At 38.6% G+C, this 138002-nt stretch overlaps 19 protein-coding genes and 2 long non-coding RNA genes across 40 annotated transcripts; 9 read left to right on the forward strand and 12 right to left on the reverse strand.

Moving 5' to 3' along the window:
• Positions 1-5792: 5792 nt before the first annotated feature.
• LOC110845701 (40S ribosomal protein S8) lies at positions 5793-7718 on the reverse strand. Its single transcript, XM_022092173.2, has 6 exons — positions 7571-7718; positions 7150-7256; positions 6791-6890; positions 6397-6572; positions 6179-6308; positions 5793-5974 (listed from the first exon to the last, which is right to left on the reverse strand). The coding sequence occupies exons 1-6, from the start codon at positions 7572-7574 to the stop codon at positions 5865-5867; spliced, it is 627 nt and encodes a 208-aa protein (XP_021947865.1). The 5' UTR covers positions 7575-7718; the 3' UTR covers positions 5793-5864.
• A 4410-nt stretch (positions 7719-12128) lies between these two features.
• LOC110846332 (glypican-6) lies at positions 12129-18232 on the forward strand. The gene is made up of 9 exons (XM_022093043.2): positions 12129-13393; positions 13464-14001; positions 14128-14298; positions 14541-14697; positions 14776-15070; positions 15431-15476; positions 15559-15803; positions 15870-16070; positions 16158-18232. The coding sequence occupies exons 2-9, from the start codon at positions 13487-13489 to the stop codon at positions 16802-16804; spliced, it is 2277 nt and encodes a 758-aa protein (XP_021948735.1). The 5' UTR covers positions 12129-13393; positions 13464-13486; the 3' UTR covers positions 16805-18232.
• Positions 18233-18813: 581 nt separating this feature from the next.
• Positions 18814-21282, forward strand: LOC110846333 (coiled-coil domain-containing protein 43). The gene is made up of 5 exons (XM_022093044.2): positions 18814-19076; positions 19216-19402; positions 20241-20513; positions 20605-20768; positions 20855-21282. The coding sequence occupies exons 2-5, from the start codon at positions 19250-19252 to the stop codon at positions 20931-20933; spliced, it is 669 nt and encodes a 222-aa protein (XP_021948736.1). The 5' UTR covers positions 18814-19076; positions 19216-19249; the 3' UTR covers positions 20934-21282.
• A 7-nt stretch (positions 21283-21289) lies between these two features.
• LOC110846334 (fibroblast growth factor 9) lies at positions 21290-22758 on the reverse strand. Of its 4 annotated transcripts, none has more exons than XR_004834525.1 (4): positions 22067-22649; positions 21852-21988; positions 21501-21762; positions 21290-21399 (listed from the first exon to the last, which is right to left on the reverse strand). XR_004834525.1 is itself a non-coding variant. In XM_035850530.1 (4 exons), the coding sequence occupies exons 2-4, from the start codon at positions 22311-22313 to the stop codon at positions 21577-21579; spliced, it is 570 nt and encodes a 189-aa protein (XP_035706423.1). In that variant the 5' UTR covers positions 22314-22332; positions 22460-22649; the 3' UTR covers positions 21290-21576. The 4 variants fall into 4 exon arrangements, 3 of the variants coding, with proteins under 3 accessions (XP_035706423.1, XP_021948740.1, XP_021948739.1); XM_035850530.1 differs by having other exon boundaries at positions 21290-21762; positions 22067-22332; positions 22460-22649; XM_022093048.2 differs by having other exon boundaries at positions 21290-21762; positions 21863-21988; positions 22067-22758.
• A 249-nt stretch (positions 22759-23007) lies between these two features.
• LOC110845780 (elongation factor 1-alpha) lies at positions 23008-25405 on the reverse strand. Its single transcript, XM_022092285.2, has 5 exons — positions 25264-25405; positions 24588-24970; positions 24058-24452; positions 23449-23905; positions 23008-23334 (listed from the first exon to the last, which is right to left on the reverse strand). The coding sequence occupies exons 2-5, from the start codon at positions 24909-24911 to the stop codon at positions 23125-23127; spliced, it is 1386 nt and encodes a 461-aa protein (XP_021947977.1). The 5' UTR covers positions 24912-24970; positions 25264-25405; the 3' UTR covers positions 23008-23124.
• A 133-nt stretch (positions 25406-25538) lies between these two features.
• LOC110845781 (28S ribosomal protein S14, mitochondrial) lies at positions 25539-26440 on the forward strand. Its single transcript, XM_035850531.1, has 2 exons — positions 25539-26045; positions 26146-26440. The coding sequence occupies exons 1-2, from the start codon at positions 25764-25766 to the stop codon at positions 26326-26328; spliced, it is 465 nt and encodes a 154-aa protein (XP_035706424.1). The 5' UTR covers positions 25539-25763; the 3' UTR covers positions 26329-26440.
• A 1043-nt stretch (positions 26441-27483) lies between these two features.
• On the forward strand, positions 27484-29876 carry LOC110847648 (elongation factor 1-alpha). The gene is made up of 5 exons (XM_022094628.2): positions 27484-27621; positions 27915-28297; positions 28433-28827; positions 28980-29436; positions 29551-29876. The coding sequence occupies exons 2-5, from the start codon at positions 27974-27976 to the stop codon at positions 29758-29760; spliced, it is 1386 nt and encodes a 461-aa protein (XP_021950320.1). The 5' UTR covers positions 27484-27621; positions 27915-27973; the 3' UTR covers positions 29761-29876.
• A 273-nt stretch (positions 29877-30149) lies between these two features.
• On the reverse strand, positions 30150-31047 carry LOC110847649 (60S acidic ribosomal protein P1). The gene is made up of 3 exons (XM_022094629.2): positions 30753-31047; positions 30395-30650; positions 30150-30312 (listed from the first exon to the last, which is right to left on the reverse strand). Exons 1-3 carry the CDS (start codon positions 30822-30824, stop codon positions 30299-30301), a joined length of 342 nt encoding a protein of 113 aa, XP_021950321.1. The 5' UTR covers positions 30825-31047; the 3' UTR covers positions 30150-30298.
• A 546-nt stretch (positions 31048-31593) lies between these two features.
• On the reverse strand, positions 31594-36197 carry LOC110847866 (hydroxymethylglutaryl-CoA lyase, mitochondrial). Of its 5 annotated transcripts, none has more exons than XM_022094896.2 (7): positions 36055-36197; positions 35215-35430; positions 33320-33586; positions 33108-33231; positions 32880-32987; positions 32495-32788; positions 31594-32387 (listed from the first exon to the last, which is right to left on the reverse strand). In XM_022094896.2, exons 2-7 carry the CDS (start codon positions 35265-35267, stop codon positions 32154-32156), a joined length of 1080 nt encoding a protein of 359 aa, XP_021950588.1. In that variant the 5' UTR covers positions 35268-35430; positions 36055-36197; the 3' UTR covers positions 31594-32153. The 5 variants fall into 5 exon arrangements, with proteins under 5 accessions (XP_021950588.1, XP_021950592.1, XP_021950590.1 ...); XM_022094900.2 differs by having other exon boundaries at positions 32058-32387; positions 33320-33498; XM_022094898.2 differs by having other exon boundaries at positions 32058-32387; positions 33320-33529.
• Positions 36198-36719: 522 nt separating this feature from the next.
• Positions 36720-38454, reverse strand: LOC110847867. Of its 2 annotated transcripts, none has more exons than XM_035850529.1 (5): positions 38183-38454; positions 37814-38110; positions 37454-37734; positions 37188-37363; positions 36720-37089 (listed from the first exon to the last, which is right to left on the reverse strand). In XM_035850529.1, the coding sequence occupies exons 2-5, from the start codon at positions 38020-38022 to the stop codon at positions 36940-36942; spliced, it is 816 nt and encodes a 271-aa protein (XP_035706422.1). In that variant the 5' UTR covers positions 38023-38110; positions 38183-38454; the 3' UTR covers positions 36720-36939. The 2 variants fall into 2 exon arrangements, with proteins under 2 accessions (XP_035706422.1, XP_021950593.1); XM_022094901.2 differs by having other exon boundaries at positions 38193-38453.
• Positions 38455-38672: 218 nt separating this feature from the next.
• Positions 38673-40908, reverse strand: LOC110847865. The gene is made up of 2 exons (XM_022094894.2): positions 40243-40908; positions 38673-40156 (listed from the first exon to the last, which is right to left on the reverse strand). Exons 1-2 carry the CDS (start codon positions 40543-40545, stop codon positions 38924-38926), a joined length of 1536 nt encoding a protein of 511 aa, XP_021950586.1. The 5' UTR covers positions 40546-40908; the 3' UTR covers positions 38673-38923.
• Positions 40909-40977: 69 nt separating this feature from the next.
• On the reverse strand, positions 40978-42555 carry LOC110847868 (probable dimethyladenosine transferase). Of its 2 annotated transcripts, none has more exons than XM_022094903.2 (5): positions 42410-42555; positions 42080-42266; positions 41752-42002; positions 41495-41630; positions 40978-41426 (listed from the first exon to the last, which is right to left on the reverse strand). In XM_022094903.2, the coding sequence occupies exons 2-5, from the start codon at positions 42248-42250 to the stop codon at positions 40992-40994; spliced, it is 993 nt and encodes a 330-aa protein (XP_021950595.1). In that variant the 5' UTR covers positions 42251-42266; positions 42410-42555; the 3' UTR covers positions 40978-40991. The 2 variants fall into 2 exon arrangements, with proteins under 2 accessions (XP_021950595.1, XP_035706421.1); XM_035850528.1 differs by having other exon boundaries at positions 42405-42537.
• A 28-nt stretch (positions 42556-42583) lies between these two features.
• Positions 42584-45584, forward strand: LOC110847403 (protein MCM10 homolog). 3 transcript variants are annotated; one of them, XM_022094343.2, is made up of 4 exons: positions 42584-42722; positions 42849-42925; positions 43006-45217; positions 45304-45584. In XM_022094343.2, exons 3-4 carry the CDS (start codon positions 43048-43050, stop codon positions 45462-45464), a joined length of 2331 nt encoding a protein of 776 aa, XP_021950035.1. In that variant the 5' UTR covers positions 42584-42722; positions 42849-42925; positions 43006-43047; the 3' UTR covers positions 45465-45584. The 3 variants fall into 3 exon arrangements, with proteins under 3 accessions (XP_021950035.1, XP_035706418.1, XP_035706419.1); XM_035850525.1 differs by having other exon boundaries at positions 42855-42925; XM_035850526.1 differs by having other exon boundaries at positions 42586-42722; positions 42781-42925.
• A 539-nt stretch (positions 45585-46123) lies between these two features.
• LOC118434999 lies at positions 46124-47921 on the forward strand. The gene is made up of 2 exons (XM_035849960.1): positions 46124-47173; positions 47303-47921. The coding sequence occupies exons 1-2, from the start codon at positions 46544-46546 to the stop codon at positions 47504-47506; spliced, it is 834 nt and encodes a 277-aa protein (XP_035705853.1). The 5' UTR covers positions 46124-46543; the 3' UTR covers positions 47507-47921.
• A 6-nt stretch (positions 47922-47927) lies between these two features.
• Positions 47928-53919, forward strand: LOC118434998. 4 transcript variants are annotated; one of them, XM_035849958.1, is made up of 8 exons: positions 47928-48840; positions 49027-49144; positions 49250-49587; positions 50881-51319; positions 51385-51419; positions 51552-51920; positions 52003-52842; positions 52922-53918. In XM_035849958.1, exons 4-7 carry the CDS (start codon positions 50968-50970, stop codon positions 52414-52416), a joined length of 1170 nt encoding a protein of 389 aa, XP_035705851.1. In that variant the 5' UTR covers positions 47928-48840; positions 49027-49144; positions 49250-49587; positions 50881-50967; the 3' UTR covers positions 52417-52842; positions 52922-53918. The 4 variants fall into 4 exon arrangements, with proteins under 4 accessions (XP_035705851.1, XP_035705852.1, XP_035705849.1 ...); XM_035849959.1 differs by having other exon boundaries at positions 47928-49587; positions 50881-51100; positions 51173-51319; positions 52922-53919; XM_035849956.1 differs by having other exon boundaries at positions 47928-49587.
• Positions 53920-70211: 16292 nt separating this feature from the next.
• Positions 70212-81683, forward strand: LOC110847040 (mucin-5AC). Its single transcript, XM_022093883.2, has 5 exons — positions 70212-70633; positions 76813-77201; positions 77329-77482; positions 77596-79392; positions 79506-81683. Exons 1-5 carry the CDS (start codon positions 70561-70563, stop codon positions 81233-81235), a joined length of 4143 nt encoding a protein of 1380 aa, XP_021949575.2. The 5' UTR covers positions 70212-70560; the 3' UTR covers positions 81236-81683.
• Positions 81684-83775: 2092 nt separating this feature from the next.
• LOC110847041 lies at positions 83776-113571 on the reverse strand. 6 transcript variants are annotated; one of them, XR_004834235.1, is made up of 7 exons: positions 99459-99892; positions 97609-98471; positions 88398-88526; positions 86362-86412; positions 86213-86250; positions 85692-86125; positions 83776-84945 (listed from the first exon to the last, which is right to left on the reverse strand). XR_004834235.1 is itself a non-coding variant. In XM_035849014.1 (6 exons), exons 2-6 carry the CDS (start codon positions 98329-98331, stop codon positions 86044-86046), a joined length of 1023 nt encoding a protein of 340 aa, XP_035704907.1. In that variant the 5' UTR covers positions 98332-98471; positions 112796-113571; the 3' UTR covers positions 83776-86043. The 6 variants fall into 6 exon arrangements, 4 of the variants coding, with proteins under 4 accessions (XP_035704907.1, XP_035704908.1, XP_035704906.1 ...); XR_004834234.1 differs by having other exon boundaries at positions 83776-84974; positions 85664-86125; XM_035849014.1 differs by lacking the exon at positions 99459-99892 and adding an exon at positions 112796-113571 and having other exon boundaries at positions 83776-86125.
• Positions 113572-117967: 4396 nt separating this feature from the next.
• Positions 117968-118733, reverse strand: LOC110847930. Its single transcript, XR_002547716.2, has 5 exons — positions 118569-118733; positions 118404-118489; positions 118284-118312; positions 118163-118195; positions 117968-118065 (listed from the first exon to the last, which is right to left on the reverse strand). It is a non-coding gene; the product is annotated as an uncharacterized LOC110847930 (long non-coding RNA).
• A 4554-nt stretch (positions 118734-123287) lies between these two features.
• Positions 123288-125205, reverse strand: LOC110847630. Its single transcript, XM_022094608.2, has 2 exons — positions 124536-125205; positions 123288-124390 (listed from the first exon to the last, which is right to left on the reverse strand). Exons 1-2 carry the CDS (start codon positions 125021-125023, stop codon positions 123388-123390), a joined length of 1491 nt encoding a protein of 496 aa, XP_021950300.1. The 5' UTR covers positions 125024-125205; the 3' UTR covers positions 123288-123387.
• Positions 125206-128960: 3755 nt separating this feature from the next.
• On the forward strand, positions 128961-132743 carry LOC110847450 (probable serine/threonine-protein kinase DDB_G0282963). The gene is made up of 3 exons (XM_022094396.2): positions 128961-129678; positions 130387-130494; positions 131334-132743. Exons 1-3 carry the CDS (start codon positions 129571-129573, stop codon positions 132459-132461), a joined length of 1344 nt encoding a protein of 447 aa, XP_021950088.1. The 5' UTR covers positions 128961-129570; the 3' UTR covers positions 132462-132743.
• Positions 132744-134873: 2130 nt separating this feature from the next.
• Positions 134874-135103, reverse strand: LOC118435054. Its single transcript, XR_004834457.1, has 2 exons — positions 135061-135103; positions 134874-135002 (listed from the first exon to the last, which is right to left on the reverse strand). It is a non-coding gene; the product is annotated as an uncharacterized LOC118435054 (long non-coding RNA).
• Positions 135104-138002: the final 2899 nt, after the last annotated feature.

The raw sequence follows: 138002 nt of genomic DNA on the forward strand, positions 1-138002 counted from the left end.
AAAAGATTGCTGCCAGCCGAAAATATTGGTCGCTATCCGAAGTCCCCAAATGTTAAATCCGGGCTAAATTGACACACTTCATCCAGTGGGGTGTCAATCGATCGGTCTTGATCATACGATCATTTTGGTATATTATAGAATTTTGTGACATAAGAAATGGCTGTGTAATTCCTGAAAAACTGATATTTTAGGCAAAAAAATTCAAAAATAATTACATTTCATTTGGTCTACGCTAGGATAAAGTTGGCTAGCAACATTTTGATGACGTTTTATATGTGATATTTTTTTACAAAAAAAAGTTTACGAAAATGTTTACAAAGTCAACTCACGTCAAGAGTGTGTAAACTTACAAACCTAACGCAGTTACGTAGGTTACGAACTTGACGTGAAATCCCTCAATATTTCTCACTCTGGCTACATTTTCCAGGTATGCATACATGTACCAGAGAGGAAGATTATTGTCTGTATACCAACACGTGTACATATGTGCAAGAGAAGCACATTCTTACTACTCAACTGAGATTTAGTCACTTTTCTATCCTCTCTCTCCCTCAACAGATACAATCTGCATGTATTTGGCAGTGGACCAGTATTTCATTTCACAGGTTTGTCTACTGGGGAGAAATATGGAGTAAAGTAGCGTAACATATCATATTATCTTTATCTTCATGAAGAGAGAGAGAGAGATAATCTCTTCCTACTTACACTCTCCTCCTCCTTCTCCTCCACTTGGTGCTTTCTCGGAGGGTTTTGTTGGTCTTGTCTGTCCTGGCAGAGTGAGAGGGCATACATAGCGTCACAGAGTGGATAGTCTGCAACTGTTACTTGCTTTCGTCGTCGTCGTCGTCGTCGCACCACCGCCACGAACTAACCCAGCAAACACAGGCATTTTCCTTGAGTTGGACTCTACGTACGGAAGACGAAGGGAATGAGGATGGGAAGAGTCATGTCATGGGAGGTACCTTCGTTTCGAGGAGAGAAAGAAAGTTTCAGGAAAGTTTGTGGGGAAAGTGGCGCAGCGAGAGTCAAGCTCGTATGCAGTATCACTCTTTAACACAACATGCACCTTATCCTCGGAACTCGTGTAGCTGCCACCACAACCGCTGATGATGACGGGATGGGTCGTTACCTACAAACAGCAGTATTACAAACAGATTGGATATCCAATCTTCTCAGGATTCCCTCCTCCTACACTTCAAGAAAGTCACAGGAAAATCTGCAAACCTTTAGAAATTTTCCATAGAATATGCACATCCACCTCTCGAATAAAACTCACAATCCCGCATGCATGCATTTATATATTGTGAAGGAAGGTCTTCATTAGCAACACCATCACCACACAATTGACAACTGTCCGGCTAATAAGACTCATTACTCTTGGTGGTGCAGTAAGTACATTACAAAATCTGAGTTTCAGGTAAGGTCAGGCCAGTGGACAATGCAATGTTGTTGGTATGCAACATTTTGGTCTAGCATTCAGAGAGAAGAGTGTACTTGGATGATCGTGAGATGGCATGTCACCTAAAGAGATTCGTGGTAATGCTTCGTGATAAATGAAGTGTCTGCTTCACCAACCAACTCAGGTTTTGCAAAGGACTTTGGCTTAGAATTCAGACCCTGCTGCTTGCCATGTTCATCTCCAAGAATCTCGCGTGGCTCCTGATTCAGATTCAACATGCATAGATTCGGTGGTTTGCAGGAAGGAATGAATACTTTACTTTTTCTTTCCATCCATAGCGCTTACTCTTTCTCCCCGTGAACGCAGCATGACATAAATATGTATGCATGGGTGTACATATAGCTGTCGCGATGTATCGCTAATGTAAAACAACGAGAGCTACATGTAAAACTGGTAGCCACATATGTTCAAATTATGCCATTGAGATGTTTTATTGTGGAGTGTGTCAATCTCGAAAGTTTTACACACGTGCATTATTTAATACTTACGAATACACACCTAAATATATGCAAATGGAGAGAGAGAAAAAAAAATACGGTCAGAAGAGATGAAGGATCTTTGACCCTAATAACAAGGTAATATGATTTTGAGGTACGAGAAATCTAGGTTGGAGATACTCCAACCAAGTGGGAGAACTCGAGGAGGAGAACGAGGAGGAAGGATAAGCAAAGGATAACTGTGCAAAAAATGGTGTGCGGTGGATGGAGGTTATGGAATACATACATTAGAACATTAGGCCTGTTTCTGCTCCTGGTTTCTGGGGAAGAATGGTTCGCAAAGTCTCCACTCCTCCAGGGCTGGGACCACTTCAAACTTCAGCAGCTTTCCTTTCTTTCTTTCTTTCTTTCTTCCTACTTTCTTTGGGCAGGGACGGAGGCGAGTGAGTGTTGGTGGAGGTGGTGGTGAGGTTGAGGTTGTTAAAAAGAGTGGCTTCAACTTACGACACAGCCAAAACTACCCGCACCACCACCAAATGTAGGCATTATAGTGGATACAACTCTATCCACTTTTGTGAATGGGCGATGACGAACGTACGCATGACTTTCTCCGCATCATCATCATTATTATTATCATCATGCTTCCGTTACCAATTTGAGGTCTCCCTTTCCAACCACTTTCTCCCACCTTTTGTTGAACTCACAAATGGAACACAGGCACGAGTACAAAGAAGCTTCTTCCTCCATGTGATGCTTTATTTATGAAAAAAATCGTTCAGTCGAAATCATCAGTGGCTTTTTCGTTGTGCAGTCAAAAGAACTTGAGAGATTTGGACAAAAGAGCAATGGAAATTGTACCAAGAGAAAACTCGACGTCCCATTCACACCAATTCAAAAACAATCAAGCAAACAAATCAATTTGGTCCAAACTCTCAAATAGGCAATGCAATGCAGTCATCTACATGTAAATACATATGAATGTAGTAAATAATCACATAATGCATGGTTTCAGTAAGGCTTTCACCGCATGCAGTTTTTTATTCTATGTACGTGCGCATATACATACAAGTAATATAACGTCATGCCTTTCCTCAAACGGCTCACTCTTTGAGCCATCAATTCAGTGTTATCAAAAAGCATATGTTTTTTTGTCCAGATTCATATGCGTTGCTAATGTTTTGTGTCAACCAAATTTCCTTTTGCACCTCAGCATGAACGTAATCAACTTTCCTGCTCTGGCCCACAGTAACAATAATGTATAAAAAAAGCCAGACTGTGGGTGAGAGAAATGACAAGAAGTCAGTCACATTGATTTATCCCCTTCTTATCTACAAGAGCATGTGAATTGTCTTGCGGACAATTTGTGAGTCAGAGCTTGGAGGCAATTATTACTGTTAGTTGCATTTTGCTCCTCTTTCTTTGCACTGGATTTCGTGGTTACATTACATGTGTACTTATGTACCAGGATGACGACGACTGACTATGTTACGTTGCTTTGCTGTTTGATGGAAATGTGAGATTCCTGTACTTATTAGAGCTGCTGTTACTTGATGCCTTCCAGCTCCACAAGAAAGTGTCAAGTTGTCTGTATGATGTATTGATTAGTTTTTTTTTCAAGGTCTATGCCCATTTTGTAGGCTTCTTCTAATTTTCTGCTGAAATGAAGAGAGAAATTTCTCCAGAATCTCACAATATTCGTAATTTCGTAGTATGCAAGTACGTATTATAATAGATAAATAAATGCATTCTTTTTCAAGGACATTTAAATATAGTTGTGTACAAGGGGCAGATAAAGCTCAACAGGCGCACAAACCTCCAGCTAATAAACCTGCACGGTTTGGAACGACGTCTGAAATATATGTCTTTCTTCCACGATATCACATTTAGCGTATAGGGCAAATATATATTAAATACGCTCATGAATGAGCTTTGGGTATGCATTTTCTTTGTCCCACTTAAATATTGGTTCTCCCAAGAACGGGGGAAGGAGGATGTCATAAAAGTCATGATGACGTCCGTCTGTGCTGTGTGTACTCAATCTAAAGTTACAACGGGATATCAGTTGACAAGTCTTTCTTTTATCCAGCTTCCATCCATTTTCACTTTATTTACTCGTCCAAAGTTCATTAATTAAATAACCATACATGTCGCGTCTGGCTGGATATCTCAGCATTGAAATCTTTACCCTGCAGCCGTCCTGGTGGGTTTCTAAGTTCTACATATGCATGCATTCAGTTGTGTGACGCCTCGCCGGGTTCAAGCTGCTGGAGAAAGTCCTCCAAGTGACACACGTATGAATGAATGAATTAGCGTGATGGTGGTGAAAGTCGCTGCTAAACCCAAATCATCGGACGAGAGACAAGATCAACTGCACACACAACCCAGCCCATTATTTCTGACGCACCTTCCACCCACTCATGTCCTCATCTCTCCCTCTCTCTACTTGTTACTACTGGCTCTTGTACGTACGTACGTATGTACCACTCTACTACACAACACGAGAGACCCTTGCCTGGTGAAAGCATGGCGTTCACACCAACTCCTTTCTCTCTCCGCACATATATTCGGATACATCATCAACAAGTCAGACCATGTGAGGAGTGTTGTTTTTGTCCACCTCGCACCACGGACTGGATTATTTTTCTACGCGAGGGAGGATGATGAAAGTTTGTCAGAAAGAAAGCCAACAAGTTAAGTTGATTAAGTGACGATGATAATGAAAGTTCTGGGAAGGCTATAAATATTTACGTTCATGCAACAGCAAACAAAACACCACTGTCAGGCTGTATATTCCTCCTGGTCATTTATTTGTCTCAATAAAGCCTCAGAAGGGGGACGGGAGAATCGGATGTCGTCACCCCGCTTTCACTCTTCATTATTAACCCGATCTTTTGCACACACTATTTGCTCACTCAGCTCGTGCATACCTTGTTTGTATTTGCATATTGGGAAAGAGAACATGACGCGTATAATGTGTTCACTTCGTCACTAGATGAGATTCGGTGTTTTTAGTTTTGCATAACACGACATGGCATGATTTCCCTCTTTCGTTTCATTTCATTTCAATCTCAATCGTTTACTTCTGCTTTCCAGATCACAAGAGGTCTTTTGTCCTCGTACGGTTTCATCAGAGTTTCGCAGAATTTTGTAGACCTTATGACAGATATATTAAGGGTAAAACATGGTGCAATATTTCAACTGCAAAAAAATTTCGATTGGAAAATGTGTATACCGTATGTCAGATTATAAATGCGAAATTGGTCAGTGAGAGTCCTCCTGATTCCCATCATCAATTATTTGTATCGAAACATGGGTGGAATGGATCAGCAGGAGAACAAATTGGCCTATCGACCAAGTAACAGTTGGACATTATTTTTGGCGTAATGATGATGCGATGAGAATCACATGAAATGCTGGTTGGTTGGCTGGCTGGCTGGCTGGTGGTGTTCAACAACAAAGGAGAAAAGTGGCAAAAGAAGAAGCCGTACATATATCACGTTATCAAAATAGAACCAATCATTGACATCACACACACGAGCCTGTTTACACAATGAACAACCTTCGAAACCCACTCTTATAAATTTTTAACAAGGTTGCAACTTATTTTACTTGGAATCTATATAAACCCACAAAAGTGGTAACGCCACCAACATTTACAATGACGCAAACAATATCATGGATTCAATCGAACGAACAAACAATATTGCATATATATGTATTTCGGGGTGGGAGGAGGAGGGGAAGGGGAAAGAACAAGGACGTGTTAAATTAAATGGAACAAGAAGGGATCGAAATCATGGACAAGTAATAATTAAAATTAATGAATTATGTATGTATTGATTTTGATTATGGTGAATTACTCAGATACTGAAATGCCTATTAAATAATTCAACTCATTGATTTAAATCAAACCAGTTTTATTAGAAACGTAATCCGTTTTCAGGTCTTACAAATGATGGTACATATATCTATTTGCCTTTCTTGGCCTTAATTTTTCTGAGGTAAAACTCCAACTCTTTGCCCTCCAATATGTAACCGTCAACTCGTCCAACCTGACCTGGCCGACTGGCAACGCACGCTGCAAACACAAGAAAAACAGACAAACGTTAAACTACACGGTCTATTATACTAATCTCAAGGGAACCTCTAAGGAAAGTGAGGTCAACCCTCAGAGTAACTATGACATGATGCGCCCACGAGAAATAGCGGCATGAGGTGGTCATCATTGGAATTATTGAGCTCATCAATAGCGGAAATAAGAAACAATTTATAGCTAACTTACCCAATACTCTGCCAGTCTGAAACTGTTCCTCAAGGGCTGGATCCACTTTAGATTGTTTCTGTTTTATCTTTAGTCTCTTTTCAACCTTCTTGGACCGTTTCTTGTTCAGGATGGCATCTTCTGCTTCGGTCTATTTTCAGAAATAAATAATCATATTGATAATTACCGAGTTACAATTAATTTCGACTACTCTATATCCCGACAAAAACAAGACATACCAATTTATTTCCCTTTTTCCTGCCAAGGGGAATAGCATAGTTCCCTTCGTACCATTGTCTGAAGGGGGCACCATCGATGACGACGATGGCGTTCTTGACGAGGGTTTTAGTTCGAACCAACTCATTGTTTGAAGCGTTATAAACAACATCAATCACACGAGTTTTCCTAGCACAGCCTGAAATTATTAATTATATTCATTCATTTTCCATCAACATTTTGTTTATTCATTAAAAGATTTGGCATGCAAAAAATTGACTTCAGATCGCTGTAGGATGAATACAAGTTGAATCACTCATAACAAATCAGTTGACACGCTTTATCATCATAAATGATCACTTTCTTGGCTTTTAATCACTGTTTAGCTTTAGTTAATTAATAACTGATGAAACTCACATTCAGAACCCCAGGAGAAGTTTCCCGTATCGAGCCTTAAAGCCCTATACTTGGTATTTCCTCCTCGTGTCCTCACGGTGTGAACTCTTCGGGGTCCCAACTGTGGAAATACAAAATAATTTTAATACATTCATTTAAAAACTCAAGCCTAATGATAACGAATTTCATTAAGATTTTTCAGAACGTTAGAGGTGAATCTATGGAATATCTCAGCAAGATTTTCTCTCAGCTTAATTCAATCATCATTAAAATTCTTAAAATACGGTCAGCCAGTATAAACTTATGCGTACGAATTTACGAATGATATAAAAAACTATAAACTCTCGACATTTGTCTACCATAAAGATTGTTTTACTGACCTTGGTGTTAGCAGCAGGACGACCCAACTCGAACTTCCTCTTCTTTCGAAGGAGGGCCCGCTTTCCGCCGGTGGCACGGCGCTTGTGATAATGGTCTCGGGATATTCCTAGCCAATTAATAAACAATCAATCGTTAAATCCTTCATAAATCATGTTGAAGCAAACTACCTAATTTACGCTTTTTGCAAAATTTAATTTTACATATGATGAAACTGGTACCAATAATAATCTGTTTGCCAAAACTCTCTTTGATAAACTAAAAATGATTTGTCCCATTGTTTTAAAAATCTATGCCCATCTTGAATGTCGTACAGCGATACAACTTGAAGCTATATCAATTCTATCGGAACCAGTTCCATCGTTTCCACACGGAGTGGGCACCCCCACACACCGCTGGGGGTGTAACAGTGGAAATACTTACCCATTTTTCAGGAGGAATCCTATTCCGGTAGAACAGCACGAGTGAGAAGACGATAGGACGGCGTGCAGTGAGCTGATGGCTGACAGAGCCAAGTGAAGGTGCCGGGCGAAGGAATCCGCCGTCGTCTCTCCACCCGTCGCCAGGTGGCAGCCAACCAGCCTTTGTTCATAAATACCCAAGTTGTCTCATCGTCAGATGGGAACATGAGACGGCGACTTCCTTGTCTCACATTTCTCGTGAGCTTTCCTTGATTCCGGTTAGGGTGAAATGCGTAACTCGTTCTCGTGCCTTGCATTTATTTTATACGAAGGATTTATTTTATTCGATAAGACAACATATAAATAAGGAACAAAATAGTAAGTAGCAATTGTTCGTTGTTGCAAGCATCATGTCTAGCAGGAAGATATCAAATGCACAGCGTCTTTTTTTTACAAAAAAACATAAGAAGACGACAGCACCTAACGTTTCCAGACCAGACCATAATCTCAATTTCTGAGCCCTTCATTGTTGACTTGTAGTTGTACAACAATAACTCTTTTACAAAGCTGGACATGCATAGTTTGTTGAACTAACTTTTTTTAGAATTACACTTTTACCCATTCATTCTTTGTTTCTTCAGAAAAATACGAGTCGTCCAGCATGAAGGGAGACGTATGTATGTAGGTATAGTAATTAGGGTGCCCATGGCGTATTTCCGTTTCCAGATATTCTTCACTCGACCCTACAATGACAGCGTACAAATTGTAATAACATACGAGTGGTCGACCCCGCAGTCCTGAGATTCTCGTGATGCTGGCTGCCTGGAGAAGGAAGATGAATGAACAGAAAAGATATGTAGTAATCCTAAATACAAGGTTTTTGATGTGTTGGAGGAATGTTAAGCTAACTTTGGCCAAGGATCGACTTTGAAATGGAGGAACAAGAAGATGGAAGGAAACTTGGGCAGTTCTTTGGCCAAAGTAAACTGAAAATGAACTGAAAAATGTGTAAATCCATCTGCATCTCACTCGGGACAGGCTTCCTTTGGACAAAGTCAACTAACAAGCAGGAGCTATGCACTTCTTGCTCTCACTTTATCACTATTTTAAAATATCTACATCCACTTTTTAACATCGTTTTCTTCCTCTTCCCTGTTTCCTTAAATTGAACGAGTGAATGAATCTTTTCTACTCCAGTTTGTGTTTCCTCATCTCGTTATATATTTATGCTTGTCATATCCATCATCCTGCCCAAAAAAGTATATGCACTTCTATTTGATTTGACGGTGGTAAAATGGTAGACGGAGAGGCAGGCAGGCAGGTGCTGCTCTATCGGTGTGAAAATGAAAATGATAAAAAAGTTAAACACAAATTGAATAGAGCAAAATGAATGAATCGGAGCTCAAAATAATGAATAGATAATCACCACCGTCTCGAATCTGATATTTTATGGTTTCTTCAGTCAATAATGCTTCGAGTGTTAAAATATTACATGCCACAAGATTTGTGGTTGGTGAATCGTGAATCATATATACCCAGTCCGTTGGACAAAATGACCGATCTTATATAAAATGTGGTTTCTCGAGTCCAAGTTAAAACGAGGCTCTTGCTCTTCAGAACATATACACCTGTATTGAAGACACGTAGTTCTTATCACTCAGGAATCAATTAATGACTAATGTGAGCAGACATGATGCAATTATTTAAAGACTGAAGGAGACCGTAGTTTGAAATAGGAGACCGGCAGTAGTGGTGTCCGGCAGTCATTACATGCATACCGAGTTACCGGCTATCATTAAACATTTAATATTTTACACTTTATTCTCTATTTGAAACATGCTGCAAAATTTTGTTCACGAGATGAGAATAAATAAATCTGTAAAGGAGTCTATCCTTAATCCGTTATGCCTATCGTGACACTTTGTTTACCATTTGTGCTAATGTTTGATTTATGTTGTCTGACACACAGAGAAGCTGAAAAACGTTGACGTTGAAGAAAGAAATGTTACCCCACACTACACAGATGACAGACGCATTCGTTCCATGATCACGAGTTAGCTTTGACGTGTCAAGTTTTTGTGTACAAATTTGAGACTTTTTTGATATGGATATGTGGTGACTTGATACTTTTGACTTTGACTCAAAAAAATTAAGCGTTTTAAAACAACGACGAACCATCTCATAAAAATTAACGGATCGAACGTGATTTAATTTAATTTTTGTCTTCGTAAATAAGACCCAACACACGCATGCATGTACATATTTAAATACATACCTACTACTACAATACTGATACATATATACATAGATTTATATTTCCGAAGCAGTGAAATGGAACAGGATTATCTATTTGGGACAGATGATGGCATGTATGCTAAATAAGTACTCACAAATCATTGAGAATGACGCACAGTTGGTTTGTTCCTTCTTTTAACTATGCAATTATTTATTATTATGCTTTTCGTCGAACGTAAAAATATTATTTTGTACGGTGCGCACATGTATGTTTGGAAAAAGTTGACAACTCAGCAAAATCTTTCCATAAAATTTTATAGCACTGATTATAGCAGTTTATGATGAGCATTTTACTTTACCATATCTCAAAACCAGTCAGTACAGAGATTCCAACATCATTTGTGGTATGTATGACTTAAATCAGGAAGGGAAACTTCATTAAGCAGGGCAAGCAAATATAGTGGAGTTGGAATGTTAAAAAATTGAACTGTGACAGATATAACAACGAGATTTGTATGTACACGAATCAGCAAACATGTCAAGCAATCAACTTGTCTGACATATCTTTGTCACCGATAATTTGTTATTAATTTTGGCAGAAGAATTTGTAATCCAGCAGCAGGACAAAAAAATCATACGACCACTGCACCGGACCACCAGCTCGCGTTTCCTTCCACTTTCCATAGCACTTTTTCCCTGCCCGTGTCATTTAATCAATCATTTTTTGATGTTTCCACTCGTGACCCTTTTGTCCAGGTTCTCTCTCCATGCATTCCATTAAGGAAAAGCTTGCTTTACTTATTGCTCATGACGTTGAGGAAATCAATCATCCTTATTACTTACTAACTCCGAATAGAAACATGAAAACCATTACACTTTCTACATTAAGTTTATCATTGTTTTATCAATATTTCGAGTCGGAACAAACAAATCACTTTATACAAGGAATCAATTACACGTTACTTGATTCCTATGTGTCTGTTTAATCTTTCATTTTTCTTTCATTAACAGTGTGATGCAATTGTTCACATAATTTTACTCGAAACTAGGAAGTCAGTTGTCAGTGGTACTGACTCAGTACTCAGCAGTCAGAGTTGAAATAATCAAAATAACATCAAAATTTCTTCTATACAGCCACTATAGATAGACTAAGCAAATCCAATTTGGCGAATTTTTCATGGGATTGACCTTTTACCACCTTCTAAATTTGAAACATTTGCTAAATGAACACATTCAGATTTCAGAATACAAGTTACATAAAAATTTAACCCTGGATTAGGATATATTTATTCAATTGTAATTGTCGTGTTATCTGTACACTCAATGAACGTCTTAGATCACTTAATTCCAATCCGCATAATTAGAATGAAAATACTAATTACGGAATAATTCAATTCCAAAACCTCAATCTAATTCAACAAAACATACAAATCTCAAGCTAACTCGTTTAATTTCCCAACTCTGTCAATCAATGCATGGCGTGCAATACACTAAATACATGCATGACACATAATACGTATGCATAACTATTGCACAAGCCTGACTTGGGATTAATGGGAATGGAATACAATGTATGGAGCGACGTAACAGAAAGTAAAAGCATTTATTCAGCAAAAACTCTGTCAGGGTTCGTGTCGGTAATAAACTCATATTTCAATTTCGGTATTTCTTTTTTCCTGCTCCATTCACACATTAAGTATAATCCTTTCGAGGGTTGGCATTCGTAGTACATTAACAAAAAGTGTTTCTTAACGCGTAAGTGCTCGTCGTCTAGAGTCGGCGTCTTGTGTGCTCACTTCTTTCCTTTTACTACATCCACCTCATCAAAAATCGAACATCATCAAATATTCCTTACTTATATTTGACTAGACCAGTTTAATTCCTTTATTGAGCCAAAGCATGCTCAGCAATAGCGTTGGTGCGTGTGTCCAGGATATTACTACGAACCAAGTGAATGCAGCAGCAGAGGTGTAGATATGCACATATGAGAACCATCTTTAAGACCAATCTCTGCCCTAAGTATAAGACCATTTCATTCCAATCCAATTCCTTGTAAATCTGTTAGTAACTGTATAAGCGCACATATCTACGTGCACATTGCATCAACCTCCATTCCAATCCCACCATCATCATCATCACCGGATCGGGTTTGTTTTCCTGTTCAAGTTCAAATGCCCTTTTCTTTCTTTCTTGGGGAAGGTATATATTCTACATACGGACGACCAACGCCAACGTATGAAAGCAGAGAGAGCGAGAATTTCATCCAAAATCCAACAACTTCAAACTTCTCTCTGGTTGTGGCTACGCCAATCCGACATGAATGCTTCATGGGGCACACAACAGGATGGAATAGGTTGGGATAATAATATGAAGTGTGAGTTTGAGTTTGGAGTCTCTCTCTGACTAAAACTGCTTTATATGCACCAGAAGTTGGTTGGGAATTGGAGACCCTCTTGTAACAAGCATCGGGTCACCTAAAAAATCTCTTACCTTTTCCTTGCCCGTCTTATATTATGCAGTAACTGCCCTTTCGAATCCACCAATGTCCACTGCTCCTGCCTCCAAGAAAGTGGACGACTTTTAAAAACGAGACCCTTTGTTACATATATTTGTAACTTCTCTGTTACAAATATTCGTCCGTTTAAACGACATCGTCGTCGGAATGGACAAATTGTGGCGTTACAAAGTGCAGACAACTGGAGGAGGAGGAGGAGGAAAATAATCAAAGTGAGAGTTATTACCTTGCATGCCAAAGCAAACATAACAATTATGCGTATTCACACATAACCATTTTTTGGTGCTTGTGCTTTGAACTTGGAAGTAAAACAATTTTGTGTGTAAAAGTGATCGACAGTGAATGGGGAGCGAGTGGTGAAATGAGTTGGGCTAAATTTTAATTTAACAAGGTGCAAACCAAGGGTGTAAGTACTAATAAGTGGACAAGAATCATGGCTACTTTACTACTCCAACTCGATCCAGTAACAGAATTTAAACAAGACACGGATTAAAAAGTCTGAGCTGCTTAATTTGAAGAAGACTGGCTCCGACTCTCCTGTGCTAATTTTGACTCAGTTTTAAGAGACAATTACCAAACACCAATGAAATGTTAGCACCCCAGCACCAGTTACAGTATTATTATGTTATGAAATGAGATATATGTATGTGCATACATATAATGGTTCTCCATACTTGAACAATCGCATTCACATTTCGAGTGCGCCAGAGATAACGTCAATAACAATGATCTCCTCCACTACTTAACTTATACTGTATTCGTTTATGTGTACGTACCAGATATCGATACAACTTAGTTTACAAACACGACGAGTTTCGGACTTGCCATAAAAATTGTAAGCAATTGACAATGTGCGGAAACTGCTTAGTTGAGATCGTTGGTAAAACACACCATGCACAATCAAGCAAGACCGTTGGGTAACTAACGCCAAGTTGTTGGTGGCCGGCTGGTGTGAATGTTAACTATACCGGAAGTGAACTAAATCAGACCACCGAATCGGTTCATGGGTTGACATTATAGAATAAACATGGATACACAAAATAGGAATTAAAAGCAGTCACCACAATACTTCTAAATACATATATACAAAATACAGTGAGTGAATTACTGCATATATTTTCTCACTATTCAAAAGTACTCAAGTGTTCACAATCTCATTTCCAAGACAGAAAATCAGAATCACACATCATGCAGTTCAAAATGAGGACGTTGAGGTCTTTTGAAACCTGGGCTCGACGCCGGAGAATATTCATGACAACTTTCTCCTCAGACTTTCTCCTCCTCACGACGCTCGCCCTCCTCATCGATTTGGGATCAGGGGGGCGGGTGGGCAGCCCGGTGGACAAAGAGTGCAAGGCCATCGGGAACGTGATCCGGAGCAAGGACTTCACGTACCCTTGGTGGGTGCAGGAGGGGAGTGGCAGCGTGTTTAACAGGGCCCAGCAGCAGACCACTACGACCATGACTCCTCAGGCGTCCTGCCCCCTGGGGAAGAATGGTGAGAGAGGGGTCAAGTGTTGTCGTGAGCTTAACTCCACCATCCAGAGGGGAGAGATGGGTGCAAAGTTTGGCGAAAAATGGCTGAGTCCTAAACTGGCAGCCAATGGGGACATTTTCAAGGAGAGGAAGAAAAAGTTCGATACCACTTTTAAAGACTTGCTGACAAGGGCACATTCCGAATTCCATGCCATGTTTGAGCGAACGTGAGTCTTATTGTTATTTATGTACCTACTATTACTTCTCAGTAGCTTGCAATAATAAGAAACACCTCGTTTGACTAACCAATTCATAATTATCTCATCTGTCAATTGTGCAATTTTGCCACACAGGTATGGCATGCTCTACATGCAACACGCTCCGATATTCCATGCCCTCTTCACCACCCTGGAGGCGTACTACGACACGGGCCTCGAGTCTTTGGAAGGGAAACTGAACGAGTTCTTTGCAATACTCACCAGAAAAATGTTTGTGGTCCTGAACTCTCAGTACGAGTTTGATGAGTAAGTGTTTAGCAAAAATTTAATTATTTATCTTGCATAAATAATTAGATATGCTCTTTATATCTGTGCAACGTGGGTATTCAAAAATTCTTGATGAGACATCAGTCTTAATTAGTTTTATTTAAAAAATCCAAACCCAGCGTTATTTTTTTATTTGAATTTCTTTACACGAAAGACATTGATAGGCTCGGGATTAATATTTAAAGCTTTTCTTACTATTCCAATTTGTGTAATGTTTTTAGTGCGTACCTTTCCTGCGCCACCATAGTCATTAGCGAGAAACAGGGTGGTGACCTGCACCGACAAATTGTTTCCAGTCTCAGACGCTCGTTCGTCGCCACAAGAGCCCTAGCACAAGGGCTGAATGATGCAGATAGGATTTTCAACAATTTGCAAAAGGTATGCACATTTTGTAACGAATCGTCGTTGAATGGTGTCGTAGTCTTGTACTGATAAATGGATCTTGCTGAATTACAGCTAAAAACGACCCCAGAATGCGCGTCCTCTTTGTCCCACATGCTGCAGTGTCCGATTTGCAGCGAGATGCGGGTTATCAAGCCATGTACCTCACTCTGTACAGGGATCACTTCCCAGTGTCTGGCTGTCATGGGTCCCCTGATCAAAACTTGGACTGACTATACAAACTCGATGGAAAACGTACTTGACCGACTGTTAGGTCCATACAATGTGGAAGCTGTCGTCGAACCGATTCACATTAAAATTTCTGAAGCCATCATGAATTTTCAAGAGTCTGGTCCAGATCTTAGTCAATGTAAGTAATAAGTTAAGTCAAATAATTGGCTGAAACGCAAAACAAGAAGATTTTCATGTCCAAATTGTAGTTTACTTAAATTCAAAAATGGAGATTGAATGAGTGTGCGATGAAAGCTTCTATTTAGATATCTGTGGTTTAGAAAGGGATCAATGAATGAAAGTGCTGTTAGATGAAATGCCTACGTTAGCAGTTTAATATACTACTTATCCACAGATTAGTGGTGTGCATAAAAAGATGACAAAGTGATGACATAACAAAATAGTTACTAATTAAAATGACGTCACAAAATATGGAGGTTTCATGACCTTTGAAGTACAATTGATGGATATCTAATGTAGATTTTATTATACATTTCAGCTGTATTTGCAAAGTGTGGGAAGCCAAAGTTGATTTCAGCAAAAACGTAAGATTCTGTACTTGATTGTGCATGATTCCTTCGGAATTCAGAGTATTCCCTGCATAAATAAATAAATATTTGTCCATAGTTTCAGAAAACGCGAGGCATCACCACCCCCTGAAAATTTGAGACGAAGACCGGATGAAACTTCGTCAAAACTCGATACTTTCCGGGCAACAACCGGACATGATAACGTACAAGCTAGCAAATCCATGGACAAATTGCTTCGCGAGATCAAGAACAAAGTGAAAAAATCAAAGAGCATTTGGGAGGCACTTCCGCGACAGGTTTGCAACGGGATCTCAAAGGACTACTCTTCAAAACTCGGGAGAGGTAGGTATCAACCTCCTCAATGGATTTATTTATCACGATTAGTTTACATTTGTATCACTACTTTAGAACTCTGTTGGAATGGGACACATGCCATCCGACCTGACCGTAACCGAACAAGTAATGAGAGTCCCGAATCAAGATCGTCATCATCTTTCGGAAAAACTGCCCCCAACATTTTAATTACTGAGCAAATAATCATTCTTCAACAAATCACTGAGAAATTAAGAGCTTCGTATAATGGGCTTGATGTCCAATGGCAGGAAAGTGGTAAGTGAATAATAACACTGTCATTTTAATAATTTTATATTTACTCATAAACCGGTTCAGCAGACACATTTATTAACTTTATTACAGATGATCTCGAGTTTGAAGGAAGTGGCATGGGTTCAGGTTCAGGAGACATCCCTACCGACTTGGAAGATTCAGATGATGACGATCCCAGTGGTCAAATTCATCCAAAGCCACCATTCCACCACAGCTCTGCCACCCCCAACTTTCCAACTCATCCTAAATTTCCATCCAGACCTTCGCCTCCTATACTTAACCCAATACCCAACCATGATGACGAGGAGGATGACGATGATGTGGAAATAGATGAGGATGAAGATAGTGACGAGATTCACGGCAGTAACACCAACAATAACGTGAACCGAAACCCCTTGAGCAACCTCAGTCCAGTTGATACATTCAACAACAACAAAAACAGCAAGAACCGAGGTCATGGTGGCGGATTTAGCATAGATGGTCCAGAAGGTATTGATTTGGCTCCTCCGCCCCCCAGCGTAAACAAACCAGTGTACCCTCCTTTCTTCCCAACGGAAGGAACCACGACCAGTACGACAACCTCGACGACAAGGAGACCCATCCTGGACGTGTCCAAGAAGAAGCACCCTTCCACGTCCAGCGGCTCCATCGACGAGGCTGGCAAGGCCATCGCCTTCTTCAAACTCTTTTCCCCCATCTTCGCCTCGCTCGTGGGAAAAGCTTTCTCTTTCACATGAGTCCCATAACATGCAAATGATGCATATTAACAACAAATTTTGTAACATGACATTATTATTTCGTAACAATTCAATCTCAATACTAGTTCCAACCACCTAGAACAACCGTGCATAGCACATTTTTATCATTAATTATTATTATTACTACTGTTAGTTTGTCGTATATACATATAGTCAGTCAATGTTAAAAAACTAATCCGACGCGACGCCGCATTGTATTGTCCAATAACATAATGCAGACTGTTGATAAAGAGTAGTAAGTTGTAAATCTTGTAGACATCAATATTACAAATTGTACAGCTCCCATTAAATGACTTGGTGTATTTTTGTATATTGATCAATGAAGATTGTACAAATATACAACTTGAATATGTTTATTATTTAATTAGGTGTGTACAATTACATTATGTAACATTTAGATATTTTTTATTGGTCCCGGTTACACAACAATTTACAAATAACCTTCATAGTGCAGGCAACAAATTTCAAATTGAAATTTTCAATGGTTTATTATTCGACTCACAATTTAAATTTTCTTCTTCACTTGTGTTATTGTTGCTTCACACTACTTCACAGCCTCACTTCTTAGCATGTACAATGTACATACAATGTGACAATGTGTATACTTATCACTATTCTTCGTGCCATTTCATTGTTATGCCAAGCGACTTACTCAATCATATTTTGTTACTTTTGAATACTTTTGATTATTGTGTTTGACTAATTGAATTGATCTTCACTTTTCAGTGACAACTCTGCTGCTTATTATATTCATTTAATCTCAGATGCAGCTATTACTTATCACGTGATCGATAAGATTTATGAATTGCATCATTTTGTATTTGCTCAATGCAACTCATAATATGTATAATTTTAGTATTTGCCCTGGTTGTTCCTTATTTAATTAGTATTATTAATTGGTATATATTTTTCATCTTCAATATCCTATAATCCGTTGTATAATATTTATTAAAATAGTCTGACGATTCCGAAGACCTTAATCATGCAGAGTTGCTTTGTCGCTAATAATATTATTTATCGCAAACTGTACTGTCCTTGTAGAATATTAGTATATTATTTAATGACGATCGCCGCAAATGGTAATTCTAAATAAGTCTGTGACGAATTATATATCACTTATCCAACAATACTTGAAAAATCAAATTAACATTAATGCAAGTAATAATGGTAATAAATAGCTTGTGTGACTCTGTTGTTTCATGCAACTATTAAGTACGTAATGCAATGCAAGGATTTATGCGTCTGACTGAACTTGCACCACTGTGACTGCACTGCGTGAGAAGCATGTATTTATACAGTGCAATCCATGACATTATGATATCGTTAATTAAGATCAGATCAGCATAGGTTCAGTTAATAATACCACAAATTAATCTTGAAATAAAAATGGTGATACCCTAATCGAAACGGAAAGAAGTTTATTGTTAATTTGGAGCAATTTCAAGCCCATGCATGAAGGGGAAAGCGCACGAAGAAAGCGAGTTTTCTGACAATGAGTGAGTAGTGCTATAGGCAGGTAGTATTTACGTTTCAATGTTTTCGAATATTTGAGGGTCTTGCCTTGAAAAAAATGCAAATTTCCCCAAAAAAGTTTAGATTCATGTCGGATAGCTTTTTGAGATCATGTATATACAAATTATGAAAATCCGAGTGGAAAATCCGAACAAATCAAACTAGGGCGCAAATAGGACCATGGCATCAAACCGCTTGACGTTTTGATTTTCCGTTTCAAAAGGCCCTTCAAGATCCTTAGAATTCAAGATCTGACGTTACAACTTGGCGGACCCTATCGTCGTCTTAAGTACTATTTACACGGTATTAGGCAAAATGTGCTTTCTCCGTATTCTCCACTAAGGAGCTAAGCTGAAGAAAATGTAAGGAAAGTGAACGAATTTATGCTGCATGCATTTGTTTAAATCGTTACATGCGTCTTTTTTGCACAGCGCAAAATTCAATAAAGACTCGCAAACTTAGGAATCCTAAGTTAGGATTAGATGGCAAAATATTGGTTGCTCAGTCCGGCTCGCAATCTTCTCTTCAGAAAACGCCGGGCACAGTTTGATACACACTTTTAATTTTGAGTTTAAAGTCCCAGTTGATTACAATATTTTATTTTCAAAATACGTTTGTTTTTTCGTAATGTTCAATAATGCTGCATAACTTTGTCCTTGTCCTTGTATGAAATAATACGGGGAGCAGTAAAGATTCCCTTGGGACTTAGATAAATCCATTACACTTTCAACCTTACGGGGTAATTAAATTAAGAAGCTAATTTAAGTCGTATATTAAGTACTTATTTTTTAATTGATATAAAGTCAGTTGCTTCATCAGCGTTCATGATATTAAATCGGGTTGTATTCATTGAGGAGACGTGTATTTTTTATTTAAAGATTTTTTGTAACTTTCACTCGGAGAAAGCAAAAGATGATGGATTTCGATACGTGGCTATCTGAACGACTCCGTGAATTAAAGACGGACGAAGCCGTCTTCGGTCCATACATTACAAGCATTTTAGAAGGGGATGAGGAGCTGGACCAGAAAATTGAGGACCTGGACGGCATCCTATCGGAATTGGGGGTAAGGTAGAGAAATTTCGTTTCGTTTCATCCTGATGACTGCATGCTTGATTGACGGTCAGTTTGGCGAAAGCCAGTTTGGCGAAAAAAAATTTTCGCCAAGGTGGTAAAAAATTGCCATGAAAGTACTAAATGGCGAAATTATTGTCACATTTGGCGAAAGTGGAAAATTCGTAAAAGTACATTTGGCGAAATTTAAATTTCGCATTTCTTTATGTCAAATCGCTTGATTGTAGGCCTAATTCTTGAGCTTTCCTAAAAATACTTTGACATAGGTGGAACCTACTCAATTATTGTCTTTGTGAACATGGACTTTGTAGAATCAATTGCCGCAGCCTCGAAATCTAGTATGATTTGAGAAGGATTATAGTTTTTGACGTTATCTTTTACAACATCAAACAGTATTTTGTAGCACTCTTTTTTTAGGGAGAAGGCATAAACTATTGGAACGCATTGTCGGCTTGTTCGCCTTATGCCGTAAACTGCTTCTTAAATGCAATGTATTGTGTAAAGTTGACCACTTCTTTTGAATATTTTTGGACATGATTTAAACATCCCGTCACAAATCCATGTATCCGATGGTCCCCGGAGGGTTGAACGCTCTTCATGAGTAACGATTTTCACAAAATCCTCGTTTTCGCCAAATGCGACATTATTTTCGCCAAAAGGTACTTTAAATAAAATAAAACTAACGTACGGTGAAATGCATGGAATTTGTTTTTCGCCAAATGGGATTATTTTTTGGCTAAAGTTTTTTGCCAAAAGTGTTTTCGCCAAACTGACCGACTACCGCATGCTTTTACTACTAAAAGGTTACTAACTGGTGTCTCCGCATTTAGGCTACTCCATCCGTCGAATCTTTGACATCTGCGCAAATAATTTCACGATGGAATGAACATTTAGCTACTTCAAAGGATAAATCGAAGAATGCATCCACTGTGTTGGAGGGAGATAACAAGACTGAGAGTGAGTCCCTAATTGAGAAACAGCTCGAGCAGTTACTGCGCCATTCTCCAGAAAGTGGGGGCGCGACCGGAAGTGGTAACGAGAAAGGAGTTGTCACTGATTCTGCTCTCAGAGCTGCAATACTTCAACAATATCAGGGTCTCACAGTGAGTACATAAATATATGGATGAACAAATGATGCCTTCATCTTTTAAGATTCTATGTACAAATTTTATCTGCTTATCCATGATTGATTAGGATGAAAGTGAATCGGATGACGATGGCGAATCTCGCAAGAAATCGACAATGGACGGACTAGCTAAAAATACAAATGCTTCTAGCCTTCTAAGTGCTCAAAAGGAAATGAAGGAGCAAGCCAAAGCTGAGGCTGCTAAGAAGCGTGAAAAGGATAAAGAAGACCGGTAAATGACATCACACTTATGATAAATAACGCATTAACTCAAAAATGCATATAAAAAATTATGATGCTCCATGCTTTGATATGTAGGGCTCGGCAAAAGAAGTTGGCTGAAGAAAAAAAGGAAAAGGCCAAGAAGAAAACTGCCAAAGTGGAAAGAAAACGTTAGCACAACCTGAGATTCTCAGACTTTCAGTAAAGCCTTACTTTCACCACCAAAAATGCTCTTCCTATAACTACTACTAAAATAGGTATATGTAAGTTTATATCAATCAGTCATTGCACGTAATAGATAATAATACTTCCCTTTTTTGGTTCATGTCTGATTGTGAAAAAAGGCTTCTTGCAGAAGCAGCAATTATACAATATCATGCTTGAAGATATTGTTTTAAAACTTGTAAATAACTATATTTTTATCAAAGTCGATTTTTAAATTAGAAGCATTGCTTTCTATAATAATATGAATGAGTATGAATGTGCGTTCTAAAAATAAATCTCGTATGATGGTGCTAAATGTAGCTCGTCTCTTTATCTATCATCGTTTTATTTTTGCATGTAATATATCATATCAAAAAATACTAATAAGTGAATCGAATTTAGTGGTTATTAGTTATATTTATATAAGCAGGAAAAAACTGTGAAAGGCAAAACAAAATAACAATACACATGTAAAATGGATTCATAAATTTCTATATATTTGTAAAGTAGTTAAAATTGGAACACAAAATTTTCGAACCTCTTCTAAAGCTCTGAAGATGTTTTCATGGCTCACAACAAATTGAACTTGAGACCAAACATTTGGTAACTTAGGATTAGTAAAACTCTTCTCCGACCACTCTGGACAGGAATGAAATAGCTTTTTGTGGATATGGATGGTTTGTCTTGTGACCTGCTTTCGGTTTTCCGGATTTCTTTATTGCCAAGTACCACCCAAGGTGAGCAAAATCTTGAGAAAGTAATGACATGTACGTTGTTGTCACTCCCATTCTAGCTTCAATCTGAAACATTGCGTTATCGGGAATTGTCATTATTGCACGGAACGAACCCAACAAAATCGAGTGTAAGTGTCACAAAGATTGAATCGTACCCAAATTGTACCTGGCTGATCCTTTTCCGGCTGCCCAACAATTCTGCCCTTCGGAGTCATCGTAATGTAAAACCCTGTAGAAACCCCCCTTATTCTGAGTTGACCATCCAGACCAGCAGCTTCAAATTCCAATAGACCTACAAGTTTGGAGGAATGTAAATTCCAGTAATAATATTTTGCATGCAGTTTTACATATACGACTTTTTTTTACATACCGTACTTATTCCTGGGAGACTTCGTGCCCCTAATCTTTCCATTGGCATACACTGCCACGTCGAACCCGGTTCTGCAATGAAGTCGTCGAATTCTCCTCCGTCGTCCAATGACGCCCGGAATGGTCGAGGTGTCCCTCTCTTCTCGTGAAACCTTGTCGAATAGCCGCCCCCCGCCTTCTCCCTCCGGCTCAGGAAGTGAGGACTCCTCAACTTCCCTCCCGCACAGCCCAAAGCAGCTCCCACACATGGCCACGGACAAATTTCACCTGAATAAAATGACTTGTAAACTGGTCAGTTATTGTATCAACCTGAGATTTCTCTGCTTTTCATGGCAGTTACATATTCCTCGTTTCTTCCAAAAAAATAAACCGGAAGTGAACGTTCCACTCTTACTTTAGAGAATGGACGGATGGTTGTTTTGGCTGGCTAGAGCAGACTGAAATGTGCGAAAGCCACGAAACGTCTATAACGTACTTATAAATCTACCACATGTCAGTATGCTGCAGAATGTTTGTAAATTGGCATGAACGACACCGTGCACCATAAAGAAATCCGACACCGTACACACACAGAGAAGACGGGATAATATCATCTTTTCTTGTCTGTTCAACATAACGACCCGGCTTCCGAACATTCAGTCTCACAGCGAGAAGTTCATAAGGATACCCAGTTCAGTTCACCCTACGCAATCTGCATGAAACGATTGCTACGTTATTTTTAGATCAAATCCTCATTTTCTATCCCGTCGCCCAACTATCCAGTGAATTTATCATCACTTTACTCAATATGAAATTACGCCATGTGCAAAAGTCACTCAAAATTTCCTTATTCTTTTATTATGCGATGATGAACAAGCAAAAGGTGTGTCGTCATTCGAAGCAGACATATCTCAAATGTTGGCTATGATGCATGATATCCATGTAAAGTATAAAAAACCTTCCTATTTTTTTTCTTTTCCCCTTCCAGAGAAAATATTCTTTTATTGGCCCATTAATATCCAATGTATAACGATAAATTGCTGTATTAACAAATGAAAAAGATGATAACAACAACAATGGTTATTTCTTCTTGATGGCCTTTTCTGCGGCTTTTGTGGTTTTTCCGGTAGCTTCCTTGAAGTTGACAGACTTGATGACACCCACGGCGACGGTTTGTCTCATGTCTCGAACGGCGAAACGCCCCAAGGGAGGGAAGTCGGTGAAAGCCTCAACGCACATGGGCTTAGTGGGGACGAGGGTCACGATGGCAGCGTCGCCAGACTTGATGGCCTGTAATAAAGAATCACAGAAGGTTAATTTTGTAAATTAATATAATTTGTGAATTTATGCGGACAATTAGATGAATACGATAAGAGGAATTAAAAGCTGTAATTCATAAAATACCTTGGGATTCTCTTCCGTGGTTTTTCCGGTACGACGGTCGCACTTTTCCTTGATTTCCTGGAATTTGCAGGCGATGTGAGCGGTGTGACAGTCCAAAACGGGACAGTATCCGTTAGAGATTTGTCCAGGGTGGTTCAACACGATGACCTGGGCAGAGAAGTCGGCGGCCCCCTTGGGTGGGCTGACCTTGGAGTCTCCAGCAACGTACCCTCTTCGGATTTCCTTGACAGAGACGTTCTTAATGTTGAAACCAACATTGTCTCCGGGAACTGCTTCCGTCAGAGCTTCGTGGTGCATCTCCACGGACTTGACTTCAGTGGTCAGACCAACGGGGGCGAAAGTGACCACCATTCCGGGTTTGATGATTCCAGTCTCAACTCGGCCCACGGGCACAGTTCCAATACCTCCAATTTTGTACACGTCCTGGAGAGGAAGACGAAGGGGCTTATCGGTAGGTCTAGGTATTCATTAAAAAAATATCATGAGCACCATAAAAAAATATTATTATTGTAGATCGTCAGTCATCATTATCAGCATATTTAATTTTAATTTAAGTAGATATACTAAATTGTTTTTAAAAATTCATAAAAATAAGAAAAACATATTCACCTCGATGGGGGAAGGATAGCGTCGAGAGCTTCAATCAAGCACTTGCCGTCGGCGTTTCCTTCCTTGCGCTCAACCTTCCATCCCTTGAACCAGCCCATCTTGTCGGAAACCTCCAACATGTTGTCTCCGTTCCATCCGGAAATGGGGACGAAGGGTACGCCAGCTGGATTGTATCCAATCTTCTTAATGTAGCTGCTGACTTCCTTTTTGATTTCCTCGAAACGGGCCTCAGAGTATGGGGGCTCAGTGGAGTCCATCTTGTTGACTCCAACAATAAGCTGTTTAACGCCAAGGGTGTAAGCGAGAAGGGCGTGCTCACGAGTTTGTCCATTCTTGGAAATACCGGCTTCAAACTCTCCAGTTCCGGCAGCCACGATAAGCACAGCGCAATCGGCCTGTACAAATTAATACGGCCAAACTTAATTCGTGTAGCACATAATTGTAATATTTCAATGCAATGCATTGCCGCCATGTCCATACTACTCATTCATATTATTCACATTCAAGTTAGAAAGATTTTTTTTACATACCTGAGATGTTCCCGTGATCATGTTCTTAATGAAATCTCTGTGTCCGGGAGCGTCGATGATGGTGACGTAGAACTTTGCGGTCTCGAACTTCCAGAGGGCGATGTCGATGGTGATACCACGTTCTCGCTCAGCCTTAAGTTTGTCCAGCACCCAGGCGTATTTGAAGGATCCCTTTCCCATCTCCTGGGCCTCCTTCTCGAACTTTTCTATCGTTCTCTTATCGATACCTCCACATTTGTAGATCAAATGGCCCGTGGTGGTGGACTTGCCAGAGTCGACGTGGCCAATGACCACGATGTTAATGTGCACCTTTTCCTTTCCCATATTGTGGCGGATGACAAGAGGAGGAGGATGATAATCGAGTAACTAGCAGAACAGAAGAGCTGCAAAACCATGCACACACAAAAATAACAATTAGTTCAGAGTGAAATTGCATCAGCTTTTCACAGGCAATTTTGTGGAAGACCGAGAGAAAACCCCAACCCACCCACACACAATAAAACGTTTGCCGAAACGTTTTATATGCCCGACACTTGGAAACCCAAATATTTCCACAACCACCCCAAGCTCACCTCTACTCAAACTTCAAGCCACACCCCCAGTTGAGCAAATACAAGCGGAAACCCCCCACAAAAGTAGCCGGTAGAAAAAGAAAGTAAAATTTTGTAGAACTCACCTTGCCTGGTTGACAGCCGAACGAAGAAGAGCCGGATTGAGTACTGTGACTCAAGTCAGCTCGGTCTCCACTAAATTCCGTCCACCTCGAGGCTCAAACACAGTTCCTCGGCCTCGGGTGACTAGGGTCAGAGATGGCTTAAAATTCGGATGTTGCTCTCCTCCTCCCTTTCTCACCTTCCTCCAGCCAGTCCTCCCCTGGGGTGTGGTCCTGTGGGTGGTTCGCAATTTTATGCAGTCGGGTGCCTAAACTGGAGATATAGCAGATGGCCAATTGGGAGAGTCGACACTTGTTGGCGCAACGTGCACTCGTCCGCACTGCCACAGCAAACCAGCATGGCGACGCGGAGGGCCACACTCTCAGCCATCTCACCCCTCACTCATTCCGCAGCGAAACAAGGATCTAAATCACTTTCCGCTTACTTCAAACTTGCAAAAACAAAACATTGTACACCAAACTTCGTTACGTAATTTTAAGTATTGAAATTTTCAAATATAGAAATGTTTAGTTCTTTTAATTTGGGTAAAATAGGGCCACTAGTCCAGTGCAGATTTGCATCTCACGCTGTCATGAAAAGTAAACCAGTGATTCCAAAACCACCGAAGCAACCCCCAAAGAAATACGATATTGAGTGGAACCCTCAACCCGGCGGATTACAGGGATGGACTGATTGGAGGATGAAAAAGAATTACAGAAACAGACAAATATGTGTGGAGTGGGGTTTGGAGCACACGTTGTTAAAGGCCATGAAAAACCAAGTCATTTTACCAAGAGAAATTCAAGTACGTAGTATGAGATTCAAGATTGTTGAACGGTTAATGTATTATGTCAGAACTCAAAAGTTATGAAATTGTTAAAATTAAATTTGCTATTAATTTCCAGGAACTAGCGATGGAAGATTTTCACGCGATGCCAATCCATGCTGCCTATTTAACACTTCACGAACGTTGTGCCATTTCGTCGAGAGGAACAGGAGTTGTTCGTAACTGGAGAATAAGTCGATTCTTCTTCAGACACTTATCGGATTATAACAAAATGTCTGGAGTCAGACGGGGAATTTGGTAGAGTAGAAGAGTGATGTAGTCTATAAGTTATCAAATTGTTCGCTAAATAATTGAAATACGTGCGTAAATAACCATTAATGAATAAACCATTAGTTTTTGTTAATCCCCAACTGGCAAGATTAAAACTTTAACTTGACTTTTGCTTTGTTTGACATAAAACTCGCTTCTTAAATTTTCAGATGTTTGTAGATGCTGGTCCTCGTATCATCATCGGATCATCGGAATTGTGGAAATCAGACACAGCAACATCTTTCTGCAAAGTGCATGACATAGAATCGGCAACAATAATACTTGGTTGCACACTAAAGTTTAGCCTCATCAAGCATCATCATTATCAATATCGCCTGTTAATTGCTCCCCTTAGAAAATAGTTGAATTTCACTTTCAACTTTCACTCCACGCATGTTTATTATGATATGACGGATAAGTAAATGCTCATCCGTGATTGCCAGTCGGGGATTGTGGGGCCATTGTCCTGACAGTTCCGCAGCTCCTGCTAGTCTTACCGGTACACTGTCCAGTGGCCGCGGAAGTGAGAGGACAGGGGACAATGTCCTCACGGTTATTCGATGCCCCCATCATTTCCACACGTTATACAAACCCTTCCCTTGCCGATCCTACAATGTTAATGTCCCAAGATGTCCCCACGGCTTCCGCACCCACTGGCGCTGTCCAAGTATCAAGACATTAGTACAATTAATTTCGTTGTACTTAAAACTACATCAATTTGGTGAAAAGGCATAAATCGAAGAATGTAAAATTCATACAAAAACAAAACTTGGCTATAATACGGTTCAGTTAACAGCGATTTGATAACCAGAAAGTTTCATGAAAAATTAGCCAATGATAGGTTTTAGTGAACAAAGGTTAGGACAAAGAATTTCCCTATGGGATCCTTGTTTCGCTGCGGAATGAGTGAGGGGTGAGATGGCTGAGAGTGTGGCCCTCCGCGTCGCCATGCTGGTTTGCTGTGGCAGTGCGGACGAGTGCACGTTGCGCCAACAAGTGTCGACTCTCCCAATTGGCCATCTGCTATATCTCCAGTTTAGGCACCCGACTGCATAAAATTGCGAACCACCCACAGGACCACACCCCAGGGGAGGACTGGCTGGAGGAAGGTGAGAAAGGGAGGAGGAGAGCAACATCCGAATTTTAAGCCATCTCTGACCCTAGTCACCCGAGGCCGAGGAACTGTGTTTGAGCCTCGAGGTGGACGGAATTTAGTGGAGACCGAGCTGACTTGAGTCACAGTACTCAATCCGGCTCTTCTTCGTTCGGCTGTCAACCAGGCAAGGTGAGTTCTACAAAATTTTACTTTCTTTTTCTACCGGCTACTTTTGTGGGGGGTTTCCGCTTGTATTTGCTCAACTGGGGGTGTGGCTTGAAGTTTGAGTAGAGGTGAGCTTGGGGTGGTTGTGGAAATATTTGGGTTTCCAAGTGTCGGGCATATAAAACGTTTCGGCAAACGTTTTATTGTGTGTGGGTGGGTTGGGGTTTTCTCTCGGTCTTCCACAAAATTGCCTGTGAAAAGCTGATGCAATTTCACTCTGAACTAATTGTTATTTTTGTGTGTGCATGGTTTTGCAGCTCTTCTGTTCTGCTAGTTACTCGATTATCATCCTCCTCCTCTTGTCATCCGCCACAATATGGGAAAGGAAAAGGTGCACATTAACATCGTGGTCATTGGCCACGTCGACTCTGGCAAGTCCACCACCACGGGCCATTTGATCTACAAATGTGGAGGTATCGATAAGAGAACGATAGAAAAGTTCGAGAAGGAGGCCCAGGAGATGGGAAAGGGATCCTTCAAATACGCCTGGGTGCTGGACAAACTTAAGGCTGAGCGAGAACGTGGTATCACCATCGACATCGCCCTCTGGAAGTTCGAGACCGCAAAGTTCTACGTCACCATCATCGACGCTCCCGGACACAGAGATTTCATTAAGAACATGATCACGGGAACATCTCAGGTATGTAAAAAAAATCTTTCTAACTTGAATGTGAATAATATGAATGAGTAGTATGGACATGGCGGCAATGCATTGCATTGAAATATTACAATTATGTGCTACACGAATTAAGTTTGGCCGTATTAATTTGTACAGGCCGATTGCGCTGTGCTTATCGTGGCTGCCGGAACTGGAGAGTTTGAAGCCGGTATTTCCAAGAATGGACAAACTCGTGAGCACGCCCTTCTCGCTTACACCCTTGGCGTTAAACAGCTTATTGTTGGAGTCAACAAGATGGACTCCACTGAGCCCCCATACTCTGAGGCCCGTTTCGAGGAAATCAAAAAGGAAGTCAGCAGCTACATTAAGAAGATTGGATACAATCCAGCTGGCGTACCCTTCGTCCCCATTTCCGGATGGAACGGAGACAACATGTTGGAGGTTTCCGACAAGATGGGCTGGTTCAAGGGATGGAAGGTTGAGCGCAAGGAAGGAAACGCCGACGGCAAGTGCTTGATTGAAGCTCTCGACGCTATCCTTCCCCCATCGAGGTGAATATGTTTTTCTTATTTTTATGAATTTTTAAAAACAATTTAGTATATCTACTTAAATTAAAATTAAATATGCTGATAATGATGACTGACGATCTACAATAATAATATTTTTTTATGGTGCTCATGATATTTTTTTAATGAATACCTAGACCTACCGATAAGCCCCTTCGTCTTCCTCTCCAGGACGTGTACAAAATTGGAGGTATTGGAACTGTGCCCGTGGGCCGAGTTGAGACTGGAATCATCAAACCCGGAATGGTGGTCACTTTCGCCCCCGTTGGTCTGACCACTGAAGTCAAGTCCGTGGAGATGCACCACGAAGCTCTGACGGAAGCAGTTCCCGGAGACAATGTTGGTTTCAACATTAAGAACGTCTCTGTCAAGGAAATCCGAAGAGGGTACGTTGCTGGAGACTCCAAGGTCAGCCCACCCAAGGGGGCCGCCGACTTCTCTGCCCAGGTCATCGTGTTGAACCACCCTGGACAAATCTCTAACGGATACTGTCCCGTTTTGGACTGTCACACCGCTCACATCGCCTGCAAATTCCAGGAAATCAAGGAAAAGTGCGACCGTCGTACCGGAAAAACCACGGAAGAGAATCCCAAGGTATTTTATGAATTACAGCTTTTAATTCCTCTTATCGTATTCATCTAATTGTCCGCATAAATTCACAAATTATATTAATTTACAAAATTAACCTTCTGTGATTCTTTATTACAGGCCATCAAGTCTGGCGACGCTGCCATCGTGACCCTCGTCCCCACTAAGCCCATGTGCGTTGAGGCTTTCACCGACTTCCCTCCCTTGGGGCGTTTCGCCGTTCGAGACATGAGACAAACCGTCGCCGTGGGTGTCATCAAGTCTGTCAACTTCAAGGAAGCTACCGGAAAAACCACAAAAGCCGCAGAAAAGGCCATCAAGAAGAAATAGCTATTGTTGTTTTTATCATCTTTTTCATTTGTTAATACAGCAATTCAATGTTACAGATTGGATATTAATGGGCCAATAAAAGAATATTTTCTCTGGAAGGGGAAAAGAAAAAAGTAGATTCTCTTGTTTTGCGGTGGTTTAGGTTGCACTTATTTGTTACATGAGGAATGCTCTAAAAGAAAACTTAATTTGCTAGTTTATCACATATGCCGTGGGAATTAAATCAAATTGATTAAGTTAAGCTACCATGAACCCAAGCCTTGTGTTTGTAGCTAGAAAGTCAATACCACTGAAGGGATAAATGAACGATGAATGTTTAGGTGCACATGATTAATTTTGAGTCAGCTAAGCTGGCTATATTGAGAAATAAGAAACAGGAAAACATCAAATAATCCGTTGAGCTGGATTTTATTTAAATCAAAACATGTCCACACCATGAGCTTATATAGTTAACAAATAAAAATGTATAAATTCAAGTCTGGAACACATTTGATTTCTTGTCAGAAGTTGTTTTGTCGAGCGATGAGAAACTTGGACATTAGTCAAACAGACCTGAAAAGTGAAGAAAATATATAAAATTGTACCACGTTTGCAGTATGCATTCTAAGATAATGTAACAAGTATGTTGCCGTACCAAAGCCCATGTCGTCATCCTCCTCTTCGGACTCTTCCTTCTTCTCCTCCTTTTTCTTGCCCCCTTTGTCGCCACCTCCGGCGGCGGCTGCCGCTGGCGCAGCTGCGGCTGCGGCGGGTGCAGCACCCACACCGGACCCTACGTTGGTGATGAGATCCTTGACCTTCACTCCCTCCAACGCCTTGGCGAACAGACCTGGCCAGTACGGCTCCACGTCCACACCTGCCGCCTTTAGAATGGTCGCAATCTTCTCCCCCTGCAGGAAGAATAAAGGAAAATAGCCATTTAATATTTGCTCTAAGTGTACTCGCTTCGTAATATTTCCCTAAAGTAAAATATATTTATATCGTAAATTTACCGTGATAGCGATGTCATCATCAGACAGGATGAGTGCAGCGTAGACACAAGCAAGTTCAGCATTTGAAGCCATCTTAATACTTTTTATGTTGAAGTAAATGCAACGACTGGGGTCGAAAAGAGGTGTAGATTGTTTTTGGTTTGTTGGGATGCAAGTTGCCAAAGGCCTTAGCTCCGAAGAGAACAAGCACGAAGTTTTGTGGGTTTAGAAAAAGGTCTAAATTTCGAAGAAAATTGGGAACACGACGTTCACTCTCTGACACTCGCAGTCTAATAGGAGTGGAGGATGGCAATATGGCCGGTGGTGTGCAATGTGCTTCTGGTTCAAGCTCTCCACAACTGGACGGGGAGATCTGAGACTCACTCTCACAAGGAGTTGGAGTCTCACGTTGCCTCCAACTATGCACAAAGGAGAAAGCGGAGAAAGCTCCACTTCATCAAAGCAGTAATGTAATTTGTAATGTCCGACCAAATTAACGATTTAGGAGAAATTGGACAGAAAATGCTTGCAAGTATTAAGTAGAAGGTAGATGACGATTTCTGACTATTTACTGAGTAGATGATAAATCTGTTCAAAAATATACTGCATGCTTTCCTTAAAAATTGCATATGCATTTCAGGTACTACTATGGAAGTACTAACATTTGTACGAGCTAACATCTTAATATGTCATAAATCATACTAATTCCTTTCGCCCAATATCATTAGGTGTACAGAAATCTGAAATGGCGTTAAATATCATGAAAAGATATACAATTAGACAAATATGAATCCATATTTTTAATTGGTGGAGTTTTTTTCCGATTTACTATGTAGTGTATTGTGCCCAAACTTGGCAAATGTTTAGATCAACTTAATACATGTTTTATTTCCTTCATGATTTCACTGTGCTGGAAATCATAGACATTCGTCAAAATTTTATAAATATGTCATCAGTTATCACACGACTACATAAAAATAAAATAAGTACCTTGATATTAATTTGATCATACGTCATCGAAAATAAAACTTGTTGCTTTTCTTGACAGAAGATTTATGCAAAGTCGTGAATGAAGAAAAGTACAAACATTATTCGAATTGAATTACTTATTGGAAATCAGTTCCAAACTTCCAAGATGTACAAACTTGACGTTCATGAATAATATCATTTCTTGTGAAATAAGAAATAATAGTAATGTTATATCACAATCTAAATTATTTGTACGAATAAATACGATTTTACTTCCGCACATAAAACTTTGGTGGTAATTGAGATTGTAATTGTACCAATGTACCATCTCGTTATACACTATTCAGTAAAATCAGATGAAAATCAGATCAGATCCTCGGTCATGGTATTCTTAGCGCAGTGTAGAAATTCTTAATCAAAGTCAATTCATTTTTGGTTAGACATTGAAGTTTGTTAACCTTTCCTTCCAGCTAGGGCCAGCCCTGCTTTGGAATTTGTTGGTCTGTTTAGCACTGTGCATATGAATTCGGACGCGGATAGTAACTTCTGAAAGTCAACGCCCGTGTCGATCTGCATCCCTTGCAGCATGTAAACAACATCCTCAGTGGCTACGTTTCCACTTGCACCCTTGGCATAAGGACACCCCCCGAGACCTGCGACGGACGAGTCCACCACGCTAACACCCATCTATACGAGAATAATATATTTGACATATTTGTTAGCCACTAATACTCACTAATTTATGGAATGACTTTTGCCCACAAAGTTAATTTACGAAATCAGCCACTTATTACCTCTAATGCAGTAATGATATTGACCAGTGCTTGTCCATATGTGTCATGGCAGTGGACGGCCACGACTTCCACAGGTAAAACTTTTAGTACTTCTTCCAAAACGGCCCGCATTGTTCCTGGAGTTCCCACCCCAATTGTGTCGCCCAGCGATATTTCATAGCAGCCCATGTCGTACATTTCTTTGGCCAATTTAGCAACAGCGTTAGGCGCGATTGCACCTTCATAAGGACATCCACATACACAGGAAACATAGCCTCGAACCTTTAGATTTTCCTTCTTAGCCTCATTTACAACCTATGAAGACATCTAATATAACAATGCTGCCGCTGCCACATAAAACTATTCATGCATAGACAATTTTAAAGGAACGGATGAGATAATTTACCTCACTAAAACGTTGTAATGACTCTGAAATAGTGCAGTTAATATTCTTCTTGCTAAAAGTCTCTGATGCAGCCCCAAAAATTGCAACTTCTTTTGCTCCAACTTTTAACTGAAAACAATTAAAATGGATTTATATTCCAACTCTAACTGTATGGTTTTAGTTTAAATAATGAAACTCGGTTCGAGATTACCAATAATGATAATGACGTATTTATTATCTTACACGTACCGCGGAATGAAGGCCTTTCACGTTAGGAACCAAGACCGGATAACTCACTCCAGTTTTCTTTTCAATTCCAGTGAAAACTTCGTTGTGGTCTCCCATTTGTGGAACCCACTTTGGTGAGACGAAGCTAAAACATTGCAAGAACAACAGATCAGTGTAATCCGTGATAAAATTGTTCTTGAAGCGACTATGCGAGGTTTGAGTTCTGTCCTCACCTGGTAACTTCGATCGTTTGGAGACCGGTCTGGGAGAGTCTGTTGATGAACTCGACCTTGTCGGCGGCAGGGACGAGGACCTTCTCGTTCTGTAGCCCATCCCGAGGACCGACTTCCACTATGCGGACTTTCTTGGGGTAGGACGGCTTGTGTCCGAGTCGGAATGAGGGCAGCTGCACCTTTTCCCATATTTTGACATCCCATTCAGCCCTTTGTTCATTACAGCAAACGCGAACCATAACCGTGGCGTTAAAAATTATTGCCTCCCTTGAATGCGAGCACAGCACAAAAATACACACGACCAACAGAAAAAAGCACAAAACTTATTATACAAGGAAATGCTATGATTAAATGTCGCACTGAGTTTCAGTTCTGAAAATAAACTACTCAAGAGACGTTTCAGTCTGAAATGTACAGTTTGTAAATTTAAATTCTATAAAGTGTCGAATCATCTGCTTGTTAGTTATGGCCTGCTCCTAAACAACTAGTTGACATAAAAACATAGACCACCAAACATGTTTGTTCTCTGTTTTCATGCAAAGATTTAGTTACGACGACAGTATCAAGAAATGACGTATGTAACTTATCACACGATATTAAATTGAACTCAACCAATCCTGAGTAGTGGAAAAAAGAGCTTCAACTTTTTAAAGACTGATAATTCAATCACCTGACCGCCTGTTCATAGCGTGCCTGTGATTAATCATGTCAGTATGACGATAAATAGTACTACATGACCTTGACCTACAACTAATTGGAAGTAATGCGGAAAGTTAAAATTATTTACTTGACTGACAATAGTTTAAATTGGAAAAATCTAGACCTGTAGAATCCTCTTTTATAGGTTGCATAACACGAAGTGATAATTATCATACGTCGGCTTACAGGTTAGAGTTGGTGAAGGGGACTTTTTTAACGAAATAAACGTTATGGTATTGATATTATTAAGATAGGTCGTCTCGTAGATAATCAAGTAGCGCACTGCTACTGCTGCCTTTGTTTTCATACGAATAGGGAACAAGGAGATAATTTTTCGAGGTTTGTGCACTAATGTGCACATATTAGTTAGTTAGTATCATTAGCTAAACTTCAACGCCGAAGTATAATATAATGTTATGTCTATCTATATAGCAAAATAGCTAAAAAGACACTTTACATGTTCACACAATTAGGTAGGCGAAATACACAGTGATTCATAATGTAGCACGTGCATGTGTCGTGAAATTGACTGTTCATTGATCTAATATTCAGCAATAAATAAATATCTATCTGCATACATACTGATTACTGTTACATGCATATGTGCAATCAAACCAATGCTAAATGCTTTATAAACATTAACTTCTCAACAGGTTTATAGTTTGTCAATGTAGGTACTGAAATCTGAAATGACGAAAGGAAAGTATAAATCTTACATATTTTGAATGTTGAAACCAGAAACTCGATAATGCCTTGCCTTGTCCAAGTACGTACAAGATATAAAATGCACTAACACAAACTCCGGAATAAATTTCTATTGTGTTTTCTTTAGTGCCACAATTTGTGGCCAATAAATGTAATTGCTAATGTTGTACACTTTTTACTAACTACATACATTGCCCCACAACTATAAACTAAACTACCCTTAAAATCGTTAATATTACTCTTTTGCATGCAAATTCGTAAGTACATCCAGATAAGATATTTGTGGTGCAATACTTAAATTATCGATTATATGTGTCAATATAATTCGTACTTGATTATTGGTCATTTTGCTTTGAGAATTTGATGATGACAAAAACATAAGCTGGACATGTCGTTGTTTGTTAATATATAGTAATTTGTTTCACCAAAAATAGCAATGCTTAAGCAAGTATTTGCATATTATTTTGCAATTTCGATAATTTAATACTCACCCCTGAAGAAGTCCCATAACTTCGACTCGCATCTTTGAAAAGAATTCGGACATGAAGCAGTTTGTAGCTCGTGTTGAACATTGGAGATAATTCTGGGTGAAAGCTTGGCACACTTAAAAAATTAACTAGTAGTTCGGATTTGGAAATCAGCTCTTCTGGAAATCCTTGATAGGGAAATATTTATGATGTAACCTTTCAGATTCGTATTATTTTACCCTGAAATATATTTTAAAACTGTCAGTTATAGGATTTACTTACTTGACTAAATACCTTTACGTACTAATAATAATATTAGTATCGCGTAAATAATCTCCGTAAAGAGCCGAGTAATGTTTCTAGGATTATGATGTGATCAATTTATCTCAAGTGATAGGTGGCAGAGACGACTAGATTTATAAATACATTTATTGACTTATTAGGTCGGACCTCAGACTATATTAAAGGATCCTTTCGTAATGCAATATGCAATTGCACTCTGGAATTGAGACTCCAGCTGGATGGGCTACACATATTTGCACACCTTTCTGCACACCATATCATACAAATATGTGAATGTGAGACATTATTCACATGCATGCACTGTGTTATTGTCTCAATTTTGCCATAATTACACATACAGTAAACGAGAACGAATTGTAAGGAGAGTATTAATAGGTCTGGTATTAAATTCTGACTTGCAGTTTGACTTTCACACGTACATTTCTTAAATACAAAACTTCATTCAAAATTGGTAACTAAATTCAGCAGAATTCCTGCCTTTTCGATAAAATTATAATAAATGTGAATCACAAGAATTATAGACATTAAACAATTGCATGTACCATAATTAAGCATACTTACCATAACTAAAAATGTGGCAGCTTAACTGACTGAGATGCGTGATGTGTTGTAAATAAATCTTTGAAAGACTAGTCTCAATATTATGCCAATATCAGTTCATAAAGTTACACTGTCTCAGAACCTAAGATTATGGTATAAACATAGGATGGATGTCCATGAAATGACAATTGACAGAGATCACGCCACCAAGAAGAAAAGAGATTTTCCTACTTGCCTGCATGCAAACGAAGGCTATACGTAGACTTGTAGAAATCTATTTTTGGATCAATTATACTTATATTTAACTTTTGAGAATAGGAATTGACTATGCTCAAGCTCAGATAAGGAGGAGAGTAGGGGACCTTTACGGTTCACCCCCAGATTTTGATGTCCTTTGGATAAGTTGTAGTACCCTCAAGTGGTTTTATAATATAGCCCCACTTGTGCCTGCTGCACCCATCAAAGTAGCCAAAACCACAAAAATCACCATCTTAACAGTCTCGCCAAAGACCCAATTTTGCTCGGATATTGAAAATTTCCCCTTTGGGTGGGTGCAGCAAATGTGGTCATGAAATGAAACCACTTTAGGGTTTTATTAGACTTATAGGGCGCTACATCAAAACCAGGGGTTGAACAGTAGAGGTAAGCTCATTCTAAGTCATAAATGATGCAAAATGCTTGTGACATATTGTGATAATAGCTTTATTTCCATAAGTCTTAATTTATTGGCAGCTTCAGGAATAAAGTCAAAACGTATAAGTAGAAAACTTCAAAAAAATGAAGTTTAATATATTACTCGTACTAATTCCTCTATAACTACATATATTCATTGGAGAAGACACCATGATTAATAATAATATATATATGTGATTTGATTATTATTGATATATACTTGTTATGCTACTACTACTCGTTTTCATCAATCGTTGTCACAGGCTTCTTAGGTTCTTTTGGTGGCATCAGTTGGCAGCGAATTTGGTCACCTTTCACTACTTTCTGCAGAAATCGTGCTCCGCTTTCTTTCATATTTTGTTCTATCACTTTATAAACATGGTCCTGAAATCCAGACCCAAAACCAGAGGTATTTATTACCAGTACCAGTCATAATAACTAAAAAAAACAATAGTAACAGTTTTAGCTTCATATTTTCTTACAGCATCTCCCTTTTCTCCAGATTGACCAATCATCAAGCGAACAGAATGTCCTTTTTCTATCCACTTAATCATTTGTTTAACTTTCGATAGTATATCGTTCTCTGCAATTTTACTCCTCAATATGACCGTTTTTGATTCTTTCTCTTTCTTCTTGTCATCCTTCTCCTGCCTCAATTCTTCAATTTTTTGTTTCATTATAACGGGTTCATGTCACAATTTTATAGATAAGTATTTGCACCATACAAATCTTATTTTAAAATAAATACCTCTAGAACTATCCGAATCTGATGCCAAAAATTCTGCATTTGTGACAAGCTTATAAACAGGTTTGTCTTTTGATAATTTGCTGTCTCCTGCGACTAGGTGCAGAGTTTTCCTTTCTGCAATTTTCTGAGCTTCCTCCAAAGTGACGACGGATATGTGTTTCGTCTCCGATACCAACATGATCTTTGGAGATTCGGCAGTTTTTGATTTCTTTTTTGGGGCTAGCCTAGCCGAGTCTGACTTGACGATGTCACCAGTCGACACAGCAGTTGAGTAGTGTCGTCTAAATTTTAAACGCAATGATAAAATTTTATTCACCAGTTTTTCAAGGCTGATTGTAGTCGTAGTGGTCACCGGGTTACCTGATAGCTGGGAGCTTGAAGCGATTGCCGCCATCCGTCAACACGCCCAACATACTTTTTCGAAGCAATTCATTTTTTTTCGCTATAAGAACTTGGTGCTGGCGTTCTAGGAATGGTGTAGTACATGTTATCCCGACATTTCCATACGAGAGGAGTCGACCAGGCTTCTCTAAACGGAAAAACAGGCGAAAAGCAGAGTAGGAGCTCATTTTTCATTGAAATAATCCAAATCTATCTTGGCGTGACGTAATTGACCGTGAAAGAATGCTGGCCAGGAAAATACCGCAATACCACAATCTATAAAACCAAATTAGATGCCAAAGCATGGGTCAATTATACGTACTTTTTGTCAAAATTAATTTAACTTAACTGATTTCACCTATTAAATATGCCTTATCCTCATGTGAATTGATGTTGTATTGATTTAGATTAATTTGGATACTTTTAATAATTTTATAGCTTCTCAAATTTCCTTTGCTTTGAATAATTGCATACAGTGCAACCAACTAAGACCTAAATTAGTTTTGTATTCATCTTCAGTCGAACTCAATGGCAAAATAATAAACAAAACTTCGTTACATTCTGTTGTTTAAAGTTTAACTGTTAGCAATCTGTTGTTGTTTTTGCAATAAGTATTAGTATTTAAGTATTCACACAGTTTTGCAACGCACATTTCATTCATGAATGTCATGTCCTAATATTATCTCACTCGCCTCAGATTGAACTGCAAAAAGAATACTTTCATTTTCGTGCCAAGTTGATGTCGTAGTCGTATGCATTTGGGCAAAGAGAAGGATGGAAAGCGTAAGTAAAAATCATGTAAAAATCTAACTTTAAAGTAGCACTAATATTAATCGTCTTAAAATAGTAAGTTATGCTCATCGGCATATTTTACTTATTCTGCACAAGTTATTCCGTACAAATTAAAAAATATGGGTACACTACAATTCCGTTTCATGATATGATTAAAATTAAAGTTACTAGTTCATCACAAAGTATTTCTTAAAAAATATAGGCGCATTTTGGACATTTTAAACTTGATTCCTACATTATCACATACCTCAAAATATGTATGTCATAATTCAAACATTCGCATTTAAAGCAGACAACTTATCGATTTGGAATTGACTGGACTTGGTCAAATTTTGCAGCACATTTACGACTTATTGGTGGAAGCTGTAGATTAGAGAGATTCTTATCACCCCCTGCAGAATTATGCACGCTTGCAGAAATGGGATTTGAATTATGTCCTGCATTACTTGTAGACTGGGCTTGATTCACATGAACGGATTTATAAAGCAAAGAGGTTTTTGGGACAGGGGGTCCTTTTTTTATGGGATTTCCAGATTTCGGCTGCACGTGCAAACCACATCCGTAAATGGTCATATCGTCGTTATATATTTGATGTGCAATGGTCGGATTTGAATTTACTATGCTGCTATCAGCACCACCACCACCGCCTTCTGGTCTTTTTGGAGGACTAATAATGTGGCTATTTTTCTTGGTCTCAATTGTAGAACCCCTTTCAGCACCAGAAATAAAGGGTTTCTGAGACCCCAGATGCTTCATTTCATGTTGAAGATTTTCAAGCTTCTGCATATTATTAATCAAGCGTTCTGTCCTAATGTCGATTTCCGAGTTTTGCATACTACTGGCAACATTCTGATTTATGGGCTTAATTTGCTGGTTTAAAAGGTGGATTACATCATCAACTTCAGAGTCATCCGCCTCATAACTATCTTCTTGTTGAATAATGGATACAGGATTTTTTGGTTTGTAGTAACAGCGTCTTGACGATGTCGAAGTTTGAACTGGACTTAAGTCTCCGAATTCTGGCAGATTTTTGTTCGACTTTCTACCACTAGCTAACCCTTTTGGTTGCTCTCCCTGTTCCTCCAACAATTTCCTGTTACGCTCACGATCTTTGACAGCTAAATTTAACTGTGCTTTTACATATTCTAAATCTAAGTCTATATCTTTCTGGAAATTTGGGTTTTTGTTGTGAACCTGATACGCTTGTAGATGGTCATTATCTTCGTGGCTCTGTTGATCTGGAATCTTTTCACAAGTAGTTATTGGCGAATTTATAGAGGCAACACTGGTTCTTGACGACTCAACATTATTAGTATTATGATGTATTTGTTCATGGTTTCCCTTATGAGAAATAACGGTCGATTCGCATTGAGAGTTATTAAAATATGATGAATTCAGTCGGGAGTCCGGATTGATGCATGGATGTAGAGATTGGTGTGGCATTTCTGACGACGGAACAAATTTTGCATCAATTTTTAACAAGAGTCGACCACGAACAATGTCTTCAATTGGATCATACACCTCCAGCCACTACATTAAACAGAGGTAGACTTAGTACATATGAATTGTACCTGCACATTACAATTAAGTCATTGCGTTAATTAAATCCTACTAACCTCAACAGTTGGATTCCATGCTGGCTTCCTCAATTGGTTATCCACTCGCTGCTTCACCAACCCAAGAAACCTCATCGCCCCCACTGGAAACATGTCAGAATTGGAATACCACATTTCCACAAAGACTGTCGTTTCACGGTCGTTGATGTCGTAAAACGTCTGAATCATTGGAAGGCTGGGAAGTTTGACTATAGTTTCGTTGTCCTCAACGTCCACATGAGCCCACCATGTCTTGACTTTATATCGTAAATTTTCCCTTGATACGGGCACAGATGTGGCTAATATTTCAACAGTAATGTCCATTATAGAAAATAAACTATTGAAGGGAAGAGTTACAAAAATATTGAATCTAAATAACTAATACGATATTTAAAACTAATTGAAACCTATTGCTCCTCGACTCCCAATATCGAGCAGGTGACGCGACTTACTCTACCGCTGAATCGACTTAAACAAAATGTTACACATTGTAAATAGTAGAAATTATTAGAAATCCCACTGACTGTACACTTCAAGTTTGAAGTTAAAAATGACATCATGTGAATTGAACACCCGCTGTCAACAAGCCATCAAGAGCATAACATTCCCAACTTCTCCCATGACATGAAAATGCGAATAATCTGAATCTCATCCATATCTCATCTCAGTATGCGATCGATCTGCAATTTACCTATTACTATAACTCTGTACTGATTTAAATATTTTAATTGATTGCATATTAAAATAATTACTATGTATGAAATGTACAATCAGGCAAAGTGAATGCCCTCTTTATTAAACTCTACCAACAATTTTATAAAATCATCGACGTCTAGCATTCTAGCTCGCTTATCTACAAATCCATTGCCAAGAACTCGTTCGACCTTCTCCATAACTAGCCTCTCCAGTTCTTGATAGTCTTTTGGAGGCTGTGCAGTCGATTTACTACTTGTCGTACTGGATAATAATGGAACAGCGGCATTAGAATTTGGCATCATATTTGCGGCTGCATAATTTTTTGCCAGGCTGGACACGACGGACGTAGTTTTGAAATTGGCAAGGAGAGTTTTATTCTTTCTGGAGAATGCTATTCTAGTCAACGCGTCCCATTCTTGGAAGTTGATTGGGGGAGGTGGCATTCGAGGCTCTATGCGAATGACGGAAGAATCCACCTTGGGTGGTGGGCGAAAATTGTTCTTCCCAACCTAAAGATTAACATGCAATTAATTATAAATCTTCAACCGGAAGTATTCGAGTCAGATCATGCTAGTACCTTAATGAGATGTTCCACTCGGGATAAAAGTTGGGTATTTATAGTTAGACGGCAATACAGCTTATCACCTGGCTGAGCAACTAGCCTCTGGGCGAATTCGCGTTGGACCATTAATACAGCACATCTAAAAGCGGGTCTGTAAAAGAGAGAACATGTATTAATTTATAATTTGTGAAGGCGTTCCAAATTGTAGTTACATTATAATCCATGTAATATATGTTAGCTAGGCTTCCAATCAATAAAGATAAATGTATTACCGGTGCAGCAATAACTTGAAAACCAACGGGGAACTGATCTGATATGGGATATTAGCGACACAAATGTCAAACTGAGGTAGATCTCCAGTTTTACAAATATCTCCAACAATGACTTCCAGCTTTTTCTCCATCCCAGCGTTTCGCGATCGCTTTATGACTTCGGCGACCATCCGTTGGTCAATTTCAAAAGCAATAACTTTTTTCGCCTTGGGGAGAAGCTTCATGGTTAAGTTTCCTGTACCAGGACCAACCTGTAGAATATTTCCAACTCACATCAAATCAAAAAGTCTTAAATATTCAATCTATAATTTCAATAATTATTTTATACCTCGAGAACTGTATCTGTGCTTCGAACAGCTGCCCTATCCACCATTCCATCCACAATAAGGGGATTTTTGAGCAAATGTTGTCCAAATTTTGCGTGTTCCAGTCTCATCGACTGCTTAAAATGGGCCCCACCAGCAACTCCCTTGGGCTTCTTTGCTTTGATTTTACCCATCTGATCTAGCCAATTTCTGAAACATAAATTCAACATGGAAGTTTAGAAAAGAGAATTAATCAAAGCTATTCATAAATTAAGCACACGCAAGAAATAAAACAATACAAGATTAATTTTCTACGCTACAGAATTAAAAGGAGGAATGTTAAAGTACTTTACCACTTCTTCACTTGGCCGAATGGGGTTTAGCTTGAGTCTTTAAAAAATGAGTATGAAATTGGAACTAGGATTTACCAAAATTACATCAAAAGGAGATTGAATAAGGAGAGAACACGTGTTGGAAAATCAAGCAGCCTCAATGTTATTTATTGAGGCATTTTTGAGACGCTGAGAGCCGGGAAGTGATCCAAGAAGGAGGGACATGAACATTATTCTGCGTTCTTCAACTTTCTTGCACTTACGCCACGGTCACTTATGCATCTCCTCCGAGAGAAGGCTAAATCGCCTTGAAGTTAAGCTTACTGCTTGGAAGGTAAGGAATGATTATAATTATAATTAGCGACGTTTTCTAATAGTTTCTACTTTGTCAGAAGTTGTAGAGTCTACAATGTAGACTACAACTTGTAGTTCGCCTCATTATTTTGACTATTTTTGCCAGTAACAGTTCGTGACCAGTGCAATTCAGTGGAAAAGTCCTAATTCATCGGTAGAAAGAACTCATCCTCGTGTAGTCTGGTAAGGAAGAAGGCAACAGTACAATCCTGGTTTTCTTTCATGTAGAGCAGATTTCAAATTAACCTAATTCTTCCATTTAGGCTGACTTCATAGCATTGTGATTGTGACTTTCATCTCAAAAAATGTCGTCATTCGAAAATGATAACTTGGACGATTTCTTAGACTTGCTAGAAAACGACGCAGATGAAAATGACAAGACTCAATCGTCTGGGTCATCATCGGCTCCTTCTTCTTCAACTCTGGTTACGACTCCATTCAAAAAACCATTACAAGAATTGACTTATGAAGACCTGTTTGGTAGCCCAGAGAAGAAAAAAGCACGAAAGAGTGAGGATGAAGAGTCTGGAAATGACAGGACGAAAGTGGAATCCTGTGCCAATAGCGTCGTCGCCCAACTGGGGTCGAGACCGGTTAAACCCCTTACAATCAAGACTGCCTCCAGCAGTGTTGGAGAGTTTGACACGTCCCAATTAATTATCGATCACTTTAGTCGAATTCGACTGTTTAAAACTTCAATCTCTCTATACCTTGAGGAAGGGATGACCCAAGAATCTGTTTTGAGAGAAAGGAATTTTGGCCTTCAGTATGTCAGTCTGCTCAACTTTACCTTCTGGTATCGAACCAAGGGTGCAGAAACAAAGAATTTTTGGACAAGTGGAGTTCTTGTCCGCAAACAGCCCGGCGTTAGGAAGAGTGCGAAAGGCAACGAATATTCACTTTGGGAAGTAAACGATCTCAAACAACTGGACAAGTCATGGACTCTCTTTCTATTTTCTTCTGCAGTGTCTGCCCCATCGTTAGCTGATATACGAGTCGGTTCCCTTATTGACATCACCACACCATCAGTTATGGATTCCAACAAAGGAGGACCGATCAAGTTTTCCATCAACAATTCTAACCAAGTTCGACTTGTGGGCTCTGCAAAAGATTTTGGCTTTTGTCAATCCAAAAGAAAGGATGGGAAAGATTGCACTGCTGTCGTGAATACTTGGGAGTGCTGTACATGCATTCATCACGCTACCTCGGAACTGAAAAAAATGAAGTCTGGTGCAAGTAGTAAAAAACGAGAACGAAAACCTGGCGTTTCATTTGCTCAGGGCACTGCATTTGATCATCCTCCGCTCAACCTACATGGAGAAGGAGTTCGTACTGTTAACTTTGGAAAACCGGTAACTGGACTTTCGAAACAATCCTCGTCTTTTACTTCCGCACCCAAAGTGCCAATAAATCTTCCGGGTAAGGGTTTGACCAGGATGGAATTACAAGGCTCCAGCGTTTGCAGCGAGGTTAAAAGAAACTCTCTGAGCATCGGAAATGCTACGAGCGTGTCCTTTAAGAAAGAAAATAATCAACTTTTGGCAAAGCTTCCTTCTATAGTGAACCCTGTACCTAAACCAGCCCTAAATTTAGACCCTTTTAAAACCCGACATTTGACTGAGAAAGATCGGCTCATACTATCCGCTCTTGGCAGTCCATCCAAGTCTGCGGAATTAGCTGAAAACAATGATGATGATGGTGATGATTCGACAAGTCAACAGACGTCCAAAAAAGATAAGAAATTACAAAAACAGCAATCTGTGAAACCGTGTAGTGCTGAAATTGCATCCAGAATTGTCTCTAATCCAACATCAGGATCGCTGAATTTCATGAAGTATTTAACAGTGGGAAAGGATAAAAATGGTCAGAAAACTTCAGAGTACAACCTTCATGACACTAGACGAAAGGAAGCCGAGCCAATTTCAATGACGAGGGAAACATTGAGAAACATGAAGAAAGCATTGGATCTCGTCAAATCGAAGGGACCTATTCAAAGGAAGGACCCAAATGGGGGCATTCAGAAAAGAAAATCCCTCCCAAGTGGCTTAAAGATAAATGACAACTCTTCATCCATCAGTGCAAGCGGTAGTGGTGGTTCCTCAAGCTCAAAAACTTCAGCTTCGGGATCTTCCTCAAGAGGCGGCTTGGAAGTTGAATTTGATTTTGAATCGGATGAGTTCAAGAATATTTTGAATGCCAAATCCGTTTATGATGAGCATACGACTGATTTAGTTCAAGCAGAGTATTTTGACAAATTGGTGAAGAAAGAAGCAATTGAAAATAAACTGCTCAATACTTTTTCTATCGCCACGAATGCTGTGATGTGCAAACAATGCAAATATGTGGCACTTGGACAGTCGGAGTACTGTAAAGAACAACATCATCAAATCCGTGTTGTAAAGGCTACCAAACGATTCTTTAAATGCAAAGATTGTGGGAATCGTACCATGTCATTGGACAGATTACCAAAACATCGTAAGTTAAGCAACATACATGTATATGTAACTAGTTTTGTACTAAACATAAATTTATATATGTGTCATTTTATATTATTTCCGCAGCTTGTAAGCAGTGTAACAGTTCCAATTGGCTGGCTGCTCCTGTTGGGAAAGAGAAAACCGGGCCTATCCTCCCCACCGAAGTGCTTTCCCTTCGTGGACATGAAGAAAAGTTTATTGGCACATCAGGTTCCAAAATGTTTTTAAACCTCGAAGTTTCGTAGAGTGTTGGATTAAAAGTTGAATTTCTCTGTGTTATTCGGTTTGTAAAGTTTTCAGAAATTATTATAACAAAAAACGATGTACACAAGAATAAAATATTATTTGTCCTAAATATCATAAAATATAAGCTCATGTGTATAGGACCACATTGCGAAATAGGGAGAGTCGAGTACATACAACAGGCACAATCTACATAGAAGGAAATATATATCCTATTGATTTTTACTACTATTCTTTCGATAAAACTGAGCGACGAGAAACAAGGTTATGCATCCAATAATGCTACCACCATGCATCATCGCATAACTGTTTGCACCAGGGTTGTCATATTGTCCCATCATTATGAATTAATTATTACTGGACAGGAGCATGGAAAGAGAGGCTAAGTGTGTTTTAGTCGCTTCCTTCTCCTTTCACCCTTCCCTATAACTCCGACAGGTATGAAATGGATTTCATGCGAGAAAGCTATGCATTGGCTGAATTCATTCCATTTATACGTGTGGCCACCAGGTTTTCAGCTATTAAATTGGCGGTGTTTAACTTAAAGGTCTCCTCCTGCTGTATGTCAAGTAATCATGCTCTGTCGTAACCCACAAGCCAACCATATCAAAACCTCAAGTTGTATGTATTCTGTTTGGCTTTGGAAATATAAATGGCGTCTCCTGCCCTAAAAAACTGTCACGGTGGACATTTCTACGTATGTATCTATGTTCATACATACGTACATATGTACGCACCTTCTTTTGACCGAGACACAACAGACAATTGAACATTTTGCAAATTTGGTAGTCATCGTTCTCCTTTCACCAGCCGTACATAAGTAGTCCTGCGAAATTCCGTTCTCCACAAAGAACACATCACAATCTGCTAAACTCACAAATTTCTAGTAATTCTTACTCGTATGTACTCTCGAGACCGTGACTATCTGATTGTGGAAAACTGAGTTGGCCTCTTTTGTTCATTATTGAATTACTACGAGCATTGATGTGTCCATCATTTCATTTCATCACATTAAGCACGTCGTATTTTCTTTCTCGATAAAAGCATTTCCAACTCGATTCATCACCATTCCTTTAGTTCGATGACATGCCACGTGCGAATGTCTCTCCACCTCCTCCTTCTAAGCAATTATTTGCTCCTACAAGTTCACACAATTGAGCCAATACCTCTTTGGAAAGCCATCGAAAAGGCAATATCCTTGGAGAAAGTGGACAAACGAGAGTGCACCAGGATTATTTTATACAACACAGCAGCCGAGAGGTATGTGCTCGACGGGAATATTACAGAGAGCAAGTATATTTTCGTCAAAATTGATTTCGACTCGTCTTTTGCGAGCACGGACATTTTGGACCAAGTGCAAAGAACCACAAATGATACCATCAAAAAAGCGATAGACAAAAGAAGTATGCACTGTTTCTTGGCCATCAGCATGGTGAATACTTCACAGGAAGTTGTGGACATGGAGAGCCAGCGGATGAGTCCGACTGAAATGCAGGAAAAAAAGTTGGGCTACAGCCTGGAACTGATCAAGTTGCTACAATTCAAGAGTCCGGTCAACCAAAGGAGCTTAATCCTCGTGAGGTACGGAAACAGTTCGACCGACTTTGGGCAGTGTCGCAAGAGCATTTACCAGCGATACCCAGTGCGACTGGTGCCTCTATGGGAGCAAGCCCTGTTCGACTTCTTTCCCAGCGCCCTCGCCATACACGCCGTAAGTAAGCTAGTAGTTCCAACACATTACTGTTCTCTGACATGTCTCGAGTAGATAATTCATTTTGAAGATGAGAGAAAAGTTTTATTACTTGGTCCACATCTCACTGTTCTTTTTCACTCACGGCAGGTTACGTCGGACAAGGTGGTGCAGACGAGGAGAGAGGAGGGGAACCTGCTCTGGATGTGCGAGGATATCGTCAAGAGAATCAACGACGAGAAGGACTGCATGAGTAACATGACGAAAGCCTGTGAGGCCAAGAAGGTCAATGGGGAGTTTTCAACCGTTTCTTTCAACATGACCACTTGCAAGGGATACACTCCGCGGATGTAACTTCGAAATAAATAATAATATGTAATATGTAATATCCCCATTGGCTTATCTCCCATTGGATCTTCTACATAAATATTTCAGTTCTGTAATTATGTAACTATAGGTAAATGGGAACCCAAAAACTACTGTTTGATTTGATTTGATTTAAACCTTTATTCACGTGTTAATAGTTATCAGTTTACAAAACTGGTTTAAAAACCTACTCCAAGCAACTTCGCGGGGCCTTTTAAGACGGCATTATTACATAAAAGCCAGACTCTAATGAACGATTGGCATATAATTTTTAGCCCGAACTAGGGCTTATGTAATCGACCTGTCCGTCTGTCTGTCTTTCCATAACTCTCGAAGGAGTAGGCTGATTTTTACCAAATTTGATACAGACATGCATCTGGGCAACGACCGAGTTCGAAGATGGGTATTAGTGTTTCTCACGGGTCGGGTTCTTGCAAATCCGAGACCCGAACCCGATACTACTGATCCGAAACTTGAGGGCAACCCGAACCCGAAGAACCCGAAACCCGTTTGCAAGGATCCGAACCCGAACTGGCGGATCAAATCCGAAACCCGAACCCGAAAAACCGAATATATTTTAACTTTAAGGGGTGACTGGCTTTTTAGCCTAAAGGTTTCAAACAAACAATACTTCTGTAAATATGACCGAGGAATTATAATTAAGCACATTTCTGCATAAGTACATAACGCATTTTAAAATGTGAATCTTAATTCCTCGACCATAATAATGCAATCTCAAAAAATCGACCATGGATAATGGCTTTCCGTGACATTCAGAAATTTTTAAATCAGTTGAAAACTGAAAATGATTTTCAGTTTCAAGTTTCCAATATTAAAGTAAGCTCAAGCTAACTATTTAGCAAATTTTTGATAAAAAAATATATTTTATTTCAATATTCAAACCATAACACTAATTGAAGACACTTGTGAAAAGAAGTTACGACAATTAAAAATTTGAATTATTTAATGAATTACTGCAGCATAACCGTCGTAGCAAGTGTGGTTAACACTTTATTTTCTTTTTTAATGTTTTCGTATTCGTTGTGGCAAAAAGTTCTTGTTGGTTCGGGTTTCGGGTTCTTAGTCGGAACCCGAACCCGAACCCGAACCCGAAAGTTTCGGGTTCTGAAATTTCGTATCCGAAGCAGGACCCAAACCCGATCCGAACCCGAAACCCGAAGTAAGAACCCGAACCCGTGAGAAACACTCGATCAAAAAACATTTAGACCAATGAGTGGTACCCTGGACACGATTATCACCTCGAAAGTATCCCTTGTTAGCTAACTTTTAATTTCAAGTTCTTTGATGAGAAGCCACTAATTGTAAGTATTACCGTGCCGGATTTCATGTTTTTAACGCAATTTCTAAAAATAGATATGGATCACCTCTCTCCCAAATTTCACTTCGATATGACGATTTTGAAAAATCAGTATGGGTCACCCCATAGGGTCCATCGAGATTAAAATTGTTCCAACCTAAATTCAGTTTTTTCTGTTACAATCCACTAGCAACCTTTGTTCCAAATTTCAACTACGTACTACAAATTTTAGAAATCCGTCGGGTCACCCTATCGGGTCTCCCAGGTTTAAAATTTCTGAAACTCCATTCCAATTTAAACGCTTTGAGGTCAGTCGCAATCTTCATACTAAAATTACTGAAAATTATTACTATAGATATTTTTCAAGCTACAAATATTTTACTTGCACTTAAATAATTTAACCTGCTCTAAAGGTTCTTGGTAGTTAAGGGCAACGCATTTGGATAGTAATGACCCCCACCGGCCAACTACTTGGCCGATCATGCCCATCTCCGAACTCATCCTTACTTTTGACCCGAAGATGAAGTGTGCAAAATTTCAAGTCGATAGCTTTTGTTTAAAGAGAGTTATCGTGCGCACAGACGGACGCACAGACGGACGGACAGACAGACATCTTGGTAAATCTATAAGGCCATCTTAAAAGGCCTAAAACTATGACACAAGTAGATAAAACTATATACTTAACCTAAAAAATATCTAATGGACTCAATACTGTGTTCGCTTGCACGATTGCTTGACATTTAGTATCTTGGTAACGTTAGTCTCCCTTAACGGTTGCGACAAATGGTTGAGTTACAAATAAAATAATTATTTTTAAAAATAGTTGTTTCTTCCCGATGGTCGAAAAAAACAACTCTTTGACCATTAATAACTTTTGAATGGACAGACATAGAGATTTAATTCTTAAAGATGAAATCATCGTAATTTTTAGCTTGATTTTTTAAGCTGAAAATCTCGAGGGTACTATTTCAAATAGTAAACTTGAAATCTCCAGTAGGCAGCCTTTATGAGCCCGAGTCAGACTGCGGTTGTCGTTTAAACCCACCATTTAACTGGTGGGAGTGGCATATTTTTGAAAGATCTGTATGGATTAAGCCCTATGGTCTCACCCGTAGGGCTTAATCTCAAAATTTCAACTTCCTGCGACAAATTTGGGACTTTTCTATGACATTTAATATTTTTTTCTGTCAACCCTAACCACTTAAAACACCCCCACCGACAAAACCGATCATGTCTGTCTTCGAACTTATCCTTACTTTTGACCCGAAGATGAACTTCGCAAAATTTCAGGTCGCTAGCTTGTGTTTAAAGAGCTCACTATTTTTTTTCGAAACCGACATATTAATATAATATTAATAATATTACCAACCTCCGTGGTGTATATAGCTAAATGTTTATTAGATATTTTCTATTATTTGGCATTTTAACTTCATATTCTTTCATGACTAGCTATTAAGTATCACCGTGCCAGATTTCGTAGTTTTAAAGCAATTTCTAAACGTCGGTGTGGGTCACCCCATAGGGTCGCTCCAGCTAAAAAATTTTCCAATTTCATTTCTTATTCTTCCAATAAGACCCATAAGCAACCTCTCTGCCAAATTTCAACTCGATATATCGATTTTGAAAAACCGGAATGTGAAAAATGTGTCACCCCATAGGGTCTCTCAAGATAAAAATTTTTCCAACTTGAAATCATTTTTATCTATTAGAAGTCATTAGCTACCTCTGTACCAAATTTCAGCTTTCTACGACAATTTCAAAATTTTATCCCAACTACTAACATGACCCCACCGGTCCACCACTTGACCGATTTCGCCCATCTTCGAACCCGCTTCCTAACTTTGTCCAATATGTACACGGTAAAAATTTCAAGTCAATCGGTTCAGCCATTTTTACTAACGCGTTTACGGACGGACACATGACGGTTCCATAAGCCCAGATTCGGGCTAATAAAAATGAAAATTTATTTTGTAACTCGGCCATTTGTCGTAACCTTATAGACTGATAAAGTGTCAAATAATCTTGGTTCGCTTGATATCATAAGTTTTGTGCTCAAAATAAAATAATTCGCAAATAATATGCGTGGGTCGATCCGTGTCTACTTTGACTATATAGAAAGAAAGAACTTAAAATGCTATCCACAAACATACCGCTGAGGTGCAACAAGGGTAGGCCTCAAGTAAAACCATATTTTCAGTACCCGATCGGGAAGAGTCCCGGCGACTTCGACCCCCTTCCACCAAAGGAAGTTTCATTCCTGCCAAGTCCGTTTTACATTTTTACTACATTTTTTAAAAATATTCAACGTGATATAAAATGCAAATACGTACGTATAGAAAACTCTTTGGCCTATTGGATCCTACTTGAAATTCTGCCTGTGGTAATGGGCGTCATAATTTTCTCCTTCTTTCTAATCTCCTCCAGTTTCATTTTGTATGGCGTCGTTCGTGGTTTCTACACCGATCGCATGCTGCCAAGAAAAAGTTTGATACTTTTTAAACGAGCTTTCAGTATATATACCAACTTCAGTATAATATTTAATCCACAGGAAAGATATTGAAGAAATTGGGAAAGTTACCAGAGGTAAATATATTTTTTATTGTATGTGAAATTGTCACTTGATGATTACATTTACTCTTCGTGTACATTTCAAATTCTGAACCCAAAGTACACATCAACGAAAAAATTAAATAATTTACTAAATATTTTTTGTAGGAAAGGCGGAGAAAGCATTTCCGTCGAAGTAAAAGAAAACACGCAAGCAACCACGATAAGGGTCAAACTGGGTTAAAAACTCAGGCTCCTTCCGACCGAGCTAACGTAGGATTTTTAACCGCTGACAACCTTTCCAGCAAAGGGGACGTGTCAGGAGGAGAGTCAGATGAACTGGTCCGACAAGTGATATCCTTCTCCACCCCTCCACTCACCATTGGCAAAAATCCACAGCTCCCAACTGTTCCAAAACCATTAGAAATTCCTGGCCGTCCTTTTCCTGTGCTTCCAGACGCCCCGCTGAGGTCAAGACACGCAGCAACGTCACCGATACCAAAGGAAAAAAGAGCAAAGCCACCGCCAATTGATCACGTACGTAATGTACGAGTTATGAGTCGCGTTAATAAGCACTGCATCGAGAATTTAAACCGGCTAACTTTACAAATTTTGTCAGATAACAACCGCAGCTGAAGCTTCTCAAAGCCTCACAAACCCTCAAAACGACCCACTTCCTACTTTCACCCTCATTACGCCTTCAAACAAGAGGGGAAACTTAGTGGTCAACGAACCAGGCGATCTCGAAAGCGGCAATGAACAAGGAGGGATCCAGTCTGGCGCAAAGGACAAGAACAAGACACATCCGCACACGCATTTGCAAGGTCATGGTGAAGGAAAGCTCGTGGGTTTGGGTGATAAGACGGGCGTCAACAAGGTGGACGGTCGGCAGTTCCAAGCAAAACATGGAGGAGGAGGAGTGACTTTGAGTGCGAATGCCGAGCCAGGAGGAGGAAACGAGCTGCACCATCAAAGGAGAAAGTCTAAAGTGAGGGGACGAGCAGAACCCCAAGTAAGAAAAACAAGCCAGTAAAGAAGAAGCAGGTCACTTGCATGCATAATTTATTGATTGCCTTAGTCTGGCCCAACCATCCAATATTGATTATGTGCCTAGATGTTTATACTGTAAATAAAGTTTTTTTAAGTAATATAGTTTAAACGTTAATATTTTTTGTACTGTTATCGCATAAAGGCATAAATGACCTTCGTCCCCGCATTGCAATGACGCTCGTGTATTATAATGAACAGAATGTATTAATTTTGTTGCTACGGGTCCAAATAAAAAGAACGCAGGGCTTAGATGCATATCTGAACAACGGTAATAATTCACATATCACATGTATCTTCAAAGACGTATATTTTCTAGAATTGTTCCGCATTCGTATTTCTCATCATTCGTAGCATGTCTGTGGGGACAGCTAAGCCACGGCGTCAGTCATTTAGGATCTATCCAAATGAGGTAACTCATTACTGTGTGTAGTAATTCGATGGTGGAATACCACTGACAAATTTATGCTATATTAATAAAATTAATGCAGGCGAAATCTTCAAGAGGATCATTTGCTCAATACATCGAAGAATCCGGAGCCAACTTTTTACTCATCACTGCAATTGCTGATCTCTTCAACTTGGCACATAAGCCGGAAAATCCGATCGAATGGCTTCGTCTCTATTTTCGACAACTTGCTTCAAAGAGGACAAATGAGATTCTTGATGCTCAAGCCTTATTGAAGAAAGAAATCTTGAGACAAGAGTCCATGGCTCGTGATCCTCAAAAATCAAAATGTTCATCAAAAAATGTATACTAATAATTTATTTTTTTTTAAATCAGTTAATTCGCTTGAGAGTGGATCAACGTCACCTGGAAGGCAAACTGGAGGAGTTGAAATACGAGGCGAATCACATCAATGTAATTTCTCCGAAACCATGTTATGACGAAGATTTCCGACGATACAGAGATTTGCCAGATGACCCTCGTTGGAGGATCCGACCTGACCCTGACGTCGTCGTCACAAAAGCGGACATATTGATGCAAGCCCTTGAAGCTGAACGTAGGAAATCTCGAGTTTCTCGAGTCACCATTCACAACATGCTGTCCGCCGGAATGATGCTCTTTCAAGAACCTTCCGCTCCGAACTATCTCATCGGCCTCTCCTCCGAAGAGTCCGACCGAGACAGCTACAAAGATTACCCCAAGTTGTACTTTGGAATTGAAGAGCCTGCTACCTCAGCAGCACCACAACCAGTTCCCGAATAATCGTAATAATTTTAAATCATTCATTAGTAATTGGCAGAATAAGACGGATTCAGCTGGCTGTGGAATATGCCACTGTTGTAATTATGTCTCCATTAAAAAACATGCAGCTTCATAATTACTGAAGTCTAGTAATAAATTATATATAAAATGTTGTTCAAAAATTGTGTCATAATATACCTATGTACATTCTGTAGGCTGAAATACGAGTTAGTACAACAATTAAATTTTGCTTACTAAAGATTAGAAAAAATTAGATTCAACAAAAAATGAATAAAATAAATGATAAGTGAAAATAACAGTTAAAATTTAATTAAAAAGTAACAATAATTGTTAAAATTATTAATTAATTAATTTTATATTAATTAATTAATAAAATTAATTTTAATTATTAAAAGTCATCGACATGGAACCCTGGAGTTCTGCAAACCAAAAACAAAGCATCAAAAAAGGTTTTACTTACAACCGCATTAGTTTAACCGTACATATTATTACTCTTTGTGAATTAGGTTTCATCATACAAAAACGAAAGTGAAATTGCTTTCTCCAGACACGTGTACAAAGAAAGGGTCCCCGAGGACCACGTTAATTTCCTCCAAAAATGGAATTTGTCGGTGAAGATGACGTGACGGCTGACCAGGAAGAGGAGTCGTTGAGTGTGTTGAAGTCAGGCCGGACTCCGAAACGATCTGTCGAAAAAGGGAAGAGTACTGCAGCACTGAAACGTGAAAAGAAAGGGAAACGGGAGTCCAAGAACAGTGAAAACACACCCGCATCACCCGTTTTAGCTCTACGCTCCTCAAGCACAGAAGAGCCGATTGATCCTCTTCTTGTGAAATTGTCCCCAACAGACCAGTCGCAAACTGATTCCACTCTGAGTCCCTTTCCTTCCAAGCATGGTCACTCCAAGAAAGACAAGAGGAGAAAGTCGAGCAGGGTTGTGATGGACGAGGATGAGGAGGACGCCCCACTTCCGATGGACCCACTCGAACTGGAGCTGGAACCAATCCCTTCGTCATTCTGGAAAGAAGACTTCAGTCTCACCAAAGGCCATGAGAAAATGTTTGACTTTGATGATGCTGAAGAGTTTGGCTATGAGGATGTGCTGTTGGACAATGAACAAAGTTCTGGGATTTACTTGAGTTCCAGAGGAGAAAAGCGGCAACGCCGAGTTTGGTCACAAATCGTTCTGGACGATATTTTCAAGCCGGACAGGGGGCGATCCATTATGGAAGACTCGAGATTTGACGTAACTGTTGTCCCTTCTACAAATCCATCCATGGCAGTGACGTCTGCTGGAGGGGTGGAAAATTCATCAGATGCGAAGACAATTGGTTCGCCAAGCATGGTTACTGCCGTCATATCGGAAGGAACGATTTTTACAAGAATAACACCTTCGAAGGTTGGAGAGAACAAAAAATCAAAGGGAAAAAAAACATAGATACGATCAATCTGGCAAATTACCTGATTTGATTAGGTATGCATGTCAATCATTTTCCACGTCACGTCAATGGGCACACTAATTTTATGAGTATGAAGAATAAATAACCGATATATAACCAATAAGTATGTCCAGAATTAATCCTTGGCGTGCATAATTAACTGACACTTGAAGAATCTAGGAAGAAATTTGCTTGTTTTTCTTGTATATTTTCACAGGAAGTTTAAGTATAAGCTCACTATTTTTTTGCTATCATCAGATCAGGATCATAAGTTTTGAACCGTCGATACAGCTAAATTTATTGATGCAATGAACACATCTGTTTGACATTTTTGTAATTGTCTGATTCACAATAGAAAAATTACAAGTCGAATATTTACTATAAACGCTAAAAAGAATAGCAAGGTAGCAGTTTGTATGCGTGTAACATTTGCTACATTTATTGACACATCGTTTATTGTTGGTTGCATTCATCACCAATACCCAGAGGGCAAGTGGTCAAAAACATCCATATATTTCTTAGCATAATTTATGACTGGCATAGTGAGCACATTTTGTGGATGTGTTAATTAGTAGTAATTTGTATATTAATTAGCTGAATTTGCGAATAATATGCAATTTGCAAAAAGAAGAATTTGTTCATCTTGGCCTAGTCACTTGGCCAACTCGTTACACTATGCACACGTTGATAAAGGGAATTTAATGTAGTGCGTTTGTGGTGTAATTTTTTAAATCGGCCCAAGTGATGGGATACATTATGCCATGCTTGCAGCCTTCTTCATGAGGAGTTGTGCAGTGGCAATCAGTTAAACCAAGTGCATAATGTTTAGAAGAGTATGGCACCAACTGAAGTATGTATAGTGCTCAAAGTAATTCGGGTCAGGATGAGTACAGGCCACTTATTTGTTTCTAATTTGGGATAAGAAAAGAATGCGTCTTTTCTTTCCTTGTTGCTGAGCCAAGTCGATGTGATAATTATGTGCGGATAAAAGAGAAGAAAGGCTCCTCGTTTAATTCGTGGATTGCGTCATCTCCTTTTTCTTCTACTTGTGATTAATTTATGAATTTGTATTACTCATAATTTGTCATTCGATTTCCGACCAAAATAATTAAAACCTACAGTGCAGACTCCATATAGCCCGAGTCAGGAACAGAGTCCCTGACTCCGTGAGTCCTAGCTGTTTCTAAATTTTTCTCCGAATTGACCGACATAATATTACCACTTTGAACTTCCACAGCTATATTTGCTATCAAGAAGTGGTTTTTAGCCTTCGTACCAAATTTCAGATGGAAAAAATTAAACTTAAAAAATGGTATGGGTTACCCTCCAGGGTCACTCTGGTTAAAATTCGCTCACTTTTAACTTCATATCCTTTCATGACAAGCCATTAGGTATGACCTTGCCGGATTTAATGTTTTTAAAGTAATTTCTAAAAATCGGTATGGGTCACCCCATAGGGTCGCTCCTGATAAGAATTTTACCAATTCCACGTCATATTCTTCTATTAAGACCCATTAGCAACCTCTCTACCAAATTTCAGCTTTTTATGACGATTTTGAAAAATCAGTATGGGTCATCCCATAGGGTCCCTCAAGATGAAAATTTTTCAAACTTAAAGTCATTTTTATCTATTAGGAGCCATTAGCAACCTCTGTACCCAATTTTAGCCTTCTACGACAATTTTGAAATTTGGTGCATAATACCCCACCCACTCCGATGACCCCCACCGGTCAACCACTTGACCGATTTCGCCCATCTTCGAACTCGTTTCCTAACTTTGTCCAATATGCATATGGTAAAAATTTGAAGTCAATCGGTTCAGCCGTTTTGGCTCTATCGTGCCGGACAGACGGACGGACGGACGGACGGACGGACGGACATGACGGTTCCATAAGCCCTGACTCGGGCTAAAAATTGGTAGGAGAGCTTCGTTATTGAATGTATGCGATTTTATGCCTTCGTCAAATACCGTGACGAAGTATGAAATGCTTTTATAGCTAATGCGACACTCGAGTTGCAATATATTTATGTAAGTACATGCACATATGTGCGCAGTGTAACATGCAGTTTATGTTTTTATTTTTTAACAACATATACTTATTTTTATGACACTTGCCCAAAAATATGTCAATAATTCATAAACTTGATTACACCAGTTTTATTCATATTACACGTTCAGCAGAATCGAATTTTTGTAGCGATTGTTTAAAATATTTAGGTGCAATTTCAAACCCTAAAAGTTGTTAAACTTTGTGGCTAATCAAAACGACGCATGCATAATATGTAAGTACGTATGGTGGTTAGTTACCTATTTTATATGAGTGCATAGGAAGATTTGTTTATTACAATTTTCTTAGGTTATTTTTTCAATAGATTTTGAAGCATTTGATTCCATCATCCGCACAGTATAAAGGATTTGTCTATGTAAGTTTTTGTTTTAAAGAAATATCACTGGACCGAGGTATTTAATTATGGCAAACAGTGTCGTTGTGGTTTAAAATTAACGCAATCTCATGAATGCATGTGATGTACATAAATAAAATACTTAAATAAAAGTATGTAAGTTGACTAATTCTTCCTTCTCATTTTCTCCACTTCATATTTATCAATCATATAGTTTCGACTACGTATAGAGTTTAAATTGCACAAGATTCGAAAAAAGTCATATGAATGATAATATACAAAACTTTTTATCAATTATATTTTATCATTATTACTCTACGATAGCAATCCCGTTTTTTAACCATTCTGGTTCACTCGAATTGTTTTCTATGATGTGGTAGCCTCTTCATTTGCAATGATTTGCATTGCCTCCTTCATATAAAAATCTGTCTGTGCATGTGCTCTCTAAGGGTCAAATGTCATTTTAATTTAATTTAATTTTAAAGATGCAATCAGTGTGCGACGAAGCAGTTTTTGCTGGCCTAAAGGTAAGGGTCGAACAACAGCTACACACTTGCTGCCTTTGTTTCCTTCACACAATTACTCATCCTCCAATAGTTTTGAAATATTATTATTTCGTTACTTTAATATTTCCACCTGCTGAGCAAAGGGCACTTGTCCCTGTCAGGTTATTAGATTTGATAAACTAATGGATGAAATGGACGCTTTAACACATGCTTCAATGCTACAACTGTGTTTCAGATGTTGTGAAAATCATGAAGAAAAATAACAATTTATGTTTTAAAGATTGTGATTGATAAGAAAAGTGCCAAATGGCAACTGTTATAAAATGCACATAGATTTTCTTGACAGAAGCAGAAGACATTGCACATTTGTGTTGTATATTTGTATGTCTAAATTGTTGTTGTAATTAACATGATGCGTTACATACATATGTCAATATGATTTCAACTAAAAAAAATATATGTATTTATATTTCAAGTTTCAAGACCTTATTTATTAAATGTACGCATCCATTCTGGAGCGAAGCATATTTTATTGCCAACCAACTTTTAAAATGTGTATATGATTTGCTCTTTAAAATTGGCATGTTTCAACTTCGTTGGAATCGTTAAGATTTACAAAAATAAATGAAAATAATTATTATCACTGCCCGAACATGAAAAGACTCTTGTGTTCCGTCAGTGTCTGAGCATTCATTAAAAATATTTTCAGACCACATAGGCAGACTCTAATTTACTATTCTTAATCAAAACAACTTTTTGGAAGTAATTTTCTACTAATTTGCTTTTCTAGTGGTGTCATAATGCCACTGTGTAAAACATTATGTGTGTGATGCAAGCAATGCGAAGAAGTAAGAATGATATATTGACATTTAACATCGATAACTTCTCATAATTTGGCTGTAATAGCAATCCTTTAATTAGTAGTAAATTGTGGTCAACCTGAAAACATGTAAGTTGACGAATTCAATATGTATTTTGGCTTTTTAAGCAAGGCACTATGCATAAACGGTAAATATTGGATCACAACAGGACAAAGCAATATTTTTCTAAATGTCAGTAAATCTACATTCACCGAATGGTTACAACAAGCAAATGTACATACATACAAAGTATCGTAGAATATGTTCAATTTTCTATACGGCTAAACGGTGATTAGCTCCAGGAAGTAATAACTTCTAGCAGAAATATAGTCTATGTTTACATGTTGTATTTTATTATTTTTTATTTATTCACTTCAAGTTGTGATTTTCAGGATGTTACCAAAAGGTTACCAAAATTTAGATTTTATCCGTGCTTATTAGGATTTATGAAACCACTGTTTTTATCCTCCGGAGACTTGCAATTTTTCACACAATTAGTACAGTAAATTCTCGTAGAAACACTAAATTTAGCATGAAAATGCAAGCGTATACATAGATCAGTCATGTCAAGGAATATGAAGTCATATTTGTATTCAAGAATGACCCAACAGTCCATATTGGTTTTATAATGGACGAATGAATACCTTGATCGGGCTATATCAAATCAGATGGATGAATTTTGTACATTTTTTTAGTTAAAAATGCTGTCATCACTGTGACACGATCGAAAATTCTAAAACTTAATCTGCTTGATATTTATGGTTCATTTACTTCATTTATGTGCGATTTTCATCTCAGATATAAATGCGTCCATTGCATATTGCAATCAGAATAAGTTATGAGACATACTTTGAGCTTTGAGCTCATTATGACATTCTGCCGACCGTCGTCCTATGCCCAGCAGGAATCTCTCATTCGATTGTTCCACAGGGGTCTTACGCCGTGCAGCTATTCTAAACGTCAAAGGCGAGAAGATTGCGTTCGAAGTCAGTGGTGTCACCTTGTCAGCAGTTGAGGCCACATTATGACATAACTTATCTCGCAGAAACAATCACCTATTTTTATTCGTTAGGAGTAGTAACGCAGTCTCCATTTATTCGTATGTCCGTACATCATCATGAAAGATTCCACAATGCCCATGATAAACACTAATTAAGCACAAGAGAAAGGTACGTATTTAGTGACGCGAAGTGACAGGATTGAAATGACAAAATTAATATCTTGTTTCATATTTGAGATTGTATCAGCATATCAATATCAAAAGTTGGTCAATTCTTGACATTTGAAAAACATGATTACTGGCAGAAACACGCAAATCTAAACAGCAATAAATTCTGTGATATGTAGATAGATATACGTTTCAATTACAAGCTGTTTAACTGTACGAAGTGAGTTACAGTTTTTTTCAATTAAAAAATGAAGAAAATTGAAAAATAAGAGATAAAAAACGTGTTCAAAAATATTTCGCAACAATTGCAGATAATTTTTTTTGATATTTGATCAAACTGGTAGTTTATTCATGTTCTGTTTCGTTTCTGATTCCGGGGATCAACTTGTTCACTCAATTCTGTACCATGTGCACAATTTAAAAGCATAAATTACAATCTGCCAAGCTTTAATAGTTCATTTGTTAAGCAAGTATTTAAGTAGCAAGGACGATGCTTTTTTTCTTGGGGATCTGTGACCATGCACAGCTTCATAACTTCGCATTACTATTTACCTTGTATAATTTGAGTTCTTTTCGAATATTAAATATTCGAGGCATCTCATTTAATTTTTGGATTTTATGTTTTACATGCTGCCCGTTGCAAGTCATCCCAATGTGTGGTACTCCTCGTATGCAGCATGTTAAGAAGAAACAACTTGATCGAGTCAAGAGCAGGAACCATGACCATCGACCACACAAATGGTTGAGTTGAGACTGACCAAAATTTCACAACAATTTTCCTAAATTTGAGAATTTGACGTCGAGTCACCTTCAAATTCTAAATGCAGAGATATTCCTAAAATCTAAACTATTGCGTAATTTTCGAACTTCATAATAAAACAGCCGAATACAAATACATAACCACCAAGTAATAAAACGATTAGAAAACAGAGAATCCTTAAGACGCTTACAAATAAAATAATAAAAACCTTATTGACATATTTAAGAGCTACAAATCAAACAAGTCTAAATCAATTTGGCTCTTGAAGTAATTGGCACAAAGTAAGAAATGGGCTGAATTAAATAGAGTGCACAGCTAGCGTGTCAATGATGAAGTGCGACGATCTCTGCGGTTGTCATCCTATAAGGAAAATGCAAACGGTGACAGCGTCGATGAGGTAATAATTATAATTCGTGTGACGAAGGGCCAAGTGTCAGGACTCCACTTGCTACGGCTCTCCTAATTACTTGGTTACTCTCATAACGGGTGCTTCCTTAATTAGAAGATGGTCTACCATTGCATCCATCGCCCAAGTCAATTTAGGTTTGCAGAGTAAAGATGACCACTTATTGGAAAGGAACCCGTGGGAAATCGTTGAGATAAAAAGAAAGGTATAATTTTATTATCAATTCCATTGAGCAATTCTGCAATTTGGAAGAAGTTATATTTTATTTAATTATTGGACTTGGTCCTAAAGGTTCGTATTGCAGCAACCTCAATAAACCCATTTCTCGATCATGTATGTAATCCGATTAAACCAAAATTAAAATGAAACCATGTGGACTTCATAGCTTTACTGCTTAGCATTATGGTCATAACTGTGTCCAATTCAATAAGTCGACTATGCACTCGACTGTGGGGATAATCTGGAAGATTCTTAAAATGACGACGATGCATACCGCAACCTGAAAATACAGAATAACTGTGAAACAAAAAAGTAAAAGTCGCGAGTTCACGTGGAGCTGTGCAGGCAGGTTGAATGGGTCGTTGCTAATTTCAATGGAGCCAGTTGGCTTATTTCGAAACTGCAATTCCCAAATACATAATTCTTCTGTGGTAGTAGCGAAGACGAATGTTGTGGTGCATTTCAGAATTTTTTGGCTCAAACAAAAATAACCTAATCCTATTATCTTCTCTGATGCGACAACACCCTCAATAAATCCAATGCCAATGTGATGCTGCACTGCATCCTTTCCTTTGATGATTTATCACGCCATGTTGGTGTTGGTTTATGGCTCAGTGTGACATTATTTTACACTATGTGATATTATATCAATGTAACACAAATTGGTGGGGACCTTCAGACAAGACGCCCAACAGCCAATTAGGTATTATTATTCATTTATGTTTTATTTTGGAAACAATTAATAACCGTCAACGCTTGCCCATGGGCTCCCTCTAATCTGTCTGCATGTTAAATCGAGTTATGCCAAAACAAAGCACATTAAAATATCATATTTCATATAATTTTTACGTATTTAGTCTAAATACACCAATTTCCGCTTGAATATTTCATTCGAAAATAATGGTATTTTACCACAATAGCGATAAACGGATATGTTTATTTAATTATTATGCCACCAACTATTATTATGCATTTACAATCTGAACTGTAAAGGTGCAAATAAGTAAGTAAAGAAAACACGTACGTGTGATATATCCCAAACTTTGACTGTTAAAAAGTAGTAATAACTCACGGAGATGAGTTACCAGTTTTAGAATTGGGTTGATTTTTTACTCATAACAAAATTGGGGAAACAAATATTTGATGTGCAACACAAACTGAGGAGAAGGAAGACGAGATTGACTTCTGCCTCGCATCATCAAGTGGCATCTTTCCGCCTCCACGTCGATGATCAAGTTTTTGATGATGACTGGTTGTACTGCATTGTTTGACTACATCAATTGCATTATGTATGCTTGTAAAAATGGTATTTGTACTTATGAGCAATCTCAAATCAAATTACTTATTCATGACACGACAGTTTGTTCGTAAATCATAGCTCACAAGTCACTTTGATGAAAATGGATTAAAATGTTAATGCTCAAACGTTACGTTTTGGGCATCTTTTTCGTTTTAGTTTGCAGATAATGGAAATAGGAAGATTGATAAATCAATGCTTATATAAATTGTATCTTGAAAATGACTTATTGCAAACTCAAAATATGGACACCTGTAATACACATTTATATGCATTCATCTTGCCGATTCGTCATCTTATTTTTTATAATTTAATGAACTAGTTTACTATTTCACTACAGTTTACTATATTTCACTAATACATAAAGATTGGTGGATGTCGTGAGCTATCATTTAAAATTAAGTAATCTAATCATATCTTATGTTACTATTTCATAACAAGGAACGAACATAAATGCCTGATTTTTCCGATTACTGTTTAATACTGTACTTGGATTTATTTTCTCCTAAATACTATTATTAATTCTTCTTTAGTGCATGTTCTAGTTTATACTTTCATTAATTTCATTAAATTGAAATAAACAAGTAACTTGAATATTTACCTCAAGTAGAAATTAAACTATTGTATAACTGACAAGTAGGTTTGCGAAATTTTGATTTTCCAAATATCTATAGTCGATGATATTAATGATTACAAAAAATCTTGTCATTGTTTTTTTTGCTTTTACGATAAACTTAACAAAAAGATGACATGGACTATTGAAATTATCATTTTTTTAAGTATACATGTATGTAGATCTTAGTTTTGATTTTAGATTTGAACTCTCTAGTTTAATTTGAGAGTACAGATTCCAACTTTTGGCAGACGTGCGTAAGTACACTGCACAAAGTACATAAAGTGTGCAGTTATTTTTCTAATCAAAAGCATTAAAACAAATGAATTAACAAATACGGCCAGGCCACAGAACATAAATTACAAAGGAACAAGTGACCTATGCACATTCTTTTTCCCATTTTGCATACGACAGTTTGCTCGTTTATTCTATTCAAGGAAGGAAGGAAATGAAACGAGAATAGTAATTTTAGCCCCAATCCTGATCTCAAAGACAAGTTGCATTGGTAAATACATAAGTAAGTAGCCGAAAATTATAGGTTTGGTATTCTCAAAAGGTGATTTTTATATCTGCAAAGAAAGTTGTCAAATTCATTAATATTTTACCAAAGCTAGTGGGTTTATTTCCATTTCCTACCATAAAGTAATCCAAAATAGTAAAATTACTTAAAAGATGACATTTGACACCTGATCTTCTTTACACATTTTAAAAACGTAGTAAATTCTCTTCTCAAAAAGTTGAAAGTAATCTAAAACCCTTCACTTATTCTCATTTATGCGTTTGCAATATTCTCATCAAATCATGAATTCCACACACAAACACACACACAATGTTTTCGAGATTTTATCTTCATTTCTAATTCCCTAATTACAAATCGTGCTCAGATAAAGATTTTTGAGTGCGAATGTGAGAATTTAAAAAAGATTGATGCTGTGGCAAAGGTTTCGATGACATTTCCTGCTGCTTCCTCCGGGATTATATCAATATTTTACGCTTACATAAAAAGCTAATATTCCTACTTTTATCAAGAATCTCATTTTCTATGTAGCTCAGCGAGCGTCAAAATCTGTAAAAGTGTTTCATCAAAAGTTAACAAAGGAATAACTTGATTTGACTCGATTGACAAAATTCCTAGAAAATTAAATTATTTTTTTTGTAAAACTACTTCATCCAAGTTTTTATTGTTATCGCAAAGTTTATGTAATTCTAATTTTTCGATTCAAACTACCTGCTTGCTTGTGTTTTGCATTGTCCCTTCTCCGCAATAACGTCAACCTGGATTCCACTAATGACACATAAATAAAAATGTATCAAAAAAATGTTTCGCCACGATTTGATTATTTGGTATCGAGAAGCACGGAGCGAGCTTTCAAACGCAACTTGTTTATTACTATTTGCCACACAAGATTTGTCTTTGTTCCAAAGTTTGGTGTGAAAATCACTTATTTTATTTACTACAACCTGTCGTTACATGAAATCAATACTCAATTTTTAAACAACAGACGGTACAATTTCGTCAAATTACATCTAATATTTGTGCTTGTATTGCTCTTGTGTAACTCTTCTGTAAATATTTGGGACATGATGTGAACAAATTTGCTCATCATCACCTGAAACATTGTTAACTTAGCTAAATCGTCATCATAATGTTGCCGTTTGTTTATACTCGAAGATATCGCAACGTAAAGATGTATGTGTCTAATTGATGTAGTTTGCTTGACGAGTGTCATTGCATTGTAAATGCTGCAAATTACTGGTGAACTTGGCCACAGAACAGGTGCAAAAATGTAAACCCATGCCAAAAATTGCGTCAAAATGCAAATGATAGAGAAGAAGCCAACTCTGCACTGTAACATTGTGTGTGTAAGAAAAATCTGCGTTCGGAATAGAGATGGATCATTACAATATTTTTGAAATTGCGTAGACCTGAATGTGTAATAAATACGATTGGGAAATGATACGCAAGAGGCAGGAACTAAGCCAAGTGACGACGACTGCCACGACGACCACGGGGCATAAAGTGAAGAAGGGACATGTCAAGGTGAAACAAAGGATGTTATTTTAAGTGACATACGAGTTGATCCATTCCTCCAATTTGTGTAACCCACGCTCTTCCCTACAAACTATATATAAGTTCCAACGCATTCTCTACAACAGCAATTTCTCTCAATAATTAATCGTTTGGGAGGAGGCACGCATTCGACATTGGCGTCTTTTCTAAAAGAAGGTTTAGTTTAATTGGATGAGGTTCCTCTAGCCTGCGTTGTAAATGAGGATTTGACTCACAGAGCCCATTTCCATGTAATTTCATTACTCGTGTGCAGATATTTGCATAGTTCGATTCATGTTCGCTTAATTTCAAAAGTCATTATCCAATAATAAACCGTGGCATGTATAATGTACGCCTTGAGTTTATGTTTTAATATTTCAAAGGTTACGAGTAAAATGATATGTTGGATTTATGATTGATGCATGGTTTCAAAGTTAAATGGAAGCTGTAAAGCTCAAGTTCACCACATTAGGTTTGTATTTTTTTGTGAGAAATTTATCTTTTTTGTACAATTAGTTCGGATTTATGTATTGACAACACACTGATAAGACAGATTTATGCATGTAGTAATTTTGAATGTCTTGTTACTTAATACCGGTTTTTTAACGCAATTTACTTCAATTAATAACTGAGATGTATTACAATTATAATCTGGATGTTATGCTTTCATTATGTTTTGAACGTTTTGAATAAGACTGCCGTGCATTGCATTAGACTCTACAGATTTTCGTAGTCTATTCCCTTTACTGGTGATCGCTGTGCACATTTGCACGTGCCTACGTTAATATTGTGTTGCCTCAAGCGCATCTCAACAGAATATCTCTTCAAAGCAGAATCTTTTCTCATGATTTGACTTTTGCGCAAAGATGAGTCTACAAATCTGCATGAATGAAATCAAACTAAATGCTGTAATTCCGTAATTCAGTGATAATTGTATGATTGGTAAATGAGAGGTATGCAAAGAAGTTTTAAATTATTCGAGAGGTTTTGATTTTATGGAGACATCGTCAAGTCATTATGTGTGTTTGTGTAGTGATCATTAAATTATATGATTTTTTGACACAAAGGGGTTATTATTCTGCTGGTTTTGCAATATGTACATAACTTAAACAACACACCATCACGTAAATATAGGTACGAATGTTTGTACACTAAGCAGACATAAATATGCGCAAGAGAGCAACACTTATTACACACCACCTTTCCAATTGTTCAAAATTCCCGATGCAACAATTATTGATAATTAATGCCATAAAAAAATATTAGAAGATTCGATGTCCGAGTTGACAAAATTAATTTTACGTGGTCATCAAATGTCGGCTGTTGCAGAAAACTTGAAAGCGAATTGCGACAAAGGTGTGCTTGCTGTAACTGTACGAGTGCTTTCTTTACCTTATTAGGTGCACAAACAAACTCGGAGAAATCTCAACAGACAGAATAATTGACAGCCATTTTTATGTGAGTCAATCACAAGAAAAATATTTTATAGTTTAATTCACAAGTAGGATACAATAACAAATAAATCAATTTGTCCAATTCGTAGATGACCACTTGAAAAACTCAATCTGCGAATCCTAAACGACGTCCTTCATCGTAGTAATATGCACTATTTAATATTATGCCTATTGCTTCTTGGGAAAAGTTGTCATCGCTCATTTCATAGACGATTTATCAACTGACAGATGTGTGCGATTCCTGGAATTCCAATTACCTATTTACCGATCTCTAATTATACTTTTATAAATTTATTACCGCAAAAATTTTAATGGACCATTTTTATTTTGTTTTACGACTATTTCATAACAGCTAATTTGATAAGTTTATGAAATATTTTGGCATTAAATTTTTACAAAAAGCGACACGTGATGGAACCTGCTATTAATTTTTATGTCATTTATGTTAAAGGCTGTAATAAACATTAGTTTAACGGTGTGTGCGTATATAATAAAGCGGGCAGATCGATAAACCTACTGCCGCCGTAACAATAATTCACTGTATTTTACTAGGCAGCAGTCAGTGCAGAGGATATGACCACGATTATCAGTCAATTAATTTCCTCAGATTTTAATCGTCAGATACAATTGTTTGATTACTTGTCCAAACCAAAATAGTTGGTCGTGACATAAACACAATTGGTTTCACTTTCACAGAAATTTTCAACTTTTAGTCTTCAGACCTGAGCAGCAGGGAGCCAAGAAGGTCCCCACCACACCGCACGCCGTTTGTTGATCCTTCTCGTGAGCTGGTTGAGGAGGAAACGAAGGGTTGTAAGTAGCCCAATCGTGCTTATCATCTCAGGCGAGGAATTAGAGGGTGCAGGCAGGCAGATGGTCACTGATAAGTGCATAATCGCATCGCATGAAAACTAATTGGTCATGAAAATTGCCCATTGTGTTTTAAAACTACTAAAAGTTGCGAGCACTTTATGCAATCTTTTATTAAGTTGTATGGCATTGCCACTGTTATGCAACCCGAGTCGCAAGTGGGGTAAGCGGTCCATTTTTATGACAAATTAATTTTTATTTGTAACAAAAATGAGTTGAATGCATACAATGGGACGGGTTTAAGTCCTCGTTGAGCTCATTTGTAAAAGTGTTAATGGGAAACAAGGGTGAAGAACATCCTTGGACTTTACATCTTTGACACAAAATTCGACACACGAAAAAAAGTTGTAAATTTCAAACAATAAAATCAAGGGTATTCCATATGACACGTGACGAGATGATGAGATGATGTTTAATTAGTCAACTTAGTTGATGTAATAATACCGCACAGATGAAAATTATCTTCTTCGAACTTAACCCATCGAACCCTGTACATCAGTGAATGTTGAGAATACAGATTAAATCAATAAACCCAAGTTTTCTGAAAGATTTACTTCAATTCCATGAATAAGAGATGCAAATTAGTGTGCACATAATATTAAGAATTCGTAATAGATAATGTCCCATCAATAAGATTAAGATCACTGAGGACGATTACATGCACTCTTCTGTAAGAACCCTCCCCTATTATACATAGATAATAATTAGCAGTAATTTGGAGTATATGTGTACACTAATCTCATATATCACAATAACACGTACCGGCCCACTCATTTTATGGTGGTGGTTAGGCTGATTAGACACTTATCCTTCTAATTCTGTATATTATGCAGCTAATCGACTTACAAAGGCAACAATATAGAACGTAATCAAGTATTCATGAGGGATGACATGTGAGGGCTCATCCTCATTTCCGATTTCACTTACAAGTTTGACTTCCTAACATTTTTGCATATTTGAGCCAATCCTGCACAACCATAAGAAACGACCAAGGAGCATCTAGTATGACCACTTGGGTGCTGTCTGGCTACGTACGTATTTAGCGTGCGTGTGTGACTTGACTTATGTAATCAAATCATTCTAAAGTGTGCTGTGCTTGGAGGAAGGAAGGAAAGAATAAATCTATAAAGTGCACAATCTGAATTAATATTTCGTCTTTTGGGTCCATTTTTTAGAGGACTCATCATCATGTCTACCAGCGCTCCTCTCTGCTTCTGAATGCGTGAATACAATGCAGCTATTCAAGCGAGACAAGACAAGAATTTTAAAATTTTGGGACACGACACTTAATGACAACATGAGATTTCCTTTTTTTATTTATTGTTGGAAAGAAAATTAGTACTACTCACTTGCATTAACTGCAACAACACGCAGTCACATCGTACGTAACATAGGATTAGTAGTAGTCAATATTCGTACTCACAAAACCATTAAAATCATAAGAAAGGAAAACATTTAGAGGAGGCGTCTGATGTAACTTTAGGAATGCAGTTAATTGCCCACATTTTTGGCACAAGTTCTTCCTTCCTTTTAAACGCCGCCTTCATCAATGGAACATAAGTGTGCTTGATTCTGAGTAAACCAAGGCAGGAAAAATTATTATTCGAAAATGTCTGAATTGAAGGAGCCGAAATAGAATTATATTTATAGAGGTTTAATCAATTCGAATACGTAAGGCTTCTGTTGTTGCGCGTTACGTGCATATTTAAGTACATATGCAAGTAAGAAGTATGCGAAATGTCTAATATTATCCTCCACTTTCATTCGTTACAATTTTTCATATAAATATTCCACTCAACAGAAAAACATGATTGAGAAAATGCATGTCTCAAATGCTTCTACAAGGTACTTACAGAGTCTAATTTTATCAATCGAATGCAAAAAAAAACGCATCCAAATTAATGACATCAATACAAAGTCAGATTTTTTCAGATGTCAAACTACGGAGAAAGACAATAATGTAACACATTGCACTAACGTCTGCAGTTCTATCAACCCCTTTGATTCACTCTCAATCTTCACAAAGAAGAGGAACCCCTTCTGCTTTGATGACTGATGCTGCGAATGGGTGAATGTGAATGCATAATAGCATTATTATTATTGCACCAAGTCCTCGTCCACCTTCCCAACATGAAAAAGCACATGGCCTGCACAAGTCTGCATCAACGCAGTTATTTCCAACACTTTTTATATTGTGTTCAATGCACCCAGTGCAATTTCTGTGCACGAGACAAGATGTAATCTTCTTCTTTTTTCTATCCTTTTAAATGAAAAAATGATTGCCGTATGCCTAACAATAAAATGAGATATGATGCTCCGCGATAACTTGATGCTTCTACCCCGTCAATCTCTTATACGGCGTCTCTCAAGAAGACAGAATATATGGAATCTCAGCACCCACCTGTACCTTCAGTTGTGGTACGGAACAAACATATTTCAATTGTGGAATAAAATTAATTCTAAATTCATCCCCAGCAGCCTCCTGACTTGGTCGGTCAACCTCCAACGATCTTCGTCAAACTCTTCTTAGTATGTTTTTCACTTTCGACCGTTATGGTTCTAGTCCGATTACATTGGGTCAAATTACTTGGTCACTGGTACGGAAACCATTTACACCAACTTGACAAATACTTACTACCGGTTGTGCTGCTACTGAAGACTGTCATTATTTGTTAAAGAGTGTACGCCTGAAGGAAACAAAATACGCAATATCATGTCAAGTTTCATTTTAAGGCAAAATTCCGATACAACTTTTGGAAATGACTTGAAAGTCTGATTTTGCGAACAGTGGTTACAAGTGTCAAACTCCAAAAAACAGCCATTTCGTGCTCGTTACTTGTGAACTTGACTGGAGTGCGTAATAACAGATATTGCCATGATGAAGTCGACTAAAATAATGAAGTTTGCAGTTGTATTATTTGCCATTGGACTTATTAGTTGGGTTCAAGGTGAGAAATTACCAAGCAATTTTCTACATACTTTAATCCGCATATTATGATTATTCCAATTTGATTACCATATATTTTTAACCACTCTTATGCATGCATCAGTGAATGCTCATAAATTTCAAATTCTCCGACTTGGTACACATATTTAGGTACATATTCACCATTCCCCTGCATAACAAGTAAAATACAACAAATCAATATTAACAATTACCAGTAAAATCATCATGTAATATGATTTACACGAAGGGAAAATCCATATAATATCGTAATTTTGGGCGAACCTAGTACTTAACCAATTTCTTGGCCGCCAAATGAGCCATGTTATTGAGCACAATAGACCAATTACAACCATTTATACATACATAGAGGCTTTCCCTCGTCTTGTTTGTAACAATTAATGACATTCATAACGATTCCACCGTTTAATGTTCACTTATTCCATTGTTCTAAAACAGAAAATAACTAGAAGGGTTCCATGAATGAATGCAGAGAAAAGTTTTCAAACTTTACAACAACTTGCGAAAATCGAAATCGGCTCAGAAACAGGGAGAAAGAGTTGAGCCTAGTTTTCCTATTCAGAAAACATGGTGAATGCAACAATGAGATAAAAAATGAGATGGCACCATAAAAGTACTGCTGAGGAAGATGTTACAATTAGAACTTGTTTCACAAAAACTTTTTTTCAGACTCAACATTATATAATAGCATCGAAAGTTGATTTTTACACTTTTCATGCCCATACACTGCTTCCCATTGTGCTCGCGTGCTACACGTCGTAAAGTGTAATAAATTTCATGCAATGACACATATCCGTCACTAATCTAAAAAACATCATCATACAAATACAATGAATACATATATACTTGTCCTCTTCCTTTGATTCGTTAAAGATGGGTCAATCGAAGAAAAAGCACACATTGCTAACAGGTGTGAAATTTGGGTGCGCAGGTTTTTATCATACTTCACATACGCGTTTTTAGTGATTTTCGAAAAAATAATTCAAGTCCTTAATTGCCTTTAACTAAATAGTTTAAAATTAAGTAGTTCTTATTCTGCAGAAGGAGAAGGAATTCTATTACAGTATCAAAGTCAGTAATGATTCTAACAACTAAATTTCTAACAATCGATTTAAATACATTAATATTTCAGTCAGTTGATGCATCAAATGTTACTTTTGAATTTCTGGAGTCTTTCTAAAATGCATTTTCCAGCCTGCTGTCAATCAGTATCACTCCATCACTAATTGTCTTCACTTGCTTGTCACTCATTGAAATTGTTGATGACTCACTGCATTTAGTACAGAAGATTTTATATCATGGACAAGTTATTGTGTTATTGGGTTAAATTATTGAATCTAAGGTGTTGTAACATGGTGTCGTCGTTCCTTAGTAAATTTCCTCAGTTTGGACGACTGCAATTGTCCCGGCTCTATACAAAGAAGAAGTAAATGCACAAATGTAAAGTGACTTGCTTTTGTCTCGATAAGTGGTGAACATGAATATTCTCACATCATCATCTTCTTTTCCATCGATGCAACCTAAGCAAATATAAATAATAAAAATAACATTCCCATTCTCGAATAGTATTACTTCATAGCCAGATGTTTTCATCCTTTCTTGTTTGTTTCCTCTTTGTCTTGCGACTTACTTGCGTCGGAATATTGTAACTTTGCGCCTGACTCAATTTTTCATCTTTATCCCTGTAAAATGCAGCAGAGGAGTTAGAAAGATGCGAGCAGAAGTGATAAATTATTGGTTTGGTTGTATCTGAGAATATGCAATGGCGGACGGACTGCTGTGGAACCCAAGCGTTCATTTATTCGAGTTATTTTGGCCACTGCATCACCACAGTCATCGCGCTTTTGTATTGAATGTATTACTCAGAATTTGTATAAACAAATTCTTTTTGTGCGAGGATATGTAGTTTTGGCTTTTTTGCTGGCTTCAGCAGTCCTTCTCAGATTCTGAATGATTTTTTTTACTTCTCGAATCTACCAAAAGTTGTCGAAACAGGTGCAAAAGTTGGAAACGAAACAAAATGTTCAATTTATGAGAAATGACAAATTGAATTTAGATTGCTCGCCAAAATGTCAGCATTCACACAATTATCTCGTCTGTCTTGCAATTATTCCTATTTTTTACACTCACTGGGAACTTAATTTTCAGCGTGTCGCAGTCATGAAAATTCAATGGAAACGCTTGCAAGCGGATGGTATAAATACCTTTTAATTTAAAATTTATTAATATATGGATTGACACAATGCAGCGTAGCCGAGTATGAGACGAGATGTGAAGACGAACAAATTATTTCCAAACAATATCGATACATTGCAAATGATAAATTATTACAATGGGCAGTTTTACAACACACTATAATATTTTCCAATACAAATAACAACGGGGCAATAATGAACAATGAATTGCAATCAGAAGCATATGTTCGTATACTCAAGAACTCGGAGTGATTCTGACGATGAAAATATGAAGCCATTTTGTACGTCCTTAAACTAAACTTTTCAATCATATTCATTCTGAAGAGTTGTTCATGACTTGAACAATTTGTCAACCGTGGTTAAAATATTGTTTTTTTCCGTTTTTAATGCTACCGAATAATATCGAATCAACCAAATAACTGGGGGCCAGGTGATACAATCAATAAAATCAATTTATTTTGTATGCTTCAATTAGCAATAGATTCAATTTCCACTAATCAGTCATCAAATATTTTTCTCCATTTCTCTTCTCTGACATTTGAATCTGAGTTGGCAGCATGATTTGATATTCAATTTTTCAACTCATCAATAACTTATGCGATGACTCTGCAGTCGTCGTCGTGGTGGTGAAATGAATGATTAATAATAATCAGGCGTCCTTCCTTCCTTCACAACAACGACGAAGACGTCTTAATTCCAGTCAGAGCCTGATGACGCTTGTTGCCTCTCATGCGAAAGGCGAAACGTGTGACAGGTGAAGACATTAAATGTATATTGTTCTTCCACCCACGAAATCCAATCAATTTGTTTTCTACACTCGAAAGTGAGATATGCATATTATTCTGATTATTCTTTTACCCATATTTCTGTTCATTCATTGTTGAGAGAGGTGGCAAATGTACTTTTTTATGGCTTCAAATAAAATTAATTTAGCCCGAAAAACAAATAAATGGAAGGACGAAACTCGAATTAGTGAATTCAAATCCATTATTCTTTGTGGCACAAAAAAAATGTGGAAACTCGCAAATCTTATTAAGTCGTTTCTGCACTTTTCAATGATATACATAATCCATTAATTTTGCTTAATTGTTTATTTCCACCAAGGTGTCCACCACAAACTAAACAACACGTTTGAAAGAATTGAGACGAAATTTCAAAATAAAAGTAAATCATTAGTGAATGTTAAGTATGTGACAAGCTCAGTGAGACAAGAAAATGTGTGCCGTGATGCCGTGAAGTGATGTGTGCAATTTAATTACAGAATGCTCACGTTAATTATAGCTTAGGACCTAATAGGATGAGCTTTTACTTCACTTTTCTGATTTTAGGAGGAAGAAGACAAAGTCAAATAGAGTACTTAAATACGTAGATTTCCGATTTCCTACACCTTTTGTAAGGAGATTATAGCCAGTACTCAGAGGTAATACTTCGTAAGTCTTTGCACAATAGTTAATGTCAACAGAATATAAGTACTTGTTTTCCATTAAATAAATAGAACAGAAAAATAAACCGTATACTCTTGCTTTCAATCATTGTTGTGATTTCTACTCTAAAAAATATTAACAATTTTAGAATAATTTTCACAGTTGAATTGAACCTTTAAAATCATGGCACACAGTTTACATTTTATTTAATAAAGTGGGTTTAACCCCACTCAAGTAATGCTCCACCACCCGTTGTGTGCATTATGTATCATGTCTCTGGCTTCAATTCTTCAATTCGTCTCCACCTCATAAACAAGCATCCCATAAACCATTTCAAACCATGCATAATAAATTATGTCACATTATGGCCAATCTTTTAAAGTACATATTTATTTACAATTTGGTGTCACTAACGATTGATTTGAAGATGTGCTAATGTCCTTCAATTTCAGAGTTTCTTCATTGACACAACACATTCAAACTAACATCGAAATATTTACAAGTCATGACCTAATGATATGTTTGCCCATCATAAATAATCGGCCACATTTTCAAGGCAGTGAGTCAACTAGCAGTATCAATAAATCGAGTGCCAATAAAAAGGGGCGTGCGATGTGTAATGCAAGTATTTAGCACAAATAATAGTGTAGGAAGACCATAAGACTGTCCATGGCAGCAATTATTCGCTCATTTGTTCCTTTTCATGAAATATGCGGACCAGCACAAAAATCCTTTAGAGTGATTATTATGACGAAGAAAAGACGATGTCCTGCTATTTAGTGGCATATATGGAAAAATGAGGAAATCGGCACCATAACCACCCATTCATGTGTGATTTCATGCACCTCGCCAAAATCAAACACAACTTAACTTTAATGACACATTAAGAGTTTTATAATCGAAAATGCAGAGAAGATGATGAGTCGCAATTTTCTGTTTATTATTATTGTAAGCAACTTTACCGACCGAAGGCAATTTATTCTCGCTGAATGTGTGAATTACGTATTCTTCATTTCTTTCTTCTTTCGGTTCAATTTGTTTCCTTTACAAATGTTGCGCAACGTTTTCATCCCGTGGTTTCAATAGATGCTCATATTGGTTTCTCATGGCGGTTGTTGTGTCACATTTTTATGTATGGGTTACAAGCTGTACGTGTACATAATGCTGCTTATGCCAATTGTTGTTGTTACTACATGTCACAAATTCGACCACGAAGACAAGGTAAAGTTTACTGCGGTTGACTGGGTTTCAAAAAAGTTACAGAATTTCGAGGTTTGATGATACTTGAGTTGAGTATTTGTTCTATTGATATTTATTTATTATGTTTTCTATGTGATGAAGCAAAGCGAAGAAGAATGGTGGCAACGGATGATGGTGAGACTTTGGTTGGTGTTATGATTTCATTGCCGATGAGTGACGACAAATTTTTAACTTGAGTCGAATATATTTTTATGAACGTGGTGCTTGTTTGTGTACTAAAGTACTTGCCTTACTTTCATTCTACGAGTTTTCACGACTTGAGTTTTTCAAGATTTGTTTGCTTTGCACAACTGTCAACCAATTATCACTGATTTGGGTCTTTGTCGTTTCGATTGTCACATTCAAAGAAAACATCGTCGAAGGTGGACGCTTCTCCTACAACATATTCTGTAAATACGTTTAGCAGATCGCGTTATAGTCAAGCATATGCACTCGTATTAGTTTTGAAAATGGACATGAAATTGGGCCAGTCTCAGCTTGATGATTGCATAATTGCGTTATAAAAATACGAGTAACTTGCTCAACTTTTCTAGCTTTGATGGTTCAAGTATAATTCATGCGAAGATGAGCATCACATGGTTTTGAAATGGGTGTCAAACTTGTTTCATATATAATTTCACATGTGATTTATTAGAATAATAAAGATGAACTACTTTTAACGTTTGAACAAACTACTCGACGTAAGAAATTTCAAAAATCACTATCTCGATTAAATTAGATGCTTGATCAAGTATCACCTTTTTTCGAAATAGTAAATATTGATTGCAACAAAGTGGGAAATGTTGCAAGAGTCGCTTTTGATGATGTCCATGTTTCTTGTCTCGCCGAGATCAATTGCACTTCTCAATAACAAAATAATGTATGCATATACGATAATAGTAATACCGTTTTTTGCTGGTTTTTGTGTATCTGAAAAAAAAGACGAATCATGCACCGCTGTTGAATAGAAAGCAAGCCGATCAATTTGATGATAGAGTCTGATATTGATCTGCTCCATGTGTATCATCCCAATCCTCCAAAATTAAGGATCAAACAAAAGAATTCTTCCTTTCACAAAATCTGTATGTAGGACATCCCGTTGAATAATATGGATTAAATAAGATTGAGCTTATGCCATTCAATATTGTTCGCAGATATGGTACACAATTAGAATTATGTGAATTGCCCGGAAGTGCCATTGTCACTTTGCAAAAATTGTACATATTTAACGGGGAGAAATAATATGTGATTTGTTATTGAAAGACTAGTTTTATGCTAATCAGCAATTCTGACGTGGTCCACAGGTGCACGACGGGTTTTGAAAGTGAGGAAGACTGGAGAGTTTGGCAGAAGGATAGCACCGTCGCTCTCTCAACTGTACGAACCCCCGAAGCGTGTCTCAAGTTTGGACCCTTTTTTGCAGACATCCGAGACGCGAAATTCTGTCAGCAGTGTGAATGGGATAAGAAAACCGAGCCAGAAATTGGAACTCCCATCGTTTGACTTGGACTTGCAATCGGATTCGGTGCCTGCAGAAACGGGAGAGAGTTTGCAAGGCTACGCGTATCCTGACCCTGACTCGGAGGGAGCAGCAGGAGGATATGATTTCAATCCCATGAAAGTCAAACATCCGGCCGTCGCTGAGTATCCGGAACCTGATCCAGAAGAAAGACAACGGATTGAGGAACCTCCTGTATGTGACGACCAAAAGAGACGCATTATTATTTTTACAGAGAAAATCGAAACTTTTTATGCTGACGCAGTGACGCGTAAGGCCAAGCGTTTTGTCAAGCTTTAATAAATCCTTGTTGATGTTTTAGGCAAATGTCGTTCCCCAAGTGGAAGCAGAGTTCGTTCTTCCACCCAAAGCATTTGGAGCTGAGACTGAGGAACATATTGACTCTGAGAGACAACAACGCCCAGAAAATTCGTCACCAAAACCAGTTTCGACTCGTCCATCCGCTGAACTAAGTTGTAAGCAATTTCACCCATGTAGTTCAATGCTAAATTTGAAGACAAAACATTATGTTGTGGTATTCTTATTATCTTCGATATATGTATTTCGATATAATTTCCATATTTTCCAGCTCAATCTCAGCAATCACAGGATGGTCAAGCATGTGGTGAACATGATCATGAGTGTTGGCCACATGGTTATCAAGGAGAAATTCCGGGAGAAGCAGGAACGGATTATCCCATCTTAAGGGAAATTGTGGATACCCCGTTTGACTGCGATAACGTTCAGTACTCTGGCTACTACGCGGATGTGGACGATGCCGCTAGATGCCAGATTTTCCACATTTGTCTCAAAGGAAATGCATATCGAAAGACGCAGAAATGGAGTTTTCTTTGTCCTAATGGCACGGTCTTCAGTCAAGAGAATTTTGTGTGTGTTTGGTGGCACTCCGCTCCAGAATGCAATACTGGTCTCGTGGATGAGCTTTCTCTGCGAAATGCTGAACTGGGATGGGATAATCTGACAGATACCGAGTCACGTTCAGTTGGGGGAAACTTTGACGTCAAATCTGCCATGAATTCGCTTCGAAATGGAAATCTTCAAGCAAGTGGGAGCAGTGACTCTAAGCCAAATATTGTTGCAGTTCCCACGACGAGAAGACCACCATCGTCACGAAATAATGCAATCCCATACCGAGTTCCAGTGAAAGTTAATGCAAGAACCCAGTTGAAGGAAGTTGCTGGAAATGGGCTACAAGATGAAGGGAATAAAGCGAGAGGTGGGGAGGCTGAGTACACGGGAGAAGAAACCGAAGCTTATGAAACCAGTCTGAGTCACCAATCTGAAGCTCGAACCAGATCAAAAACGGCATCTGAACTCCACAAATCCGGATCCGAAGCATATGAACAAAAATCAGTGTCTGACTCTGTGGCACCATTCGTTGTAAACAGAACACCTGGTGATTACTCCAGCCCCGTCACCAGTAGCCAAGACCCCCTTCAGGTTGTCCAGCAAGGAGAATTTGCAGATGAGGAAGGAGTGCCTCAAGTGGTTATGATGTCTTCCCAGCAAAAGAATCCCGATGGATCGGAAGGTTATGCTGAGGTCCCTGTAATGGGATACCGATATCCAGTCCCCACTTCTCCACCCGGCTCATACCTTCCACCACGGAGTGAATTTGTAGCACGAACAACCACCACGACGGAATTGCCCAACACGACAACTTTCCTTCCAGTCACCGAGGACTATGTGGAAGAAACTGCAGGTCAAGAAGGGTATAATTACCCTACGCCCGATAAGTCGGCCGCCTTTGTGGAGCCGACTACTGAGGGTGGCTACAACTACCCGGCTCCTTCTCCAACAACCCAACAGCCTGATGATGGCTACAACTATGTGGCCCCCACGACAACCAAGGATCCTGTAGCATTTCAGGAGACCGAAGCCAGTCAAACTCCAGAAATCGAAGATGGTGGCTATGCCGCATATGAGCAAACTTCTACTTTTACTCCCGATACCACTACTACGTCCACCATTCCAACCACGACCACACCAACCAGCTCACAAAATCTGGAAGCAACTGCGGCAGCTTATCTCCCACCACCGACGACCACGGAGGAACGAGGAGGTTATGACCTCGGTCCCACTCGGTCATCAGCCTCCGCCACGATTCTATCCAAAGATGCCAATTTGCGGCAATTACCCACCACCACAGACACAACCGTTGGGGATGAACAATTAGCCTCCAAATTATCCGTCACTACGAACCCAGAAAGCGAGGACTACACCCACGCAGGCCTCGACCTGTCCACCCTGACTGGGGAAAATTCCGTGAGTGAAAGTGAGTCTGAACCTGGAGGCTACTCTGACAAATCAACCATGTCTTACACCACTCCAACGGCGTCGGGTCCAACAACTGGAGACGCTTTAGGTACTGTCACATGTTACTTATCTGCTCTATGTAATAAGACAAGAGTTTTATGCTAATAAAAAGGTGCAGGTATGTAGCTCGAGTAAAACTTTCTCCTCTTTATTCTCGCGCAGATACCCAGGACGAAAAAGTTAACAAAATCTTGCAAGAAATACAATCCGGAGGAGCCGAGGTGAGAGATGAAAATGGAAAAACGCTTAATTTCGAAGAGTTGAAGAAACTCATCCTGTCAACTCCCAACGGATTGCTGTCACTCCAAAAAGCGGATGATGACTCGGTTACGCCAACAGACTCCTCGCTATCCTCGTCCACGGAAGCTTCCACCACAACCCTGGGGCAGAGGGAAGAACAAGATGTTCAGAATGAAGAACAAGAGACTGAGCTGGTGGCAGCTCCCAAAGGACTCGAAGAAGTGCAAGGCATTGAAGATACTCCTGCCCCACCACCTTCCGCACTTTATCTCCCAGTTCAACCAACAGCTCAGCTCCAATCCTTACCTCAACAAAGCTATTTTTCTAATGATCGACTCGTGTCTATAAAACGCCCAGGATTCGAAATTTCAGCACCATCCAAAGAATATGAAAGCCATCTCGTCCAGAAAAATACGCTTGAGCTAAACAGCAATCCTAATCCGTTTTCCGGATTTACGTCATTCCAACCAGAGACGAGACAATCCCATCAAAACGTTGTCAATTACGCAACACCAACCAGAAGTCCGTTTGATCAACATTATGCAACCTTGCAAAACACAAAAGCTCCTCAACTATACTATCAGCAATCAGAACAACAACCACAACAACAGCAATTCAGAGTTCAGCAATCTCAACAAGCCCCACCTTCAGAAGTCGACTTTCTTCGATCTTCTGACCCACAATCCCAGCAGCAACAATATTATCAAACTCAACCTCAAACCACTCAGCAACTGAATTCTAATGCCGAAAACTTTTACTTTCCACAACCTCAAACTCGCTCCCAAGCCTCACCACCACAGCCACAATCCTCCCAATTTAGATTTCCAGATGAACCAAGAACACAAGCACCGCACCACCAACAACAACAACAGAAGCAGCAATATTTTCAACCCAACCCGACCTCAGAATACCTGCCCCCACCACCTTCAACCCCAGCTCAGTTTTACTCCCCTGCTCCCACACAATACAGGAACGAAGTCCCCTCCACACGAGACCTTACCAACAACATTCAGCTCCAACAAAGCTTCTCGTACCCACTTCCACAGCCTTCTTCCATAACCAACACCAGAAATCTGCCCAGCCCACTCGACATCAAAATCGTCCCTGCTCTTCTTGTGAACACGCACACACGGGTTGAGCAACCCAACAACAATTACAATAACAATCAACAACGCAAAGTGGAGGGTGGCAGACATTATGACAACAACTTTCGTCAGTTTTCTCAACAACAGCAGCAGCAACAACAAATACGCAATGTCAACAACAATGCAAACCAATACCTTCAGTATAGCTCCCAGTCGGAAAATCGCCCAGTGAAAGTTCAAGCTCCAAGACTGAATCCGTTTACCGTCGATGATGCTCTGCCAAAGCATGAAAGGTTTACCATGCAGGAGAGTCGAGCTGCAAAGCAAGTGATGGAATATCCTTCACCTTCTTTGCATGGGAGGTTAGTCCAGAGGGGGCCAACAACGACTAGGCCAACTCAACATCCCCCCACGACGAGCAGACAGTTGACGACGTCGCCGAGCTTGAGACATTTCGGTGGCGTTGGGGGGAGGGGCTACTTAGGACAGCTCTCGGAACAAAATTCACTATCCAATTTCTATCCTGGACGGGATAACTCGTTAGGAGTTAAGTTGACCTACAACTAAATCCAATATGCAAATTACTAATGGTTGTAAATTATTAAATTTTTCATTTGTTTGAGCTGTTTGGTGTGACTTGGTTGAGTCAATATGCACTTCAGCATGTACTTATTTTGTTGATTTGTAATTCTTCTGACTTGTATCGACTGTAAAAACTGTGCTTGGGATGGATGTTCAATGCAAGATGGTGTAAATAATTTCTAGTTGAATGTTGTGGATCCTCAATAAATAGCAGCATTATTTTAGTAAGTTGTAGTAAGCCACTTCCGATAATTTGTAATAAAGTATGTGCGCGTGTGGTTCTTTTAGTTGTGACAGTTTGTAAGTAAGCGTGCATCGAATAACATTGTGTGTAAATTCCTGGTCAGTTAATATAGTTTCGCAATTATTATTATCAGTTTTATGATGTGCAATTTTAGTGTGAAAATAAAATATTGAAGACTTTTGGTGGAAATATGCATTCTCATCGTGATACTTACATAATAACTGTGTGCATGGTTTAGGGTTGTTGGGGTTTTAATTTTTTATACAGCTTTTATTCTCTACTTGATAAACATCAGCAGCACAGGTACATCAAATTATGTACAGTAAAGTAAATATAGTAAATCTATTTCATACAGGTAAAATACAGAGTTTAATCACATTCTACGCTCTACTAAATACACTGATAAATTTTCTACAATCAACAATATAATTTACAACAACTACGATCTACATCATATTTTTACTTGCTAGTTGATGTTATAGGTCAAACCGTGGTGTTCCATAAGTAACATCAGCACTAGCACATATAATTAGAGAGAAAGTGACACCAAACTTCAATACTTTACAATTCTACAAGAATATGTGCAAATACAGATAATATACACAATGGATAGAAAGAAGGAAGCTTTTCACCAACTTTACGCTGAATCCTACCACATACTTAACTTAAAGAAGACGTCGTCTATCCATATTAAGGAGAGAAAAGTGACATATACTGTGGACCGCTTTTAGGATGTAGTAATAGTAACATACAGTTATCGGATATTAAATAAATACTCGTGCAGAGTCAGTGTTTCATGAAAACTGCGCAGTAATAAGAACCATGTCTAAACCTACAGGTAAATAAATATGTAGGTGCGACATATCCAGATTTCAATTCTTTTGTAGTGCCGAGTCGTCCAATTTGCTGCTCAACAGCATTCAATCTCGAAATTGAACTTGTGTAGTAGTGCATTTTAAAATTTCATATGCTTTCCTAGCTTCATACACGTATTTACATAGTAATGAATATGATAACACATTCCCTGAATGGAAATCCTTAAAAAAAACTTTCCCTCATTTCTTAAAAGCTTGGAAAGGTTTCAAAATTTCCATAAAGCTTTCAAGCTAAGCAAACAAAATGGCAACACAGAAATTACGTATGTATATATTTCGTATTCATAAAACTTTGACTAGACAATTTTTCAAAAGTACTCCCACTCAATTTTTGTCTTACATTGAAGTTCAGTGAAGGTGTGAGAACCAAGCAAATTTTCAATTGCAAAGGTAAATTCAAGTCCTCATCCTTATAAGTAAATTGTCCATCATACATAAAACCATTCATCACACAGAACTAACACTGCTGCATACAAACTATACACATCTACAAACACGGGAAATTATACAAAAACTTTCTCATTTCCAACATCTACGACGACGATGAATATAATCAAATCTGTATGCTCGTGCAGATTCAGCAGAGCTAGCAAATTGTGTTTCTTTATTTCGTGAGAGTTTAGTTGTGGGGTGTTGTGTATATGTATTATTAGTTTTGAGGTGGGTGGTGAGGTGAAAATTAAGTGCACACCCTGCTGCTCTGCTGCATACCTTGGTAATCTAATTATTATTACAGTCAACTGGATACCTGGGGGGCTGTGCGGCTGAAATATAGCTGAAACTCTTGTCTGCGTAATCCTGACAATCTCCGAAACCTCGAATGTTCTTTGGTAATGGGGGCAATCATTTATAAATCTCGACAGATTGGAGAATAGTGCCTCATGCATTATTTCAGGGGAAAGCAAGTCGGGTCTGGGGAAAGCTGAGATCTGTGTAGAATTTTGACAGCAATAACATCTCTCATCTTGTTACTGCTGTAATTTCCTGATAAATTCAGCCTACAGTAAAGACAAGTGATTGATGTGATTTAATGCTGCGACTTGTTTGCACACACGCCGATACTGTTGTTTGTTATGCCAGAAGCACTGAGCAGAACAAACGGAACTGGTACTTTATTTTCTTACAATCTAGCGAAATAGAGCCCAAGCTGACTGAAAATGATCATGTTGAGGTTTGTCGATAGGAAATATTTGTGCTGTCGATTAATACCGGTGGTGCTATCGTGGGGGTGACCTTACTTCCTTCCTATACAGACTGGTAGTCAAGTCAAAAAGAATTCTGCTGGTGGTGTGCGATTGTTTGTGTTTGACGTCATACTCTTTTCTCTGCTTAAATTGAATGAATTACATTAAAAACCGGAGGGATCCGTAGGCAGAGAGTGTAGGTGTTCGTTCCTACATTGGCTACAGTTTGGGTTCTATTGAGATTTATTGTTTTCGACAAACATCCGCTAACATTTCTCTCCTCCTGCCTGCACACCTTTACACCTTTCTCCCTCCTAAACTTTCCCTATCTTTCATTCACTGGATTGGGTTTCACTCTACAACGTGATGTACTTACATATACTTTATTTCCACTCGAATTATTTTTACATTCTCAGTCGACTCATCTACTCGACTTTAATTCATATATCATCGTCTCAGTCCCTCCCACATATTTATTTATTTATTTAGTTGATAAAGCTGTATTTTATTTCTAGAATAGCATTCCTAAGATTACATTTTACATTTATGGTGACGTATCTATCCATTTTATAGCCTATGTCTACAGCATCATGCTGCTGGGTCACATCAATTTGTGCAAAAATAAAAATAAAATACAAAAATGTACAACTCTCAAGGTAGGAAATAAAATTAAAGAGTTGAAAAACTACTGACATGCTTAACTGTGCGAAGAATTTAAATTTATGATGACGGGCTACCACCCACCTCCCTCCATCACATGGTTCTACCTCCTCCTTACTTTCTCCGACTTATTTTATAGACTAACTTTACAATAGGAGAAATCTACTTCTCAGAAAAAACATGGTTTTTTGACTTGACGATAATTTACTTGTTCAGGATAAGTAAGATAAATGTTGGGCTTGCTTGCGGACTTGTGCAGCTTCTCTCGCAAGTGTATTTTTCAAAAGGTTTTTCAAAAGGTGACTACGGTTAGGTATTTAATTTAGTTCGTCTATATTGGTATAGCATCAACAAGGGGTTTGGTTACATACTTCACTAGTAGACTACACATAACTTACAATTAGTTTTAATATCACGTCAAATCACCACGAAGTATAGTTCATCATTTCAATCGATCAATTCTAAATGGTTGCATCAAACATTTTTTGTGAATTTCTGAACAACTATTATTTCTATTCATGGTCAACATTCATATCAACTATTACTTAGAATTAAACAAGTTGACTGGCAGAAAATATTTTGCAATTCTCTGGATCAAAACTACACAATATTTATTACCCCAAAAAATCGGAATGAATTGAAAAACCGGATACAGGATGGAATGGCAGATGGAATTATAATTTGACATATAGAATCGAAAAGGGCATATTTACACGACACAGGGGGAATCCACTAGACAGAAACCATACGTCCACCCACCTCTGACAGAACATGATTATTATTTGTCAAGATGAAACAGAGTCATTTCAATCTTGCGAAATGTTTCCTGACGTCAAGCTGATCCATTAACTAGCACGAGGCAAAAGTTCAAAGGGAGCCTCGATGTCAAGTAATTTAAATAAGTCTACGTAGTGCTTGTTGGATTTTAAAATGTGAATATTCGAGGAAATCGATGTTCGATTTTGTTCATTGATATTTAGTTCGTGAGCAATATGTAGTAGCAGAACCAGAGATGATGGGAATTAATTGTCAAGTCGAACCGATCCAAAGTTGGACTCGGTCGGTATAGCAGACAGGCAAATGAGAGATGGGACTAGCGTTAGATTGAATGGAATGGAAGTTGGCTTGGATGGAAAATTTACCAAGTCGCAAATGTCTGGCACTGGAATTGAATGTGGTTAGTTGAAAAGATCGCTTGTTAGGTTTCTGAATATTTTGCAATTCAGAGCTTAACGGAATATATAGATTCAAAATCAGTGTCAAACTCAACGTTTGTGTAGGTTGAAATGAATACAAATTGGGTAATTATTTTTCAACAAAAGAATTTGCATGAGAAGTATAAACCTACAGATAATTGATTTCTGTCTTGTTGTGGTTTACTTTTAATTTAGTTTAATCAATGCATAACCGAGTTACACAATCTGTTTGTGTGGTGATTCGAGAAATGGACTGTAGGAGGTGGGTCGACGTGGAGCTACAATAGTGGGTTTCGTTTGTTTGGACAATAAGATTAACCAGACTTTCCCTTACTCATGGTAAACTTGCTTGAACTATTTAATTATTACATGGTCACAAGCAAGTTATTTTGCTGAATGTAATCGACTTTTCTCAAATTTAATTGCTAAGTCTTCCAATTGCGTGATTCCAGTTCCAATTGATTCCTACATTTCCGTCCCACTTATGAAATACACACATATTTTCCTAGCGAGTGGGTGACATATACTTACTTACTTAACAAGTTTAACCTTTACGAGACAAGAAAGGTGAATAGTTAAGAATGATGAGGATGAATAAATACTACCAGAAAAATTGAAGTGTTTTTCGTATGATTTATCGTCTTCGGCGTCGACCAATTTTCTGGAGTAGATCAGCATTCAACATGATTTGATTTTGAGATTGACGCATTTTTCTCCTAAAAAATATGTACATACATAATCAATTTATGACAAAGGAAAACTGTTGTGCTCAACGCAAAGATGCAAATGTCCTGCTCACTTACCTCGCGATTTCTAGCAACAAACGCTGTCTCAGTACATCCTACAATGAGAAGAATGAAACGAATGGATGAGAATATAGATTACTTTGATGGAGTGACTGTTTAAAAATATAAATCAATTGTTTAATTTAAAGAACAAAGTTGCTACTCACCAATGGGTTTACTATGGACAACGATGGACCACCAGAATTTCGCCGCATTCTCTGCAAGTAAAAGCATTGATTGTAAGTATTTATAATGCTTTGTAACATCTAGTATGTAGGCAATAAAGACAATAAACATTAAGTATTTGGGCATTTAGTAGATAAACAAAAAATGTATCCAGAAATTTAGGAAACCGACGGGGAACATACATATCGTATTAAGCGTTATATTAGAGATAAAGTTATGATCATATTACCAAACTGTCATGTCCACTCAAACTATGGTATTAAAATTACAACTAGGGCATCGCTAAAAGATTTGCAATTAAGTAATATTCGGACTTGACATGAGTTGGCTTAGGGAGCAGGGGGAAGCGTCAATGTTGGCCGATGGGATATCCTCTACTTGAACTGGACAATCCAAGAATACTAAATACAATACCTTACAATTTGGCATTTCATTCAAAGTAATTCTTCCAGTCCTCTGGGATCAGAACAACTTGGTTCGTGACACTATGGAATTCACGACCTTTCGAATTCAGGAATTTGTGTTTTCCTGCAACACTAATTTCACAGCAGTGACCGCATTTTGTGTACGTCTACATATTTCTATGTAAGCATGACATTGTCATCAACAAAGGATGTGATACATTTTTTCTACGGTGCATGAATACGGTCATACAGACTCATGTGAATAAAGCCTTTCACTTTATGCAAATACAACATGGGTAAATTCACATGGCGAAAATATGAATTTCTCTTTTAGAATTTATTGGAAATGCTATTTATATTTGCACAATATTTGTACATACAGCACTCCGTTCCGTTGTACTCCGCATATGTATGTACATAAATATGTAATATGCTATCCATGAATTTTGTCCCAATTCATCTCATATTCAATAGAAGCGTGTGGGCGTCATACTGCATATTTTGTTGATAGATTGGATGGAATTAACCAACGTGATGATATCTTGGTGATTTCGTCTCAAGATAAGTTGGCTAAATTAAATTGGTGCCTAAAATGTAGTATCTAATTAAAATGGAGAGAAAGTGACCTTTGAGTATGTTTATTTGCACCCCACCTTTAACCCAACACTGGCACTTTGAGAAGGAAACCGTAATAAGTCATGCTACAGGAAACCCTGTGCGTTTAGTGCATACTTATGTATTTATTTATACATAAAGGTTGTGCTATATTCTGAAAGTCAGTGTAATCAAATTAATCAATTTACAAATAACGATTCAGTTTAGAAAGGAGAAAATCCGAAGTTTTTTAAAATTATGAAACCACAATGTTGGTGGTCATTGCTCCAGCCTTGTTCTTGCCCTTGAACATGAGAATGTTTTATAAAGTTTTATGTCGCAGTGAACATAAATAGATCATGGACAGGAGGACCACACTAGAATCTATTTTGAAAATTAAACTTATGTAACTGCTCATGCAGTCAGAAGAAATGTTACAGTGCATAAATATGAGATGCACTAGAATGATCTAACCGCGAAATCTAATATCCGTTGCTGGACAGGGAATGATCATGGCGGCAGAGGGACAAGCAAGGATAATTGGGAACGCGAGAATCCACTTCCTGACAAATATTGAAAGATCTGCTACAATAAAGCACCCGAGTATCAATAATATCATTTCCGTATAACGCTAATGGATCAACAGTAAACTCGTTTTCAGGAACAATGAAGGCCGTCTTTGTTCAGACGAAGAGTGAAGAAGAAATCAATCATAATTATTCCCTTTGTTCCGTGATATCGGATCGTTTGTGGTTCTTATATAGAGTCGAATAAATAAATTCAAGTAAATGTTTAACATTTATTTGACTAAATTTAACCCCAGCTTTGTGTTACTACATCCCGTTTATAGTGCATATGGGTTAGAAAAATAGTCCCTTATCCCTTAACCTTTTTCCTTAACTTATCCGCCAGATTTGCTATTTTGGACATGCAGGATGTCTGGGAGCCTTCACCAAGAAAAGCTGGCAAAGAAGCCGAAGAAAGCGACGGTTGGAGAGAAAGAAAGAATTTGATTGTACCTGTTGCTGCTGCAGAGGTTGCGGGGAAGCGTTGGAGTTCCACTCGGTGAGGAGGTAGAGATGCGGATCGATGACCGTCTCCCAGTCCGCCTCCGACGACCCCAATTCCGCTCCCCTCGCCGAATTTGGCTGATGGCAAAGCAGAAAGATTATTTATGTGAAGTAATAAGCAAGAGGACGAGTGTGCAGCAGGCAAATATGGACGTGCTCCCTTCTTAATTGCAAACTCCATTCAAGGAATAGTTCAGCAGCTCATCCTTATGTGAACAACCTCTCAGACATGCAAATTCAACATTCATCAGTTATGCAAAATGCGACTTGGTGGAAAGATAAACTAAGAAAGAGGTCTTTGCATTTTTTGACTGGATTACTTTAAATAAATAATTTTTGCAGCATCTTTTTAATTCGCATAATTTTGATAGTTAGAAGGTATGTACAACTACCCCTTTGTGATCTGTAATAATTTGGGCCTTTTCCTTTCTAAAATAAAGTTTAGCTTTATTAAGTAGCTTCAGCTACTTTATGTGAAGACTTTGTCCGTCTGTCCGTCTGTCTGTCCGTCTGTCCGTCTGTCAGCAGGATAACGGGGGAACGGAACGAGATAATCGAAATCGGTTTTCGACATTATACTTATGACCCCAGGGGGAGGATCCTATCAACTTTTGGGGCCACAGGGACCTCCCCCTTGGCGGCAGGGGGTGTGGTCGGGGCAAAATGAGATCTTTAGTGAAATTTGATCTATAGATGAAATAGAGTGAAATTAAGTGATCCTGAGTTTTGCCACGCCCCCTCGGCTCCAGGGGGTGTGGTCGGGGTAAAGTGAGATTTTTACAGAAATTGAACATATAGATGAAATACAGTGAAATTAAGTCTTCCCGAGTTGTGCCACACCCCCTCCCACCCAGGGGGTGTGGTCGGGGCAAAATGAGATTATTTCAAAAATTGAAACCATGAATGAAATATAGTGAAATCGAGTTTGAAATCGAGTTGTGGGAGTGGTTGGGGTGAAGTAGTCTGAAGCTACTTCCGTATGCGCGTTTGCGACGGTTTATTCTGCCAAAAACTCGTTTTTGGCAAATTATTTGTCTCTTCGTTAATTTTTGTTTGATAATTGCAAACGAATATACAATTAATATGCTAATATCGTCAACAATTGATCAAGTACAAGTAATGAATTACGGCAAAACCAAGCAAGCTGCTAGATACACAAATATTCAATACACTAACACTGCTTTACAAAATCCCCCCTGGTGGCTTTGGGTCATTATTTTTCATCTAAAAAACACTTTTAAAAATTTGTTTTTTCTATCGCGTAAAATCGTATAGTTCTAATTACATATTACTCTAATAATCAGAGAAGAGCTAACGATACGTAAACTATGAAATCCTGAAACGTTGCCGATAACCTGCTCGTGATTTACATTTTTACTCCAATTGCTTAGCACAATTTTGCAGAAATACATGCAGCCACTTAAGAATCACTTTCTCTAAACAAATAAACATGTTCTGCTAATTGCAGTAAACCTTAGGAAAACAGGATACGTAGATGTTGGAGAGTGGTTTATATCAACCTCCAAACTGCTGGATTTAATGAAATTATAATCAAGTTATGATCCGTCCAACTCATTACAGCAAATGCCCCGAGACATTTTCAGAGTAAAGAATAAGAAAAGTGCTGCCCTGCACACGACGAGAACGGAAATGGGGATGTTTGAGAAAGTAATTTTGACGACGACAATGCCTATCATACGACTGGAGATGAACGGGTTCCAGCTTTCACCACCCCCGTCTTCGAGTATGGAGAAAGGTTGAAATGCATGTTAGGTACTTGCTTCCTGGGCTGCCACCATTAACCGCCGTGTACAATAATATTTTAACAATAATATTTGCGAGTCGCTCCTCCCCGCAGAGGATGAAAATTTATGAAATTAATTTTATGTAAACCATCCATGTTTCATTAGGCCATTGACGTCACTTCCTTCCTACCTTCGTAACTCGCTGCAAATCTTAAGCAATACTGACTGAATAATCTGCAATTTCTGCAGTTAGCTTCCACTAATAGTTGTTTCTTCTACAATTAACTCTTGTGTCTGCTTTTCCCAAAGGAAACAATTTACAATCCAGCTTGCAGAGGTGCTTAGAAATCCGCCTTCAGCTCAACCAACCGTACACAATACTCCAATACGGGGAAAGTTCTCTCCTGGTGCCAACAAAAAATTGCTGAATTAACTGATTCAGACTTATATGAAAGAAGGAGCACAAAGGTTTGCTTGAAGTGCTGGGTTGATTGGTGGTCAATATTATGACGCACGTGCTCTTTTGTGCTCCGTTCTAGTTAATTGCTATTGAACCATGAAAGGATAATTCCGAAGTGGAGACATCCTTTCTCATTTGGCTGATGACTTGGAGAAATATACAGTCGTTTTAGCCCGAGTCAGGGCTTATGGAACCATCATGTCCGTCCGTCCGTCCGTCCGTCCGTCCGTCCGTCCGTCTGTCCGTCTTACGATAACTCTCGTTAAACTCATCCTATCGACTTGAAATTTGCTACACATGTAGTATGGGGCAAATGAGGAGTTAAGTTCGAAGATGGGCGAAATCGGTCAAGTGGTTGACCAGTGGGGGTCATATAGGTGGATGGGGTATTATGCATCAAAATTTCAAAATTGTCATAGAAGGCAGAAATTTGGCACTGAGGTTGCTAATGGTGTCTAATGAAAGAGTATGAATTTAAGTTGGAAAAAATTTTATTTTGAAAGACCCTAGGGGGTGACCCATACTGATTTGTCAAAATCGTCATATCGAGTTGAAATTTGGTAGATAGGTTGCGTATGGGGTTTAAGGAAGAACATTAAATGAAATTGGTCAAATTTTTTATCTGGAGGGACCCGAGGGGGTGACCCATATCGATTTTTGATAATCATTTAATTGAGCTGAAATTTACCATTGACGTTTCTAATAGCTCCTAATGAAATAATATGAAGTTAAATTAGTAAAATTTTTATGTGGAGCGATCCTAGGGGGTGGCCCATACCGATTTTTAGGCCTTTTAAGATGGCCTTATAGATTTACCAAGATGTCTGTCTGTCCGTCCGTCTGTGCGTCCGTCTGTGCGCACGATAACTCTCTTTAAACAAAAGCTATCGACTTGAAATTTTGCACACTTCATCTTCGGGTCAAAAGTAAGGATGAGTTCGGAGATGGGCATGATCGGCCAAGTAGTTGGCCGGTGGGGGTCATTACTATCCAAATGCGTTGCCCTTAACTACCAAGAACCTTTAGAGCAGGTTAAATTATTTAAGTGCAAGTAAAATATTTGTAGCTTGAAAAATATCTATAGTAATAATTTTCAGTAATTTTAGTATGAAGATTGCGACTGACCTCAAAGCGTTTAAATTGGAATGGAGTTTCAGAAATTTTAAACCTGGGAGACCCGATAGGGTGACCCGACGGATTTCTAAAATTTGTAGTACGTAGTTGAAATTTGGAACAAAGGTTGCTAGTGGATTGTAACAGAAAAAACTGAATTTAGGTTGGAACAATTTTAATCTCGATGGACCCTATGGGGTGACCCATACTGATTTTTCAAAATCGTCATATCGAAGTGAAATTTGGGAGAGAGGTGATCCATATCTATTTTTAGAAATTGCGTTAAAAACATGAAATCCGGCACGGTAATACTTACAATTAGTGGCTTCTCATCAAAGAACTTGAAATTAAAAGTTAGCTAACAAGGGATACTTTCGAGGTGATAATCGTGTCCAGGGTACCACTCATTGGTCTAAATGTTTTTTGATCGAGTGTTTCTCACGGGTTCGGGTTCTTACTTCGGGTTTCGGGTTCGGATCGGGTTTGGGTCCTGCTTCGGATACGAAATTTCAGAACCCGAAACTTTCGGGTTCGGGTTCGGGTTCGGGTTCCGACTAAGAACCCGAAACCCGAACCAACAAGAACTTTTTGCCACAACGAATACGAAAACATTAAAAAAGAAAATAAAGTGTTAACCACACTTGCTACGACGGTTATGCTGCAGTAATTCATTAAATAATTCAAATTTTTAATTGTCGTAACTTCTTTTCACAAGTGTCTTCAATTAGTGTTATGGTTTGAATATTGAAATAAAATATATTTTTTTATCAAAAATTTGCTAAATAGTTAGCTTGAGCTTACTTTAATATTGGAAACTTGAAACTGAAAATCATTTTCAGTTTTCAACTGATTTAAAAATTTCTGAATGTCACGGAAAGCCATTATCCATGGTCGATTTTTTGAGATTGCATTATTATGGTCGAGGAATTAAGATTCACATTTTAAAATGCGTTATGTACTTATGCAGAAATGTGCTTAATTATAATTCCTCGGTCATATTTACAGAAGTATTGTTTGTTTGAAACCTTTAGGCTAAAAAGCCAGTCACCCCTTAAAGTTAAAATATATTCGGTTTTTCGGGTTCGGGTTTCGGATTTGATCCGCCAGTTCGGGTTCGGATCCTTGCAAACGGGTTTCGGGTTCTTCGGGTTCGGGTTGCCCTCAAGTTTCGGATCAGTAGTATCGGGTTCGGGTCTCGGATTTGCAAGAACCCGACCCGTGAGAAACACTAATACCCATCTTCGAACTCGGTCGTTGCCCAGATGCATGTCTGTATCAAATTTGGTAAAAATCAGCCTACTCCTTCGAGAGTTATGGAAAGACAGACAGACGGACAGGTCGATTACATAAGCCCTAGTTCGGGCTAAAAATTATATGCCAATCGTTCATTAGAGTCTGGCTTTTATGTAATAATGCCGTCTTAAAAGGCCCCGCGAAGTTGCTTGGAGTAGGTTTTATAAATTGTCTTAAAAAGATGAAATTCGGTATGGTGATACTTAATGGTCTCGTATGGAAGTATATCAAGTTAAAAGCGAACAAAGTGGAACCAGAGTAGCCTAGGGGGTGACCCATACCGTTTCTAAAAGTAGCTATTTTAAAAATTGGTAACTGATATTCGAGAAATTGGTCATACTTGAATTGGCGAGATGAGAAGAAATAAAATTAAAGTGAAAGCTATTCATTGCGTTTTCTATACAGTTCAAAAAGGCACGCAAAAAGGCAAATAGGCAAATAGCAACAAATAGCAACAAGGCTGACTTTTTGCACACACTGGTCACCCCCATTGGTTTGGAAAACGGGCGTAGACGACTAAAAGTTGGCGTGGTCCTGCAGGGTTAGATTAGCTTAATAAATGTAAAGTAAACTTTAAGATTTTTTTTCTCTTGTATGCAACACCCTGGTCGATCTGATTTCATGTTTTGAAATTTCAACTGAATGCCTAATTTAAAGTTGTAAGAAGTTTCACTTTATCAAAAAGAATAATCTTAAATTTTTCTAATTTCGCCCACGCTCTAAAAAGTTAGAAAAGAATGTCCAGCAGTTACGGATTCGATATTGGCCCAAAAAAGAAGAAGAAAACCTGGACCCCCTACTTTACTCAAGGTGTAGAAACTAAAACTTAAAATTCCAAGGATTCTTCTTTAGTCAAGCAGAAGGTTTATTGGAACGAAAACTTGTTAATTTGAACGCAGAACAGTAACGTTTTTTCGACTTTATTGAATTGAAGTGAATTGCATGTTCGTCTATGTGCTTACTTACTCAGAGAGATCCACTCGTTCTCTGAATTCTTTTACTACGTTATTGCAGTTACTGTACTTGCTCCTTCAGCCTCAGAAATTGGCGATGAGTACATTCTCCAGCCTGACCATTCTGCTCAACCTCTCCGAGGACCAATTGAATTAGCCTCGTTGATCGAATTGGTTATCATCAATTGGCATCACGGTCCAAGACTCTTCCAACAAAGGAGCCAACTAATGAGGTAATGCCTTAACATAAACTTTCCTAAAATTCATTCAAGCTGCGACCGAGTAGAATTCTAAAATTAGCAGGGCAGCAAAGCTCCAGTTTCAATTTTATGACATTTTCTCTGCGCAGGTAACATTCATTTACACATTTGTGTTACTCCTACTCATTCTCGGCCAGGTGCCTTGATTCTTAAATAACTTTAACCCATCCAGGCTAAAAGTTACCTGTGACGCAGAAGTGTATCACCTTTCAACACCGATTCTACCTCGACTGACCTGTTGTTTTAATTTAAAATCTTGTCACAGAAGCAGGAGAGCTGAGTCTGATAAGGTGACAGGGGTGGTCAGATAATGAAATGAAATTAGAAGTTAGGAACACGGCACAAGACATCCAATTTCAACCGAAATTGCAAATGTGTCACTCGGTCACATCCACCACCCACCCACGACCAGCCAACCCACCAGGCTTCATCACGGACAAATCGGCAATTCAACTGGAATGAAGCCTTATCTAACTTTTTAGGTTTAAGTGAAGATGCGGAGGAGTGAAATTGATCAAGCCGTGCTTGATCCTCAATGCCATACGGAGTACGTGTCTGGTTGCTGAATGGTCACTTCATTGGCGTCCATTCTGCTTCCAATTCTCATTAGCAAACTAAAACCTCTCTTTGCCGGGTGCAGACGGAGATAATACTATGCAATCACAAACATGAATCCCTGGAGGGAACGACTACGCCGACAACGGTAATGATGTTGATCAGTTTTTACACCTATCTATTTATGTAATGTGTACATTCCTTTTCTACGTCTGTGTATTTGTTGTTCTACTTTCATCATTGTTAAATAACAAATTCGACCCTCATTTCTAAGCAGCTTTGCATACATATTAGAACAAATCACATTTGCATGAATTGTACAGATTATTTCTTGTCCTGCAACCCGTATGCGAAATAATTTCTATTATAATGAAAACGCAGCTAGTTTACAGACTAAATAATTCTGTGCAATTAATTCATTCTGACTCTTCCATAACGATTTTGCCAGAAATAACTTTTAATTATAAGCTCAATTGTATTTTTGGCTATTGAAATGCCCAATCCGGGTTGGACCGGGTTTCCTATTTGATATTCTGTCAATGACATTACTCGTACCCAAGAAATTGAGAGAAGAAAGTCATTTGGACAGCCCATGACGTGTGAATTTATTGCTGCAGCGAATGAAACGAGTCCGCAGGTTTCGTACATATTTTTGTACATTTTGTTCATTGTTGGCAAAATGGGTTTCCCAGCAGGGTTAATCATGTAATATTCTACAAGATCTACCATGAATATTTAATGATACACATGCCTGTGGTGATGGTAAAATCTATCAAAAGTACTTTTCATACATGTATACAGAATAGTTCAGTATACACGAGTGATAATATTTTTAACTTTTGTACTTTCCAAAATTGGGCGCATCCGTCATTTCTTATGAATGGTCATGACGTACGTAACACCATGTCAAAGTTAACTCAGGAAATGATGCACTCTAAAGTACTTGTGGAAATGAAAAGGAAATTCCAGATTCGAAGAAAAAAAGCTTAGAGCTCGGCGAGCAGGGCGAGAATAACCTGTTTTTTTCATATGCATAAAAGCAAGAATTTTTAGTGGAAAGTAAATGTGAATGAATGAAGATGTACACTTTTTGACCTGCTTACTTTGAAATGCTTTGGAATCCGAATCCTTAAGAACTCAAGGGAAACATGACTTGAACTCTGGGGAACTTGAAATTTCGTTCAAAAGGCTTTATGACCACCTCAGCTCAAAGAATCGGACAAACTTGCATTTGTCTGAATATTTCCCCAACTGTATATTTGCATTTTCTAAATCTCTCTTTGCAAAAGTCAGAAATTGAGTTTCATTACCAAAGTGGATTTTAAATTATTTTTCAAACAAATAATGTACACACACAGACTTTTATATTTCCAATGGATTTGACGCTTCAGGTCATAAGATGCAAAAATGCGAAATTATTATAACCAAATAAGTTGTTTGGTTTCTTCTCGAGAGAAAATGTTTTACGTAATCTCTAAGTGCTGTGTGGGGAATTGTAAGAATTTAGCATGTTACATATTGCTTTCCCCGTGTCTGCTTTCATCACAAAGATTCGCCAAGCCGTCTTCCCATTTCATAACAAATAACTACACAACAGTGACCACTCCGTGTTATTCTAACGTAGAAAATGGTTTCATCATCTCATTTCAGGCCCCATTCGACTTTTTTTTCAATTCAGATAGAATTACTCGTTTTTCTTTGAATTGCCGCAGAGCAATAAAGTATAAGAAAACATCAACAAATTTTACCTTCAAAGTTAAGATCTGAAACCTATGACTCAATCTATATGATTGCCCTACAAACGGTCCTAGTTTTCAATTCCAACTGGCTTCGAATTTCTAATTTCTTCCAATTTCTAAGACCTAGTCAATTGAAAGATTTTGAGGATTTTTCTTGGCATGGCCAGGACCAAGAGACACAGGAAATTTGATCTGTGTATTCATACCAAACAACTTGCAATATATGTTCGCATATCCTAGAATTTCGAGAGTTGTGTTGAGAGAGGACAAACCTGCAGTATACACAGTTCGTCAGAAATTGGGACTAATCAAAGCAAAGTATATGATAAAGTCGCGTCGCTATTTGTGTTTAACGAGATCGCCCTGGGAAATAGACAATAAGTTGATCTCCTCAACAGCACACTTGTAATGTCTGATTTGACTGACTGACTGACTACCCAAGCTATCCGGGGTAAACAGATGATGACGAAAAGAGAAGAAAATCTAATTTAAATCCATCTTGATTTTCCTCATCTTTTCCCAACTTTCAGCCCAAGTCAGCTAAACTCAATATGGGACATGTAACGTGGAACATAAGGTTGACGTGTATAAAGATTGAGCTCTGGAAAACTGGAAAGCAAGGACTGAGCAAATTCATACAAACAATATTATCGTGCTGGCTTCTGTATCAAAGAGCAGAAAATAATGGAAGATCACGTTTCTGTTTGCGTGAAGTATGTGGATATTTGCTGAATCTCGTTGATCTCGTCATTCCTCTTAGTACACAGACACATAAGTGTGCTCTCTACTTTGGCTGCTGGGAGAAAGTCGGAAAGGAGTTCAAATTACAAAACGATATATAAGCTGTTTGCTCGCCCTGATTTTCGGAACAATTTACAGAATATAGGATTGTTCGCAATCAGGACAAGACTTTCTTCCAGCCTTCAATACAACGTCTGATAACTGACAATAATGTTGCATGCACATAGTCACGATCCTTAAGGGACGATGCTAGACCCAACCAAGAATGAGAGAGAAAAGTGAGACTGCTTATGGCACTGACCTGCAATTTCTGGAGATGTTGGTGCTGCTGAGGGGAGTTGGCGGGGTCCAGATTTGCCTCCACTCCGAATTCTTGCTGTCTGTCAAATCTCTGTTGTGGCCATTCATCCCCATACTCCTCCGCAGTGGGTGGCGATTTGAAGAGTGATGGGTGAAATAATTGGCTTTGTGGTTTCGCCATGTAATTTACATTCCTCAGAGATGTCCCATCACTCCCAACGTCTACCAATGATGATGATGCTGATGATGACGATGAGGAAATGGGGGGAACTTGCCTTTGGGGAATGGAGGTCAATTCAGCTTCACCGCCGAGGGGGAAGCAGGAAACGGGGGATGAGACGGAAATAAGGAGGAAAAAGAGGGCGAATGCCCCAGACTTCTCCAGACTCCATATTCTCTGATTCATGTTGTTGGATGTGATACTTTTCTGATTAGGTAGGTTCTGATCTAGAAGAGATGATGATCCTGCAGCCGTACTTGGTACGAGTTGTGACGCGATCGTTTGTGATTTTGTGTGGGTGGAAGCCGCTCCTATCGACTTTCCAATTGATGCCATGTTTTGATCAGCTTTCAGAGATTGGTTGTGAGTTTGTTTTGTACGGATTACTTTTTGAACGGGGGAATTTTGTTGGACTACTTGTTTCTTGTGGATTTTGTAGTGTAAAGTGTTCGGTAATGGATTTGTGAGTTTTACTTGAGATGAGTGGAGCAGGGCTACCGTCATTGTCCAACGAACAAAAGACTTCTTAGAAATAGTGATTTTTTTACAGAAGGGCTTAATCGAATGTCTCGTTCCGCTGGGAAACTAGTAGGAGACGTTGACTCTGAAACGTATCCGAGGATGAGATTTCGGGTTTTCACTGCCTGTGGGTGACATCAAATAAAAAAGAGGAAGGTGAGTCTTAAGTTCATATGTATCACATCTCAATTATTCTGCGACAAGCGACACCGGAAAACTTTAAATGATCAAATTCAAAAGGTGTGTGGGTGGAAAGGAGAAAGTGAAATTGTAAAAGTTTTTACATTTCAGCTCTTTTTTGTGACCCAAGTTGAAACTTTTATTCCCATTTTATAGCGGTAACCGCAAAGAAATAATTGTTCAGTCAGTTAAAAAGAAAGACCAAGATGTTTAACGTCTGATGTAACAAATTACAAGTAAACTCATACTCGGCGCAGGTAACCCAGATAAACTGCTTAATGTGCTGTAGTTGTTCGACGTGGTGGATGTGGAGTTGGATAACCCTGTCGTTCTCAGCGGCAGCTTCCGTCCGTCTGTCCATCTCCATCGCCTACCACAACCCCTGCACCACCGCTGGTCAAAAGCAAAACCAAGCCAAACCACAAATGGGTAATAAAGCTGACAACTCCAAATTAAGTTTGGACAAGTTTAATAGACTTGGAGTTTGGTGGGGCCGGTCGAGGTTGGTTGGGGGAATGAAGGCAAGGAATACAATCGCAAATGGAATGATAATAATTTATTTAAGACCAAGACCGTATGAATCACTTTGTGCGACTGCCCAACTAAACCGGACGAACGTTAAGGCTCACGAAGGAAATAAAGAAAGAAGAGAAAGGATGATCCTGCCTCGCTGACAATTGAATTGAGCAACAGCGTGTTGAATTTCAAACCTAGTTTCGCCCAGGAGTACAAATGTATGTATGTCGGAGTGAGAATTGAGGGTACATTACACTCGAGGAAATCTCTAAAGAGAAGGGAAATTAGAATTTATAGGATGTTGGTGTGAACGACAGATACGTCGTCGGATGTAAACCGTCAGCAGTGACGGTTTTTGCCCACCAATAAATTCGCCAGACGCGTGTGCAGCAAGAAGAATGTTATGAATTATTTACCGGAAGATGATGACGACGCAAGCAAACTTGACACTGTTTCTCTTTAATCCCAAACAAAAAGTGGATCTCGTCCGCTTGAGCACTTTTCTATCCGTGTCCGTAAGTACTTTTTGCAACAATATCAAACACTTTCTCTTTTGACGGTGTGTGTCAAAGAAAAAAACACTAACAAAAAAATGTTCTATGTAAACTGCACAGCAGAGAATTCGGCACCAACACGCTGTAATCCTCCTATATAACAACCAGAACGGGCCAGAGAGTTGATTGATGGTCGATGAGGTGTTATCTACTGAGTGAGCGTGTGGAAGTTATTGAGTTCGGTGATTAAAGTATTACTTATGTACAACAACTTCTCCTCATTTGAGGCAAGTTGAGACAGAGTTGGAGTCCTTTTACTGCTCCAGCCAGGTTAGCGATGAGTTAGTGAGTGAGCCAACTGGAGAAATTCTCTCTCTACCCACCCCACCTCCTCTCCTTCTTCAGTAATAATTCCTCCATCCGCCCTGCTCATTTCTCACACAAAAAGCCACAATCGGCGTCTAAAACACAGGACGAGATATGTGCCTCCATCGTCTTACCTTGCCTCTTTCTTTCCCCTTAACTAACAGTCGTCAAAACACCATTTATATCTCATCAGCGATCCCCGCTAGAGATATCCTGCTATGAATAGATCCGGGAGAGTGGCGCATTAATTATTCCATTTTTATCAGCGTACAGGTGTTGTTTTCCCTGATTGAGTAAACACTTCAAAATACCGTTTTGATGAGAAATGCTACATTGATAGAACAGTTTTATGAATTTCCTAGTTTTTTTCATGTTTAATATACAAAAAAAAACAGTCCGCACCTACGCAAATTGTGTAAACCATTCGCAAATTGTTAAGTAGTGGACATGTTTTCCATACAATTTTTTGAAGGTGAATTCAGGGGTTTAATAATGGTCAAATGTCAAACAATAATGGAAAAAATGTCTGCGCCCACATATGTATCGACACGTGGAACAACGGATAACAAGTAAATTAAGAAGTTTGCCATATGCCAATCAACGCTAATGGGATTTCAACGTAGTTAAGCACTAATGTGATGCAGATATTACGTACCTTGGTGCTCCAGTTTAATTTCAAGAGGTGCATGATGATTTCAAAAACTACTTCAATTTAATCGAAAGACTCGCAGTAGTCGGCTCAGAATTCAACACTTTGCTTCAGCAAGATGAAACCTTGGACTGATTATAATTTCAGTACGGAAAGTTGTGTAAGTGGATTTGGACAAGTCAAGTAAACGATTCTTGGCATTATGCTGACGGAGTGGAGAGAATCAGGGAATGTGAGACAGACGAACTGCATGCCGTTCATTTTATATAAATTTCATCAGACTGTCCAATTAATTATTTATTTCATATCGGTATCTCAGTCGTCACAAAGACATTAAATTTCAGACAATCTCATCCACCTCGAGAAATGAATGAAGTTTATGCTGTAATTTTCTGAATGGAACTCAGCTTAACACAACTCATGAATTGTAAAGTTTATTACTTTGCACTTTGTAATTTAACCCATGTGCTCGGCAAGTGCTCTTGGGCGAGAATTTGTTCCATATTTCAGTACGGTTTCGTATATACAATTCTAAATGTAAATATGTATCAGCAGATAAGCATGTGCACATATTTCATTATAATAATAGTAATCATATTCCCATTATAGCAAATTGTAAGTCAATCAAAATTGAAAGCTTTTGACAAGTGTCAGTTTTAGTTTAGTAATTTAAAACAAAAATTGAGATGTGGACAAATGCTGTTGATCATGCATGACAAAAAATCAGAAGACTGCACACGCAAGTAAATAAATAAATAAGCACATGCTCATTCATACTGGATGTGGTAAGTAACTCATTGCATTTGACGATCCTCAGTGCCATTTATTTACATCGGGCTCAACACCGTGACGCATTAAAATCAAAAACAGTTCTGTCCTTGTCCTTAACTCCTCGGGAGAAGGGTTCAGTGTCAAATGGTGTCATTCAAACGAACTGTCTGAAATCAACTTATGATGACAAAGTGAACGGGATGTCTTAAAAGTCCATTAGTTATAATTACAACGCAATTTACAGTCAGCCAATTTGCCAAGTTCAAAATGTTAAGCAGTCCAAGCTAACTGGACCAGGGACCGCTGCCTGCCGCCGGCCCCCATCAAATTTTGCTTGGTTATTGAAAGGGGAGAAAATTTGTTGCAAACACTTGAATGCTACTTGGCAGTTGTAGAAAAAGTATTAATATTCATTACACGAATTAGCATTGTCACTCAGTCCTTATTCCAGCCGGGATATTACTTAATATTGCAGGGCATGTATTATGAAAGGACATGAATGATATCGTCAGACGACGGACGAAGACGGTCACCAAGCGTCACGCTCTGACCGAATGTTGTTCCTTCAACCCAGAACTGGTATGAAGTATATAAATATGTACTCGTGTTATCGAAAAAACGATATATATTGATTGTTAATGCATATATGCACCATTGGACGGTTGGACGGCAGGAGTTGGCTGGAGAGTATAGGACTTAAGGTATGATGACATTGCACGCTACTGCAGAATGTTGGGTGTTGAAATTTACAATCGAATGATGCTATTTGACGACGTGATGGACTATATAAGGTGAATTAACGGCAGGCATCACGTGGGGTCGTGGTCTTATATCTAGGCGGCTGCTGCTATATTGTTCGAATGTATCAAAGATGAGTCAGGGGGTAAAGGTACATATCCGCTTCAGTGATCCAGTTTTTATGCTGATCAGTCAAACTATGCAAATAAATAATGCAGAATATGTATACAAGCAGCAGACGGTAGCACACTGAAGCTATCTTCTTGTCCTGTCGACTTGTATCTATTCTCGTACCACGCCCTCGTGATATTGTTGATTAAGACAAATTAGGCTATTTATAGATGACATTTGACAGCAGATTATTTTTGAGTCTGATTTCCAGACATGAAGAAATAATTAAAACAAGTTCAATCCGAATTTGTCTATGATATCAAGTAGAACTTTGAGACGGAAAATGTTCTTTCAGCACCAAGAACGCCTACTCCTTCTGAAAACTGCGAGAAAATTGTCATTGACTTTCAAGAACGTCCTGTCTCTTGTCCTTAACCCATCAAATAATCAGCTAGTACATTGATTTAATCTTTAAGTCTATATTTCCAACGTCAGGATGCGAATGACATTTAATGGACTCAATCACGAAAGTGACAATAATGTGAAACTCAAGCAAGCGGACACTAATTTACTTTGGTCATAATTGAATGAGTGGGGGTGGATGTTACTTTTGCATATACAAGTTCGTTGCTCATTTGTATTGATTTATTCCTTATTCATTCATAATATGGCGTATAGTTTCATTAATTCAGTAGTTTGGCTGAAGCACCGAAAGCATAACACCGCAAAAAGTACTTGACTACCTGTCATAGATATGCAAATTGGAACTGAAAGACTGTTTCTCATGTCATTTGAAAATAATTGCCACAAACGATAAAAAATGTATCCCCGTCGGGGCGTATCATCTTGTCCTGGATAATACGGTGTGTAATAATAATCAACAATTAATTCGCCCCGATTGAGCGACATTTAGCGTAGAAATTCACTGAAGGTACTACTTTCACCTTCAGCCTATCCCCTCCTTCCACTTGTATCTTTCCAGGTTTCTTAAATTATGGAAGTGTGCTGTCACACAATCCAGCATTCTCAGCCGAGCTAGCGAGCGAGCTTTCCTGCTTGTGTTTGTACGTAACCAAAATTATCCCTCTCCGGAGATCAATAACTGTTTCTCCCAATAAAACAATGCAATTCAAATTCAAGGTGAGTGGCTGGATACGCACGACGACGGGGGATTACTCTGTTTGTTATTCATGGAACATACAAAAAACGAATATTTAGTGTCTACTTAAAAGTCTACTTAAGTGTGCACAAAAATAGCTTTTTACACACCGGTCTTCCACACTCGCAAAGTTAAGCAACGTATCCTCGTCAAAGAAAATTTGTTTCGACAGCACTCAACATACTTTACAACCCAAATTTCGTTTACACGGAAAAATGCAGTATAATTGATGTAATCTCTCTTTGTTAAAAACGTACGACCGTGACAGTGATTAATTTCAGGTTCAAGCATATACATGATTGATTACTGTAAACAAACAGTTGACCAATCTCCAATAGATAGTTGCATACATACATACGAGTATGTATACCTGTACGTAAATGCAAATGTAAATGACTCCAATTTTCAATTTAGGGTTCATTAAATGTTGTACTTGAGATAGAGTTACAGATGAGCTGGATTTATAAACAAACTGAACTAATGTTAAGCATGAATGCATATTTATCAACATAGGAATTAAGGATTAGCAAGCTCAGGGGCAACTCTAGCTAAAAAGTTTTACGTGTGAATGGAGAAAGAACTTTATAAAAACGAATAAACTGAGGAGTAAATGTGGATTCATTTCTTTGGAGCAGCAAATGTTCTTATCATCGCAAGTCACCAATTCTTCCGTCATTTGTAAATATTGACAACAATTTTACCATGTAAGCACAATCTACATGAACGACAGCACTTCTCGTGCCCAGGAATGATGCGCGTCATAATTACGCCATATGTACATATGACATGGGACACATTATATGTATATCCTATCCGAATTTCTGCCCAACTTTCCGTCATTTCGCAAGTTTTAGCATAGACAGATATGACTTGTGTATTCCACTTTAATCGAAAATACAAATCTGTAATCGGATCAAGGAAATCGCAAATATTTGCAATTATTTGTTGATGAATAGATACATGACACTCTTGTGTGTCGGATTATACCTATTCATTGCGAATAAAAAGATCATGCCATTCGGGCGACGAAGCAATAAGATATCATTATCTGGATGAATAACGGCTTAGATTTTGTGATATTTGTGCCATTTCACGTGGCTTGAATTGATTATCCAGCATAAACATCGCAGTCACTTCGTCATTCAAACCTCGTCGTAGTGGGAAATGAATCGCCTTTTGCCTGCCCTATCCATTTATTTATTAAACAACAAAGGTGAGGATTGGGTTCGCATCACGTACTCAATATTTCATTGTTCTCCTGTTCGGCATTGGTGAGGACAACTTCTCCCTGGTCTCAGCTCCGGAATCTCAAACCAGCCAACCAACCAGGTAAAATACGGAGCATGGAATTTCCAAATACTGATATGTAGTCCAGATTCGTCATGCAGATGTAATTTGAGATTTGCAGAGGTTAATTGTGCAAATTGGTTTCATTAGCTCCTCATTAAAGTGGATTAGATACGTGTTGATTTGATAATGATGCAATGATGCAAAAGATTTCCTAATAATGTAGGTGACCACATTGCATGATGTGACGCTTTACTTAATGAGTGAATATGGATCTGGCTGCTGCTGAGTATAATTAAGCTTATTAATTTGGTTATAAGCCAGCTTATTGCGGAGAATTAAGTCTTGGTTAGTCCAATGCACATACATAAATCGATACGTACACGTAGAAATGTGTATAAATTTATATGCAGCCCTACGTCGAATATGCACGTATGCATGATGATATACGAGTTTGATAATATTTGGTATATTTCAACGGTCACTGGTCCTGTCTGTCTGATATGGATGGATGGATGAATGAAATGGATGAATTGATCTTTGTTTGATTTGTTCATACTCACACTCACAATTAGCTGACTCTTGGCATGTGACCCTGACCCTCCTCTACTCCAGGCATCACCCCGAACGAACGTATGAATAAATGTTATAAAAATAGTTAATACAATATTCAGACCACATGGCGTAACCACAATCATCGCGACACGTATAAGCAAGCATGGCGAACAAAATTGTGGTTGTGATTATCCAACCATTTCAAGTATCCGCCAGGTGAAATATTCGACACCTGCATGTCGAATATATATTTTAATTTGTCATCAACCCAATAAAATTCATACGCAAACCCTGCACACATGGCACCTGGGCGCACCTGCATGACATTGTAGGGTAGGTTGAGTAACTTGGACGGCTGAAGTAGGAACAAGTGGTTATCAACCAAGTCGCCAATGTTTAGGAAGTAGTATCTCGTGTAAATACTCGATGGTAAGCTCGGTTCAAGTGTTTGGTTGTCTAATCTGTGAAGCTTCGGCTCTCGTCTTGTCTAAATCTGCCCCTGTAAAAATTACAGGACTGGACTTAAGCCAACGATCACCGTCTCACTGCGATTATCATGCATATTTATGCATAAGTTTGTATGTGTATACTGGATATATGTTTCATAATCGTCGCTTGACTTCATTACATTTCTAAGACTCGGAACTGAACAGTTCTGTGCTTACAAGTCAAAGATACCAAAAACTAAATACTTATATGACCCAAACTCAGACTTGTTTTCCAGTCGTGATTTATAGCGTTGATAACAGTTTGGGGGTGTGTAACTATCTGGTTCATTGCATCTTGACTATTATGCTTGCGCACTAACGAAAGATGAATAACAATATTGCACGATAAATTCGCAATTAATTGCTCATATGGACATTTACCCTCAGTAATTTACGCCGAGTCTGAAGTAAATGTATTTAATTTAGGATCACTAATGCAAGGCAAGAATAATAAATGAACGTTTGAACTTGAATGGCGTATATTTTTTACAGAATGTTAATTACTTCTCGTCGTCTAATTAGGACATGTTACTTTTGTTCCATGTTCATGTAAATGATGTAAAGTATGCATGCATAAATTGGTCTATATTTCAAGAAACTACGTAAGAGGGACTTAATTTCCACAAATTAGTTTTCGGTGTCATAACGAACTTCCGCACAACAACTACTGCGACCGTGATTAACTAGTTAGATAGGAAAGAAGTGAAATTGGTCGGAACACAGTATGTCACCTGTCACGCCGCCACCCACCATCTCACCGCTCCCGTCTTGACATCGTGGAGAATAAGTAGATTTGCTATCGTAATTTAATTGCAAAACTTGTTTCTCGCAGGGAGCAGACCTCCTCGCGTCTTCTGAAGTTGTTTTGCCACCTTGAGACCACCAGACGTTGATATCACTCCGGACTCTCCTGTGGGTTGGTTGCGAACAATTCTATTTCTAAATCTTGTGTAACTCTGGCTGATTCAAACTTGCAGAATCGAGGAAGACTTGCCTGTAAGGCCTTATTTGTATATGTGTTTGCTGTCAAAACTGGTTTCAACAGACCTTCTTTGACACCCTCAAATTCTTCATGTTCTATTTCGGTTATATTAATCTCAGTAACACAGCTTCATTATGTCGAACAACCTTGTGAGCAGTATCCGATGTGCATGCAGTAAGATTTCAGGGAGCATTGTTCATTAAGTCTCCGGGATGTTAATATAAAACATTTCGTTAATGATTTTTACATGCAACTGTTGAATTAATTGTTTGATTTGATGAAGAACCAAATAGTCAGGTTAGAAATATCTTTCTTATTGGAAATCATCAGAATCACTTAATACATAGATAAATAAATGTGTAAATTGAATTGTGTCCAAAATGAGAGTGTTAATTGTCCCAGTTTCCCTGCCCTTTCTACGCAACCAAATGAAAAATAATACAAGCAGGAGCTTTAGATCAATCATCCAGGTTTCATCGCCAGATTGTATCACGACATGGAAGGAAATTCTAAACAACATTGTGAACTGCATAAGTTAAGCATATTTGCCCTCAAATCGTTCTGATCGTCTCAGACGCAGTTAGATTGAGCTTTATGTGCTCTCATGAGAATCGAAACAATCATCTTCCAACAATATATTACATGTTGGTGCATTTTTGTCTGCAATAAAATAAATCTCATTTATTTTGGTATTTCTGAAACACGTCTTAGCAAAGGTCGAAAAAGAAAGGAGAACATTTGAGCCACCCACGCCTCAATAACACCGTAAGTTGTGCACAGCGAACTGCCTTTCAGAAAAATATGAGGGATTTTGTGGGGGAAGAGGCAGCAATTCCACTTTGCCCACAGACTCTGATGCTCTGATGAACTCAAATTCATTTTGGTGCAGCGAAAGAACTTTTACCTTCTCATTCAGTGACAAAAGTTGGTCGTCTATCACGTCTCACGAACAGAACATGTGCATAGAAAGTAACATAAAATACTATCATCTAAATTTAAAGTGAATAAAGACCATTATTCGCCAACTCATATGAAAAGCTGAAAGGAAATTGTCCACGGGAAGGCGAGGAAGCCAAAGGTTCTTTGAAGCTTCAAATTTCGCGAGGAGCAAATATAAATGGATCTGATGACATGAATATCTTGTTCATTAGATTTTTGCAATGTTAGTTTACAAATTCACCATGCCTGGAGCCACGAAAGTGTCCGTGCTCGAATATGTACAACAAGCAGATGATAAGTAAATGAGTAACCCTGCTTTCCCTAAAGTAAATTATTCTCGGATTACATTCGAAAATTTGCATTCTAGAATTTGTGAACAGCTTCATCCCATCTTCAAGCTATCTCTTGTTTATCACCTCAGAAATGGCGACATAGAAGAATTTTTATCGTGTGGCCATTTTTATAAACTATTCTTCAGCACTTTTCATGCTGGGTTGCAAATAAGAAACATAAAAACCTATAATGCCAAAATGGCGAGGGTAACTTAAATTCATAAGCAAATTACGTATATACGGTCAATTCAGTAGAATCTCTATGCCTATAATCGAATGGTGCTGCCTTAAGGATATGATCTTTTGGTTGTCTCTTTGTCTTTGACGCTGCTAGTTGACCCATCCCTCGTAATCGTAAAGTTCACCACAACCACAACCTATTTACATGCATACGTGCATACGTCGAAGCGTTACCATTTCCTTGACGCTGGATTTACAGCTCTCACATCATCAACGCTGTGGCGGAGCAGCGATTTTTCGATGAATAATTTACGCTTATTCCCACGTCGTCGGTTAAGGTGAAGCAGCTAAAGTTTTTAGCACTTTCATACAAATTTAATTTCACTTCCCGTTGATTTACCCAGTTCCCTAAGTCTATGGTTCCCATCAAATGAATCGCCTGCTTCAGATTCTTATATGCCCGATTTTCACCTTCCTCCCACACAGTCTAATGCACAGCGTACTCGCCATAACTTTTAGAAAGTTAATGAGGACCAGGTTGTAAATAAATTATTAAACGACGTCTTCCAGCAATCTCAACTCGTCCTTCCTGTGCCCTCTCTCTTAACTTGGAAGACAGGACAAAAACCTATTTGTTTAGTTTTCATTATTATTAGGTCTTATTTTTCTGGATTTTCGAAGGAATTTAATTTACGTAAAATTTTATTCCTCAAAACCATAATTCTATCAGGAAAATTAGGAAACATGTGAGTTTCTAAAATGCCATGCATGTCGTGTCATTCAGTTCATGGCAGAGCATTTAGTGTATGCAATAGTACTACGTATGTAAACTGTTGCAAAAAATTGTTGGTGTAGTGTTTGCTGGAGTTGTAATTAATGTAATGATTCTGGTTGAATAACCCTCACGTTTACTTCATTCAACTCTTACGTAAATGGTTTCTATTCACATTTACCTATGAATGTGTATCATTAGAAAATTCACCTTTGGCATTCTGGGAAGTTAGACATTTCTTAAGTATCGTGTCCGACCACATTATTTTATTAGGAAGTTCGCAACCCGGAATGAATTGCCAATTTACAAATTATCCAATTAGCAAATAGCAACTAGGCTACGATTTTATTTGACCAGTTACGAAACATCCTTGGCGAGGCCGATTTTGCTAAATTGCAGTGGTGAACCGACCTTGCTTTAAAAGGAAAAGTAAGTGCATAGAAAGCAATCCTGGGTTTTCCAGGAGAGAGGGCGAGGATCCATTAGTTGGCATGTGCTCTACTTACCCTGATTAATCGCATGAGTTGACAAAAACCTCATATTCCACATGTAAAATGAATTTAGGTAAACTTGCAACTTTCCTTTGCAGGATGAACCTTTAATCCTCTCGTAAATACAACGGTGGAGACCATATTTACCTGTTTCAGGCTGTTTGCTTCTTGTACATAGCTCGCGTATTTGTAGAACAATAAATAGATTTCAATGTCACCAATGTCAATAAGCAATGGACTTGAAATCAAGGTAAATGATTGATTTTTCACGAATTGAACACTACGAGGAGAATTTGTCATTGAATTTGCTCGATGGTGACCCAATTTTGAATGAATTTAATTTTTTAATTTTAATGAATACTCGTAAATAAATTTGTGCAAATAAGTAATGACCTTTGAAAGTAGTTTACTTATCCTCTCAATGTCGCAATAAATATGACCTTTCATCAAATAGATCTGAGAAAGTGTAACTTAAGCATAGTTGGTTGGACGTGGTTTAACTTTTACGTTTCTGGGAAAACCCTATCTGGTCATGTTCAAGTTGTAAATGACGAATGTCAAGGTTCGATAGGAATTTGATCACAACGAATACTTGAAATTTGTACGTGTAAAAAACTGGGGATAGCCGCTGTGAAGCTCTTTGATAACCGATCTGTTTTTTCGAGTGGTCAAAGTGCCATCGTTCCTTTGAACTGATCAAGGCTTTTCCTGTACAATTTTCAAAGGAAATGAGAACTGTTTTCTTGCATTAACTTGTTGAGTTTACCAATATGTCATGCTCGTCCAAGCAAGCAGTATGGGTGAAAGGAATCGCAGATCCTTTTCACAGTATATTTACTTATGAAAGTCCCCTTAACACGCCTACAACGTATGCCTGTCTATATGTACAAGCAATTGTATGGATGGAACGGCCATTACTACAGCACTTTCACACGAAACTAATTTCTCCAGAGCACCCATTCTGTACTGGATAAAAAAAACTTTTCCAATTTCCAATCTGCAAACCTTTCGCGAGACAAAGTTTCTTTTAAGTCAAACTGGAAGATGCATATTCACATCTCAATTGATACAGCAAACATGACGCGTTGTGTCATATTTCTCTCCACTTTCACTGCGGTGTCGTAAAAAATAAATTACATGATGGTCTTACATTCAAGAATGGATACGTACGTGCCCTATCACCTGCTTGTTGAATCAATCAACTTTACCAAAATAGAATTTGGATGAAAATTCTTGTGTACACACTTTGAGTTTGACTTTCGTCACAATTTTAATATCCAAAGTGATAACACAAAGAAATGTCTTTGCACTTGCGAGCACAGCCTAAAAATAGTGCAGCACAAATAATAAAACGTACAGTGCAGACTTGATATAGCCCGAGTCAGGCGTAAATCTGTTTTCAAATTTAAATTTTTTAAACTTCGAATTGTTCAATTAAGAGCCTTTAGTAACCCATATACTAAAATTTATCCACTATCACTAAATTTTTGTTAGTGCACACATTTTTTCCCTTGGTCACCAGTATCGACTGTGGCCATAACTTTGAAACGAGTGTATATTTTTTCTGAAAACTTTCAGGATATTATGTTACCAACATTCAATGTAACATATAAATTCCAGGTATGCGGGTGACTAGGGTCATATGCTTTTGTTCGTGCACAACACATATTTTTCTCGCTGGTCACCAATATTGACCATGACCATAGCTTTGAAACGAGTGTATAGTTTTTCCTAAAACTCTCAGGATATTTCCTAGTAATATTAGCAATAGCCCTTTGGCTTAGGGGTTCGGGGGCGGAACTGTCACCACGCAGTCACACGTTCGATTCCTCTCTGTCCGGGAAGCTATTTGCTAATCCTACTCGGCTCGGTGTTAGTACGGGGTGGGTGCTCCTCTCATGGTTGGGTGAACCCGGCCAGACGGTCTGGCAATGCCAGAAAGGGGAGCCCTCGCAGAGTCCGTTCTCTGTGAGAAGATCCGACTCATCACCAGAGTTATATGGTGAGAAGGACAGTCATAGATTGGAAACCAGTTTGCTTTTAACTGATATCTGTTGACTTTAAAGGATTATTTTATTTATTTTATTTTATTTTAGACGCAACATATGTAAATTCCAGCCACGCGGGTGACTAGGTTCGTATACATTTGTTGGTGCACACAAATTTTTCTCCTGGTCACCTTATTGGGTCGCCCAATAAGGTCCTCCAGATGAAAATTTTTCTTATTTTACTGCATATTGTTCCATTAGGAGCTATTACCAACTTGTCTACCAAATTTCAGCTCGATTTGACGAATTTGAAAAATTGGTATGGGTCACCCCATAGGGTCTGCCCAGGTGAATATGTGTCCAATTTCAATTCATATTCTCTATTGGTAGTCATTAACAACCTATGTATCAAATTTCAGTTCGATTGGATAAGTTTTAAAAATCGGTATGGGTCACCAGGGTCCCTCCAGATGAAAATTTTTGCAATTTTACTTTGTATTCCTTCATTAGAAATCATTATCAACCTCTGCACCTAATTTCAGCTTTCTACGGCAATTTTGAAATTTTGATGCATAATACCCCACCCACCTATATGACCCCCACCGGTCAACCACTTGACCGATTTCGCCCATCTTCGAACTTAACTCCTCATTTGACCCATACTACATTTGTGCAAAATCTCAAGTCGATCGGATTAGTTTAACGGCAGTTATCGCAAACCAGACAGACAGACAGACAGACGGACATGACGGGTACATAAGCCCTGACTCGGGCTAAAAAGGGCAAAATATTACAACAACGGATCTTGCCCGTTGCTGACAATGGGGGAAAAATCAAGCGTGGTCGTAAAAGAGACAAGTTTGTTATCTTCATGCATTTCATGTCTTCCTTCTCGTACGAGAGAAACGTAGAATTCTGAAAGCTCGAAAAACTGTTCCAGTTTTAAGCTTTTGAGAAATACGACGTGCACGTACGTAACAAGGTGAAGACAGTCACTTGCGCACAATTTCGCTTTGTTCTTTCCCTTCATCCAATGGAAATTATCATTTTGCATTTGGTAATGAGGGAAAAGTTGTAATGAGAGAACCATTATGCTTCACATCTACTTATATAATTACTTGGGAAAAGTAACAGATGTAAAAACCTGTCTAAGCACAACAAGGTGTCCTTTGTGCACAAAAGATGTGAAGAAACTAGTTTCTGAGAAGTTTATTTGCTAAACAATGGGAGAAAATGAAAACTTTTATAAAAGAACTGTCAAGCAAACAGTGGGCAGGTTGGGACATATGTAGGCAGGTCCATCTACGTAGGTGAGGCAAGGTGGAGGCAGATAAGGTGTGTCGAGAGGAGCTTTAATTAAGACGCAGCACCACTTCCACCACCACCAAATCAGCCACAGAAAAGAAAGCAGCATAGGAAAAGAGAGCAGAAAGAAAGAACGTATGGCTTACCTTTTCCCCTCCTCGGTCGTCCGTCTCGGGTCTCTTCTTCTTGGTTAGTTGGTTCCTTGAGTGAAAGTCAAGTCGCAACTTTCCCCAATGCCGTTAATTTTCTGACAGGTTGACACTCAACTGTCAAATTTATGCTTGCTCCGGTTGACACGAGTGCTGGTGTTAATTGCCAGACGGTTTGCAGAGAGGAGCGTACCAGACAAGCATAATTTAATTGTTGCTCCGCACGTCCCAAAGTTATATCATTCTCACCAGGAGACTCAAATAGTAATGAAGCTGAGTCTTGTTTGGGAGTGAAAATGTTTATTTCATTGAACGGACTGCGCGTCCTAAGGGTAGGTCAACCTCGCTCTCTGCACCACTTTCTCCGTAAGGAGCCACACGGGAAGATGCCGTGCGTGGGTGGTGGATGAAATGATGATCTTGTGTACTCAGGAGAGCAAACTGTTTACAATTCTCCCCTGCTCGTCAAAACTTTCCTCCTCTTTTTTGTGAATATTTGACGAACCAGAAAATCGGTCCGAATAAGTCAAGTGTGAATTTTAGTTATGGATGGGTGCAGTTCAACAGGCGTGGGGAATGGAACTGTGCAAGTACGTACGTGTGGAACCAATTTGTATTTGCTGATATTTTTCTTGGATTTAGTCGGGAAGTTGAGTTCGCCAGTTAGGATTTTGTGTGGGAGCTGGAATGAATGAGGGAGAACGGGTGAGAGGAAAGTGAGACGTGTGGTAGCTGAGGTAGCGTCAGAGGAGAGAGAGAGAGTTTTGGCTGGAGACTGGATGGAGACTGGATGACTTCAGCGGATCCATTCTTCCGTTTTATAGGCATGCTAATCCACCAGAGTCGTCGACATAATTATTATCAAAGCAACGCACGACGAGAAACCTCTTGGTCATTAATATGCTTTCAAACATAATTTAAACCAGTAAAATCCATGACGGTGGTAATGCGAGGAGTGGCGTCAATCTTCTTTTTATGCTGTATTGCACATCCTCCACTTGGAAATTGTATATTTTTGTGCAATCCACGAGATATTTGGATAACGATCTTCCTGAGAGTGATTTCCTACATTTGACACGGGGCATAAAAATAAACGATCCTCATTAGTAAATTCAAAGCTTTTCCACATTTTCAACCCCGAGAGAGGTACGTGCATGGATAGTTTGACGATTTAGTGTCTATTTAGTGTTAGTCGTAGCTCGGAAAATATGTAACTTGGGTACTTTTTAAAAGAAATATAAGTGAGTAGTAGAACTTGATGGATGGGACAATTAATTGAACTACGGAACACTCATCTTTTTATTGTTTAATCCGCTTACAGTTACAGTTACACGGTATTTGGATAGACTAGCACCTTTGTTCATGTTCCACGAGTTCCATATTTTTATTGGACATAATTGTGCCGTTATTTCTAAGCTGTATTATTGATATGCATGTGTGCCTATCGAAAGTCTGAGTCATGGCATTATGAAGAATCCTGTGGGTTATCGACACGTGAACAAAGTTGGAAGGTATTGCACATTGCTATTCTATGTCCAATTCATGTGAAAGCATAAATGGAAATGTGGGTCGACAAACAATCTATTAGTCGATGTTGATGTGAAAGTGTGTTCTTACGTCAAAGGAAAATATGATGACAACTCGAATCACTTGCCGCAGATGACAGAACCAAACAACTTTTATTTATTTATCCAAGTTAACGGCAAGAAGGATCGACTCATAAGTACACACATACTCGAATTCATACATATGCAGATTGGAAAAACATGTAGTAAAATAACAAAAAATAAATTAGACTCTTTTTTTGCTTGCTGATGTTGAATGTCAACAAGCCAATGAATGAGAACAACTTTGAACCACCCAACAAACAAAACTACAAGAAAAAATTGTAACTTATTATACAGAGTGAATTAAAGCCCAACCACGTCAACTGAATCTCTCGGCTCAACAGCATTCGACTACTTGCAGATGATGTGGCTCTATAATTTGTACATTTGCCGTTTGCCGTGCTGGAGAATCCCTGCCTGCACTGGCAAATATTGAACTCTTGGAAGAGGGAGGTGACTAAAACGCATTCCGCATCTTGGACACAAATCGAAAGACTGATTTCCGGGTTCTTCAAACTATTCTTCTCAATTCCCTCAGATGACGGAGGCACACACGATTCGCCCACGAGGAGGAATTCCCGTAATGGTTTCGTTGCGTCCAATTCTAGGATTGTGTTTTGATCCAAGGGTGAAACCACAGCAGGTGTAATTACATTAATGTTTGTGTTGTCATCCATGTGATCCTTATTGGTATGAAATATGTCATCTTTCTCCGTCATCTGCTCTTCGATGCAATCTGTATCAGACTCGGCCTTGCCAATAAAACTGCCTTTGCACACGCACACGAAATCGGAAGAATTTCCAATTTCTTGACAAACTGCGTTCACGCCACAACTTGACTCTCCATTATTTTGGTTGTTGCACATTTCACCCAGTTTTACTTTCTCCTTGATTGTTGGATATGGCGACGATTCTTCCACATTCTCGATTGGCCATGGCCATGGAATGTCGGCAGCCTCAAATTGTCCAGGTACTTCGTGTACCGGTAATTCTCTTTCAGATACGCCTTGGTACTGTTGGTACGAAGGTGTTGTCTCCGGCATTCTGATTACGCTTTCCACAGATTCTCCTCTAAAAGTGGGTGGCTCTGGAATAGCATAATTGACACCGTACTCGGTTGTTGGTGGGGCCTGAATTGGTGTCGGAATTTCCAGCAGGGGTACAGGAAGAAACGGAGGACGGACGATAGAATCCTCATTGTTGCTGTTGCTGTTGTCCGAAGAGCTAGTCTGGAAGGTGGTGGGAGCGGGGTCGGAATAGTGGGCCGGAAATGCGGGGGTTGAGACTATATCCCCTCCAGACGTGGTGTCACTTTCCATCTGATACTCGAATTTCTCCAACTGTTGGGTTGTCGCAATCGAAGGCGGTATTAGAGCCGTATCCTCGTCCCCTCGAGAAAACAATTCCTCGTCATCTCCTCCGTTGTCGTAGTCATTCACGGATGTTGACTTTTGTTGTGCAATACTATCGCTTTCACGCTCAAAGTCTAGAAGGGATTTTAGAGTGGTGGAACTGATTTTCTGATCTTGTTCGGTTGTTCCGCTGTCAAAGTAGTCCAAGTCTTCTTCCGGTTCCTGGTCAGGCTCACACTTCCCTCCAACCTTTTGTGTGCCTGGGATGCACGCGCAGACTTTCTTTATCGGATCACATTCGGCATTCTTGGTGCAGAAGTGCTGCCCATTGTGCGTTGTGCAAATGTGGCCCAGCCGCGTCGCACAAATTGAAAGGTCTTCATCAAAAATGCTGGAACCTCCAAATTTACAGACACACCTTCCCTCAATGTTGCAAATTAGTCGTGATGTTCTATTACAATCGGAAGACTTTTGACAAGCATCTCCATAATTTTTCTCTTTGTAGCTTTCGATCTTTTCCGGTTCTGTGCGATTGAGGTATTTTTCTAAAACAGTGCTAAATCTTCCATCGTGCTGGATTCCTGCTGGATTATTATTGTAAAATGCTGGCATGCTTCCACTAGCTGAGTATGAATATTTGGTGTAAGGGCTTGAGTGTAGTTGATAAGCCTGGGCGAGAAGGCTATTTATCATCCAAAAACAGGCTAAGGTTGGAAACATGGCGGGTAATGACCACTGACGCCAAATGATTAATTGACAATTGGATGATAACATCTGACAGTGCCAACTGACACACATATTATTGATGTATCTTTGGTATGGTTATTATTGTTTGTATATTATTGAAATAATAGTATGTTGAGAGAATGCTATGAAAGGCTGTTTATAAAAGCACCGGCGTTTGTTGTGCAAAAAATGGCTTTGTTCTTATTGAAAAATGAAGTTGGTTTGAAACTTCCTGAATTTCGTGATGCATCCAGCAATTGTTGATGACTAATTTAATTTACCGTCATAGTTTATTATTATAGTTTTTTCTGTAATTTTGTTATTTTATGAAATAAAGCATACAATACAATAAACTTTCTTTGGCCTTAACCTACTTAAGCAAAATTACCACAAAATATGTTGAAACTTGCTGAAATTTAAATTATTTTTATGGAACTCAAGTTATTTCGAACTGCAGAAATAAAATAATGCAACTTTTCCATAACGAGTACAATGAATGCGTCATTTTTATCCGTTAATTTCATTCATCAAGATCGCAAACTTTCTGGAATGAACGGCCAAGTCAAATACATCAGACGGCACTACAATTTGTAAGACTGCTAGAAAATATTGGTGTCACCATAATTTTAGGGGCCGTCCATAAATTACGTAACGCAAGAGGGGGGGAGGGGGGGTCATGGGAAGTGCGTTACGAATTGTTATGAAGGGGGTGGGGGGTATAAAAAATTTGTTACGTAACACATTTTATAAACTGGACTAAAATTCGCCAAATATGATACGCCGAGCATATTGAATTCATGTCATCCAAAAGGTTTCAGTGTACGCATGTAGTAAATATACATTTTTCATTAGTTTTCCAGGTGTAAATTGAGAAAAGGTTGCATTACAGTGGGGAATTTTAGGGCGGAACCGGTCAAGGAAGGGGGGGGGGGTAACGAGTCCATCGTTCGTTCTGTTACCAAGAAATATACGAAAAAATCTAGTTTATTTTTACATAGATATGTACAACCAGATCAATTCATTTGCAAAAGTTTGCGGTCAAACTTTGACCTTAAATATCTCAAAATGGAGTAACCGAAATGATCTGGTTGTATAAGTAAAAATAAACTGGATTTTTGGCTCTATTTTGTGGTAACAGAATGAGCGATACCCCCCTTTCCTTTCATCGGTGCCGCCCCAAAATTCCGCACAATGCATTGCGAGTGCTAAGTAAATCATCTGCGGTGAAATCAAATTTATGTTACGTTACGAAGGGGGAGGGGGGGTAGTCGAGAAGCGTTACGATGCCGTTACGAGGGGGGAGGGGGGGGTCTAAAAAATGACGATTTTTGCGTTACGTAATTTATGGACGGCCCCTTACTCCACGTGTCGTGTCACGACGCATACTGTTCTACCGAAATTGCATTCGGTGTTCTGAGCAGAGACACCGAAATTACTCAAAACAATAACATCTTTTACTGCTCCAATAACGCAACCAGGTTGTTACTTGGTTTATTTATTTGTTCCCCGTAATCGTAAATGAAGGTGTCAAAGAACAATTCATTCAGCGCAACATCGACTCGTGTAGTCATTGAGTCAAGATCTGTTAAAGATAGTTCCAACATGATGCGTAGTTGCACGTTGTATGATAAATATTGAATATTATGCATGTACGTTAAGATAGAGTCAGTCTGACATACTCTGACGTTCATGGTCGATGAGTTCTTTGGAAACTGGAACAAGTTTGGCACGAGTTGACTTACTTTCTCTCATTGTGGATTTATATAGAATTTCATGTGAGTAGCAGTTGGTTGAGCTTACGTGGACTAATGTAGTGCATATATTGACAGCTACAAGTTGATGGAAACTTTCAGTCAGTTAAGTAAGTAACTGGCAGCTATGAAATTAGTTAGTCACAGAATGAAATAAAAAACAGCTCACATTGCAAGTGCTGAAACTTATCGGTATATTTGGTTATTTTCTCGATGAAGTCGTCTAGTGCGAATTATGTGGGTGTTTGCATAAAACTAAAATATGCAGTTATTTAATTAATAGTTTTGATCGTGGGCTAATTATAATTGGAAAAGTGAAAGGATAAGGGCTCACTTGTAGTATTTGGAGGGGTCCGGATTAGGCCTTTTTTGTCAACGTTTCGACCTCAAAGGGTCTTCTTCAGGACGACGAAGAGGATTGCTTCACATGGTGGTTTGTGGGTAAATGGGGAAAAAAAGAAGGAAAAGAATGAAAAAGTAAAAAAGTATTGTAAGATAGGAGGAAACAACCGTTAAGCGCGTAACGGTTAATTATAACGGCTAATTATAATTGCCGACTGGGTGAGCAAATCTGTGGTTCGATGGTTTTAATCTGTGCATTATTTGATCCTCATCATTAAATCATTAGGCCTATGGCCGTGTCTTGATCATCACCTATGAGTGGGATCCACTATCATGTTTTCAGACTAAAATTTCAGGTGGTTTATACATAAATTCCATCTTTAATACAATTCAGCCTTAATGCGTGTTATGCTGAGCTGATTAATTTAAGTAGCTTAAACTAAATTCGACTTAACCGGGACTTTGGTTATCAAGGGCTTAAGAAATATTTTACTGAGTTGACAGGTCGCGAGCAATTTAGTACCTTGTCGCCTTACGCTTGTCGCGATTTCGTGGCTAATAGTTAAGCTTGCTTATCAGATCAGATGAAAGTAAAATTTTCTGGACTAAAGTAAAATTAGTGTCCCCTGTGGGCGAGAGCAACAAGGAATGCTAATTGTTAGAAGCCATACGCTGCAAGGCTGAATATTTTGGCCTAGATAAATAAAATTCCCAATACAATTAATTACTTATGTCAGGTTGTAATTTGTTTGCTTCTTCGGAAGTATGAAACTAGGTTAAATTAACATGCGTAAATTGCTACGCATGATTTAATAGGAAATGCAAATTATGATGTTGACACGCACACCACCTCACGCCGGATATGCTTCGAGCAAGAAATGCGTACGTATGTATTTGCTTCTAATGGGCTTGAGTTTGCTGAGTGAAAGTAAGTTGTTTCTGGAGCTAAATTAAGTGCTTAGCTAGTTGGATAATTTAATGGATTAATCAATTTTCTTGCCGTTTTATCAGAAAGTTTGGTTAATGGAAACACGTGTAGTCAAGTTCTCATGTCGAGTTCTTCGAGTATACGCAAACCTCTTGCCACTTTTCCTGCGATGAAAATTGTGTTGAGCTTTGAATTGAAATCTTATCTAGATACATACGTAATTTCCCTTGGATGTTAGGACCAGGTTTCTCAGGGGTTGCGATTAATATTATAAAAATAACAATCTCTTATACGCTTAATCCCATTGTTGCTTATTAAATCACGTCGTAAAGTTTATAAACGTTAAATTGTTTTTTTTCTGCGCAGTTTACCCGAAAAAAGTATCTCCGGAAACTTTTTCAGTTATGAGTTATGAGCGAAGACAGTCGTCGCATTCTCGCTTTCTTTTGATTTTTTTCGAGATTAGCTCTGCTTCAATTGTGTCGTATGGTTTCCAAACTATGAGGAGTTAGCCCCCAAAAGAACATTCGTCTCATTGATCTTTTACTTATTTATTTTCGTGATTTCATTTGTGATGATACATTTCTATCAAAACAAACCCAACAAAATTATGAGGCGAGTTTGACCTTGATTAATAAAAGCTGATGAAACATAAACGAGGACGATGGTGATGATGTAAAGACTGCATGGTGAATTGTTGTAGGGGATGAATGAGGAAGACGGCATTGTGTGGGTGGAGAAAGCGTGATGGGAGATAAGACATGGCCCTCCTCGTCCTCCACCACTTGAAATGTAAGTAAGACAAATGAGAAACAAACTCCATAATCTGGCCCTGAATTCAATTCGAGCTTTATGAGGAAGACCCCGAGTTATGTTCGTCGTTTATTATTTTTATTCACTATTTTTATCATAAAAATAGTTCCAACTCCCAAAGTTCCTCTCAACAACGGTCCCCGTCGTGCCTAAATATTTCCTTTATGATGTGGTCAGAAGTACCAATCTGCGCCACTCCATTTGTGGTCATGTTCTGCACGATGATTTTACAGATTGTTACACGATGAAGGGAAAAGTATTTTTCTCCGAAAGCTTGTGACCAATGAATAAAAAAAATTATATCCATGAGTTCTAAAAAAATGCCTCTTAAAGAATTTGTTTATTTTTTCGTCAATCATATGCCTTGGATGTGTTTTGGCTTATTTGCTTTGCAAGTAAACAGAAGCGAGTGAGTTCTTCGTAAAGGTCTGAGTGATCGGATAATTTCATGAAACTCGGAAAATGGACTCAACCTTTCTCCCTAAAATATTGCATACATGGCACACGAGAGACTGTATAGCGCACATTTTTATAATGTATTCGAGGCAAATCAATCACTTTGCTTTCGAGCAGGTCTCGATATTTTTAAGCAGTATCACAGTTCTTGTGAACCTTGTGCTTTCTCTGAATACGTGAAAGCAAATTCACAGGCTACGTGGTTCACAGGTTCATTTCTTCATTAGAGGTTGTGTAACTCAAATACAAAACGACGAATTTTGTAGCAAAAACTCTTGGTCCAATTAAGTCCATCATGGAATGGACATGCAATTAAGAGGTTTTATACAGTGTTTTTTTTTGTATGGAGACCAATATAACGATTCCTTGGGTTATATTTTTCAAGATGAAAAGCTGCACATATCTTCAATTAGCGGAATGTAGTGAGTTAATTTTCTGACATAAGAACGAAAAGCATTTCAACTAGCAACTGTTCACAGATTCACGAGTTTGTCTTAAAAGGCTGCTGTCACACAAGGTTAATTTTCTCGTTGCTTTGTCCCAACCCTCCCACATACAAATTTTTCATTGAATTTTGATCGGTTGCGACACACCCACGCGAAGTGGTGCTGATATAAATATCATGGGGATTCAAGCCACTAAAACCATATTACATAAACATCTGTATGTATGTACCAGCTTAATTGTGAATTGATTGATTATGCAGCACTGAGGATAGCAACACAGTAAGGAATTAAATATTGAATGTATGTATGGAAGTACTATATGAGGACAATAATAATCGCACTTTGTGGCTGCTGATTATGCCAAACGGCGTGGGTTTGTTACAACACCTCATGCTGCCAAATGGGCTGTTTATACATATTAGGAATATAAAGTAAAACAAGAACTTTCTCCCAAAATGTGTCTAATCTCCAACAGCCCTGAGCATCCTCATAAGTCTCAACATGATCTTCCACTACACCGCCCCCTCCTCCAGCCTCGCAGCAGCAAATCCACAATCAACCCATCATCCAAGTAGATATTTCTTGTTGAGGTATTAATTCACCTCCAGGTGAATTGCTCATTCCATTGTTCCAACCCTCCCACATCATATTTTTCATTGTGCTGTACGCTTTACCAAAGCATCTAATCTTTGTAACCATAACTTGTGATGGATGAATGTTCAAGATACGCATATTTACTGGCATTTAGTCAGAAATGTCGTGCCACAATTTACATGACGCATGAGATCAAAGTAAATAGCTTCTGATGAGTATCTTTCAAAGGAAATAATATTCATGCATATTTGTCTCTTGACATGGAGAAAAATTTCGGTGAAAGTTGAATTAATTAATTTTGTGAAGAATATTCTGTGTACACCGATTTCCTGGAACATGTCACATTTTCCTCCTTTGATACTGACTCTGATCTGTTTAATACCAGTTTTATCCATTTCCAGCTAAAACGACTCTTTATCAGATTATGGCTGACATTTCCTTATTTTCATAATACTTGCACATATATAATCCCATCAGCAATGAAACTTGAGACTGTAGTGTGCCTGACATATCTCTCAGAAATGAAATTGTTCCATTTTTAGCACAATTAGTTATGACAGGAACATATGCACGAGAATTCCACTCAAGGGTCTTGCAGCAGAATTCACAATACGTAGGCATGAATGCTTGACTTTCTCTACTTTCCCTGCCGATTTTTTTCAGGTACACGAGAGCAGGAAAGAAAATTGGGCTACACAGCTCGACAACGAGAGGCATGAATTCAGATTCTGAATATCGTGTGGCTGTCCCGATGCGATTAAGGAGAAACGCGTGGGCTGCCTGGATTGGTTTTTGTATGGGAGAGGTGAAAGAAAATGGAGAGTATTGGATTACAAGGTGGGCCGAGAGAGAGAGGATGAAACAGGTAGTCGAGATTGGAGTGGAAAACGAATGAATTGAACCAACAACTCATCTCGCTCGCCCAGATTGAAGAGGAAAGCTTCCAAGTGTCAGAGTGTCAGATAGGAGAACAAGGGGAAAAACGACGCACGGTTTTTATGCGATCTTGTGTGCACCCACTCTACTGACATGAAATGCCATAAAACCAAGAAATTCACTTCATTAAATGAAATGCCGAGAAAATTACGTTGAGTGACGGAACGCAACCTAAAAACTTATTGGTTTTATATTTCGCCGCAAATTCAGCCAAGGAAATTTATCTGCGTATGTACTCGTATGCATATGTACGTGTGCACTCGTGTGCTGTGAATTCGGAGGCATGTAATTCACCTGTACACTAATGGTCAGAGTGTTATTTTATTCCGTATCGTATTTAATTACTCAGTATGTGATGATCACGAAGTGCAATGCACGTGCCATTTTGACGCCATACTAGAAAGCAATAAACACGAGAAGGTGATTTCAGTAGTGAAATTTATCTAATTCAACCGGATACGAAATTAAATTGTCGGTGGTACTCGAAAATCTATAGACTTTAAGATGTGATACAATAAGAAAAATTATGCGAATTGGATATTTCAAACGAACCTTTCATTAGGGTTCTCATGATGTTTATTTGACACTAAATATTGGTAATTTGCATAATTAGAGTAGATAGTTATACGTAGGAGTTTTCACAGTTTAACATAAAAGAGGACGAGGAGGAGGGAGAGAATCACTTGGTAAGGAGACCTCAAGGATTCGCCACTTGAATGATTTCCCTCCAAAGTGCTCAGTTTATAATCTGACTCGCCATCAGAGGTTCCTTGGATGCTAATGTAAACTGGGGAATTTATTTGGGCCACTCCCAGCTTCGGAATGAAGGTGGCACGTCCTAAGGTTCCTTGGTGTATGGCAGAGTTGGGAGTTTCCACAGTGTACGAATACCATCCAGAAACTTGTCCCCTTGTGGCTGATAAAGTCAGCGTGAATCCTCCATCGGGAATTTGATATTTGAAATATCTCTTTTCATTTTTATTCAGTGTTCCGTTGTGTTCGTCGCCAATCTCGGGTTCTTGGGGAACCTCGCAGGTGGCCTTGTTCATTTGAAAAAAGAATTCGGCTAGTGCCTCGTAGTCGTTGACCCTGAAAACTCTGGACGAGTCGTTGAGTGCTATTTGCTGAAGCTCACTTTCCCTGATGTCCTGCTCGTTGCCAATTCCAACGGCGAAGGAAGTCAAATTAGCGGTTTTTACTGCGGCAACGGCAACCGTGAGGTTTCCTCGATTGCTATTTCCATCCGTGAACGTGGCAACAACTTGTGGGACTCCGGGTCGTGGGGTGGCCTGGTTGAAGAATGTGACCGCCATGAGGAGACCAGCAGGAGTATTCGTATTTCCATTTGGATAACGCACATTCCGGATGGTGGTATTCATTGCTGAGGGAGTTAGAGTGTTACTAAAGTCAAATATTTTTTGTGCATTGTCAGAATAGAGAACGAACGCCACACGAGTGGAATTCAAGGAGAAAGTTTGGACCAAGTCGGCAACGAAGCCTTTGGCTCGAATGAAGGCGCCAGCTCCGATACTCCGAGACCCATCAAGGACTATGCAAATGTCCATCAACCCTTCGCAAACACCGCCATCGCTTTCCAGTCTCTTCACCAGGTCCTTGTACGTTGTAGCGTTTTGATCTGTTCTACATAAATGGGAATATATGTAAATATGTAGATAAATTAAGCAGATGAGTGGTCAGTGGCGTGGATTATCAAATTGAAAACAATTTGTTAACTTATGTGCTTAGGGTGTCTAAACGCACAAAATTAGCGTGAGGTAATACGTACCTGTTGTAATTGAGCCTCCAGTATTCGGCTTGACTATCAATGGTTCCGGGGATGGGTCTGTTACTGAGGGAAAGCGTGTGCAAGTACAGCCTGGCCCCTAATCCGGAATACATGGGGACGAGAAGGTCAGCCCAAGTGACGCTGTTCCATTGGATGTTCCAAGTGGCGTTAAGTCTCTGATAAATCGTGTTGAGGCCAGTCACATTTTTGGTTTGGTTAAACAGAACTTCATCCAATTGCCAAATTCCCCCAAAATATTGTGGTCTGTATGTTTTATCATCTTCACCATCTCGACTTTCGACGTAGGACAACCTCCGCAGCAAGTTTTGGTCGTGGGGAAATATTCCTGAACGTAGAATTTTTCTTACCACGGCTTCAGAGACGTCTGCCCCCTTTGATCTAGGAGTCAGGGTATCATCTACGCCTTGTGAGTGGACCAATGCCACAAGTGCGAACAAAAGTGTAATATAATACATATGTTGAGACATATTCTAATTTTCACGCGTGTGTTCAGGGCTAAAGAGTTGGCGGGGAGAATAACAGAGCGTTTGCAAGTTAATGACGAACGAAAAAGAATTGGAAGGTATTAAAATTTGATCACAACAACTTGACAGACGAACTACTTTGTGAAACCACAGTGTCCAAAAATCTTATTCCAATTGTGCCCTTTGGTGCTGAAAATCATTCATTTATTCAGACTTGCCGAAAACGCTGCAATTGTTATCGTATTTGTGTAAATAAAACAAGCTTAATGCTTATAATCAGCGTGATTTGATGAAAATGGTCATCATTATTTTCAACATAAGTGAGTATCCACTAGTATAAAAGCCTGTCGATCGAACACAGTTAGTTTAAAAGTGGTCAATCTAAATAGTTAAAGCTCGGTGGTCATGCATTTTTTGATAGATGAGATTATCATAAGCATGATATAGTTACATGCGACTAATTTCAATTGCTTTGTTTGAACCTACTTAGCTCAATTACAGCTTCTGATTTTTTCAAATCGCTGTACTGAATTTATGTAAAAAAAATTATTCGAAAACATGTATGTATGATTAGAATATATACAGAATCTACTTTAATTAATACAAATGAATTTGCAGGTAGGTTTGAAATTTCTGTCAGTTTTTTTATTGAAAAATGTCCCCCTTTAAAAACTTTACGGTAAAATATTACGAGTGAGTTATTTTTATTTAGGTGTGTTTTTTAGAAAATGGTTTTACATATTTCGAGTATTATGTACTAGAGTATAAGCCCGTCTTCCGCCGGGCGATAAGTTCCACACCTTGAATACCAGTCCGCATCGGAAGTAATTAAATTAAGATTAACTTCCTCCACTTTCACTTCCGTTTCGGAAAATTACTTTCACTTCCGTTGCAGACAAACATTTCCAGCTTATAATATAGATAATTATGCATAAGTACACGTTACATACTTATATAAATACTTATAAGTGCATACATACATCACCAATGCAAAATTCGTGGAAAGGACATTTTCTTGCTGTTTGCCAGCACAGTTACCGTTTGCACAGCTCTGGAATGTAAGTTGTAACGTTTCCAAACCTGTTGTTTCTGGACATTCAAAATGATTATATTGTTTGGATTGATGATGGAATGGAATAAAAATTCCAAGGATGAATGATATCATCAATTTCATTGATAACTCGTCATTTTGATATAGTTTGCTTACAAGTGTCAGCAGAACAATATGTAGACATGTGTGGTGAATAAATACTGAATAATAGAAATGGTGATTACACAAATTCTGCTGATATGCAAAGATTGGGGAAAACAACGTAATATATGTTGTTGTTATTTGTTACATATCCTTCCTAAAAATAACCCAGTTGAATTGGAAAACAAGAATCGAATCAACCCACTTTAAAAATTTAAGGTTTCAGCAAATAAAACTTATCAAATCAAAGCTCGCGTTTTGTAAAAATCTTATTTTCCTGTCAAAAGCTATGCACATGGCTGCAGTTGGTTTGTAGTCTTCCTGTGTGAGGACTGGGAACCATTTAATTTAACAATTGACTCCTTCATGAGCTCATATTCCTTTTGAATTTCCACTTAATTGGTGATAAAAGGAAGTCAATTGCTGTCGTAGGAGCTGTGAATAAGTCAGCATTATGAATGAAATCCAGGTCTCCGTCAGTCAAGCACTGCAGCTGAAATTGTTGAAATGCATGGAAATGAAATTGAGCAGTCTACACTCAATTTCTACGATTTCGCGTTTTCTATTGCGGCACAAAACCACTCATTCAACTGGAGCATTGTCAGCAACCATCAATTGTTAGCTGGTTATATGTGCATTCACCACCACGAAAGTCAGCAGCAGTCCCTATGCATATTCCGTTTTTCTTTATTAAAGTCCCGGGGGAACAAATACGACAGGAAATAGTGGACTTTTGTAAGTCAAGTTTTACAAGTACTTACCAAGTTTTGGATAGCATGAACATTTTCACCCATCCATTTTCATCCTGAGAAGTTACGGTATATGCTCGTACTTACGCATGCACAATTCATATGCCCTCTTCGTACTGGTATATGTACATATTCTGGGGTATGACTTTTCAAAAATGCCATTTATGCTGCCTAAACCTGAGCTATTTGCGACATGAATGAAACCATTAAAGATCCCTGAGATGGACCCATCCATCCATCTCAATTGCAGAGATTTGACTTCCTTTCCTACGTCAACGACTCACAAGTTGTAAGTCAAGCCATGCACTTTTACTCTCCCACTCACTTCACCCAAGGTCCAAATTCTTGAATAAAATTCAAGGAGGCCGATTTTGTAAAAGGTGAGAAGAAGAACATTGAGAATAATGCCATCGTATAAACACAATAAAAGAAGAATAGGAATGAGAGCAGCTGTGCTGTCTGTTATAAATATGAATCGTAGATACTTGCCTGCAGAAAATGTGTCTTGGTGAGCATGGGTAACAAAGGCCTCCAGTTATTTGTCCCTGTTAAATGTTTCAAATGACTCTTTTATTATGTCCTTTAGGGTCAATCTTGTCCAATATGCAGCAGTTCATCCACACCCTGACCTGCCCCTCGCTTGCACAATGTGTCCATATCTGCACACACAGCAGTGGAAATATAAACTGCATATCAACATATTATGTAGTACTCAACAACCAACTGTTGTGCCCCAAGATCGTCTTTCTTCAAGTCCAAGAAGAAATTGGAGAGCGTTCCTATCCATCGTTTGACTTTTGGGAGCAAAATGTCATAAAGTCGGCAGTCGTCAAGCCTCGTTTACTTTACTTATGAGTTTCTTATGGACCAATAAATAAGTACTAAATGGTCCTCCTTTCAACTTTCGAGTAACAATGCAATTTTGTATGGATCGCTTAAATGGTTTTTAAGTGACGAGGAATGAGTGCTACTTTCTAAAGTAGCAACTGCGAGTCGACGTGCAGATACGTCTTTTTCTTGGTCTCACTAAATGATTCAGTGTGGTTTAAATAAGCTCATATTTTTCAACCAAATGCACTCCTTTATTATCCCATTCCTTTGGGCTCTGCATTCTTTCCATGTTTTCCTACATTTGTGTAAATCAGTAATGACCAGAAGCAAGGAGCTCAAACTTGTATTCATTTTTTGGTTTCACAGCACGTCTATAAACAAAAGTAATAGTGCTTCTGTTTTTGTTAGTTTGGTCATGAAAAACTTTATTTTACACAATTTTCGTGCTATAAAATATTAAAATGTGTAATACTTTTTGCTAAATTTACATATGTACAAAGTATAGCTGCTGCCGTATTGGCTGAGCAATCCAATGCTGTTAATATGAAGCATTGTAGGACAGCTTGCTAACTTTTACATACATACATTTTCCATTGGATATTTATCGTTATATTTTGTCGTGTGACCACTCAACCGTGACGATCTGTATCCATCCTGACAAGCTCCGGATTTTGCCAGGTCTCATACTTCCATAAATCCCAACCCAAGGCTCTCAATACAGCAAAACATAAAGAAATATCATGCTTGGGACATGTCTCATAAAATGCAATAAAAGTACAAGATCCATCCCACAAAATCTCAAAAGGGGAAGATTACTTATTACACATGCATACGTGTATCGTGCTACGTACAATTGAGAATGACGAGTGTACCCTAATGACACAACTACGGGTACGTAATACGTATATATGTTAGTGCTCGTATTATGTGCATATTTATGTAGGTATGCATTGCTTGCATGGACATAATTTATCCAATCTACAGCATTTACCTCCTTATTGCGTGACACGATGAATATCAAATGGACGATGATGCCAACCTACAAAGACGCGGAGGGTACAATATACTGCTTTTCTAGATTACGGATTATTAAGTAACAAGACAAGAGTCCGATCCCTCCGGCCCATCATCTTCAGATAAAAAGGAGCTTTTGGGTTTGCCTTACTCGAAGATCTTGTGGGCTGGATGGGATCCAAAGCAGATCATCCAAGAAGTGAGAGTACCCTTACGTGTAGGTCCCAACCAGCAACGACTCACCCGTCCAATAGTGTTTAGGTACATGATTATTTAAGATGTATATTAAGAGGCATTGAAGAGTCGTATATCGTCCAACGTTCAAAACTGAGCTCCCTCTCTACCTGCTTGGCAATAGGCAATACTCCAAGAAATCTGACCATGCAACTATATTCTTACAAACTTGAATGAATCACTGCTCAGTTTGTGACTCGTGGTCAGTCCGGGTGTGCCTTCCAACTTAATTTCTCATCACTTGTCCCTTCAGCTCGTGCAGTAAGTACTAAAGAGAGGAGCCCTTAGAGTTCAAGTGCCAGTTAATAAAAGTGAGGCTCTTGAGACGGATAGCATCTCACCAGGTGATCACGTCTTTATCCGAGTACCCATTTCAATACAATTCTGCATCAGCAATCTCAAAGTGCTCAGTGCTTCAGCTCTGGAAAATTACTAACTTGTGAAAACCAATCAATCCTAGTTCCTAATCATCAAGATCAGTGCAACTTATTCTCAACCGGCGAAATAAAAAAGAGCATCTTTTGCCCAGAATGACAGCTCACGTGAAGGAGGAAGGTGGAAATGCCAAGCAGGGCGGAGGAGAAAGCACGTCTTTAGTTTCCACTTCAAAGAGAGCCAGGTCTTACGAGAGTCGAAAGGTATGCAAAGTTCACGATGCTATTTCAAATTAAAATGTCTCGAATCATATGAACATATCAAAGGCAACGCATTTTTTTAATATTTAACATTTTTACATGAGAAAGTATATGTAAGTAGTTTTCAAGGTAGAAAAATTCCTTTGAAATTTACAACATGATGACACAACTTGTAACAGAAATAGTTTGCCCTTTCACATATTTGTTGTCATTTATTAAAAATTATTAATATTTAATTCAGGTTTATAAAGTATTCAGAATTCTTAATTTGAGTCAACGGGGTAACATGATACGTCTCGTTTTTGGTTCATTATTAAATACGCATCTCAGACTGAAATTAAATAGCCTTCTTCCCTTAATCTCACACCATCATGATCACTAATGAAGGGATGAAAAGCAGTGTTTAAGAGAGAAATTATTAGGAGGCAAGAACTTCTTCTTGCTGTGATAAGATTGAGATGAGATAGATCTCCCTCCTGCTCAATGTAAGAGATGCATAGTAATAAAAATCCCGTTTCTTCCATCCAATCAGTAAAAAAATGCCGAACCTTTCCCAATAGTTTTTCATGTTCCTCGACGTGCATATAATTTTTAATGCGTGGGGAGAAAACCAGTAGCCAGCATCGATAAAAGTTACTGATTATGAATTCAAGAGCCCAATTTCCAATCAGTAGCTCAGACTCATAATCCAGTTTCTGTTCTGCCCCACAGATTCGAAAGCCAATTATGGAGAGGAAAAGACGAGCCCGAATCAATGAGAGTTTGGATGAGCTGAAACGGATCCTGCTCGAAGCGAACTGTGCTCCAGCTAAAAAAGAGGTAAAACTTCACATCAGTCTCATTTCTTTGTTTTACGATACGATGAGTACACAAAATGGGTAAATTTTCCCCAAGGTATCTACTGCCCCGGGTTTAAAGTACGAGTAATTATCTGGGTTACATAATATCCATACGTACGTACGTAAACTTACAACATGCAACGTTTCTCATGTCTCGCTTATTAGTCATAACTTACTAGGCAGCTATATACATACAAATTTAGAGGCTTAGGTACCTTCATGAAATTAAAACCGGTAGCTAAAACTGGAGGCAGGTTTTAATTACGCATATAAAATTTCCCCTGATAATTTTGTCCTGAATAATACAACAGAAAAATCATGAGCAGCTCATTACTAATCTGAACTACATCTGTCGAATTTAGAATTCTGGAAATTATTCAAAATCATAATTTCTTTCCAGTTTGACGTGGGTTGATGGGTTCATTTACATTGGATTAGACAATGTGTAGTCATTAAAATCAAAACTCGAGGCTGCTGGTAGATGCTCGCTTGTCATACTCCGTCATAATATCATCTTTCATGCTCATAATTTCTTTACAGATGTGATTTTTTGAATACATTGACCCAGTTTCACCCCCGAGCTTGGAGTATGTAGGAGCAGTAATAAGAATTAGGGAAAAGTGGATAAAAGTAGAGCTAATAAAGGCTGAAGACTGGTTCATTATCTCATCATAAAAGAGTCTCATAGATTAAGATCAAGATATTAGGTGCACACACAAAGGTTCGTTTTCTTAGGTGATGCAATGTGAGGGAAGGGTAATCAGGATTCAAATTCAATTCAGCCGTCCTTAAATTAACCAGTTTATTCTTTTATGACAGGGACGACCAACCAAAATTGATAAAGCGGACGTTTTAGAACTCACCTTAAAGCATCTCCAGTCTCTCCACAACAACAACAGCAATCATCATCATCATCCGCAACAACAGCACAAAAACCTACTGGCTCACTCCGTCCAGGACAATAATAAATCAGCCATCTCAGCAAACGTAACGTCTTCCACATCACCATCCTCTGACGCCGAAGATGATAATTCCCTAAGCCGTAGCAGCTCCAACACCACCACCACGACGAGCAGCAGCAGCAGCAGTCCAGGTCTAAAAATCGATACATCTCCAGCGACATCCAATCATAATCCTAATAATCTCACCCACAACCCCGACGACGTTACGAGCCATGCCAATTACACAAACAATTCAGCGTTTGAGAAGTATTTTCTCCACGGCTTTGAAGAGTGCATCCGCCTTGTTGGGGATGCAGTAATGAGCACGATGACGTCTTCTGCTCCTCCCAACACTACTTGTGCTTTGGACTTGCAGAAAAACTTGAAGGCTCACCTAGCCGAATTACGCAAAAGGGGTAAAAATGGAGGAATACCTGTCCGATCGTTACGTCACCATCATTACGTCCACCACCACCATTCTATGGACGTGTCACCTCCAATACCTTCCATGTCACCATCATCACCTCCCCCTCATCCAATAATGGAAGATTCCGATATGAGTTTTGGCTCGGGAGATGAACATGACACAATGACGCTGAGATCATCCGACAGTCCGGCCAGCATTTCTCAACTTTCACCAGTTTTCCCAGCCCCTCATCATAACAACGGCAACTCTATTTCTGCTTGGATGAGCTCCAACTCGACGATGAGGCTCAATGGAGGATCATCCGCAGGAGGAGCAGTACTAGTTCCGACACGAATGCACAACGGGGAAATCGCGTTTGTTCTTAAACCCGACGAGCATCAGGGGGCCATGAGGTTGATGTGTCCGCCGAATGATACTAATTATAGCAGTGCGGGGGCATGTTGTGTGGATGTCATTAGCTCTCCTTTTCCCAAGTCCTACGGTGGTGGTGGCCGAGGTGGGTACGACACGAGGAGAACTTTCACCGAAGACAATCATTTGGGCATTAACAATTCAAGGGGTCCGTGGCGCCCGTGGTGAGGTGGCATTAATACAAAACTGATGGCGTTTGTTGCATCATTTGCCTTTCAACTCTGAATCATTGTCTCTTAAATATGTTCAATGTCTGGTACAATTAAAAAGCAATTAGCAAATGATGGAATTTTAAAATGTTTGACTATGCACATGTAAACTACTTTGCAATATAATACTGAAATCTCTGTGAAACTGTGATATCTATCTTTAGCTGGTAATGTGTAATAAATGTATTTATGGAGCTCAATTTTAATAAAATTTTGATTTTTGCGTATGTATATGTCTGCAACTTTGACAGATGATGTTGGCAGTACTTTCTTGAAATTCTAGCTGTGTTACATTTACATACATGAGTCACGAAGTATTTACTGGCATGTTACAAGAGTCTTGTTGTTTGCGATGTGTGACGTTCATGACATTGAGTTCTTTTCGAAATACCAAAAAAGCGTAATAACGGGCACCAGCTCATTTTGTAGAAACGTCAAGTGCTCCACTAACCCACCCAAGGCCTAACTTGAAACTTAAGTACCCGAGTACTTAACCAACACCAACACAACACTCGTTTTAAAATAACTCGCAATCCTGTTGCTTTACACGTAAGTTGAAACTGGTTTTAAGGTCCCATCATCCACACACAATGCTCTCCAATTACAGAGCTGAAGTTAAGCCACAGTAGCAACTGGGAATAATGGGACTCTTGGTGTTGAAGTTCACGGGTAGGAAACTCAGTGCATGAATGTACGGATATGGTTGGAAGGTAATCAGTGAAGCCTGGTAGGAAATAATAAAGAACCATCAACACATCAACCACCATAAAAGATCATAAACGTGAACTCATGGTTTAGAGATCTCCAGCTAACTAACTAAACAGCCAACAAGGTAACATCTGGTGGAGAAAATGCATCAACTGAAAAGTTCTAAATTAGATCTCAATTAGGATAATTTGACCAGAGCTGGACGCATCACGATGGGATGGGAGCATAAATATGTAGCTATTTTACGTATATGAGTACTAGTGAGTGTGGCCTAATGGGAGGGAATGTGAGTCTAATCACATAGTAAATTTCAATGATCTTCCCCACAAAACTTCATCATTAAGATTGATTGTCTCTCCCACACAAACAAGATTTTCTTTGAGGAAAAAGATCCAAGTCGTGATTTCAAATCCTCACAGGACTGACACTTTATTTTAATTTCGAGGGTCCAGCTTTTTCATCGGCCCTGACGTTCCGTGTCTCATCTTATTATTGACAAGACGACATGCGCTTGTGATATGTGAACTTTTATGTCAGAGGAGAAACAAACAGAAGTCGACCCATTAGCATCATCATCAAAATGTTGTTGCATAAGCCTGGCAAACAGTTGTCGTAATACTTACTTTTCTTCAAGTTGAATTGGAATCTGGTTGACCTAAAACGGACCAAAATAAATGTCCGCTAGAATATCAACAGATTACATCTTTTGATACCTCAAAGAATTTCTTAATTGCCTGCACATTGTCCAATTTGGAGCCGTATTTAACTGCTTTAAATTTATATTGTTTAAAATGAGGGGTGATTGAAATTACTCAAAGTATAGAGTGATAATCTGCTTCACAAAATTCTTGACTTTTATCTCAATTGTTCACTTATTAGAGTATATTAAGCACATGATTATAGCGCTAATTAACATTGTTACCGTTAGGCCAAATCCTTATTTTCTACACTTGGAAAGTCTTGTGTTAAATGGGGCGAAATGACATTTATTATAACATAGCAAAACATACACATTTGTCTAAATTATAACGATTTTAGGCCTATACAAGCATCCATTCGATTATAAAGTCTCTCATGTATGTACCTATTAATGACTTATGAAAGTCATTATTAGTTAGGCCATGGTACATAAATACGTTCAGAACAAATAATTCCTACTTGACAGATTAATCTCACACGAACGAAACAGATCACATTTTGCCAGTAATCCTGCTTACCTCACTGTTTGTCTGTATCAAAGAGAAAAGGCATCAGCAGGGAATCATTTTCTTATTTCAAGCCTACCAGCGATTAAACATACCACGCACTTTGCTATCTAAAAAACATGCTGAAAAAGGAACATTTGGCGAATCAGCGTGGGAAAGTCTGCGTGCAGATCGCGTGCAAATAGAGACATCATGACCATCATGCCTATTGCTCCTATACATAGTTCATCATTACTCGTTCGCATTTTTTCGCGTTTACTCGCATTTTTAAACGAAAATTCAAGCTGATTGTCATAAAGGCATCATTAGATTTACCAGGTGCAACCAATCACAGACTTCCACAAACCAATCCAATCACGGAATGCTGCATGCAGATACGCTTCTTTAGCCAATCGCGAATATATCTGTTTCGGGCGACGACTTATGTCTTCCGAAATATACTTTTGAACAACGACTTGTGTTGATCAACTTATAAACTTGGCTTTATTACTTTAGAGTACATACATCGGGCATCAGTAATCATGCATAAGTACTAACTTGACATACGTACATGAAATAATGACCCTACTGACTCTCTGATTCAGACTCTAAAAAAATGACACCAATTACTCAAATTCTCAGACATTGTAAAATTTACAGACATACATATTTAGACATGAAATAATGATAACACGTTGTCGGGGTAATTTACTCAACCCACGACAATATCTGAGCGTGTAAACTTGCGACTGAAATGAAGTGTGACGCTCTTTACACCAAAAAAACGCTTGCCATGAACTATGTAACGTGATTGGCGTTCTGTTGTTTGAGCATATTATAAATTTACGACTTCGTATTTCAGCCACGAATAAGCTAAACATGCAGATGCGATCATCGGCACACAAAGTTGCATAAATTTGAAAAGCATCCAGTGAAAAACTTCGATTTGCACATATCAAATTTCACAGTTTGTTACAATTTAGCGAAATATTCTACATTTTTTCTCTCTTTCTCACGTAACACTGCTCATAAATAATCGTTAGAGACTCTTTTTACAGAGGAAGAATCCTTGACAGTGGCGTTTTTACAGTCCATTGGAATGGAGAAATGAAGATGATGCTGTCAAAAGGAAAATATTTAAATAATTATACCCAAAAGTCTCTATTCATGCAAAGGAGTGGGCCTGCCTGGTTGAAAATTTACTTATTTATGAATGGAACAAGGGCATGAAGTACATAGAATATTCCCTGAATACAAAAAATAAGCAAACAGCGGTAGACCAACCGACAGGCACTTGCATGTAACAAGTTCTACCAAAGGAACAGCGCTTTATTCACTGCACGTCCCTTCGTGGTCGACTTTCTTTCACTCCATTGTTAAATGTGTGTGTCTCTCGAGGTTCTCTCCACATTCCTCATTTGTATGAACTTGATGTCTGGAAAAATTACACACAAACGCACCAGAAAAGAACAAAAAGCGTATAGCGTACAAAGAGAGATAGATGTTCATATTTTATTAGTTGCATCGTCTCATCCTTCCATCTCCTCTTTTCGTCTTCATTCAAAATGTCTCGACCAGACGTATTTTCAATTTGAAGCAAAATTATGGATAGTAGAATTGTAAGTATCGGTCGAATCTTCAGGGCTTATTCACATGTCTTCTTCGTAGGTGTCGTTTTCTTTTGTTCGGCAATATGCATTTATGCAGCAGGGGCATGTTAAAAAACGACAGTGAAGCCTTCATATGCCCGAACCATTTCATCACTTCTCAAGTTCGAAACCAGTGTGGGTGTTTCATTCCATATTGGCAAATATAAAATGTCCACATTCGTGCCAAATTGCATCCTTCAATGACCATTTAGAATATTCTGCACCAACGACTATTTATGTACAAATGTTCTACATCTACTAGTCACCTACTTGACTGAACATGCACACTTCGGATTTGATTTCTTAAATATATCTACTACGAATTTTTTCCAAATTTCAAGTCAATCGGTTGAGTTTTATCGTTCGACAGATGGACGGACATGACGATTCCATAAGCCCAAGCTCAGGCTAAAAATTGTGTCCAGGCTGAACGGACCGTGACCATGAGTGAAGATGATTGTGAGAGTGCGCTCTCTTTTTGCTCTTTATGTATCTCTCTGCCACTGGTGCTACTACATGATCACCAGAATGAAGAAAACGAGGCTTTTTTGTGGGTACTTGATTTTATGAATGTAGCCACAGATAATCAAAGTCAGGAGATCTTGATGTGGTTTGGAGATAATGGACACTACACAAAGTCTAATTTTAAATGGTCAAGCCAAGCAGAGTGGAGTTGCAGTATACCTGGCCAGCAAAATACGATGGACATATGGAGTCATACTTCACGCCACGCTTGATGGGTTGGATGCGTGGATAGCTTATCCTGTAATAAGATGAAATGGTAGCAAAACATCGATTTCACTTCCGCCAATCGTCTATCCTGGAAACATGCTCAACAAACTCGGCCTGTATTGTTGTAAACATGATTTTACACTCCCAAGTTGGTGACATTTCACTTCCGGTTGTGTTCTGAGTGAGACAAATAGTCTCATGAATTATTCAAACAAGTTTGAATTTTAGTCTAAACAGATTTATTGTACCATAATTCTGAAATAAAGATTTTCCAAATTTACTGTGTTAGAACCAATTCAGCAATGCTTGTCGAACTTGACCCAGGGGAGTCTTTACGCCAAATATTGATGTTTCTATTGAGATTTGGCCTCAGTGAACGACACAAGTTTTACAACAATCTTACCTTTCCAACACATGTTTTCATGCCATTATCTATTATATTATAGCAAGTGCAGGTACAAAACATATTACATAATGCGAGCATTCATTTCACTTGAACGAACAAGTTTTAATCCAATAAATCTCAAATCCATGATACACATTTACAATATTATTCGAGACGAATTTTAGTTTCTACCCTATAGGTTTTATGTGGGATTTGTTGCATAGGTTGTCAGGATTGCGACATGTATAATTCTATAGACTCATCTGCTGGATTAGTATCAAATCTCTGGATTTCTAACAGATATGGGAAGATTATCCGGACTTATGGGGGAAATAGATCTATATATTTTGGTTTAAAGGGCAACTATGTGCCTCGATGCGTAGGTACAATAGCACAAAATCTCAACATTGCAGAGGAGATTACGAGAAATAAAACTCCAATTTGTGATCCTGAAAAGGGTAAATTCGTGAATCCTGTGACATATGGCAAGTATCTCGGCGTATTTTCCTGCAGGGCTGTATAAACAAAATAGAGTTTGCATGAATGAGCAAATTAGTTGGTAGAAGGAAGGATGGTTTCAAAAAGTGGTCGGTAAGGCCGGCAATGGTGGTGAGATCAAAATGAGAGCAAACACGAATATTTCCAGGAATTATAAGATTTATTCTCCGCGAAGGCTAGTCTAGATTGGATATTGAATATTGGAAAATGAGTGTACGGTTGTACTCCTTTCAAGACGTAAGTTGATACTCTTGTGAAGGATCTATTGAAGCGAATAAGAAAATACGATGCCGTTAGAAAACTCTTCGTTATTACTCGCTCACTCACTCACTCCAGTACTCGTG

Source organism: Folsomia candida, unplaced genomic scaffold, assembly GCF_002217175.1.
Source record: "Folsomia candida strain VU population unplaced genomic scaffold, ASM221717v1 Fcan01_Sc003, whole genome shotgun sequence".
Lineage (NCBI taxonomy): Eukaryota > Metazoa > Arthropoda > Collembola > Entomobryomorpha > Isotomidae > Folsomia > Folsomia candida.

Bases quoted from the DNA above. Each gene is read 5' to 3' on its own strand.
- LOC110847648 (XM_022094628.2), top strand. From the start codon at position 27,974: ATGGGAAAGGAAAAGGTGCACATTAACATCGTGGTCATTGGCCACGTC. The intron at 28,828-28,979 runs GTGAATATGTTT...ATGAATACCTAG, and splicing joins GCTATCCTTCCCCCATCGAG to ACCTACCGATAAGCCCCTTC. The intron at 29,437-29,550 runs GTATTTTATGAA...TCTTTATTACAG, and splicing joins CCACGGAAGAGAATCCCAAG to GCCATCAAGTCTGGCGACGC.
- LOC110845781 (XM_035850531.1), top strand. From the start codon at position 25,764: ATGTTTAGTTCTTTTAATTTGGGTAAAATAGGGCCACTAGTCCAGTGC. The intron at 26,046-26,145 runs GTACGTAGTATG...ATTAATTTCCAG, and splicing joins TTTTACCAAGAGAAATTCAA to GAACTAGCGATGGAAGATTT.
- LOC110847040 (XM_022093883.2), top strand. From the start codon at position 70,561: ATGATGAAGTCGACTAAAATAATGAAGTTTGCAGTTGTATTATTTGCC. The intron at 77,202-77,328 runs GTATGTGACGAC...TTGATGTTTTAG, and splicing joins AACGGATTGAGGAACCTCCT to GCAAATGTCGTTCCCCAAGT. The intron at 77,483-77,595 runs GTAAGCAATTTC...CATATTTTCCAG, and splicing joins TCCATCCGCTGAACTAAGTT to CTCAATCTCAGCAATCACAG.
- LOC110845780 (XM_022092285.2), bottom strand. From the start codon at position 24,911: ATGGGAAAGGAAAAGGTGCACATTAACATCGTGGTCATTGGCCACGTC. The intron at 24,453-24,587 runs GTATGTAAAAAA...TAATTTGTACAG, and splicing joins TGATCACGGGAACATCTCAG to GCCGATTGCGCTGTGCTTAT. The intron at 23,335-23,448 runs GTATTTTATGAA...TCTTTATTACAG, and splicing joins CCACGGAAGAGAATCCCAAG to GCCATCAAGTCTGGCGACGC.
- LOC110847868 (XM_022094903.2), bottom strand. From the start codon at position 42,250: ATGGGTAAAATCAAAGCAAAGAAGCCCAAGGGAGTTGCTGGTGGGGCC. The intron at 42,003-42,079 runs GTATAAAATAAT...AATATTCTACAG, and splicing joins GCACAGATACAGTTCTCGAG to GTTGGTCCTGGTACAGGAAA. The intron at 41,631-41,751 runs GTAATACATTTA...TCTCTTTTACAG, and splicing joins TTCAAGTTATTGCTGCACCG to ACCCGCTTTTAGATGTGCTG.
- LOC110847450 (XM_022094396.2), top strand. From the start codon at position 129,571: ATGACAGCTCACGTGAAGGAGGAAGGTGGAAATGCCAAGCAGGGCGGA. The intron at 129,679-130,386 runs GTATGCAAAGTT...TCTGCCCCACAG, and splicing joins GGTCTTACGAGAGTCGAAAG to ATTCGAAAGCCAATTATGGA. The intron at 130,495-131,333 runs GTAAAACTTCAC...CTTTTATGACAG, and splicing joins GTGCTCCAGCTAAAAAAGAG to GGACGACCAACCAAAATTGA.
- LOC110846332 (XM_022093043.2), top strand. From the start codon at position 13,487: ATGCAGTTCAAAATGAGGACGTTGAGGTCTTTTGAAACCTGGGCTCGA. The intron at 14,299-14,540 runs GTAAGTGTTTAG...TAATGTTTTTAG, and splicing joins TCTCAGTACGAGTTTGATGA to TGCGTACCTTTCCTGCGCCA. The intron at 15,477-15,558 runs GTAAGATTCTGT...ATTTGTCCATAG, and splicing joins AAGTTGATTTCAGCAAAAAC to TTTCAGAAAACGCGAGGCAT.
- LOC110847630 (XM_022094608.2), bottom strand. From the start codon at position 125,023: ATGTCTCAACATATGTATTATATTACACTTTTGTTCGCACTTGTGGCA. The intron at 124,391-124,535 runs GTACGTATTACC...CCATTTATGTAG, and splicing joins TGGAGGCTCAATTACAACAG to AACAGATCAAAACGCTACAA.
- LOC110847041 (XM_035849014.1), bottom strand. From the start codon at position 98,331: ATGACGGTAGCCCTGCTCCACTCATCTCAAGTAAAACTCACAAATCCA. The intron at 86,251-86,361 runs GTGAGTAGCAAC...TTCTCATTGTAG, and splicing joins TGTCCATAGTAAACCCATTG to GATGTACTGAGACAGCGTTT. The intron at 86,126-86,212 runs GTAAGTGAGCAG...CATATTTTTTAG, and splicing joins TTGTTGCTAGAAATCGCGAG to GAGAAAAATGCGTCAATCTC.
- LOC118434998 (XM_035849957.1), top strand. From the start codon at position 50,968: ATGCTATCCACAAACATACCGCTGAGGTGCAACAAGGGTAGGCCTCAA. The intron at 51,320-51,384 runs GTTTGATACTTT...TTTAATCCACAG, and splicing joins TCGCATGCTGCCAAGAAAAA to GAAAGATATTGAAGAAATTG. The intron at 51,420-51,551 runs GTAAATATATTT...TATTTTTTGTAG, and splicing joins AATTGGGAAAGTTACCAGAG to GAAAGGCGGAGAAAGCATTT.
- LOC110847865 (XM_022094894.2), bottom strand. From the start codon at position 40,545: ATGGACATTACTGTTGAAATATTAGCCACATCTGTGCCCGTATCAAGG. The intron at 40,157-40,242 runs GTTAGTAGGATT...TGTTTAATGTAG, and splicing joins CATGGAATCCAACTGTTGAG to TGGCTGGAGGTGTATGATCC.
- LOC118434999 (XM_035849960.1), top strand. From the start codon at position 46,544: ATGACATGCCACGTGCGAATGTCTCTCCACCTCCTCCTTCTAAGCAAT. The intron at 47,174-47,302 runs GTAAGTAAGCTA...CACTCACGGCAG, and splicing joins GCGCCCTCGCCATACACGCC to GTTACGTCGGACAAGGTGGT.
- LOC110847649 (XM_022094629.2), bottom strand. From the start codon at position 30,824: ATGGCTTCAAATGCTGAACTTGCTTGTGTCTACGCTGCACTCATCCTG. The intron at 30,651-30,752 runs GTAAATTTACGA...TTCTTCCTGCAG, and splicing joins ATGATGACATCGCTATCACG to GGGGAGAAGATTGCGACCAT.
- LOC110847403 (XM_022094343.2), top strand. From the start codon at position 43,048: ATGTCGTCATTCGAAAATGATAACTTGGACGATTTCTTAGACTTGCTA. The intron at 45,218-45,303 runs GTAAGTTAAGCA...TTATTTCCGCAG, and splicing joins GGACAGATTACCAAAACATC to CTTGTAAGCAGTGTAACAGT.
- LOC110846333 (XM_022093044.2), top strand. From the start codon at position 19,250: ATGATGGATTTCGATACGTGGCTATCTGAACGACTCCGTGAATTAAAG. The intron at 20,514-20,604 runs GTGAGTACATAA...ATGATTGATTAG, and splicing joins AACAATATCAGGGTCTCACA to GATGAAAGTGAATCGGATGA. The intron at 20,769-20,854 runs GTAAATGACATC...TTTGATATGTAG, and splicing joins GAAAAGGATAAAGAAGACCG to GGCTCGGCAAAAGAAGTTGG.
- LOC110847866 (XM_022094896.2), bottom strand. From the start codon at position 35,267: ATGTCCGAATTCTTTTCAAAGATGCGAGTCGAAGTTATGGGACTTCTT. The intron at 33,587-35,214 runs GTGAGTATTAAA...CTCGCATTCAAG, and splicing joins GTTATGGGACTTCTTCAGGG to GGAGGCAATAATTTTTAACG. The intron at 33,232-33,319 runs GTGAGGACAGAA...GCAATGTTTTAG, and splicing joins CAAACGATCGAAGTTACCAG to CTTCGTCTCACCAAAGTGGG.
- LOC110846334 (XM_035850530.1), bottom strand. From the start codon at position 22,313: ATGTGTGGGAGCTGCTTTGGGCTGTGCGGGAGGGAAGTTGAGGAGTCC. The intron at 21,989-22,066 runs GTATGTAAAAAA...CCAAACTTGTAG, and splicing joins GTCTCCCAGGAATAAGTACG to GTCTATTGGAATTTGAAGCT. The intron at 21,763-21,851 runs GTACGATTCAAT...GCAATGTTTCAG, and splicing joins ATCAGCCAGGTACAATTTGG to ATTGAAGCTAGAATGGGAGT.
- LOC110845701 (XM_022092173.2), bottom strand. The intron at 6,891-7,149 runs GTCAGTAAAACA...GTATTTCCACAG, and splicing joins GTCCTGCTGCTAACACCAAG to TTGGGACCCCGAAGAGTTCA. The intron at 5,975-6,178 runs GTAAGTTAGCTA...TTGTGTTTGCAG, and splicing joins TCAGACTGGCAGAGTATTGG to CGTGCGTTGCCAGTCGGCCA.
- LOC110847867 (XM_035850529.1), bottom strand. From the start codon at position 38,022: ATGAGCTCCTACTCTGCTTTTCGCCTGTTTTTCCGTTTAGAGAAGCCT. The intron at 37,364-37,453 runs GTATTTATTTTA...AAAAAATTGAAG, and splicing joins AGATTCGGATAGTTCTAGAG to AATTGAGGCAGGAGAAGGAT. The intron at 37,090-37,187 runs GTAAGAAAATAT...TCTGGATTTCAG, and splicing joins CTGGAGAAAAGGGAGATGCT to GACCATGTTTATAAAGTGAT.